Raw genomic sequence first — 142,528 nt, forward strand, 5'->3', positions numbered from 1 at the left:
TCTCAGAAATGAATCCGGCTGTTTGTCTTTGAGCCCTTTGGGTGTTAAGTTAGAATGTGCGGTCTGAGTTGCTGAACAATACAACTGAATCCAAATTGGACATAACTGGAGTCATACGTCCTCGCAATAGCAGGAGGAGCTGCATCAGGCTCCAACTGTGCACTCTAGCTTGTCGTGCGCAAAGTGAATGAATATGACCGTGGTGGTCTGACACCAATATATTACAAGACAGGTACATTTATTGGAAATTGCAATTTGGTTTACGTAAAGTCCATCCATTTTCTACCACTTATCCTGTTAAGGGTCACGGGGGGTGGAGCCTATCTCAGCGGCCTTCAGGTGAGAGGCGGGGTTCACCCTGGACAGGTCACCAGTCCATCACAGGACCAACACACAGAGACAGACAACCATTCACACTCACAGTCACACCTACAGTCAATTTAGAGTATCAATCAGCCTCGTCCCCTCTTGATGTCTTTGGACTGTGGAGGAAGCTGGAGTACCAGAGAGAACCCACGCAGGAACAGGGAGAACATGGAAACTCCACACAGAAAGATCCTGTGCTGGAGCTTGGGCTCGAACCCGGAACCTTCTTGCTTTGAAACGAGAGGATGTTATTGATGTGCGTCTCCCTCATGAAACTAAAATGCTCTTTTGACGGACGACAGAATGCGCCTCTTGGATTCTTCTCCTTATTTGTAATGAAAATATAATTTAATTACTGAGGTTGAACTTGAAATAAAAGCTGTCAGACGCAAATGGCAGATGAACTTATCGTCACATTGTGAGCATTTGCTCATCCTCACGTCAATCATATTTGCCACAGTTCCCAGTTATATATCTAGGAAATGACTGACAGACATGTTAGTCTACGAATCCAAAGTAACAGCATATCAGCTTTTTGAGTTTCAGGATCATCTGGTTGCTGTGGTGATATGAACATGTTGAAAGCTACATTAAAGAAGCATATTAGCAGGATAAGAGATAAACACATATATGATTAATGTATTAATAATGATAAGTGTCTCCTCAATGCGCTGTGTGCATTTACACGCAAGGCTTCATTAACATTTTAAACCTCTGACATGCCGCAGTAAAGCGGCTGACCTCCTTTCCAGCTAATTTATTTACCGTGTGTTCTGTTAATGTTTGTTGTGTATCTGATGATGCCATGTAAAGATGGGAGAGACTGCAAAAGTCCTTATGAATGAGTCCATCGAGCAGCAATGTCCCCGCAGTAGCAAATATTGTTGGACACCAACAGCTTAGCTTAGCACAATGAATGGGAGCGGGTGAGCATGTTAGCGAACTTCTGCTAAAAGTTATCAAACAGATAAGATTCAGAATCTTGATTTTTTTTTTTTATTAAAAAAAAGAAATGCTTTTTTAATCCTCTCGTACAAAAAAGAAAAAGAAAAAAGGCCATGGTTGGTGGTAGCAACGGCGGTCAACCCTTTATTGACAGCTTATCGACGGGGCTTTTTTAAGTGCTGTGGTTTTACGAGGAATAATAGTTTCAACCAAATGTCTGCTTTTGAAACTGAAACATCAGCTAATTCTAAATGGCTATACACTAGGAATGTTTTACAAAAACCTGCTTACGTTAATTTAAGAACATACCATTTTGGCTAAGGAGGTATGATAACATTTTCCACCCACTGCCATTGATTGCACGAAGCTAACTCACGGTCAGCTGGTCTCTGTGGGTCCCAGCTCCCTCATGTACACACAGAGGAGAGAGGGTATCCATCTTCTTGTCTGGCTCTGGGTCAGATGGCATATTTAAAAATAGTTGGCATGTTCTTTAACATCTTTGCACAACCCAGTTTCCATAGTATTAGACGCTACGGTTTTCAAGCTGCGCTGGTCGAGTTCATTATTTGTACTGCGTTGTTCACCTACGTCAGGACGGAGAGACAGAGAGAGAGAACAGGCAGAGGCTGACCAAAAGAGAATGAGTGTGTTTATGTGTGTGAGATAGACAGAGGCGAGAGACAGAAGTATACTCAAATAGCTGAGGGCAAGGTGACAGAGGGAAACTAACAGACAGAGGCATAACAAGCTCATAAAAGGGGGGATGATGTGTGTGTGTGTGCGCGCACGCGCGTGTGTGCATGTAAGTATGCGTCTGCGTGTGTTAGAGAGGGGAGAAAAGGGAAGAGACAGACGGGAAGGGAGAGGGATAGAGGAAGTTAAGAGGACAAAAAACAAAACTGTGTGTGGACAGCCAAAGGTGTCAGAGTGTGCTATTTGGCTTAATGATGACCCACTGGGCATGTAGGTCATAACGGCTTGTGTCTCAAAGCCATGGCTGTATGCATCCATTAGTGCGAGTGTGTGTAAATAGAAACTCAATAGACATAAAACTGTAAAGTGGGTCTACCCTGTGTTCAAGAGTGTGTTTGGTCAGAGGTTGGAGAAGCAGTTTTTCTAGCCTGTAGGACTCAAAAATACACACACACACACACACACACACACTCATGAGCACCCACACATGCTGCGAATTTGGTTTTGCACTCCATCAGCTGCTCTTCTTGTCATACATGCACGCGTAATGCACCATGTATGGCACTAAATTATGCACAAATACACACACATCTTTCTCTTTTGATAACATACAGATATTCACACTCCCGTGTCTGCACACACACGCGCACGCGCGCGCGCGCACACACACACACACACAGGGGGAAGCTATTATGCTCTCAGGCTGGAGTGTTTTGATGGTATAATTGCAGTGACCAGTGAGGAGAAAGAGACACAGGGAGGGATGGAAGGAGGGATTGAAAGAGGGATGGGGTGGGAGGGAGGGAGAGAAAAGAGGAGAGTGCTGACACTCTCAGCATGCTAATGTTGTGTGAACCCCCCCACCCACCCACCCACCCTTCATCTCTTTGTCTCTCCATCTTACTCTCTATCTCATCCTCTGCATTTCACAGGTGTTGCACTACAAAGCGATGGACAGAGAGGTAGAGAGGTAGAGCAATGTTATCTCTTGCTCTCACCATCATCAATCCATCCTCTTCAAGCTCCCCACAATGCTCAAAACAAAGGCATGCAAAAAATGAGGTATGGGGGATGAAAATAGAGGAAGAGGGAGGGTCCTTTTTTTTTCATCTCTTAAACAATGGAAGGATGATCTCTGCTTATCCTCTAATCACATCCCTCCTTTTTTCCTCTCCTCTGTTTGTCTCTCGCTCCCCGCATCCCCTCTTTTTCCTCATCTGGCGAGAGAATGGGTCATCTTTTCCTCTCGCTGGCCTCCACTTCTTTTGTTGGCTCTCCATCTGTCTGTCCTTCCCTCCATCCCTCTCTCCTCTCCAGAGAGAGGGATGCTGCTGTATGCCGCTCAACTAGCTCCACTTATCCCTCTCTTTCACAGCCCTCTGACTCCTCTTTCTGTCTCAGTCGCTCTATTCTCTAGGCACAAAAACATACCTTAAATGGAATGTTGGTCTGATATTATCATGCCCAAACTGCACAACAATGGGCCCTAAAATATATTTAGATGCTTTAAACGTGCTTTTTAATCAGTAGTGTATGAAATACATTCATTAGCGAAAGTGACCAAGCACATTCACGCAAGCACTGTACCTGTATTTTGATTTGACGCTACTTTGTACTTCACATTCCATTTAAAAAAAAAGAAAGAAAAAAAGATCAAAAATTCCAACTCATGGTTAAGGATTAAAGTGGAAGTAGAAACCTTTTTTGCTTCTGATGTCTCGCAAAAAAAGCAGAATGTATTCAGAGTCACATTTCAGATGTCTCTGAGTTGTTGGTAGCTATGGTGAATAGGAGCGGGGTCATTTCAAGGGATACTTCACCCCCCCACCCCAAAAAGTCTTTGTTTTGCCATTCCAATACGAACAAAATTAGCAATGTGAGCTCCCAAATCCTTTTTTTTTGGGGGGGGGGGGGGGGATCATGAAAAGAGCCAGCCGCATAGATTTGGCTTGAAGCTAATTTTGCCCTATAAGCTATCGAATGAAAACAACAACAACAACAACAACAACGAAAGAGTCCCAAAATTTCCCCTATGAAAACTGTCAAGAGCACAGCAGAATCTCTGTCTCGTTAGCCAGCGTACGCGGAAAAATCCACAGTTTGATTTGAGCTGTAAACGGACAAACTATAACTTTACAGTGGCGCGCTGTCATAGCGGCAACGCACCGTTTTACCTCACATCGATGTGTTTTTGGATTACTGGGCACTTGATTAGATGAAGAAGATGTGGATAAAAAAACCAAATGATGTACTTTATAGTTTGTGAACTGCTGTTTTAGGACAGTTTTGTTGTTGTTTTTTTTTTGTAGTTGGTGGCGATGAGGCGCCACTGACTTCAAGCTTAAGAAACATGGCTGGCTCCTTCTGCACTGGAGTCACAATGAAGTGATGCAACGGTTCAAAAACGACTTTGGGAGCTGATGGTTTGTGGTAATCGAAAGGTTAAAAACACTTCATATGATCCAGTATCTCAGAATTGAAAGAAAAACTATGACACGTTGAATAAAATTTATTGATAGATAGCGAATATTTAGTTAATGTTCGTAGTAGTGGTAGTAGTAGTTAGTTAACAATTAACTAATGGTTAACTAACACATAAATATATACCTTTAGAAATGATTTGGTGTCCATAAATATAAAACTGTACAAAGAAGTCCGGAGCTCAAACTACAGCAGATACAAAAGGAGACATACTGCCTTCCATGCTGATGTTTCATGATTTATAATCTGATGATGTCAGTCTGAGGGGAAAAAAAATAGTTCTTTGGCAAAACTGCAAATACCTGTGCATTTTAACAGAAGTAGGTTAGTACAAAGAATGGAATATTTGTATATTTGTGCGCTGGTACTTAAAATAATCTGAGCGCTCCCTCCACTGGACAGACTGGATGCCCGCTATCAAAAAATACAACTGAATGTAACAATAAAACATATCATATCCTGTAATAAATGCATGTGACACATTGTCACTAATTGATAGTGTAACTGTTGGAATAATGCCGTTTAGGTATTACTGGGACTTTTACAATTTGCGGTGGTCATTTTGGACAGAGGAAAATCAGTGATGGGAAATGGTGAGAGGAAAGTAGCAATTACCAAAACTGATTAGCATACAAATCACATGTTAACTTCCCGGTTCGTGACTGTGGGCAACTTCCTTCTGGTTGCGGTAAAACATTCAGTTCACTTAAAATAAGAAAAAAATAATAATTTGCGGGTTTTTTTTTTGTTTTTTGGGGGGGAGGGGGGGGGGGTTTGGCATTTGCACTATTGTGTAATGTAGTAGTGTAATGGCAAACAATTTTATCCAAGAGGTTAAAACTAATCATACGTGCTAAACATACACACCATGTAGCTGAGTGAGGAGCCACTAGACTCAAGGGGCCATAAGAGATATTATCTGAGAGTAAACAGTGCCTCTTAGTGGTACTACTTTGTTCTACAGACCTACAAAACAAAAACTGGCAGCCAGTTAGAATCTCGTTAGTCAGATTATGAACTCTGAAGACCGAAAGTTTCTTGTCCTTTGTAAATAGAAATGTACCTACAATTGTACCGTGAAAACATGCCATCATTGCTTTGTGCAACAAACTTAGCATTTATTGTAGGTGTAGAAACTCCTAAAATATTCACGCCTGGTCGGTCCTGGAATTACAGAGTCCTTCCAAACACGATTGTTTCAGCGAATTCTTTCTACTTTGCTCGTTTTTTAAAATTTTTTTATTGTAACCCATGAAGCTGATGTCTTATTGATTCAATTTAATTTATATTTATTAGGAAAACACGGTGCAAAATGAACATTACTTAATATACATACACGTCATTGTATTCATCGAGAAATCATTGTTTAAACAAAAGAAATATAGGGCGGGATGTAGATTATCAATACAACCATCCATTAACTTTCCGTCTCCAGAAATTCAGGTTTTTATAAATCAAAAAAACAGACAGACAAATCACAAAAACAGACTTCTAAATAGTGTGTGGCTCGGGAGTGTGTGTGTGTGTGTGTGTGTGTGTGTTCAGCAGAATTTACAAATGTATGCAGGGATTGTGTGTGAACACAAAAAGTGCGAATCCCATCATAGTGTGTATGTGTGTGTTTGTGCGAGACGCATATATGCCACAACCCTGAGATTTTTTTTTCACCTTAGATCAGTGTGTGTGTGTGTGTGTGTGTGTGCGTGTGTGTTTGTCTGTGTAAAAGTACAGTTGCAGTTCACGTAAACTGTGCGTTTACAGATTCTGTGCGTGTGTGTGTGTGTTAGTGTTTGTGTGTGTAGGTGAGCTATGCCTGTCCACCAGCATCTCGGCATGTTTCAGATACTGGGCTGTCTTCCTCATCACACACTCCTTGCGCGCAGGGTTGAGGTCACCTGGATAGAAATATGCAGAAGGATAGAGATTACGCAAGTCAACTTTATTCCTATTTGTCATAAAGCAGAAAAAAAAAATTTTGGGGGGGGGGGGGGGGGGACAGAAGGATTCAAACCCACGCCCCCTAAGAGACTGGAGCCTTATCCAGCACCTTAGCCAATTCCACCAAAATACCACCTGCCTCAAGCTTGTCACTTGAGTCAACGTGGACCCAGAGGGGAGTAACCACGGATGAACTATTGCACACAGAATTTTTTATCTGTGAAGTTCACCGTTTGTCTCGTCCTGACATAGAAAGCTCAGAGTTTTGTGTTTCATCAGTCCATGCTTTATAAAGCTACATACTATGAGTGATTAAGAAATGCATTTAATCGTCCGCGGTACTGCAGGTGGTCCGTGGAAATTTCCGGAATTGCTGTCAAAGCCTCTTGTGTTTTTCCAGAACAAGCTGAAGGAATACCGCGCAGACAAGAAAACCATCGAAAAGACGTCTACAGGTGGTGCTACTGCAAACGTAATTCTATCAGTAGAATATCTATACAGTCATTTGAAATGAGACACACGGAGATATCTTAACTCAGTTTAACGTGCTCTCACGGCCTGGTCTGAATGAAGGACTAGTCCAGAACGCCAAGGATCAGTATCACAACATACCAGTAGGTGGCACTGGGGGGCTATAATGTATGTAGCATACATTACAGACTGTATTTAGACATTTTTATTATGTGGTGGTCCGCGAAAATTCTTGATGAAAAAAGGTGATCCGCATACCCAGAAAGTTTGACAACCCCTGATTTAGAGCATCAATCAGCCTGGTCCCCTCTTGATGTCTTTGGACTGTGGGAGGAAGCTGGAGTACCAGAGAGAACCCACGCAGGAACAGGGAGAACATGGAGACTCCACACAGAAAGATCCATGCTGGAACCCAGAACCTTCTTGCTGTGAGGGGACAGTGCTGACCACCGCACCACCGTGCCGCGCCACAAACAGTGCAATCTATAGTAAAATATTAAAGCCTATCATCCCACGCATGTACAAAACAACCTTCAATAAAATCTTTCATCAACCAATAAAGATTAGAATCTTTATGCATTAAAAATCCTCCTTCCACCAACCATCTTAGGGGGTGGTGAGGTCTGTCTTCCTCAGCTCGGGTCAAAACTGGGTCACAGCCCCTGAGTCCTTGCACAACTATTTTGCCTTTACTTCCCACATTTTTTTTTGCCAGGATATGATCATCCCCTGGTAAGCAGGTGAAAACATATCCTCACAACAAGTCCTGCTTCAACAAAAAGAGACGCGCTTCCAAACACGGAACAGCATCGGATCAGCTTTCGGCCGCTGAAGAGGTGAAGATAGAACTTTTTAAGGCCAAACAGCACTACAAGTCAGAACTGAAGAACAAGTTAGCTGTCAACAAAAGTGGCTCTGCCTGGGCAAGTCTGAGCGCTACGACGGGGCTTCATAATACAGAGCTCAGCGCTCATATCACTTTAGATGGTGATTCGGCTCATGCTAATAAATTGCTTTTATCGTCGTTTTGGTTCTTTTGATTTGAGCAAGGAAATTCAAGAGCTCAGTCATAACTGACCAAAAGAATGTTGTAAATAGCCTCCTTTTTTAGGTTAAGGGAAACAAAAAAACGCGGCCCTGACAAGATCTGTGGTCGTGTACTTAAATGGAACTTTTCAGCTTCTTCCCTCTGAAAGGAGGTATTTAGTCCTAAGGGGCAGAACAAAGCAGTACAGGAGCAGCTTTGTTCCAGCAGCCAAAACTGAAGTCGTAGCCGCTTCTCAAGATGTGCTGCCCTTTTACTTCTCAATATATTATCATAAATGTTTCCCAGTCTTTTTACCTAACCGGACTACATTCCAGTCAATGACTGTAAATCTTTGTCCCACTGTCATGAATTTATATTAAATTTTATCTGAAAATGTATATTGATAAGTCAACTCTTTTTTTTTTTTTTCAAAAAGGGGCGTGGGGTGCATGAAAGGGCAAAGCTTATATTTGCCCTTTTATTATTATTCAACCTCCTGGTGAGAGCTCTTTGCGATCTGTTATTACATAACTAAGATAGACTAATGGATGAAAAAAACTTTATTGTTCCCCCTCGCTGAAGCAGCAGACAGACATTGGATCAAAATCAGCAAGTTGATTTTACGCCGAGGTCACATGTTGGTATGTTGCATTTTCTCTACCGCGCTGTGTTCAAGTTGCCTCCACTGTTTCATACTCCCAAGTGGTAGCACGTGAGCAGAACATCTGAATGAATCTAAACATGGTTGATACCGTTTTACATCTCTGTAGTAGCAGAAATGACTCCTGGTACACGCAGGAAAGGGCGTTGAAGTGGACTCCTCAGTCAATATGACGCAAAATGCCATGCAGTCCCCTTGACATATTTATTGGACACACACACACACACACACACACACACACGCCCACCAACACATCGCTACTTCTTATGTCTTGCTCACCCTGTACTCCAGTGATGAGTATATCCACCGCCGCCCTGTAACCATGAATGGCAGCAGTGAATTCTCCCTCCTTCTCCCGTTCCATGGCGGTCGTTAGCTCAGTTGCAGCTTGGTTCAGATAATCTGCTTCTGGACTGGTTGACGACAAGGAGAACAACTCTGAGTGGTCACTGCAGCAAGCGGAGCTGTCTGAAATAGACAAAAAAAGAACCCGATACAGACGGGGTTTTTTTTTTTTTTTTAGCGAGGTTGCTCAATACAAACTACCTACCAATTGATTTTGTGTGTAACTGTTTATTGTTCCGAAGTTTTGGAATTGAATGGCATTTAATCCTCACCTTGTTTAAAGCAGGGATCAAAAACAGCCAGGTCATTATCAGAGAGTGGGGGTGGCGCTGGCTCTTCTGTGGGCAGGTGGTGCTCATCCACCACAGAGTCAAAGAGGGAATCAAACTCTTCCTGAGACTTTTGGGAAGCGTGGGTTCTGGCTGGAGATGGCTCGGGAGACGATACTGGAGATTTTGCAAAAGACAAAAGTAAAAATCAAGGTAAGGGAAAAAAAACAACAGAAAATCCCATGCAGGTTTTTCCTTGACTCTCTACCTCGGTCATCCAGCTCTGTATCACTGAAATCTTGTCCTTCTCTGAAGGAGTCTCCCATCTCATTGTAGGCTTCCGCTGCCACCTCAGGTTCTCCCACGTCAAACAGCCGGGTGGTGCCCAAATCCTGGACCAAAGTTGGTGCCTCTCTCCCCTCCTCCTCCTCTGCAGGCTCACAATCTGAGGCTCTGCGCTTGGGGAGGGGGATAAGAGGGGGGGGCAAGGGCCCAGCAGAGCAAACAGGAGAGGGATCCAGGGGCCTTGTGACCTCACCGCCCTGGGAGACGGTTTTCAGAAAGATACCAAGGAAGGGATTGTGTTAAATGACAGCACAGTTTAGTACATGCTTGTGTGTGTGCCATTTTTTCCTATTCTTGTGTGTGTGCGTGTGTGTGTGTGCCTTACTATGAAGAAGTCCTTGAGCTGTGGGCTGTTGTAGAGTGCAGGTATGCCTGTGGCGAAAAGAAGCATGGCTTCCGCAGCTTTCCTCCTCTCCTCAATCACGGCTTCATCAAATCTTCCTTAAACGGACAATTCAGATCATTTTCAGGGATGACACGGCATGGGAGAGACACAGGAAGCAGGACTGTTAAAGATTGGTAACAAATCTTGTTTCATGAAGCCTTTAAAACTTGTAATCTGACACTGATGGTCTTTGTTGATGCGTTAACCTAATCAGGATCTTTAAATGTCTTTCCAGTTACATCCTGTGTATGCGTGCTTAACAGTATACACCGAAACGTCTCCAAAGTCACGCTAAAAAGTCCTCAAGATGGGCTGCCTGTATCTTAAATATGTCTCTTAATACCAAAAACTTGTGCGCGGGGAAATGGAGGAAACTCCTCCTGACGTCTGAAGAGGTTCTTGTGGGTGTAGACCAACTCCCCGTGGAGCTTTTTTAGCTCGGAGTACCTCCTCCACACAACCACCTCCTTCACATCTTCCGGATGACGCTTGGAGACAAACTACAAATCAGAGAAAAAGCGCAATTCATTCCATGCTTTGCATGATCTGCACTCCGAGGCTCACACGTCTCCATACAAATAAAAATATGAGTGACTTTCCCATGATATTTAAGATCCTTTTCATGATCAGAGATGTCTGAGAAAGAAAGGAGTGAAAAGGTCAACATTTACGAGGGAATATTTAACCACTAACGATAGCTGGACTTAGTTTGTTGAGCAGTTGAGAAATTGATTGAGTTGATTTTGAGCGCATATGTGTGACGATAATGGGGCATTAGGGCGGTAATTGGAGTTCTCAAAGGGAATCACAAGTTTTCTCTCAGTCTAACGTGACTATCCCTTTTCATAAAGAAAACCATTGTTAATCTTCTTGTCCTCGATGAATTGACGACTGTGCTAACTTTGACTTTACTGTTGGATCAATGGGTAATAACCTTGCATTTGGTTGGCGTTATGTATTGTACAGAAGACGTAATTAACAAAGGGAACAAGTCAGACACATACTTTATAGGAAAATTAGCTGGACGAGTAAAGAAAGTAGCATAACAACAGAGTTAATGATATCGTAGCTAGCGATAGAAACCGGAGTACACCAACCCTCGCTGTCACTTTATACTCCGTGTGTCCCTTCTCGTGTGTGCGTACATCGGTAACGGTAAAAAAACGGTAATATTCTTCTTTGGCTTTCCGTGACATCTTCGCTGTCGGTAACAGGAGAGAAGCAGCGTGTCTTACAGCCGAGTTCTCAATGCTGTAGTGTTTCTTGTGCTCTGTTGTGATTCAGCTGCACCGTTTCTCCGCACACTTCCTGGTTGGTGACGTACACGAATGCGTGATGACGTTGACTTTTTTTTTTTGCAAAACGTTCGCGTATCTTTAAATGCATTTGAAATTACAAATTTATTAAAAAATCCAGTATTCTATTTAAGGTATTTTCTTCATACTCTCATTCTAAGGTATTATATATTTCGTTTTAGTTCTACTATTTGTTTATATGCAATAAATGCCATGTCAAGTCAAGTCAATTTTATTTGTATTGCACCAAATCACACCAAAAGTTATCTCATGTCTCTTGTAGAGCAAGTCCACCACCACACTCCTTCAATGAACCTCCACCCAACAGTTCTCCATCAGCAAGCGCATCCTGCAACAGCGGCGACGAAAACCTTCCTTTTAACAGGCAGGAATGTGGAGCAGATCCAGGATCAGTGGGGACGGACGTCTGCTTTGACCGGTTGGGGGGGAAAGAGAGCAGGAAAGTGGGGCAGAGACAAACATAGATGATGGAAAAAGACAGAAATACAGAATGAAAGAGAGGGGATGTGAACAGGCTGGAAGGAGAAAGACAAGTGGAGAGACAGATAAAGGGATGGGGGCACGGTAACCAATAACAACAACGAGCTCCCAATGAAAACATCTACAGGTTACGCAAGCAATCAGTTTCAGCACAATATAAGAAACTATGTGCTAACACAATACAAACACAGTACTGATGTAGACGGCTAGTACAGTACTGAGAATACTGATGTGAATACTACTAGTACTCATACTAATATTCATGCTGAGGGTGGCAGCTTGAGCCTCATCAGGTCTGTAGCCTCCTCCTGAAGCATCAGTCAGGGATCTGGGAAATGGAGAAGCACAAAGGCTCCACGGAAGAAGATGAGATAGTAACAAGTATAATGAAACATAAGAAGCTGGTCAGGTACCTGACTGTGCTGGCATCACCCTTGTCATGTAATAACAATGAAGGAAAAAAAAAGTGCAACTCAGACTGCAGGACATAGAATGAGTTAAAAACAACGTGTAGGTTCCTTTTCATGTTTTTTGTTTGTTTTTATTTACTGCTTAAAGTACTAACTATCCCCTTTGCACTGCTCAATTATGTAACATCCCCAACATCACTTGTGACCCCTGGATGACCCGAAAGAGGTCGTTCTGAGTGACAGAGCGCTCAGGATCAAGGGAACAAACTATACTGGTAACAGCATTAGTTGTCATTCGGTTTTAACCCTGCCGTCCGCCAGAGGGCGCTGCTTCAACCACTGAATGACTAATACCAGCAAAGCCTGAGTTCATATCTCTCCAAGCAGGCACAGAGGACTCTGACAGGAGGACCCTGTGTTTAAGGAGCGGAAACACTGACTCTGTTTAACAGGGAACTAACAAGTTGATGCTCATGAGGCAGCGGCATTTACGGTCATGGGCTTTTCATAAAGCAGCCCATTCCCCCTCACTCACGGCGGAATGGCACCTCACCCCAGAGGGTAGAGTGGTTATTTCCAGCACATGCATGATGAATTGTATCTACAATCCAATGGGAGAGATGCTATTTAGGGCCGCCATAACACTGAAAAAGTTGCTCTGACGAACACAGTAGCTGCAATACAGAGCGGTCAAGTATGCTTTGAGGTCAATTGCCGAGACTAAAGAAAGTGCCAAGGAAGAGGAAGGAAACAAAACTTAACCGAGGAAGATGTCAGACTCCTAATGGACACGGATGGAGGGTGCTGCTGATCTTCAGGCAGAGATAATTGCTTCAAGATCCGAGTCTGTGAAAGGCGCCAGAGCGACCATCAACAGGTGACTGAGGGAACAAGGCTTAAGGGGAAGAACAACTGCCAAGAAGCCATGATTGATGCCAGCAAACATCATGAGTTCTGCAATAAATGTTTCTTTGGGCTTTGTGCTTATAAAACCCATAATAACTCTTGTTAAAAATCACTTTCCAGTGAAATTTCTTCTTAAAAACACGTATAAACTTGAAGTTACAGATGGGTTTCAGTCAGTTTTCCCCAGAATAAAGGAGTTCTGCATGACACAATCATTTTGGCCTTCTCTCCCTAACGAAATGCTATTTGTGACCCAATAAAATCAGCGACTCCACTACAAATTCTGTACATTGCAAAGTATAAAAGACTTTTGAAATGTTTTATACAAGTTTAGGCAGCCAACTCAGCACAGATGGAGAAGAGACTGAAATATTTTTAGACTCCATAAAATTTCCAAAAGTAAGTGAGGGACAAAATAAAATTCTAATTAGTGAAATTACAGATGAAGAAATTAAAGATTACATTTATATTTATACATACATTTTACATTTATAAGATACATTTATATTTTGTGGTCATGGAGCTACATTCCTCCCCTAAAAGTGCATTGAGAAATCTATTTTATAGTAAATTCTTACCTGGTGATCAAGACCATAAAAGTTTTTCATTTGGAATCAAAAGAAGCTTTATTTTCACGTGTTTTTTGTAAAAAAAAAACAAAAACAAAAAAACTAAAATGAGTAAACTCTTGTGACGAACAACTAAAAATAGCATCTTCAGAAAAATGTGCACTGTTGTCTCAAACTTTAAAAAAAAAAAAACAACCCTTCCTCTATGGACATTATAGAGTTAATGATACTGTTTTTTACAGCAGCATTGTAAATAATAACCATCGCACACAGATAATCTGACAATAGGTTGGGGTTAATATGGGAAAGTGCAATGAATATCAGAATTGTATGGCCAAAGATATCGTAATTTTTTTTGTGTAATAAACACCTACAACTGATAGAGGATTACATTGAATTGATAAATAATACATAAAAGTAATACATAGATGAATAATAGAGAATAAACATGAGACTGTATATATTTTGTGACATGGTCAGGCTGAACTCTTTTCTGATTGGCTATCAGGGTGTAAACCATATATACGCACACGTAGTTCGGCTCAAGCTTAACCACTCATTTGAAATGACTCCGCCAGCCAAGATGTTACTATGGCAACTGTAAACTGTCAACGCTTCCCCTAGCAACATCTTGGCTCAAGCTTAATCACTTGTTCGAAATTACTCTGCCAGCCAAGATGTTACGATGGCAACTGTCAACTGTTAAAGTTTCCCTACTAATGGCTTATAAACAACTCAAAGAACTAAAGAAAATTTCAAGAACACATCTACAACACAGCATAATAGCACCGCAATGGTGTGGGAAAGTAGCGTCAGTCGTGGGACATATCTGAACACGGGAAACCAGGGTTAACATTGAAGCTAGTGTAGCCTCATTTACACGTCTCAAAACACAGCTTTATGGACAAACAAACCATGGTAAATACTCAAAACCGTGAGAATAAATCACAATAAGTACATTACACAGCAAAATATAAATCTGAAACATTAAAGAAAATAATTAATTGTCCCGGACCACGTTGGATGACTTCTTGCCAGCGTGTCGTCCTTTTTTTTGGGGCAGTTGACACCACTGAGGTGGAAGGCTAATTCAACAAGTTTAAATCTACTCTTGGACACTTAACCGGGCAATGAGAAACTCAAATGATACTTGAAGTTGACTCACAGATGCCTTATATTGTCTTAACGTTTAAAATATGCCTTCTCTGAACGGATAGAAAATGTATATCTGACAAAGTACTATCTATAACCAAGGACACAAATTCATACGTGAAAAGAGGAATAATCCTGGACAAAGAGGACATTTGGTCACCAACGTTCACGTTAATGTGAGCATGCTAATTGGCAATAGCTCAACGTTAGCATGCTGGGACTAATTTGTGGTTTCAGTCTGTTTCACGTCAGAAACTCGGCCTCAAGGCATAGGTTTGTCAGTGTGTCCTATACCACCACGGTGTGGAAGCTGAGGTGACTGTTATGCCATTTCGACAGCTTGTCCTGTTAAGGGTTGCGGGGTGGGAGGCTGGAGCCTATCCCAGCTGCCTCTGGACGAGAGGATGGGTACACCCTGTACAGGTAGCCAGTTCATCACAGGCGTTAGCCCACTCCCTTGGTCAAAATCCAAACTTTGCCTGGTGTTGCAGCCTTCGCCGTCCTCTCCGTCCTAAGCCATCCTCTGGGTTGCGACAGGGAGGACAGTGAGGGGGGAGCGAGGGCCCACTTGAAACCACTTGTCAGTTGTGTGAACAAATGACACAAATAATACTTGGTAGATTGATTAGGTAGAACGTTTATTTAGATTACGCATCATTTATTAAGAGTAGACACATAATTGTTGGATTTTTTCCATGAAGGAAGATCCTCTGGGAGATCCAGGGGAAAATCGCTGGGGGATCCTGGGGGAACTTGCCACGTGAGAACTTCCAGGCCGGCTGCATGGCTGGAGGGCACGACCAGGTCCCTGAGGATGACGACTTTGTCCTTGAGCTTCTGCAGCTGATAAGTGAACCGCATCAAATGCAGGACCAGCACTCTGTTGGGAAAAGAACAGAGATGAACAACGTAGAATCCCCAGATGGGCAGCGATCCAGAGGGAGGTCATTTTGATGGGTGTGGTGTCACTCACCTTGGCAATGTCACAAATCTCACGCTAATGCTGGATTTCGTCCCACCACACTCGCAGCGGTACTCAATGTTGGATTCCTTAAAAAAAAAAGCACAGGACAAACATGTTGTCAGTTCTATACTGAGTTAAAGAACCTCGTTTAGTGTGAAAGTGCTTCTTACCATCAGGTAACCGTTGAGCAAGTCATCCACAGACTGCTGTTTGCGTCCAGGTGTCAGGGACAGGGACAGGTTGTTTATTCTCTCCCCATGGGTGGTTCCATGCCCGCAACTGGAAATGAACACATGGTCTCAGTTTAAATCCAACTCATCAAAGCCCCTTAATACGGCTTATAAACGGAGCCAAACCGAGTTGGTACTGCCGCAAAAGAGAACGTCACCACGCAAAAACTACAAATTATCAGAGCCAAAATTGAACAGGTTCTTCTCTGGCTCATATTTACCTCAAGCACTTCCTTGTGTGACTTATTTCAAATTCAAAGTTGCTCTCCACAGGACAGCGATAGACTTTTCCCAGGCTGGCTGCTCTCTTCTGCAGTGCTGTAGCCAGATTACTCATCTGGGTCGACACAATGATGAGGAACTCGTGAGCATCCTGCAAACACAAAAAAATGAGTTAAAATGTGTTGCTCCACAAGAATATATTAGTAGGTGGAGAAAAAAACCCCACAGACTCACATTCTGATCATTCCAAGCAAACTGGGGAGCCCAGGCAGCAACAACGTCCTTACAAATCCCGAGGAGAAAGGGGTCGACCTTGCTGGAGCCGGTGAGGGGGGAGTGAGGGCCCACTTGAAACCACTTGTCAGTTATGTGAACAAATGACACAAGTAATACTTGGTAGGTTTATTAGGTAGGACGTTTATTTAGATTATGCATCACTTATTAAGAGTAGACACATAATTGTTGGATTTTCCCATGAAGGAAGATCCTCTAGGAGATCCTGGGGAAAATCGCTGGGGGATCCTGGGGGAACTTGCCACGTGAGAACTTCCAGGCCGGCTGCGTGGCTCCTAGGAGGAGGAAATCAATTCACCCATCAAAATATGTTTATTTCAGCTGAGAGATGGACACACATTAGTAATGAGTGGAGGTACTTACTGCTTTCATCCGGCAGATGGAGAAGTGTTCTTCTGTGACTCAGTCACGTCACCGTGTCCCCAGCGAGGGAGCTCTGAACGGCCAATTAGGTTACCACCCACAGCCGTGCGCTCTTCATCCAGTCGTCCATCTCCAAACTTCACGTTTCTGTGACAGAGCGTTGTGGAGGGCTCTAGCCCAGATTCTAGAAATAACATACGCAAGTTTAGAAGAATAATGATAGATTTCTAAATCCCTCCAAAAGCCTGATTTAAGTGATCTGATCTCACTTTTCGGTGGTAAAAGAGAATGTAGCCGGTTTCCTGGGACTGCTTGACCACAGACTCCACGTTGGTGCGGGTCACATTATCGTCATTGTAGGTCAACCACCTCTCAGACGTGTCCCCTGATGCACAGCCTGGCTCCACTCCGGCGCTGATGTAGTGTCCTAAATGAAGAGGATGCAGTGTGGTGATGTTACTGAGATTTCTTGCTTTCATGGACAGAAAAGAAGCAGTTCCACTGACCATTGTACATGATCAGGGTGATTAGAAACAGAACAGATCATCTTACCACAATCTGCTGTGTGACCGAAGTGACTGATGACACAAGCAAGATTAAAGCCGGAACCACCCTGGAAAAAGAACATAGTTGCGAAGGTAAATCTCAAGAAGTGATGATAGACATGTTGAATCTGATTGGCTGAAGGCTACAAACGTGTCCCCTAGCCTGATGTCTGCCGTCAGGGCATGTTGTTTTTTTCTTTACCTGGCTGGAGGGCACGACCAGGTCCCTGAGGATGACGACTTTGTCCTTGAGCTTCTGCAGCTGATAAGTGAACCGCATCAAATGCAGGACCAGCACTCTGTTGAGAAAAGAACAGAGATGAACAACGTAGAATCCCCAGATGGGCAGCGATCCAGAGGGAGGTCATTTTGATGGGTGTGGTGTCACTCACCTTGGCAATGTCACAAATCTCACGCTCATGCTGGATTTCGTCCCACCACACTCGCAGCGGTACTCAATGTTGGATTCCTAAAAAAAAAAGCACAGGACAAACATGTTGTCGGTTCTATACTGAGTTAAAGAACCACGTTTAGTGTGAAAGTGCTTCTTACCATCAGGTAACCGTTGAGCAAGTCATCCACAGACTGCTGTTTGCGTCCAGGTGTCAGGGACAGGGACAGGTTGTTTATTCTCTCCCCATGGGTGGTTCCATGCCCGCAACTGGAAATGAACACATGGTCTCAGTTTAAATCAAAGCCCCTTAATACGGCTCATAAACGGAGTCAAACCGAGTTGGTACTGCCGCAAAAGAAAACGTCACCACGCAAAAACTACAAATTATCAGAGCCAAAATTGAACAGGTTCTTCTCTGGCTCATATTTACCTCAAGCACTTCCTTGTGTGACTTATTTGAAATTCAAAGTTGCTCTCCACAGGACAGTGATAGACTTTTCCCAGGCTGGCTGCTCTCTTCTGCAGTGCTGTAGCCAGATTACTCATCTGGGTCAACACAATGATGAGGAACTCGTGAGCATCCTGCAAACACAAAAAATGAGTTAAAATGTGTTGCTCCACAAGAATATAATCAGTAGGTGGAGAAAAAAACTCGATAGACTCACATTCTGATCATTCCAAGCAAACTGGGGAGCCCAGGCAGCAACAACGTCCTTAAACATCTGGAGGAGAAAGGGGTCGACCTTGCTGGAGCCATGGATCTCCTTGATGGCCATAAATGATCTGTCGGGAGAACAAAAAAAGTCAGACGTTCTAATTTAGATCGACAGAATGAGACGGAATAAAATAAATCGGTAAAGGCAGTCAGTTCAGCCTCTAGTTTTGTGTTGTTTGTTTCAGTAGTAAAAAGGTTTAAATCATTCTTAACCACAACTACCACGCAAGTTCAGCTGTACTTCTAACTGATCGTGTAACAGAAGGGTGAGGGAGGTGCAGGTGTGTGAGTGGTGCTCGTACGTTAGCAGCTTAGCTTCAGGACACTCTATCCAAATGTCCGCTTGACTGCTGATGTCCTCGACAAAGTCCGTTAGCATCAGGAGGCTCTGCAGCGTGGAGTTCATGTAGCAGGTCTGACCAAGGTTTTGAAACCTGTCACACAAACAAGCCAAACATCAGTTCTTCCATTCCAAATGTTTTTTGTCAGCTTTGTTGCTTGTGTGTCAAAGATGATGTACTCACCCAAACAGGTTTATCTGTTGATGCGTCAAGACTTTACGCAGAGGGTTGGCTTTCTTCCTCCTCCGGACTCTTGGTAAACCTCTGTAGTGTTATAAAGAAAATAATGAATGGGCTGCTCGCACAAGGTATTGAGGCACATCAATATTATGAGCATAAGTTGAAAGGTTTTTGCCCATTTGTTTATCACGTGGCAAATTGTGAACGCTTCATTTATCAGTTCATACTGGAGCCGTTTGGATAAAGGATTTTCGTCATGACTTACTCTTTTTTGCCCTCTTGAGGACATTCTCCTGGAGTTGCCTGTGGGAAATCCAAGAGCTCCTTGGGGATCTTCTGGGACCTCTTCGTAGTCTTTTCCTCACTGTTCTTTGAGGCCAGTGGTTCAATATGACACAACTGTTGGACACAACAAATCAATATGTTTTTTTAAGTTCAGAAAAGACACTCTGATTAACATTTTTTTCCACGTTTGTGTCAAACATACATACCTTGGACTCTCTGGAAAGCAGACACTTCTTCTTCTTACTTTGTCTCTCTGAAACACTGTTGATGAAGAAAAACTGTTCATTCTATGCTCAATTCAGATGAGATCTTTTGAAGAGGTGAACTGGTCTCAGCAGTTCTTGACATTTGCTTGAAAAATGTCTCTTTCATTTAGAAATGTAGTTTTTTTTGCTGATTTGTTTATCATCAGGCCAAATTTTGAACGCTTCATTTATCCGTTCACACTGGAGCAGTTTGGATTAAGGATTTTCGTCATGACTTACTCTTTTTTGCCCTCTTGAGGACATTCTCCTGGAGTTGCCTGTGGGAAAACGAAGAGCTCCTTGGGGATCTTCTGGGACCTCTTCGTAGTCTTTTCCTCACTGTTCTTTGAGGCCAGTGGTTCAATACGACACAACTGTTGGACACAACAAATCAATATGTTTGTTTAAGTTCAGAAAAGACACTCTGATTAACATTTTTTTCCACGTTTGTGTCAAACATACATACCTTGGACTCTCTGGAAAGCAGACACTTCTTCTTCTTACTTTTTTTCGCCGAGACTCTGTTGATGAAGAAAAACTGTTCATTCTATGCTCAGTTCAGATGAGATCTTTTGAAGAGGTGAACTGGTCTCAGCAGTTCTTGACATTTGCTTGAAAAATGTCTCTTTCATTTAGAAATGTCGTTTTTTTGCGGATTTGTTTATCATCAGGCCAAATTTTGAATGCTAAATTTATCCGTTCACACTGGAGCAGTTTGGATAAATTATTCGCATAATAACGGCCTGAGCCCCAAGAAATTAAGGGGCAAAGACCCTATTGTTTTTGCAACGTGTTTCCAACATGAGCTCCACAGCACCTCCAACAGATGCTTCTCACGTCTACAGTAAAACTCGCACCCCTTCACGAATGACATGACTACATTCCTGACAAAAATCTCTACAAAAATATATTACATTAAACTTTTGATCTAAATCAGGGGAATTATGACACTTTTTCACACTAAAAACTCTCCACAATTCTTCCTCTTCTCTCCACTGTGGCACAGGTGGCAGAGTGCAGCAGGGCAGGGGGCTCTGAAAGGCAGCTCCCAGCTCTGCACTCACACTTCGGTCAGACCGAAGCCTCTTTCTCCTGAACTCAAAGTCCCACCACTTTCATACCTACATGGTTGGATTCAGGACAACTTCTCATTCACCGCGGTGGACGCGAGGAGGCCCGGGACCGTAACAATGTTGCTTGCAATTTTAACTATCATTTTTATTATTATTACTGCTCGGATCTTTACTTACTCCTTACGGCCGTTTGTAGGATTCTCCTTGTTCACCACACGGTGACCAAAAAGCCAACAAAGCCACTTCAGTATCTTTGATTTCTTCTTGCTGGCTGTCTTCTGTTCAGGGCACTCGTTATGTTCTGAGACCCTGGAGATGAAGAAAACTGTTATTCTTCCCTCCATTCATGTTACCAAGATTATGTTGTTAAATGAAGGACAGATTGTTTCTTTACCTTTTATTGTCCTCTTTCGGACCCTTGTTGGCATCTTTCTTCCAGAAACCAAAGCGTCGATACCACGGAATCTTGTCAGACTTTTTGTTAACAAGATTCATGGAAAGCGTTTACGCACTGACTGTCTGGTGTGCGTTAAGTAAAACGTGCGCTTTTAACCATCTCTGAACTGAAAACCAACTTCTTTGGCGTTTGCTTTTTTAATTGTCACGACACCCTTTAATACCGATGGGCGATTCAGTGAAGATGAACGAGAATCTGAGATGAGTGAACATCATCACTGACACAGAACTCTGCTGCTGGAGAGAAGACCGACAAATTGACCGAAATGACCTCTGACATTGATCTCAGCGACCGGACTTCTTTGTGGCGGAGAAGCAGGCTGTGTTCTACGATCAGGATTCTCAGGACCGCGCTAAACCCAAAGCCCAACTGTCTAGTATGCCTTCTCTGTACGGATAGAAAATGTATATCTGACAAAGTACTATCTATAACCAAGGACACAAATTCATACGTGAAAAGAGGACAAATCCTGGATAAAGAGGACGTTTGGTCACCAACGTTCACGTTAATGTGAGCATGCTAATTGGCAATAGCTCAACGTTAGCATGCTGGGACTAATTTGTGGTTTCAGTCTGTTTCACGTCAGAAACTCGGCCTCAAGGCATAGGTCTGTCAGTGTGTCCTATACCACCACGGTGTGGAAGCTGAGGTGACTGTTATGCCATTTCGACAGTTTGTCCTGTAAAGGGTTGCGGGGATGAGAGGATGGGTACACCCTGTACAGGTGGCCAGTTCATCACAGGCGTTAGCCCACTCCCTTGGTCAAAATCCAAACTTTGCCTGGTGTTGCAGCCCTCACCGTCCTCTCCGTCCTAAGCCATCCTCTGGGTTGCAACAGGGAGGACGGTGAGGGGGGAGCGAGGGCCCACTTGAAACCACTTGTCAGTTGTGTGAACAAATGACACAAATAATACTTGGTAGGTTTATTAGGTAGGACGTTTATTTAGATTACGCATCACTTATTAAGAGTAATACTTGGTAGGTTTATTAGGTAGGACATTTATTTAGATTACACATCACTTATTAAGGTAGACACATAATTGTTGGATTTTCCCATGAAGGAAGATCCTGTGGAAATCGCTGGGGGATCCTGGGGGAACTTGCCACGTGAGAACTTCCAGGCCGGCTGCGTGGCTCCTAGGAGGAGGAAATCAATTCACTCATCAAAATATGTTTATTTCAGCTGAGAGATGGACACACATTAGTAATGAGTGGAGGTACTTACTGCTTTCATCCGGCAGATGGAGAAGTGTTCTTCTGTGACTCAGTCACGTCACCGTGTCTCCAGCGAGGGAGCTCTGAACGGCCAATTAGGTCACCACCCACAGCCGTGCGCTCTTCATCCAGTTGTCCATCTCCAAACTTCACGTTTCTGTGACAGAGCGTTGTGGAGGGCTCTAGCCCAGATTCTAGAAATAACATATGCAAGTTTAGAAGAATAAAAATAGATTTTTAAATACCTCCAAAAGCCTGATTTAAATGATCTGATCTCACTTTTCGGTGGTAAAAGAGAATGTAGCCGGTTTCCTGGGACTGCTTGACCACAGACTCCACGTTGGTGCGGGTCACATTATCGTCATTGTAGGTCAACCACCTCTCAGACGTGTCCCCTGATTCACAGCCTGGCTCCACTCCGGCGCTGATGTAGTGTCCTAAATGAAGAGGATGCAGTGTGGTGATGTTACTGAGATTTCTTGCTTTCATGGACAGAAAAGAAGCAGTTCCACTGACCATTGTACATGATCAGGGTGATTAGAAACAGAACAGATCATCTTACCACAATCTGCTGTGTGACCGAAGTGACTGATGACACAAGCAAGATTAAAGCCGGAACCACCCTGGAAAAAGAACATAGTTGCGAAGATAAATCTCAAGACGTGATGATAGACATGTTGAATCTGATTGGCTGAAGGCTACAAACGTGTCCCCTAGCCTGATGTCTGCCGTCAGGGCATGTTGTTTTTTTCTTTACCTGGCTGGAGGGCACGACCAGGTCCCTGAGGATGACGACTTTGTCCCTGAGCTTCTGCAGCTGATAAGTGAACCGCATCAAATGCAGGACCAGCACTCTGTTGAGAAAAGAACAGAGATGAACAACGTAGAATCCCCAGATGGGCAGCGATCCAGAGGGAGGTCATTTTGATGGGTGTGGTGTCACTCACCTTGGCAATGTCACAAATCTCACGCTCATGCTGGATTTCGTCCCACCACACTCGCAGCGGTACTCAATGTTGGATTCCTAAAAAAAAAAGCACAGGACAAACATGTTGTCGGTTCTATACTGAGTTAAAGAACCACGTTTAGTGTGAAAGTGCTTCTTACCATCAGGTAACCGTTGAGCAAGTCATCCACAGACTGCTGTTTGCGTCCAGGTGTCAGGGACAGGGACAGGTTGTTTATTCTCTCCCCATGGGTGGTTCCATGCCCGCAACTGGAAATGAACACATGGTCTCAGTTTAAATCAAAGCCCCTTAATACGGCTTATAAACGGAGTCAAACCGAGTTGGTACTGCCGCAAAAGAGAACGTCACCACGCAAAAACTACAAATTATCAGAGCCAAAATTGAACAGGTTCTTCTCTGGCTCATATTTACCTCAAGCACTTCCTTGTGTGACTTATTTGAAATTCAAAGTTGCTCTCCACAGGACAGCGATAGACTTTTCCCAGGCTGGCTGCTCTCTTCTGCAGTGCTGTAGCCAGATTACTCATCTGGGTCAACACAATGATGAGGAACTCGTGAGCATCCTGCAAACACAAAAAATGAGTTAAAATGTGTTGCTCCACAAGAATATATTAGTAGGTGGAGAAAAAAAACCCACAGACTCACATTCTGATCATTCCAAGCAAACTGGGGAGCCCAGGCAGCAACAACGTCCTTAAACATCTGGAGGAGAGAGGGGTCGACCTTGCTGGAGCCATGGATCTCCTTGATGGCCATAAATGATCTGTCGGGAGAACAAAAAAAAGTCAGACGTTCTAATTTAGATCGACAGAATGAGACGGAATAAAATAAATCGGTAAAGGCAGTCAGTTCAGCCTCTAGTTTTGTGAAGGTTTAAATCATTCTTAACCACAACTACCACGCAAGTTCAGCTGTACTTCTAACTGATCGTGTAACAGAAGGGTGAGGGAGGTGCAGGTGTGTGAGTGGTGCTCGTACGTTAGCAGCTTAGCTTCAGGACACTCTATCCAAATGTCCGCTTGACTGCTGATGTCCTCGACAAAGTCCGTTAGCATCAGGAGGCTCTGCAGCGTGGAGTTCATGTAGCAGGTCTGACCAAGGTTTTGAAACCTGTCACACAAACAAGCCAAACATCAGTTCTTCCATTCCGAATGTTTTTTGTCAGCTTTGTTGCTTGTGTGTCAAAGATGATGTACTCACCCAAACAGGTTTATCTGTTGATGCGTCAAGACTTTACGCAGAGGGTTGGCTTTCTTCCTCCTCCGGACTCTTGGTAAACCTCTGTAGTGTTATAAAGAAAATAATGAATGGGCTGCTCGCACAAGGTATTGAGGCACATCAATATTATGAGCATAAGTTGAAAGGTTTTTGCCAATTTGTTTATCACGTGGCAAATTGTGAACGCTTCATTTATCAGTTCATACTGGAGCCGTTTGGATAAAGGATTTTCATCATGACTTACTCTTTTTTGCTCTCTTGAGGACATTCTCCTGGAGTTGCCTGTGGGAAATCCAAGAGCTCCTTGGGGATCTTCTGGGACCTCTTCGTAGTCTTTTCCTCACTGTTCTTTGAGGCCAGTGGTTCAATATGACACAACTGTTGGACACAACAAATCAATATGTTTTTTTAAGTTCAGAAAAGACACTCTGATTAACATTTTTTTCCACGTTTGTGTCAAACATACATACCTTGGACTCTCTGGAAAGCTGACACTTCTTCTTCTTACTTTGTCTCTCTGAAACACTGTTGATGAAGAAAAACTGTTCATTCTATGCTCAGTTCAGATGAGATCTTTTGAAGAGGTGAACTGGTCTCAGCAGTTCTTGACATTTGCTTGAAAAATGTCTCTTTCATTTAGAAATGTCGTTTTTTTGCTGATTTGTTTATCATCAGGCCAAATTTTGAACGCTTCATTTATCCGTTCACACTGGAGCAGTTTGGATTAAGGATTTTCGTCATGACTTACTCTTTTTTGCCCTCTTGAGGACATTCTCCTGGAGTTGCCTGTGGGAAAACGAAGAGCTCCTTGGGGATCTTCTGGGACCTCTTCGTAGTCTTTTCCTCACTGTTCTTTGAGGCCAGTGGTTCAATACGACACAACTGTTGGACACAACAAATCAATATGTTTGTTTAAGTTCAGAAAAGACACTCTGATTAACATTTTTTTCCACGTTTGTGTCAAACATACATACCTTGGACTCTCTGGAAAGCAGACACTTCTTCTTACTTTTTTTCGCCGAGACTCTGTTGATGAAGAAAAACTGTTCATTCTATGCTCAATTCAGATGAGATCTTTTGAAGAGGTGAACTGGTCTCAGCAGTTCTTGACATTTGCTTGAAAAATGTCTCTTTCATTTAGAAATGTCGTTTTTTTGCGGATTTGTTTATCATCAGGCCAAATTTTGAATGCTAAATTTATCCGTTCACACTGGAGCAGTTTGGATAAATTATTCGCATAATAACGGCCTGAGCCCCAAGAAATTAAGGGGCAAAGACCCTATTGTTTTTGCAACGTGTTTCCAACATGAGCTCCACAGCACCTCCAACAGATGCTTCTCACGTCTACAGTAAAACTCGCACCCCTTCACAAATGACATGACTACATTCCTGACAAAAATCTCTACAAAAATATATTACATTAAACTTTTGATCTAAATCTGGGGAATTATGACACTTTTTCACACTAAAAACTCTCCACAATTCTTCCTCTTCTCTCCACTGTGGCACAGGTGGCAGAGTGCAGCAGGGCAGGGGGCTCTGAAAGGCAGCTCCCAGCTCTGCACTCACACTTCGGTCAGACCGAAGCCTCTTTCTCCTGAACTCAAAGTCCCACCACTTTCATACCTACATGGTTGGATTCAGGACAACTTCTCATTCACCGCGGTGGACGCGAGGAGGCCCGGGACCGTAACAATGTTGCTTGCAATTTTAACTATCATTATTATTATTATTACTGCTCGGATCTTTACTTACTCCTTACGGCCGTTTGTAGGATTCTCCTTGTTCACCACACGGTGACCAAAAAGCCAACGAAGCCACTTCAGTATCTTTGATCTCTTCTTGCTGGCTGTCTTCTGTTCAGGGCACTCGTTATGTTCTGAGACCCTGGAGATGAAGAAAACTGTTATTCTTCCCTCCATTCATGTTACCAAGATTATGTTGTTAAATGAAGGACAGATTGTTTCTTTACCTTTTATTGTCCTCTTTCAGACCCTTGTTGGCATCTTTCTTCCAGAAACCAAAGCGTCGATACCACGGAATCTTGTCAGACTTTTTGTTAACAAGATTCATGGAAAGCGTTTACGCACTGACTGTCTGGTGTGCGTTAAGTAAAACGTGCGCTTTTAACCATCTCTGAACTGAAAACCAACTTTGGCGTTTGCTTTTTTAATTGTCACGACACCCTTTAATACCGATGGGCGATTCAGTGAAGATGAATGAGAATCTGAGATGAGTGAACATCATCACTGACACAGAACTCTGCTGCTGGAGAGAAGACCGACAAATTGACCGAAATGACCTCTGACATTGATCTCAGCGACCGGACTTCTTTGTGGCGGAGAAGCAGGCTGTGTTCTACGATCAGGATTCTCAGGACCGCGCTAAACCCAAAGCCCAACTGTCTTGTATGCCTTCTCTGTACGGATAGAAAATGTATATCTGACAAAGTACTATCTATAACCAAGGACACAAATTCATACGTGAAAAGAGGACAAATCCTGGATAAAGAGGACGTTTGGTCACCAACGTTCACGTTAATGTGAGCATGCTAATTGGCAATAGCTCAACGTTAGCATGCTGGGACTAATTTGTGGTTTCAGTCTGTTTCACGTCAGAAACTCGGCCTCAAGGCATAGGTCTGTCAGTGTGTCCTATACCACCACGGTGTGGAAGCTGAGGTGACTGTTATGCCATTTCGACAGTTTGTCCTGTAAAGGGTTGCGGGGATGAGAGGATGGGTACACCCTGTACAGGTGGCCAGTTCATCACAGGCGTTAGCCCACTCCCTTGGTCAAAATCCAAACTTTGCCTGGTGTTGCAGCCCTCACCGTCCTCTCCGTCCTAAGCCATCCTCTGGGTTGCAACGGGGAGGACGGTGAGGGGGGAGCGAGGGCCCACTTGAAACCACTTGTCAGTTGTGTGAACAAATGACACAAATAATACTTGGTAGGTTTATTAGGTAGGACGTTTATTTAGATTACGCATCACTTATTAAGAGTAATACTTGGTAGGTTTATTAGGTAGGACATTTATTTAGATTACACATCACTTATTAAGGTAGACACATAATTGTTGGATTTTCCCATGCAGGAAGATCCTGTGGAAATCGCTGGGGGATCCTGGGGGAACTTGCCACGTGAGAACTTCCAGGCCGGCTGCGTGGCTCCTAGGAGGAGGAAATCAATTCACTCATCAAAATATGTTTATTTCAGCTGAGAGATGGACACACATTAGTAATGAGTGGAGGTACTTACTGCTTTCATCCGGCAGATGGAGAAGTGTTCTTCTGTGACTCAGTCACGTCACCGTGTCTCCAGCGAGGGAGCTCTGAACGGCCAATTAGGTTACCACCCACAGCCGTGCGCTCTTCATCCAGTCGTCCATCTCCAAACTTCACGTTTCTGTGACAGAGCGTTGTGGAGGGCTCTAGCCCAGATTCTAGAAATAACATACGCAAGTTTAGAAGAATAATGATAGATTTCTAAATCCCTCCAAAAGCCTGATTTAAGTGATCTGATCTCACTTTTCGGTGGTAAAAGAGAATGTAGCCGGCTTCCTGGGACTGCTTGACCACAGACTCCACGTTGGTGCGGGTCACATTATCGTCATTGTAGGTCAACCACCTCTCAGACGTGTCCCCTGATTCACAGCCTGGCTCCACTCCGGCGCTGATGTAGTGTCCTAAATGAAGAGGATGCAGTGTGGTGATGTTACTGAGATTTCTTGCTTTCATGGACAGAAAAGAAGCAGTTCCACTGACCATTGTACATGATCAGGGTGATTAGAAACAGAACAGATCATCTTACCACAATCTGCTGTGTGACCGAAGTGACTGATGACACAAGCAAGATTAAAGCCGGAACCACCCTGGAAAAAGAACATAGTTGCGAAGATAAATCTCAAGACGTGATGATAGACATGTTGAATCTGATTGGCTGAAGGCTACAAACGTGTCCCCTAGCCTGATGTCTGCCGTCAGGGCATGTTGTTTTTTTCTTTACCTGGCTGGAGGGCACGACCAGGTCCCTGAGGATGACGACTTTGTCCCTGAGCTTCTGCAGCTGATAAGTGAACCGCATCAAATGCAGGACCAGCACTCTGTTGAGAAAAGAACAGAGATGAACAACGTAGAATCCCCAGATGGGCAGCGATCCAGAGGGAGGTCATTTTGATGGGTGTGGTGTCACTCACCTTGGCAATGTCACAAATCTCACGCTCATGCTGGATTTCGTCCCACCACACTCGCAGCGGTACTCAATGTTGGATTCCTAAAAAAAAAAGCACAGGACAAACATGTTGTCGGTTCTATACTGAGTTAAAGAACCACGTTTAGTGTGAAAGTGCTTCTTACCATCAGGTAACCGTTGAGCAAGTCATCCACAGACTGCTGTTTGCGTCCAGGTGTCAGGGACAGGGACAGGTTGTTTATTCTCTCCCCATGGGTGGTTCCATGCCCGCAACTGGAAATGAACACATGGTCTCAGTTTAAATCAAAGCCCCTTAATACGGCTTATAAACGGAGCCAAACCGAGTTGGTACTGCCGCAAAAGAGAACGTCACCACGCAAAAACTACAAATTATCAGAGCCAAAATTGAACAGGTTCTTCTCTGGCTCATATTTACCTCAAGCACTTCCTTGTGTGACTTATTTGAAATTCAAAGTTGCTCTCCACAGGACAGCGATAGACTTTTCCCAGGCTGGCTGCTCTCTTCTGCAGTGCTGTAGCCAGATTACTCATCTGGGTCAACACAATGATGAGGAACTCGTGAGCATCCTGCAAACACACAAAATGAGTTAAAATGTGTTGCTCCACAAGAATATATTAGTAGGTGGAGAAAAAAAACCCACAGACTCACATTCTGATCATTCCAAGCAAACTGGGGAGCCCAGGCAGCAACAACGTCCTTAAACATCTGGAGGAGAAAGGGGTCGACCTTGCTGGAGCCATGGATCTCCTTGATGGCCATAAATGATCTGTCGGGAGAACAAAAAAAAGTCAGACGTTCTAATTTAGATCGACAGAATAGACGGAATAAAATAAATCGGTAAAGGCAGTCAGTTCAGCCTCTAGTTTTGTGAAGGTTTAAATCATTCTTAACCACAACTACCACGCAAGTTCAGCTGTACTTCTAACTGATCGTGTAACAGAAGGGTGAGGGAGGTGCAGGTGTGTGAGTGGTGCTCGTACGTTAGCAGCTTAGCTTCAGGACATTCTATCCAGATGTCCGCTTGACTGCTGATGTCCTCGACAAAGTCCGTTAGCATCAGGAGGCTCTGCAGTGTGGAGTTCATGTAGCAGGTCTGACCAAGGTTTTGAAACCTGTCACACAAACAAGCCAAACATCAGTTCTTCCATTCCAAATGTTTTTTGTCAGCTTTGTTGCTTGTGTGTCAAAGATGATGTACTCACCCAAACAGGTTTATCTGTTGATGCGTCAAGACTTTACGCAGAGGGTTGGCTTTCTTCCTCCTCCGGACTCTTGGTAAACCTCTGTAGTGTTATAAAGAAAATAATGAATGGGCTGCTCGCACAAGGTATTGAGGCACATCAATATTATGAGCATAAGTTGAAAGGTTTTTGCCAATTTGTTTATCACGTGGCAAATTGTGAACGCTTCATTTATCCGTTCATACTGGAGCCGTTTGGATTAAGGATTTTCGTCATGACTTACTCTTTTTTGCCCTCTTGAGGACATTCTCCTGGAGTTGCCTGTGGGAAATCCAAGAGCTCCTTGGGGATCTTCTGGGACCTCTTCGTAGTCTTTTCCTCACTGTTCTTTGAGGCCAGTGTTTCAATATGACACAACTGTTGGACACAACAAATCAATATGTTTTTTTAAGTCCAGAAAAGACACTCTGATTAACATTTTTTTCCACGTTTGTGTCAAACATACATACCTTGGACTCTCTGGAAAGCTGACACTTCTTCTTCTTACTTTGTCTCTCTGAAACACTGTTGATGAAGAAAAACTGTTCATTCTATGCTCAGTTCAGATGAGATCTTTTGAAGAGGTGAACTGGTCTCAGCAGTTCTTGACATTTGCTTGAAAAATGTCTCTTTCATTTAGAAATGTCGTTTTTTTGCTGATTTGTTTATCATCAGGCCAAATTTTGAACGCTTCATTTATCCGTTCACACTGGAGCAGTTTGGATTAAGGATTTTCGTCATGACTTACTCTTTTTTGCCCTCTTGAGGACATTCTCCTGGAGTTGCCTGTGGGAAAACGAAGAGCTCCTTGGGGATCTTCTGGGACCTCTTCGTAGTCTTTTCCTCACTGTTCTTTGAGGCCAGTGGTTCAATACGACACAACTGTTGGACACAACAAATCAATATGTTTGTTTAAGTTCAGAAAAGACACTCTGATTAACATTTTTTTCCACGTTTGTGTCAAACATACATACCTTGGACTCTCTGGAAAGCAGACACTTCTTCTTACTTTTTTTCGCCGAGACTCTGTTGATGAAGAAAAACTGTTCATTCTATGCTCAATTCAGATGAGATCTTTTGAAGAGGTGAACTGGTCTCAGCAGTTCTTGACATTTGCTTGAAAAATGTCTCTTTCATTTAGAAATGTCGTTTTTTTGCTGATTTGTTTATCATCAGGCCAAATTTTGAATGCTAAATTTATCCGTTCACACTGGAGCAGTTTGGATAAATTATTCGCATAATAACGGCCTGAGCCCCAAGAAATTAAGGGGCAAAGACCCTATTGTTTTTGCAACGTGTTTCCAACATGAGCTCCACAGCACCTCCAACAGATGCTTCTCACGTCTACAGTAAAACTCGCACCCCTTCACAAATGACATGACTACATTCCTGACAAAAATCTCTACAAAAATATATTACATTAAACTTTTGATCTAAATCTGGGGAATTATGACACTTTTTCACACTAAAAACTCTCCACAATTCTTCCTCTTCTCTCCACTGTGGCACAGGTGGCAGAGTGCAGCAGGGCAGGGGGCTCTGAAAGGCAGCTCCCAGCTCTGCACTCACACTTCGGTCAGACCGAAGCCTCTTTCTCCTGAACTCAAAGTCCCACCACTTTCATACCTACATGGTTGGATTCAGGACAACTTCTCATTCACCGCGGTGGACGCGAGGAGGCCTGGGACCGTAACAATGTTGCTTGCAATTTTTACTATCATTTTTATTATTATTACTGCTCGGATCTTTACTTACTCCTTACGGCCGTTTGTAGGATTCTCCTTGTTCACCACACGGTGACCAAAAAGCCAACGAAGCCACTTCAGTATCTTTGATTTCTTCTTGCTGGCTGTCTTCTGTTCAGGGCACTCGTTATGTTCTGAGACCCTGGAGATGAAGAAAACTGTTATTCTTCCCTCCATTCATGTTACCAAGATTATGTTGTTAAATGAAGGACAGATTGTTTCTTTACCTTTTATTGTCCTCTTTCGGACCCTTGTTGGCATCTTTCTTCCAGAAACCAAAGCGTCGATACCACGGAATCTTGTCAGACTTTTTGTTAACAAGATTCATGGAAAGCGTTTACGCACTGACTGTCTGGTGTGCGTTAAGTAAAACGTGCGCTTTTAACCATCTCTGAACTGAAAACCAACTTCTTTGGCGTTTGCTTTTTTAATTGTCACGACACCCTTTAATACCGATGGGCGATTCAGTGAAGATGAACGAGAATCTGAGATGAGTGAACATCATCACTGACACAGAACTCTGCTGCTGGAGAGAAGACCGACAAATTGACCGAAATGACCTCTGACATTGATCTCAGCGACCGGACTTCTTTGTGGCGGAGAAGCAGGCTGTGTTCTACGATCAGGATTCTCAGGACCGCGCTAAACCCAAAGCCCAGCTGTCTTCTAAAATATAAAAAGGAAGCAGATCTCAAATTTACAGTTCCAAGTTTGGGAGGACGGAGCGCTAACGTTCTACTGGTTTATTTGATGTCGGGCGTGAACAAGAGATTATGTGTTTCACCTCAGAACATTTTTAGGAAGGAGTGTACAAGTTCCTTCGACTAAAATACACAAGGACAGAGTTACAGCTTGGAGTTGCATCCAGTTATTCAGGTACCAATCAGCTTTCGCCTCTCATGTCTCATGAGAACTGTTAAAACAACTGTTAAAAATATTGAATCAGGTGGACTTGTGGCTCAATGGATTAAGCATCTACCCTAGTTTTTAGCTTGAGAGGAACTGTTCTTCTCAACCATATCCCCTCCTTGTACGCTGTCTATCAAAAAGCATTTATAACCGAAGAGTGAACCTTTGTTGAAAATCACTTGAATATTTCAAGCCTGCCTACTTTCCCTTTCCCCTACCAAAACGGACCACCCTGCCCTTCCAGCAGATCCTTTCCGGAAACTGAAGTAGTAGATTAATATACATGTAATTGTTATTCTTATCTAAACAGCTTACAACATCTGATTTTCGCAATTGAAGACCAATGTATCGCTGTCGTTTAACTACTTTCATGAAAAATACATTTCTTCGCTCCTTTGTGACAAGCGGGGCTCTCCGCTCTCACAACACACACACGTGCGCACTGACGTGTTGAGCCCCTAAACATTCGTGGTTCAGAGGCGATGCCCACTGATGTCACACCTAGGTGTTGTGGTCGCGAGCGCGCTTGCCGCTCTGGAAGGGACGCCGCCAATTTCCACAGGTTGCTGATGTCAACCACAGGCTCTGGCTCCATATCCCTAACATTTGTGGTCATGGAGCACCGAAGTGTCCCCGAACGTCCAGCTCCCCTAATGAAAATATCAGCTATTTTTAGAAGGATAATGTGTGGTGATGCAGGTGCCGCTCACTCTCAGGCGGGTGCTCGCTTTAATAACGATAACCCTTAAAAACACCTGTTCCAGCCCTCGCACCGAGACACACAGGAAAAAACAATGAACTGGTCATTATTTAAAAAAAGGGTCATTGTATATTTTGTTCAGTGATGGGAATAACAGAGTTAAAATAAACGCCGTTACTAATGGCGTTACTTTTGTCAGTAACGGGTAATCTAACTAATTACTTTCTCTATCATTACAACGTCGTTTCCCTTTACCAACACCTGTGCGTTACTGACGCTATTCACTGAAGCTGTCATCCAATTTGGCTCACGCTGACACAGAGCCGCAAATGCATGTGTTTTTTTCTCCTTTGAGAGAGGAGGGGAGGGGTTAGATAACCGCCTAAGTAATGATGATTGGCTAAGATAGAGTAAGATTTCATGTTCAGCTAACCAGAGACATCAAGTGGGTGGGTGTTTACACACAAACCCAGCATGTAGCAGCACACACACACAAACTATCAGAGACGGCGTTTTCAAGATGGAAATATAGGCACTACTTTAACTTCATGGAGGTTAAGGGTAAAAATGTAGCTGTTGAGTGTACGTTTTGTCGTCCCAGAGCGAGAGCAAAGAGACTGTCAACGTCCAATGTGAGCAACTCCACTTTACTGAAGCACCTCTCCACGGCCCACGCGTCTACTAAACTCGTGGTCAGAAACAGCGTTGAGACTGCTAACGGTGATAGCAGCCAGGTGCTGCTAACGTGAGCTCCGCTAACAAAGAAGGACACGGAGCCACGTCGTCCAAGCAGCCACAGCAGGATTTTTCTGAAAAAAAAAAAAAATCCAAATTCTTTGACATTTTTAAACTTAAGAAAAAAAGAGTAACACAATAGCTACTTTACCTGGTTACTAGTTACTCTCATAGTGGAGTAACTCAGTTACTTTTTGGGAGAAGTAACTATAACTAATTACTTTTTCAAAGTAATGTACCCCCACCAAAGCGAAAAAGCTAGGGGAAACACTGCATAATATTACATGTAACATAAAACATCACGTCACTTGACACCACAACAATTAAAAATGAAAAGAAAATACAATGAACCAAACATCCAACAACAATAAAACTTTGACAAAAACAAGCAAATATAAACAAGACAAGCTCCCAAGGTTAACTTCCACTAACAAACATACAAGCTACTACTGAATTTTCAATAGTAGCTTGGAGTTTGTATTCATACTATCAAACTTGTCAAATAGTAACTACTATTTAATAGTACTCCTACATATATTTATACTCTTAATACCACCCAATAGGGTATTATAGTGTCATATATCTCAACAAATATGTAGCTTTGTTTATTTAACACCAATATCAGCCAAATCCTACCCAGCATTCATACACAGCCATAGCATATAGGCAAAACCTAACACTACGACCATAGGCAATTATATCGCATTACTTGACATAAGATACTATTTTAGTAACAATTTGAATGTGCTCTTGCTGTTCTCGTGTGATATAACTTGATAAAGCATTCCATTCGCTAATTCCTCGATGTACCATCGTTCTTTTTGTGATGTGAATTTCCCCTGTGTTGTGAGCCTGGTTGCGAAGCCGTGTTGGTCTGAGAAAGCCAGTTCATTATACAGTATAAATGGGGTTTTGGTAGCTAAAATATTCCTGAAAAATACTAGCAAAGAATACAAAAGTCTATTTTTCATTGTTAGCTCGTTGAGCATGTCATTCATTGCAATAACATTTGTTCCAATGTCACAACATCGAACTCCTCCTAGGGCATTCATCCTATCGCTTCCAAACTTTAATACATTACTCACACAACTCGGCTGATTAAAAGTAATTATGTCCATTCTATAAGCTGTCAAAGTCGGGACACATTTTTGCCGTTACAATGGAAACCAATGGGGAGGCCGTGAATGCTCATGGTACATACTCTTAAACAAACGCTTCTCACACCTACACTACACATCCCACAGCTTTACAAAACAGACCACTGGATTCCTGACAAAAATCCCTACAAAAATATGGAATTACATTCCACTTAGGAGCAACGTATGCAGAGTTCTTTGCTTTTTACACATTAAAAATGTCAAAATCCTCCTTTGCTGTCCACTCTTAACACAGATGGCAGAGATTTGTTGTCTGTTGTCATGGAAACCAAAAGGGGAGCATCTCTGCACTCATGGGCCCTCATACTCTCAAACAAACACTTCTAGCTTCTAAACTACAACACCCACACCTTCAAAAAACACACCATTGAATTCCTGACAAAAAAAAACTCTTCGAAAATAGTCTTACATTCCACTTTTGACCAACATATGGTGAGTTAAGACTGATTTTCACACTAAAATTGACAAAATCCTCCTCTGCTCTCCACTCTGATACAGATGGCGGAGAGAGAGCAGAGAAGGGAGGGGCTCTTAAAGGGCCAGCTCTCAGCTCTGCACTCACACTCCGCATCACACTGAGGCTTCTATATCCTAAATTACAAGGCCCAGGGATTTGCCAATTACACCATTGGATTCGGGCCGGCGTTTGGCACCTGGTTGCGGGCGCGCGGAGGCTCAGGCCCTAACAACGCTGCTTGCAGATTTAATTCTGACAAGTATTGTGTTAGTGTTGTGAAACTGGACAGTTTGTCTATTGAACCTCTCTCAGACACACCTTTATTGATCCTAACTTCAGGCTCAGTAGAATCGTAGAGAATATGTCTGACTATGATCAGAACCCTCAATCCGTAGAGCTGTGGTGCAATGATAACACATCTGACAACGGATCAGAGGAGTGTTTGTTTGTATCCTGGAAAACTCCATTTAAAAGCATGAGAGGAACTTGTTCTTCATTACCATATTCACTCCCTGCAACATTGTCTCTCAAAAAAACATTCATAATCAAAGACTGAACCTTTGACAAAAAGCTGTCAGTAGCAAATGTAGGCTCCACCTCACTCTTGGTTCTACAACGGTCACCAGCTGAAGCGTTCTCTGAATCAACAAACAATTGGAACTCTTGGAGACATTGTTTGAAGGCTAAACACGTTATTTTCAATTCTTCCTCACATCTTAAAAAATGATCTATAGGCAGGCAACCATCAACTGAAACTACATCGTCTAGCTTTTTTCAGAAGTGATTTACAACAGCACATCATTGACATACTGATATTTTTCATCAGCGAAAAACTCAAAGATGAGCGAGTAGTTAAAGCTAAATGACAAGAGAGGCCGATGTCGAGCGGGGACCTGTGCAGTCGTGAGGCAAGAAAAATAAATGAAATCATCATTTTTAAACAAGGATTTATTTTGTTTTTGGTGTTATTTTTGCATGATAGTGACGAATCAATTGAATATTCAGTAAAAACAGCTCATCCAGACACTGCAAAACAGCCACAAAATCAAATCATCAACTGCAGGCTCAGATTGTTCTTTAACTAGTGTTTAAGAACTTTATCAAAAGAGGATGCAAAAGGTCAAAGTCAGACAATGGTAGTTTTCCTCACATAAAATCAACTCAACTAAAACACAGGTTTTGGAGATCAGCCATTCGCATCAATGAGGATGCATGAGATTCCATTCATGTTAAATGTCTTGGAAACTGGGTTGCACGAACAAAAACAAAAATGCTCTGGAGATGTCAGCGGAAATCACAGTTTAAGTTCATTAAACATTCAAGCTTGAAATTAACTCTGCACGGGAACATCGTATTCAGAATGTTCCCAACTCATCTGCAACCATGTTCAGTTGAATCGTCCGACTCTTCTCCGTTCACTTCCACCTCACACAGAGTCAGGTATTCCCGTCTTCCAGGAATCACAATATTTACATGACAGCCAATCATCCCGTGACATGCAAAGTTTTCCGAGGTCCCTGCTGGGATGGATGAAATCACAGCGCATCTGAAAAAGGAAAGAGAAGTGATACATGGGTAGGATATTTTTAACCAAAAAAAAACTATTCATACATGTAAGTGGAGTGGAGTGGATATGGAGACACCTGCTTCTACCTGGGATTGGCGTTGCCGTTGTCATCCAGGGAGTCTCCTATGCGGATCTCAGCTCCGTTGAGCCGTTCGTGGCAACAATCCCCTCTGTTGGTGATGGTGACGCTGGTTATTTTGTAGCGTTTCTGGAGGTCCAGTCTCCACCATGGTTTCAGATCATTATTGGTGTGAGAACAGGATTTCTGGCTCCAGAAGCTACCACGACTTCCATCAATGGCCCTGTCAGGGTGCGCATCTTCGTACAGTGAGGACTGACTGACTTTTCCACTGATTGCGATATTGCGCTCTGCACAAAGAATAAAGTTAGACAAGTTATTGATGTACTGATTTGACAGGTGACACATGACAACCAGCTGTCAAGAGGATTTGAGTGGATTTTTAAGGTCACTTCTCTTACGACTGTCATCAAATGCACACTTACTCACCAAGATTAGGTGCCAGTTGACCACTAACCTCCACCTCACACAGTGTCAGGTATTCCCATCTTCCAGGAACCACAATATTTACGTAATGACCTTCCATTCCGTGACACGCAAAGGTTTTGGTTGCCCCGGCTGGGATGGATGAGATCACAGTGCATCTGAAGGAATGATTTGATGCATGAACATCACATGTTGCGGAGAAGACACGCCCAAATTTGGTGTGAAAGCATTATTTTTTTTCATTTATTTTTTTTTTCTACCTTCATCTTGCATCTGCATTTGGAAAAATCGTAACAAACGGAGTCTCACTCCAACTTGGTTGTATGCAATCCGATGTTAGGCTTTTCTTTTGATTGATTTGATCGTGGAAAGACACGCTCGTTGTCTTCCAGGCAACCTGTGATTGGATGCTTTGCCTCACACTCATTGCCCTGGCATTCGCTGAGAGTGCCGTTACGTGAGGGGCACCAGTGACTATGAGCTAAAGGTAACACAGTTACTGAATGGTAGCTTAAAGAGAGGTAGTCATTGTCATTTTGGGTTCACGGCCAATTGCAGCGCAGGATGAGGCTGTGATCATATGACTTTAGCAGATGCCGACTTTGTGATTCACGAAGTAAATTGTTGTTGGCCCCTCCCGTCACCGAGGCTTTGTAAGAGGCTAATGAGTAGGGATGGGAATCAAAAACCAGTTTCTGATGAGATTCCCAGTGTTTCAGTTCCTTGGAAGCATTTGCCATTTTTGCAAAAGATTCCCTTATCGATTCCAGTGGGCGTGAATGACGTCACCGCGCACGTTGCTTTGCCATACACCAGTGCAGCGAGCAGGAAACATGGCGCTCTGAGCATACCCGAACACATTATTCTATTCTTTTGTCACTGAGGTATGAGTCAGTTTTACATGCAGTTCATTTGTACGTCAACTCTAGAGTGTTATTGTTTAACTCCACACCAAATTCTAGCGAGGACAGAAGCATTTCAAAAGGTTTTTAGAAACACCTGGAAAGAAATGATAAGTTACTACAAACAATGCTGGATCATTTATATTTTTTTGAATTAACTTAGACAAAAGTCCAAGATGTACTGTGGTAAGATCCTGGAGAAAGCTATGAAAGTTTAAGCATTTGACTGTCACTTAAACAACTGGTGCTTCTACAAAGCAAACAGAATACGAACGGCTGCTTCTACCTGGGATTGGCGTTGCCGTTGTCATCCAGGGAGTCTCCTATGCGGATCTCAGCTCCGTTGAGCCGTTCATGGCAACAATCCCCTCTGTTGGTGATGGTGACGCTGGTTATTTTGTAGCGTTTCAGGAGGTCCAGTCTCCACCATGGTTTCAGATCATACTCAGTGTGAGAACAGAATCCTTGTACCCAACTGCTAGCATGATTTCCATCAATGGCCTTTTCAGGGACGCCACCCTCATAGGATGATGACTGTCTGACTCTTCCACCTCCAGCAACATTGCTCTCTAAGTAACAAAAAAAGTTTTTATTGTTTGGGCAAGTTATCAATGTTTTATTTCACAGACAACGCTTCAGAACAAACTGTCAGAATATCTGAGTGGATTTTAGCAGCAACTCACCCATGATAGCTGCGAGTTGACCACTAACTTCCACCTCACACAGTGTCAGGTATTCCCGTCTTCCAGGAACCACAATATTTATGAAACGTCCTTCCATTTCGTTACACTCAAAGGTTTCAGTTGCCCCAGCCGGGATGGATGAGATTTGAGTGCATCTGAAGAAAAAATGAGAAAAAGTGTATGATTAACACACATTTAGCTGTCAAGATCTATTGTCATGGTTAATTTAATGATATGGGGCGGCACGGTGGTGCGGTGGTCAGCACTGTTGCCCCACAACAAGAAGGTTCTGGGTTCAAGCCCTGGTTTGGGCATGGGATCTTTCTGGGTGAGTCTGCATGTTCTCCCTGTTCCTGTGTGGGTTCTCTCTGGTACTCCAGCTTCCTCTCTCAGTCCAAAAACATCAAGAGGGGACGAGGCTGATTGATACTCTAAATTGACCGAAAGTAAGGGCGAGCCATATTTCTTTTTTTCAATACATCCGACTAAGTTACACAACCGGTGAATCTACAAAGCAAACAGAATACGAACGGCTGCTTCTACCTGGGATTGGCGTTGCCGTTGTCATCCAGGGAGTCCCCTATGCGGATCTCAGCTCCGTTGAGCCGTTCATGGCAACAATCCCCTCTGTTGGTGATGGTGACGTTGGTTATTTTGTAGCGTTTCAGGAGGTCCAGTCTCCACCATGGTTTCAGATCATGATTGGTGTGAGAACAGGATCCTTGTACCCAACTGCTAGCATTATTTCCATCAATGGCCTTTTCAGGGACGCCACCCTCATACAATGATGACTGTCTGACTCTTCCACCTCCAGCAACATTGCTCTCTAAGTAACAAAAGTTATCAATTATTTATTTCACAGACCAAACTTCAACACAAACTGTCAGAATATCTGAGTGGATTTTAGCAGCAACTCACCCATGATAGCTGCGAGTTGACCACGAACTTCCACCTCACACAGTGTCAGGTATTCCCGTCTTCCAGGAACCACAACATTTATGAAACGACCTTCCATTTCGTCACACTCAAAGGTTTCAGTTGCCCCGGCCGGGATGGATGAGATTTGAGTGCATCTGAAGAAAAGATAAGAAAAAGTGTAAGATGAACACACATTTAGCTGTCAAGAGCTATTGTCATGGTAACCTTTAAAATTTAAGCTCTAAATCTCAGTCATGGATGACATTTGCATTAGTGAATCTAATTCTCAGAGTGACCGCATTTGGAAAGGATAAGTTACAAAACACTGCAGAATCTCTGGTAGAACTTCACTGTGTGGTTCAAGTGTGTGCACGTCGGCAGCTAAGATCGGAATAGGCCACATGACTCTCGCGCTCATTGTTCTACTCTTTTTCCTCTGAGAGTCAGGTTTCCATCCAACTACAGGTGTTGTTGCATGAATTTGCACATCGACTCCAGAGTGTCACTGTTTGATCCCAAACCAAAATCTACTGAGAGAAGAAGCATATTAAAAGTTGTCAGCTTGTTGTTTAACTGACAAACGAGAAAAGACGGAGAAAACATTGTTTATGTTTGTTTGAATTAAGTACGAAAAAAATCGTAAATGGAGGGCAGGCGGTTTTCCTGACACAGCTCCTGGAGACAGTTGTGAAAGTCAGGACGAAGTACTTTCTTGATTTCACAATGCATCTTCAACTTCCTCAAGTACACTAGCAGCAATATTTCTTTTTTCCAATTCAACCGACTGTAAGTTAAACAACTGGTGCTTCTACAAAGCAAACAGAATATGAACGGCTGCTTCTACCTGGGATTGGCATTGCCGTTGTCATCCAGGGAGTCCCCTATGCGGATCTCAGCTCCGTTGAGCCGTTCATGGCAACAATCCCCTCTGTTGGTGATGGTGACGCTGGTTATTTTGTAGGGTTGCAGGAGGTCCAGTCTCCACCATGGTTTCAGATCATTATGAGTGTGTGTACAAGATTTTTGTTGCCACAGGCTAGTACGAGATCCATCAATGGCCCTTTCAGGGTTTGCATCCTCATACAGTGAAGACTGGCTGACTAGTCCACCTCTAGCAATATTATCACCTAGTTAAAAAAAAAAAAATTGACAGTTTGGGCAAGTTATCGATTATTGATTTCACAAACAACGCTTCAGAACAAACTGTCAGAATATCTGAGTGGATTTTAGCTGCAACTCACCCATGATAGCTGCGAGTTGACCACTAACTTCCACCTCACACAGTGTCAGGTATTCCCGTCTTCCAGGAACCACAATATTTATGTAACGTCCTTCCATTTCGTTACACTCAAAGGTTTCAGTTGCCCCAGCCGGGATGGATGAGATTTGAGTGCATCTGAAGAAAAGGTAAGACAAAGTGTAAGATGAACACACATTTAGCTGTCAAGATCTAGTTTCATCATAACCATTACTTTTAGGGCACTATTCAAGTGATGTATAAGCATGGCAAAACCGGCACTTGGTCAAGCGCAAGCTTCATTGTTTGTTTCAGGCCTGCTCATAAGACTTTTTCAGCTTCCTCTGGATGAACAAATGAACTTCACGCCGTGCCAACAGTTGTTTGCATATGTTGATGAGGCGTGGTCTGGTGCAACTGTGGTGCTTTGTTAAACCAGAAAGAGTTCGCCCCATAGGCCAAGAAAATGCTGTTATGTGTGACACCAAATGTGACGCAAAGTTTTCGCGCGATAAGTTGACATGAAACGTCTATGTAGAGAGGCGATTTGACGTGTATTCACGCGTATGCTCGCAGTGCGAAGTGACCCCATTAAAGGAACGCCCAGTGTCCTTTGTCAGATCCTCTCTCTGGTATAATGAAGAGCTCCACTCACTCAAAGCAAAAGACAGAAAACTTGAACGCCAGCATAAGAAAAACTGGCCAAACAGTCCACGTCCAGATGTTCCAACAGCTTCAAAAGGACTACAAAGCTGCTCTAGTCTCTGCCCAGGTCAAAGCAGATGGCATCAAGCCTGGATCTGCTCGACGTTCCTGCCTGTTAAATCTTGGGTTGGGTGAATCTAAAAAGCAAACAGAATATGAACGGCTGCTTCTACCTGGGATTGGCGTTGCCGTTGTCATCCAGGGAGTCCCCTATGCGGATCTCAGCTCTGTTGAGCCGTTCATGGCAACAATCCCCTCTGTTGGTGATGGTGACGCTGGTTATTTTGTAGCGTTTCAGGAGGTCCAGTCTCCACCATGGTTTCAGATCATACTCAGTGTGAGAACAGGATCCTTGTACCCACAGGCTGGTACGATATCCATCAATGGCCCTTTCAGGGGTGGCATCCTCAAACAGTGAAGACTGGCTGACTAGTCCACTGCTAGCAATATTAGTAGCTGAACAATGTAAAAAAAAAAATAAATAAATAGACGGATGATGATGTTTAGGATGGAAAATTCATTCTTTATTCATCTGTCATGTGCTGCTATTGAGTAAAATTGCATACAGAAGTGAACTTTGGTGTATTCTTTTGGAACTGTTGCTTTTATCTTTAGTTTCTTTCATTAATTCTACACTATCAAATTGCACGTACAGATTTAGAAATAACGTGAATCTGCTTAAACTAATGAAAAGACCATTTCACCTGAAACACTGCCCGCCTGTTCTACAATAGCCAGCAAGAGAAAAACAGCTGGAATCCTCATCCTGTTGGTAAAGAACAACATATTGTGTCAAATCATAAGGATGATTATGATAACAAAAACAGTGACATATGTCTATGCATGATGTTCCCTCCAAAAATGATGTTACCTTCACCCGTGTTCTCTTCCATTCAGAAAAACCAAATGAATATGCTGCTGCTAGTTAGTTCACAGTCCATGACTGAGCGTAGAAGCACAATCGTGAAGCAGGTCCGACACTTGTGTTGTCAGGATAAAAAGGAACACTACATTTTCACGCGACTATTTAGCTTTCTCCCATTTACACTTTGGCTTACACAGAGGCAGTTGGCCTTCAAGCATCAAGCAAAATCAGTTTTTTCAAGATAAAAAAATCCCAAGTACAAACACTGATAATATATACATATACATATATAAAATCATATTTTTTAGCTTCATTAGAGGTAGTTGATTTTCTTTGTACTTTTCCCTGCCTATAAACCAAAGAAAGCAAAGACCTACCTGAAGATCTTAAGCACCCAGGTTACTATGATTTGTCATGTGTATGCATAAAGAGCAGTTCCTTTTGTACTGTACTGGAAAATTCTTATTCATCTTCTTATTTGACTTCCCTTTTGTGTCAGATTGTGTAATGGACATGTTATGAACAGCTGGTATTGTGCATGATGGACGACTCTTTTTTTAGTGTGTGGTGGATTGGATGGTTGAAGTTTGAAGAAACGAGACGTATCGACATTTGAACAATTTACCCATTTAACACACGGGAGCCTCAGTAGCACGTGGAAGAACCACACACGGCCATAACACCCTGGCTCCTCCGACTCAGATTTGACAGTGTTACATGGGTGCAACCCAAATTGACAGCTAGAGCTGTTTCAAGGAATTTGGGGGCCCCAAGCAAAATGGACTTGGATGCCAGGCAGACAGTTGTCATCTTGAGAGAGCCGGGACTACCCGACGGTGCTCACTGGAATCAGTATCGGTGAGAGTGATACATACAGTGGTTCCGATACCTGTTAGCGGTTGCTACTGCTCAAATGCTGGACTGGTTAGCTATGTGGAAATATACTGTGGTGAAACTGTTGCCTTGAACTTGTTGCTCTGGAAACACAGTGATTTGGCACCTAAGTTTTTGCTCTGAATACATTAAACTGCACACTTATAGCTGATGAGCATTGTGTTTATATTGGTACGTGTGACTGCAGGCAGCAACAAGTACATGTTTACCTTGGTTAGCCATTTGAGTCAAAATGTGCGATTAAACGGAATGATTTGGAATTTACTGTTTTATGCCGAGTTAAAGAGGGGAATAAGTTGATACAATTTTGGAATACAAATTTTACTGTGAAGGAATTTACTTTTAGTTGTGAATTTAGGGTTAATTTCACGATCCTTATTCCAGAAACTAATTTTACCTAAAGATTTATGAAAAGACACTTGATTCCTCGATTTGAAGTTACTGAACTTATGTATTACAAAGTCAAAGTATGAAAGGTGACACTTTTATTATCCTTGAGTGTTGTTGTTTTACAACAGATTGTACGTTAATTTACTGAATTAAACAGGTCAGGTCTTTTGGAGACTCCTTGTCTCCACAGGAACATCCAGTCTGTTGCAGTGGATCCACAGCCCTGGATGGAGTGACTGGGGATTCTTCTGTGATATATTAGATGGCAAGCCTCTCAAAGACCCCAGAAAAACTTGGTTAAATCCATCCATCCATCCTCTACTGCTAATCCTGTTAAGGGTCGTGGGTGGAGCCTATCCCAGCAGCTTTCAGGCAAGAGGCGGGGTTCACCCTGGACAGTCCATCACAGGGCCAACACATAGAGACAGACAACCATTCACACTCACAGCCACACCTACAGTCAATTTAGAGAATCAATCAGCCTCGTCCCCTCTTGATGTCTTTGGACTGTGGGAGGAAGCTGGAGTACCAGAGAGAACCCACACAGGAACAGGGAGAACATGGAGACTCACACAGAAAGAGCCGGGACTCAAACCCGAAACATTCTTGCAGCGAGGCGACGGTGCTAACCACTGCACCACCCTGGATGAAGTCTTGGTGAATAACTCCAATAAGTGGTAAAACCAACCGGTTGGCAGGATTGCTCCACACCCAACAGAGTTAATTGGTAACTCTAATCACCCTATCCCAGACTGTCATCCAGCTGTGCTACATTATCAAAGAAACACTACACATGGACTGATTGGAGGAACATTCAGATGGAATATAAACAAAACAGTGCAGGTATAGCAGTATTGTTCATATTGTTGTTTATAAAAATGTTGCAAACTTTTGCTATACAACACTCACTAAAAGAGTTACTTTTGAAATGTACTTTGTGTCATTCATTGTTCGGCTGTTCAGGTCGATGGCACCTGAGCCCTTGTCGAACATCGCCATGTGAGTGAAGCTATACAACAAGTCAGTGAGTACTCAGGCATTACTGTGAGACAGAACTGCACCATTCTGCATCAGGATTTACGGAACCCGCTGTGCAACTGCTTTTTTGACTTCCCTTTCGTGTTTTCCAGTTTCCTGTTATTCATCACCCAGAACATTTGTGGGCGTTGGAAACTGCCTAAACCATACTGTACTTTGTTGAAGAGCATGATTTAACTGCTTCATCGTGAAGATCCTGGCCTAATTACGCGAGAGTGGTCTAAGTTTGTAATTAATATCTTAGTATTTTTCTTTGTAAACCAAAGTTTAAAAAAAAAACAAAACTTGTCATTTCTCTTTTCAGTACCAAAACTCAAGACTCCCTCCGTTCTTTTTCTCCTCCACTCTATCTTCCTTGGCTAAAGCTGAACTACTGCTCTTCTCGGCTGCTTAAAATCAAACAAAACACAGGTCGATTAGTATCTTGTGTCTCCTTGATGTACTCCTCATAAGGCGTTCCCATCCATTTGTGTGATTAATAAAACATAAATCCAGTCTCAAACACCTTCAATTCTAACATAATGTAATGATGGGAGATACATTGAAGATCTGTTGAATTATACTTCAATCATTTAATGTAAGCGGACCCACGTACAAAATGATTACACTTTAGACCATATTAGAAAGAAGAGGTTCCACTGCACTTCATGTGGTAACCTTTATGTAATTTATTGATTACAATCTTGGCAACACATTTCACCACACGGGCTTCATCAGCCTCATAACAGTCAGTCCATATCAGGCGGTTTATAAAGGCTGCTTCTGCAATCAGTGGAATCAGCAGCAGCTGACAAGGGGCTAATAGAGCCAATTAGCATGGATCACAAATACACGCGCATTAGCAGTGTCAAGCTGAATAATATATAAGGAAAACATTAAATGTACAAAATTCAATACCACTTCATAATCCTCCCTATTTCTGATCACTACATGAGGGGGGGGGGGGGGGGCGTGAAAGAGGAAAAAGCGTGGGAGGGGGTGTAGTTCTGCCTCTCCTCACTGGGTGGCACATCTGGAAGAAGCAAGAACGTGACTATCATAGGCCATAAACTCCAGATACAAATACGCTACATTACCTTCCCAATACGCTACAATACGCAGAAACAAATACATTACATTACGTTCCGGATGCATTACAATAGACAGATATAAAGATACATCTAGGTCACATCATAACAAATGGTACATTATCTTAAAAGTACCTGTCGCTGCCCCTGTGTAAAGAGGGAGGGGGCAGGAGCGGACTTAGGTGAGAGGATATCCTGTCTTGTCCTTACACCGACTACCTGTGTGCACAAGACACAGATGTTTGATGGTTGCATTGATTGAGCCTTGTGATATTTTGACATTTTGAAATCATGAGATTCAACTGCTTGTGCGCGTGTATTTGTGATCCATGCTAATTGGCTCTATTAGCCCCTTGTCAGCTGCTGCTGATTCCACTGATTGCAGAAGCAGCCTTTATAAACCGCCTGATATGGACTGACTGTTATGAGGCTGATGAAGCCCGTGTGGTGAAATGCGTTGCCAAGATTTTAATCAATAAATTACATAAAGGATACCACATGAAGTGCGGTCTATTTAAAAAGTATTTGTTTTAACTTTGGTTGACAAAGAAAAATACAGTGATATTAATTACAAACTTAGGCCACTCTCGCGTAATTAGGCCAGGATCTTCACGATGAAGCAGTTAAATCATGCTCTTCAACAAAGTACAGTATGGTTTAGGCAGTTTCCAACGCAAATGTTCTGGGTGATGAATAACGGGAAACTAGGAAGTCAAAAATGCAGTTGCACAGCAAGTTTCATAAATCCAAATGGTGCAGTTCTGTCTCATAGTAATGCCTGTGTACTCACTGACTTGTTGTAAAGCTTCAGTCACAAAATGTGACCCATTATCATTGGAAATTTTGGCTGGATTGCACCAATGAGGAGTTGTTCCTGTCGGTAGGGATTTGCAGCAACAGATGGTGTTTTGATGGAAACGTATCTTCTCACTTAGACCACATATCTACCGTACAGTAGCTTCCCTTCCTGCAGGGCTGAGCTCAATGAAATCAGTCTTTGGATTTTCGAAAGGTCTGGTTGGTGGAAGATTTGCGGCATGCTGAGTGACTTTTACCGTATTTGCGGAGTTGTGTGTTGCACAAATCGTGCAGGTTTTGCAGAAATCCTGAGCATAGGCGGTGAAGCCTTTTGTGAGCCAAAGTTGTGTTATCAGTTCTAACATCCCCCCCTTTAAACACATGGTCTAACTCATGGCTAAGTTTAGCATCGGCAGGGAATAGGGCCTTACGCAAGAAGGTTTAACATTTAGGCCCCAGCACACCCTTTCTCTCAACACACGTCACTGCCAACGCCATAGATAGTGTCAGTAGTTTAACATTGGTGTCAAGCAGAGGGTCAAGTGTTTGAGAGTATGTGGGAGAAGAAGGAGGGGCCCAACAGGAAGGTGCCTGAGCAGCTGCATCCGCTTTGGCGTTGGCCTGTGAAACCAAAACAGAGGATTGTGTGTACGCTGCACATATACAAACTGTAACCGCAGATGGTACCAAGAAGGCTGAAAGGAAAGCAGACACACTGTCAGACTGTTGGATGGGGCTTACATCAGATTCATGCACAACACTGAGAGCATACGCTGTCGGTGTATATGGTGACGCTTTTGTCTTCCCCAAGTTAACACACATCAGCACTATTAGCTTTGCCGCTTGTGCTGAGTGATAAGACAGAAAAGGGCCGGATAGAATGACTTGATAATGAGTGACAACAGCAATTCTCGCAAGTGGTCACCCAGTATGGAGGTCTGTCGAGGCAGAACCCTGCGTAGAAAATAAGGTAAAGGCCTTGAGACCAAGTTGGCAAACTCAGGTCTTCGACTGCTCATGAAAGTGTTTCTGAGGTGACTTTCCAAAGGTCGAGGTGAGTTTCCCTGATCTAGTGGTTCTACAAACCCACTGTGGCATTTGAAGGTGTCATGCAACTTTGTATAATAGTCATTATTGGACATCTTTGCAGGTGGTAATTTTCCTCAAATCCAATTATAGGGTGGGGCAGGGTGGTACAGATATTTAAACAACCCTCCCATTCTTCGTTCCTGAAGTCTTCTTGATCCGGCGGTTGATAGGTGGGTTGTCGGGTTCTGTACTGAAAAGACTCTTAATCTTTCTGAAACGGCCGGACCTGTGTGTTTCATGAGTATGACTCACAGCTACACAATAGTCTGCACAAGACCATGTTTGACAAAAGATGAACAGAGCTGTACTAAGTGCCAGGCCCTCTGCACACAGAGGTGGTCTCTGCGCTTGTTGCTTTAATGTCCTTATTGTTCAGGGGTCAGGACACTAGGGCTGGAGCATCCATCACCTGAATCACTGTGGTCTGGAGTAGCTTCTGTCTGTCTGTCACTGTAACCCTCTTATAGTGAATACACTGAATGGCGATGTTCAACAAGAGCTCAGTCGCCATGGACCTGAACAGCCGAACAATGAATGACACAAAGTACATTTCAAAAGTAACTCTTTTAGTGAGTGTTGTATAGCAAAAGTTTGCAACATTTTTATAAACAACAATATGAACAATACTGCTATACCTGCACTGTTTTGTTTATATTCCATCTGAATGTTCCTCCAATCAGTCCATGTGTAGTGTTTCTTTGATAATGTAGCACAGCTGGATGACAGTCTGGGATAGGGTGATTAGAGTTACCAATTAACTCTGTTGGGTGTGGAGCAATCCTGCCAACCGGGTTGGTCTTACCACTTATTGGAGTTATTCACCAAGACTTCATCCAGGGTGGCACGGTGGTGCAGTGGTCAGCACTGTTGCCCCACAGTAAGAAGGTTCCGGGTTCAAGCCCAGGTTTGGTTTGGTTTCTGTGTGGAGTCTCCATGTTCTCCCTGTTCCTGTGTGGGTTCTCTCTGGTACTCCAGCTTCCTCCCACAGTCCAAAGACATCAAGAGGGGACGAGGCTGATTGATACTCTAAATTGACTGTAGGTGTGGCTGTGAGTGTGAATGGTTGTCTGTCTCTATGTGTTGGCCCTGTGATGGACTGGCAACCAAGCTCTCTCAGGATGAAAACTGTTTCCCTGGCATCCAAATCCATTTTGCTTGGGGCCCCCAATTCTAAAAACAGCTCTAGCTGATTATGTGGGTTGTACCCATGAAAAACATTGTCAGATCTTCTCTGCCAATGCCGAACAGCTTATTTTGCTCTTGACTCTTGTCAGAATGACCAAGACAACTACGTTGGTTATGACTTGTGATAAATGCTGGTTGAAGAACGGGATGCCATGTGTGACCAGGCTGGTGACCAGCATTAGTAGGAGGAGCCAGGGTGTTATGGCCGTGTGTGGTTCTTCCACGTGCTACTGAGGCTCCCGTGTGTTAAATGGGTAAATTGTTCAAATGTCGATACGTCTCGTTTCTTCAAACTTCAACCATCCAATCCACCACACACTAAAAAAAGAGTCGTCCATCATGCACAATACCAGCTGTTCATAACATGTCCATTACACAATCTGACACAAAAGGGAAGTCAAATAAGAAGATGAATAAGAATTTTCCAGTACAGTACAAAAGGAACTGCTCTTTATGCATACACATGACAAATCATAGTAACCATAGACATATGTCACTGTTGTTGTTATCATAATCATCCTTATGATTTGACACAATATGTTGTTCTTTACCAACAGGATGAGGATTCCAGCTGTTTTTCTCTTGCTGGCTATTGTAGAACAGGCAGGCAGTGTTTCAGGTGAAATGGTCTTTTCATTAGTTTAAGCAGATTCACGTTATTTCTAAATCTGTATGTGCAATTTGATAGTGTAGAATTAATGAAAGAAACTAAAGATAAAAGCAACAGTTCCAAAAGAATACACCAAAGTTCACTTCTGTATGCAATTTTACTCAATAGCAGCACATGACAGATGAATAAAGAATGAATTTTCCATCCTAAACATCATCATCCGTCTATTTTTTTTTTTTTTTTTACATTGTTCAGCTACTAATATTGCTGGCAGTTGGTTTGGGATCAAACAGTGACACTCTGGAGTCGATGTGCAAATTCATGCAACAACACCTGTAGTTGGATGGAAAACTGACTCTCAGAGGAAAAAGAGTAGAACAATGAGCGCGAGAGTCATGTGGCCTATTCCGATCTTAGCTGCCGACGTGCACACACTTGAACCACACAGTGAAGTTCTACCAGAGATTCTGCAGTGTTTTGTAACTTATACAGCAGTCAAACTACTTTACAACACGTGGCACATCTCCCAGTGAGTGTTTCAACCTGGGCTCTGAGATCAGTTTTAGGATTTTTTTTGGGGGGAAGAAAAGACTCCAACTGTCCCATTCCCAACTTGAAAAAAAATGGTGTCATGTCAAAGAGCTGAAGAAACATGTGATGTGGAACGTTGTGATGTAGTGTGGGCGTGTCTTCAGTCATAAGTCAGAGTTTGCTCCATAACAAGTCCACAGGAATATGAATGGAATATTTGATAAGAAAACCATACAAACACCTTCACTGAAACACAGCCTTATTCCGAATGCGGTCACTCTGAGAATTAGATTCACTAATGCAAATGTCATCAATGACTGAGATTTAGAGCTTAAATTTTAAAGGTTACCATGACAATAGCTCTCGACAGCTAAATGTGTGTTCATCGTACACTTTTTCTCATCTTTTCTTCAGATGCACTCAAATCTCACCCATCCCGGCTGGTGCAACTGAAACCTTTGAGTGTGACGAAATGGAAGGTCGTTACATAAATGTTGTGATTCCTGGAAGACGGGAATACCTGACACTGTGTGAGGTGGAAGTGAACGGAGAAGAGTCGGACGATTCAACTGAACATGGTTGCAGCTGAGTTGGGAACATTCTGAATACGATGTTCCCGTGCAGAGTTAATTTCAAGCTTGAATGTTTAATGAACTTAAACTGTGATTTCCGCTTACATCTCCAGAGCATTTTTGTTTTTGTTCGTGCAACCCAGTTTCCAAGACATTTAACATGAATGGAATCTCATGCATCCTCATTGATGCGAATGGCTGATCTCCAAAACCTGTGTTTTAGTTGAGTTGATTTTATGTGAGGAAAACTACCATTGTCTGACTTTGACCTTTTGCATCCACTTTTGATAAAGTTCTTAAACACTAGTTAAAGAACAATCTGAGCCTGCAGTTGATGATTTGATTTTGTGGCTGTTTTGCAGCGTCTGGATGAGCTGTTTTTACTAAATATTCAATTGATTCATCACTATCATGCAAAAACAACACCAAAAACAACATAAATCCTTGTTTAAAAATGATGATTTCATTTATTTTTCCTGCCTCACGACTGCACAGGTCCCCGCTCGACATCGGCCTCTCTTGTCATTTAGCTTCTAAAGTCTTAGTCTAGATAAATCCATTAAAAACCACCCATATAACATGCAGCTACAGAATCTGAACTGATGACACGACGAGGACGTGTCTGATTCTGCCCTCCGCGAACGGGCCCTGATTTAGGACAGCAGGATTGTGACAAGAACAGGAATTTGAGTTTCAAATGTTTCACAATTTGGCTCTGAAGCAGGAGGTCTTGTAGAAACAGGGAGTGACCTGACACCAGCTACCTCATGGAAAAAAATGGTTCATTCATTCATGGGTGCCAGGAGGCCCAAAAACACACAAAACACCAATGAAATCCAGCATCTTGGAGCCTAAACTGAACTCCATCACACACGGTGGCTCTGCTGTGGCTCCCACAGGTGAGGGTGACGCCGAGCGCTCCAGTCTGGTCTGAGGAGTCAGCAGACATCTGCGCCGCTCAGAGGTTTGGTTGGTGTCTTTGAAAAAAAATCCCAACAAACTCAAATCCCGTTGAATCAGGAAATTCTTGTTCAACTTGTTTGGTCTGTAGTCGTTTTATTTCGACCGATGACGTCCTCCTCTAATTTGGAACGACTCGTCTCCAGATGGACATTTCTTTGCTCCCTCGCTTTCGGTTTTTTACACGGGTCCATCTTGATCGAGTCATATAATTTCCCTTTTTTTTTTAAAAAAACAAAAGAATTATGTGAAGCTCCTCCCCCAAGCTCCAGATGGCACAGACAGCTATGAATGGCCAGGAAGCAAAGAAGTGTTGTGCTCCTCTCCAGTGCTCTGGTGTTGTTGTGTTCTTCTCAGCTCCGTCATGAAGACGTGCTGGCAGTGGGCGCTGGTGGAGGTTTGCAGCACTCACTGGAAAGTCCTGGGGCTCCTCCCACTCTGAAGCAGGCAGTTGCTCCAAGCCAGCCGACACTTTCACTCTCTTGTGTAGGAGTGAAGAACAAAATCAGAATAAAGTATCGGCACTCTTCCACTGGGGCTCCTTTCTCCTAGTTCTGAAACAAAAATTCAACAATTCGTCTCATTTATTTTACAGAAAATGTTGTTGATACCCTGGGATTTTTTGTTTTCGTGCTGTCACTTTCCAGCGCCATGTGAGAGGTAGCAGGATCCATGCATGTATTCATGTTTCCAGCAGCAAAGTCAGGCAACCAAGAGTCGAACCTACAATCTTCTGATCCGAAGTCAGACGCGCTATCCGTTTCCCCTTTCTTGGAGAACTCGGGATCATCCTTAGACTTACAAGCAGGAGAGGTTTTAATCCTGAGGCCTCTGAGGATGTAACCCTTTTCCGATTGTCTGACAATGAAATTGGGTTGAGGTCTATTTTAATATCTTTTTCTTTGACGAGCTACAGGTCATTATAGAGACCTTTCAAGTCCGTCATTGGACGTGTCTAGTAAGATGTTACCCAAAAAGGAAGGGGGTAGTGATGATCCGTTGCCAATCCCCATCAGAATAAGAGAATCCCTTTGTTGCCGTGATTTAAAAATCAGTGAATTAAAAAAAAAAACTCCTGGGATCAAAAAGTGAGAGAACAAAGCTTAACAACTACAAAAATGGAGCTCCTCTCCCAACAAAAAAAAAACCAACAACAAAAAACAAACAATCCCCAATTGCTGCCGGTCGATGAAAAGGAAGAGCAGGACAGGGCTACATCGTTCAAGGTTCATTTAAAAAAACAGGAAGGTGCTCTTTGGACCACTTATCCATAGCAAGGAAAAGGTTAAAATGTCCAACGTGCTGATTTACAGCTGTACCATAAGTAACCACTAGGGGTCAGCAACACATAATCTAGTTTTCAGTGACAGGCCACTGCATCCCCAGGTCCTTCTCCAGGATATTGTTTACTATGCTTAATATTTCAGGGTTTCCTGTATAAAGACACTACTGTAAATAGCTGCTGATCCATGTGGGTCCATGGGTGTGTTCCCAGTTGTGTATAGTGGTTATTTATGGCATAGCTAAATATTATTCATCAGTGGCGTCGCCTATTTAACGTGTGATGATTGACACCTGTGCACCTCTTCCCGATGAAGGCCGTGTTGGGCCTGAAACATGTTTTTGTTTTGTTTGTTTGTTTGTTTTTTTACTATGTAAGCCAATACTAATGGAGGCTTTTTAATGAAACAAGAAGAGCTGCCTTGGACTTTTACAGTTTTTTCTTCTGTTGCATTCATTGAGAAAAAGCTGCTTAACAGGAGCGCTAACGTGCGTTTGCGCTAACCCGTTCCGCCGCCGAAACGCCGCGCTGCACAGCATCCAGGCATCAACTCCCTCGGGACGCCATGAACACGTGGCTCGGTTTATTTGCAACAGACGATTAGAAAACAAAATTAGATTTGCCGATCCTTTTTTTTTTTTTCGTGGCACTCTTCATTTTCTGCCTCGCTGTCGCCCACCCGCCCGTTTACCCCTGCAGACTGGGTTGAACAGCTTTGAGATTCCTCGGACAAATATTCCTTAGGCCGAAAAGGCCGAAGCCGAGTTTACGTCGAGAGGTGACCCTGATAGTCGCATCTGAAATGATGAGGGCCGGTGCGTCTTCCAGTAAAAAAGCTTCCACAGAAGTCGCCAAAAAAATGGTCGCTAGGTATCCACACGGGTGACGCGGTTGGAGCAGGATGTCGCTCGCTGGTCAAGCAGTCGCAAGATCTAAACCAAGCTGAGAAAAGCAGCAGTTCAGGACACACACGACTGCGTAAAGCGGGACATGAAATTCGTGCCAGTGAGTGAGACAACAGTCAGCCAACATGAGAAGAAACTCCAAATGAAGATGCTCGGTGAACGGGCTCACCTCCACCAGGGAGAGGTGAAAAACCCTTTCCTCACCAGTGTTGGGGGGAGGAAAACAGCTTCTGGACTTGCTGAGAATCACACGTGGAGAAAAAAAACAAACAAGTTCTGCAGGCTGTCCCAAAGCTGAAAATTCCGAGAGGAGGGTTGCCCAGGGGACACCGTAGGTATACGGCGCACCTCATTCTCTCCTACCCTCATGAAAAAGAGGAGAACCTCCAAACTGGAGATCCTTCAGAGGTAAAGAAACACTCTCTACGGTATGTTCCCCATTTTTCAACAAATCGCTGCATTTAGCGGCTTATTATGAATTTTTGTGTTCACACAGGTGTTTCTTCAACATGAGCGTGCAAATGTTGAAGCCGGGAAAATCGGGAAGCAACTTTCTGTGAATCCACGAGTCCTCCCTCTCAGATCGTGAGTGGAGAAGGACAAGTTCAAGATGGACTCGCTCAACTGAACCCTTTAGACCCATCTGTGACACGGCACTTGTTACGTGGAAGAGTATACACTTTACTGTAGTTACGCAGTTAACCGTGGAAATTAGAACAGTATTTAACGGCATGTTTGATGTTTTCGTTTCAGTTTATTGTTTTAATGAACAGTTTTATGGGATATGGGTGGAGAGACATGTTCAGCTGAGCTTTTGAGTGTGTTTGAAGAGTTACCGTAACTTCGCTGTTAACATTCGTTGACAGTCGTCTTTAAATTTTTTGTTGGCTTTGTTCATAAGTTTTTGAAAGCATTCATTTTTGTGGACATCCGTTAAATTCACCTGAACTGGCTTATACATTTTGTTGTATAAAATTTTTAAATTTCGGCTGACTCTGGATAACCTCGAGCCGATCGCTGGCCCTCCGTGGCGGCAACGTCTCATTCGAATGTCTGCCCTATCAACTTTTTACTGGCGACCTGTCCAGGCTCCAGCCCCCCCGCGTGCCACGCTTCCAGAAAGGACCCACGTGCAGCACAGTTAGGTTTAAAGAAGTGCGTTTATTTAGACACAGGTGCAGTCACAGGTAGGCGGCGGTTAGCTGGACAGATGCTAACGCAGGTGTAAGCCGCAGGAGTCTCTGTGAGCTGCCGGCCCTCTGCAGCTGAGGCAGCCAGACTGCCTGGTGACGGGTCGAGAGGCTCCAAGGCCTGTAGCCGAGATGGCGATGGCTACAGCTCGTAGTCAGGGACGGAAGGCGGTTCGGTTCTCCGGGGTTGGAATAGCAATAAGCGGAAGAAAATGGATGGATGGATGAAATTTTTAATTTCGCAATAAAAAAAAGTTACATCATACAATTGTACCGTGTTTATCGCTGAGATATACTGTAATCATACAATATATGTTGTTTCTAATATAGTTTACTGTAAACAGGTTGATATTAAAGCTGTTATTTACAAAGCAAATTACCATCAACAAGTTTATAATTGTTATCATCACACGAAACCACTGAAAACAGGTCAATATATATGGTTTTTTTTCGCATTAATTTGCTGTCAACAAAACATTTTAAAATTAACAGACGCCGAAACGACACACTGTAACGTGTCACACGTCGTGACTGCCAGTATTTTACCATCAATTCTACACTTTTGTTTTCTCACAGCGCATTAGCATCAAGGGTGCAGTGTCTCGGGGCTTGTAGAAAATCTTGTAAAAGCAGCACGGAAGATGGGAGCTGATAAATAACGCTATCTTCTGTCGGGTCATGTGAGCAGGGAGCGGATGGACATCAAACCTGTTCCCACCGGAGACAAAAGCCGGACTTTAGTTGGATTTTAGGCCGGTGGGAATCGCTGGAGTTTTCCCTAAAGGGTATCAGTTTCTGTGTGGCGTTGTGATACATAATTACGCGAGATTGAGGGATCTCTTTTTCCTGCACTCAACATATTAGAACTATTTTTCCCTCTCAAAAAGTTTTTTATGGCATGAAGGCAAAACCAAAATGAAATTCAAAGCAGACAAAATTTCTTGGTAGACACACATTAGAGAAAAGAACAAAGTTGTCATTTGATGAGGTCTTTTTTATGTTGTAACATCCAGAGCCGTGTGTTGCGGCGGTGTTTGGGGTACATATATATAGACCCATCGTAGCATGAGGCACGCGCGCACAAAGACATACAAACATGGAGCCATGTTATCATTGCAGTAAGAGCAGTGAAAAAGCTCTTTTCAACAGAACTCATGTATGGTGAAAGACAGTCAGTGTGCTGTGTAGAAACACTGCTCATTTATTTATGTCAACACAGCCAGGCCGACACACACACACACACACACACACAGACACACACACACACACACACTGACTGCAGCCCTAAGCCCACCACACGCACACCTCCACCTCAACTAGCATGCTCTGGATGCCTATAAATATCCCAGCAGGTCCACTGTGGGCTTCCTTTGTGTGAGGATACCTGAACTCTTCTTATGGGGGTGTGTGTGTGTGTGTGTGTGTGTGTGTAATTACTCCCCCATCCAGGCACCTCTCACTCCAATGCACAGCTGACTAATTTGCTGACCGACATTTTTCACGCTGTCATCTCACTATTTTGATAATTGATTTCCAGAAAATGTTAAACAAGAGAATGCCTGAAAATGCGCAATTCTCCCCCAAATTTCAAGCATTTTTTTTGCTCCGACTCCGACCAAAAGCGTTGACAACATAAATGATTCTTAAAGAACCACCCATCCATTTTCTACCACTTATCCTGTTCAGGGTCATAGAGGGGCTGGAATCTATCCCAGCAGCCTGAGGGCGAAAGGCAGGGTTCACCAGTCCATCACAGGGCCAACCCCACACAGAAAGACCCTGTGCTCCAGCCGGAGCTCGAACCCGGAACCTTCTTGCTGTGAGGCGACAACGCTAACCACTGCACCACCGTGCCACCCCTCTAAAAGAACTTTTTTTTTTTTTAATTCTGCTATCCAAGAAACTTGTTTTGCAAGTTTAGTTACACCCGTTGTCTTCCTCTGTGTTAAACACGTTAATTCTGTGCCACCTGCTTCCCTCGTCTGCTCTCTGTCTGAATTCAACTCCCTGAGCCAAGGCCAAGATTCAGTCACTTCTTGGCAACCGACAGCCAAACCAGCTCATTCCAGGACTCCACGATAAATAAGCTCAAACTTGCTCCACCTGGGTCAGTGTCTGCTTTTGGGTCCAGGAAGATTTAAGCTCAAACTACGGGAAAACAGATAAAATCTGAAATATTTTGCAAGTTTGGAGAGGGAACGTTCTGTTGTTGAAAGTAAAGGTTATTGATTAAAACATTGGCAGTTATCCAGTTCATCCAGAAGTAAAGCAGCCCTTTCACGATAGGCCCTGGTGCATTTGTGCTTCGCAGCTTGAACGATGCATGACAAGTTGACTTGCAATTCAAGGTAGGGAAGGCTTCGAATTGGTTACATACCTGTCTTGGAATATACAGCAGAGTAAAGAACGATTTTAAAATTGCTAATGCTGCATTCCTATAGGAGGGGGTTGCGATGGTCAGGACACTTTGAAAAGAATCCCATTTTCTCAGAAATGATGAATTTTACCGCATCTCCTTACATGAATTTAAACCTGAGTAAAATAATAAATGGAGTTTTAATGTCAGAGTCAAAATCCTGATCGGATTTATTCCAGTGTTTCTCAAGAAGTATCTGAGGTTATCACTCTGACGAACATCAGTCAGTAGTTTGAAAGCCTGTCATCCCCAGAGCGCGAGAGGAAAGTAGGAATCATATGACATAAAAGAAAATAGACAGAAATCCGTATGCAGTGGTAGAGGGAATAGTGGATGGATAGAAATATACCAAAGTACAGGAGACTTTTGGTGTTTTGACACCTACTGGTGTTCGTCTCAGATGCTGCAGAGATGGCAAAAGCCTTTTATTTAACTCGCTTGTACCCCGTTAGCTTGTTTCAGCTAGTACTCTGTCCACTGTCCGAACTCTGCAGCAAAAGTTATGTTTTATCCAAAGTATTCGATGCATATATCAGACCGGAAAGAGAAAAAGAAAAAAAAAAACGGAAGGAGGACCGTTCATAATTTTCAAGGTCGCAAGGGTTCTCATCAGAATTGACGGTAGAGGTATAGAGGTACGCGCAAACAAGCAGTAATGCTGCTTTTCAGTTGTGTTGACAGGGATTTTGGCTACTATACGGTCACTGACGGGGAGAAATACCGTGCAGCCGCAGTTCACATCAACCTGTCCTACTACAATACTCGTAACTGTGCATTAAAGTGAGTCACTGAAAACACACGCTTAAAGTCTTGCCTACGTGACAGGCTGCTACCTGCTCACCAAAGATCAGCTGTCTGTCTATTTGTCTCACTTCAGTGCTGGAGTCGGGGCTGCAGGCCTTGTTTTGGTGTGACACAACAAAGACCCTGTGTAGTTTTGGAGAAGGTGAAATGTGATCCACCCACTTATTGCACGGCATAATCCCTGCGGTTTGGAGGGAGGACTCACCAGGTGGATCGGCCTGCTGAGATTAAATATGTGTGGTTATGATACACATGTAAATACCTCAGTCAATTGGAATTTTTGATTTTATTTTTCCCTTTCTTTAATTTCTCTGGAAACACATGGATAATTTGTGATGGAAGAACTTTTGCGATATGTATTAGCATGGTACAAGGGACACGCGCTCCTCCGCTGATTCACACGATCTTTCTTCAAATTTAATGGAAAAAAAAAAAAGAACTACGTTATACAGAATACTGCTTATGACTTCGAAGAAAAGGTTGATAATAATTTAGCGTGAATCAGGAGGCCTGGGTTGCTGCCTTGCAGGCTAAGGGAAAATAGCTCAGAGAGAAATCTTCAGTTACATGTCACAGCTCCAGGTTCTATGAGTACAGGCACAGCCGGTGACTCACTGCGGCTGCATGAGGAGCTCCAGCTAGACTGATTACAGCTGAGGCCGCACGTATCACCGACTCATTATCGCCACCGATTGGAAAAAGATGTCATTAAATGGATAGACTTTAAATGCCGATTGCCTGCGGCCAGCCAGTTACCTGGGCTTCTACTTCCTTCTGAAACCCGGCAAGCCACCAACAATGCGCCGCTGCTCATTGATGAGGATCTGGCTGGTCGCTGTGAGAACGTACACTTAAAGCAAAACAAGATGATACAAATTTGTCGCCAAGTGTTGCTCGTGAAGGAATGTTGGATCTTTTCAAGTCTAGACCTGGTGCCTGTATATCAAAGCAGCATTGGACGGTTAACGAGGTAACTGCAGACCCGCAATGGAGCAGGCTACGAGGAAAGAGAACTGGTCAGAACCTGTAAAAGCACAGCCTTCCAAAGAACCGTGTCGAACCATTCCTAGAGGGACCCGTTTACCTTGGTGTGTTGATCGTGGGAAAAACATACAGAAAAAAAAGGCATCTTTGTGATCGGTAGTGTTGTTTAGTGGAAGGAATGACTAACATTTGCCTGACAAAGGAACCAAACATAGCCAGAGACAAACCACGGTCCCACAGAACACAGGTGAATGTTTTTTTTGTTCATCCTTCCTTTGTCTTTGCGTTTTCACCGAATGTGTCAGGAGGCAAACGGCTCCACTGGTCATCATTTCCTCAGAGACGATCTGAATGCTGCATGTCGATCTATTGGGGCAGTTGCTCCATGAGTGGGAGAGGAGAGGGTGCTCCGTTGGTCCCCAGGCACTCGTCGTGGTAGCACGAGAGACACGGGTCATGAGGGGGTCGTCAAAGCGTTTCTTAATTTCTCTGCGTGCAGCACAAGGAGAACTTTGACTGTGCACTCGGAACTCGGCCAGAGTGGCTGGAGGGATCTTTGTCTGCTGGACTTGCTGCATAATTTTTATACCCAAATACATCATGTTGAGCGGTGTAAGATTTGAGTCATCGCTGAGATTGATCTGAGTCAGTGAGGTGTGTAGAACGGTATCTTTTCATGAAGGTCACCAAGATATATCTCTGTAGCTTTCATGCATTTTGTTCCTTGGTGAAATAATCACCACTTTTTCACTCTGAAAATACTGATTATGGTCTGTTAACCTCAGCAGGGCCCATTCCGAGAAGTAGTAACACAGCTGGAGAGACTCAACAATAAGTGTGAGAAAAATATCCTCTGCGGCTTTCAGTCGGGCATCAAACCACTGGTCCGTTTAAAAAAATATTTCAGGGTATCCCACTGGTTGGACAAGCGTTTCACAACACGGCTTAACGACGAAGGAGTTTGGGAGGGCCTCAGTACTTTGTGGGATTCAACATGACAAAACTCTTAAAAATTCCCAGGGCTCTGCAACGCGCTTAGCGCCGTTTGTAAAATATCCATACATGTCTCTGGCTAAGTCCTCGCACTGACAAGGAAGCTGTTTGAAGGCCTCATTTGCACAAATATTTAATGAGGTGCAAATGCGCCGCTGCGCCGTGACACCAGGAAAATCATCTTTGAGCTTCCTGGAGACAGAGTGTTCTTTCCTGTCATTGTGTTGCAGCCATCTGACAAAAGCCAAAATCAACGAGGTTGTTCTTCAATCTGAATTCTATCATGATACAGAATTTTGTCAAAATCCATCCAAGATGTCCTGCGTTTTCCTGCGAACAGACAAGCTACTGCCAGCTTTAGCGCCAACGCTAACATCTGCTAACACCTCCTAACCGCATCCCAAGTTTAGCCATTACGAATGAAGTTGATGCTGTAATTTGTGGTCTTTCATGTGGTCAACAAACTATATTTTCACCGCTAAGTATTTTTGGTACAACTCCGGTTGAGAAAGCAGACATCTGACGCTGACATGCTGCTAAATGACTTCAGCTCTGCTCTATCTCCTCAGACCTTGAGGAAGGAAACATGTGACATGAGCTCTCTGTTCAGCTCTACTTCTACTTCCAGCTGTATTCCCGTCTCCAGATATGCACCAGGTTTACTCATGAAGCGTTTGAACAGCTTATACCCATCTGTGCAGCGGTGTGACGATTAAACCCACCCGAGGCACTGCGGGTCACTGACAGGAAGTGTGCGGAGGTCAACAGTTTGTAGTGAGGGGGTGGAAACAGAAACGCATTTGCAACGGTGTGTTTTCTTTTGGAAACAAAGTCACAGAGAAGCAAGGCTGAAATAACAGATCTCAGAGCGCAAAAGTGATGCTAGGTTAGTTAGAAATTCAAAGAAACATGAAGGGAGATTTCCATGTGAACTCAAAGGAAGGGGGCCCAAATGAGAAGCTCTTAGAAAAATTGGAATAAAAGTTTCCTGCGCAGGCCTCATCCCTCAACACATCAACAAGAGTGACATCTGATGACAGCCAGAAAAGACATCTTGCAGCCGCACGCCACAGGAAAGCTGCACAACATAGTTATTTCATGCTGGGCCACAGGAATGATAAAAATTTACAATGTGGTAACAGTGTTTACGCAAACCAACACCAATGTGCCTTCTTTTTCGCACAGTTATGGACGAGGGCCCCACCAATAGATCGGAGTGGTTGTTACATGAACGCTATTCTGAGCCAGAAGTCATTTCAGACCTCAGACCTCAAGTATCTGAAGGTTTTGCTTCCTTTGTGATGCCTTGAAAGTTAATCTTCGGACCTCTGGATGTAAGTACTACAGGGTTCCCTGCTAAAACCCTTATATTAAAGACTGTCCAAACATAAGCGTTAGCTAAGCGGTGTAATAAACCTGCCTTTACAAATGGGGTGTGGATGAAGTAGAGTTACACTTACGCATACATTAAGCAAATCCTTGACACATCACGGAGTAGAAAGCACTCAAAAGTTTACCAAGGTGAACTTTTGGCCTGTGATGCTTTGGTGATTGTGTCTGAATTAAAGCTGCAAGCAGTGATGGGTGGACCCTCGCCCTCCTACACATTGCAGTTTGTGGCTGTTCCATAGAGCGAAAGGGAGACATTACTCCTGACCTGTCGGCAGGTATCTGAGGGTTGTGTAACGAAGTCATTTCATTAACTACAAATCAGTTTTAAACTCGCAAATTGTTTTGAATTCTAAGGATTAATGAAATGAACAAAGGCATTCTTGCTCACATAGTTTCTTTTAACTCGTTTAACCAGCGTCGTGATTTTATGTCTTAAGCTTAACACTGCCATCTATCTCTGGGTTGTAAAATCTGTGTACCTACATATGAATTTAAAAGTAGATTTCGTAAATTTGAGGTGACTGGACGTTTCATTTTAAGTTACAACTCCAAAAATGAGGAGCGCAGAATATCTTGATTACAATCATTAAAAACTGTCTTTCTGTCCATGAAACTTCCAGAGAGAATAATCAAGCAACATCACCCGGTTACAACGTGACTGTTGTTGTTAAAGTCACAATGTGAAAATACGTTATTGTTTTTTTGTTGCCCCAGGCAACAATAGCCCCTACCTGAGCAAGTCCTTTGCCACCCTGCCATTTCCTTTAAAAACTCTTCACATGGACCCACTACCAAATTCTTAAGGGGTTTCTGACCACTTTTGATGGACCCTACTAGGAGGAGGAAATCACAGGGAACAAAAACGTTGAATTTCTGCACCCACTAGGTGGTGTTATTACTTATCTAACCCAACCCAGGCTTTGACCCTCCATGAAGTTTTCTGTAAATCAGGCCTCACAGTGTTAGTGTAATCCTGCTGAACCTCTGATTAAAAAGAAGCCCTAAAGCACAGAGTTGATAACTGTTGTTTTACTGACACTGCAAAACCCCAGATGATGGTCTCATTTATTTCTCAGTGTTTACACGTGAAAATTATGATTATACGCTTTCACTGACGTATTCTCTGGCCTACTGTAATACTGTAACAGTTGCATAATGGTCTGTCATTGTTTCAGTTTGGTCTTAGTTGAGTTTTGTTTTTGTATCTATTCCTCATGGTGTCCCCATTGTAGTCACATCTGGTTTGCTTTATTTCCTGGTTTTGTTTTGTTTTTTTTGTATTGTGTTTAACCAATTTGTCGTCGTGTCACGAGCTGAGTTCAAGTCCTCTTGTTCATCTTCTCTGGGCCCTCGTCTCACATTTACGTCCGCCTGCTGCCGCGCAACGACAAACTGTGACAAATGCGCGAGAAACAAATGCATCTGAACTTCAAAGCCCCTGCATTCATGTGATTTATATCGTGTATTAGCCAAACGCTTGCAGGACTCATCTACTTCCTGCCATCTGTGTTGGATAAATGATAATATGGTCAGACACAGCTCGAAAACACACCTCCTAAGTTGTGACTCACACACTTCAGATGAGTCGGGTTGGTTGGCTGGCGGACGTGCCAGTGCTCTGCGTGCTGTATTGGATCACCAACTTGGCACTGAATGAACACCCCCCCCCCCCACACACACACACACACACACACACACACTACACCCAGCAAATCAGATCAATATGTAGGTGCTGCTGGAGGGTGTGTCTGTGCTCAGAGTTGCATCAAGGACAGTAGATAGATTGTTCCTCTGAGCGGACGGTTAAAGGTTGACGAAAGTGAATGCCACAGAGGTTTATTGGAACATACCCAGTGACTCATCCTTCTTTTAGCCCCCCCCCCCCCCCCGCCACAACCCAACTTTTCAGTGAGAGACACACTTGAGTATGTGTGTGTGTGTGTGTGTGTAGCATCAATCCTGTCTTCACGCTCCGTGCCCTCTCTAACCCCATTTCATTGAGCTTGTGTAACTTTTTTTCCCTCAGTTTCCTCAAAGTCTCCTCAAGTAATATCCCTGTTTCTGCTCCGCTCTCTTACTACACCGTTTGTATCAACACGAGGAATGTCTCAGTCACACAAACTTGACGGTGCATTTATTAAGAGTCTTTGGATACTGGTTAAAAAAAAAAAATGCTGATTTTAAGCAACTGGCTCCTTTCCTTTTGCCAGTACACACGTTTGCCTCCCTGTTCTCTCCAGTTGTGTCAGGTTTGACAAGAGGAACACAAACTTCAAGCTGCCAGCCAGCTTGCAGACGGGTAAAATTGCATTTCTGGTTGTTGCATCTATCAGTTTTAGACCTGTGTCTGAGATGTTTCAATCTGTCGGTGGGATTACATGTTGGTCCATAGTTACATCTGGATTGGGACTACTGCTATTGTCCCAGTAACTGGGGGATTACCAATTCATTTTGTGTAGTATGTCTGTGTGACGGCCTTCTGTATAGCAGGGCCTGCTGTGTGTGGGTGTTTTTTCTTGCAGGTATCCTGCTGGTAGGCGGAGTCCTCTAACTGGGAGCACCTGGCCAGTCTCCCAGTGGGTTATTAAGAACCGTCCCCTCAGCCCTTCTGCTGTTCATTCCTCTTGATCCACCATGTTTCTGTTTGTTTGGCGTCGGCCTCATTATTGGTTTAGGTTGCTCCATCCAACACTTTACACTCACTATTTTCCACTCATCCATCCACAGACACACTGATGGTACTGATTTACACACCTCATACCTTTAAGATAGTTATGTTGCAATTTCTTTATTAAATAAATGTATATCCTATTTTTGATCCACTACTGTGCATCTCCACCTTCTGTCATGGCTCATGAGCCGGGTCGTGACAATCTGCCCTTTGCCACACGAGATGACCAATATGCCCCCTTAAAGCTGGTTGCTGTCGCACACCAAACAAGTCAACTAACTGTTAACATTCATGCATAGACTATGATAGAAAAATTCACAATTCTTGAAACTGAGACCTTATAAAGTTTGTCTGCTATATCCTTGAAGGCGCAGACTAAGTGGGGACTAGGTTCCGGGTTCGAGTCCCGGCTCCAGCATGGATCTTTCTGTGTGGAGTCTGCATGTTCTCCCTGTTCCTGTGTGGGTTCTCTCTGGTACTCCAGCTTCCTCCCACAGTCCAAAGACATCAAGAGGGGACGAGGCTGATTGATACTCTAAATTGACCGTAGGTGTGACTGTGAGTGTGAATGGTTGTCTGTCTCTATGTGTTGGTCCTGTGATGGACTGGTGACCTGTCCAGGGTGAACCCCGCCTCTCGCCTGAAGGCTGCTGGGATAGGCTCCACCCCCTCCCCTGTGACCCTTAACAGGGTAAGTGGAAGAAAATGGACGGATGGACAGACGGATACACGGATGTTTGTCGCAATGACAGATTTTAGTTGAGAAAAATGTACAAAAAAACTCTTTTCTGTGAAAACACCAGTGTCACTTCATACATATCCACTTGGAAGAGGAATCAGGACCTCAGGACCCACCTGGCGCTTCAGGAGATATTCAAAACCGCAGCGTGAACCTCAAGTCTCTCACCTTAGTGGTTGCTCTTCAGCGCCATCAGGGAGAGTGGCATAAAATGACACAATCCTAACCCAGGCCTTAAAGTGAATATTTAATTTGACACTTCTCATTAAAAATGTGACATTTCTACATCAGCCCACACTCTCCAATAACCCTCCTGTGCGCTTGGGGGACCTGCTAGTGAAAAGGATGTCACGCTAACTAAAAGCGGGCCCTGCAAAAACAAGTCTTGTTGATACAGTCATCCGAGCCAACTGGATAACACATTAAGCACCAGCCTGGTTAGCCACTGCTGCACTGGGACCAGCTGTGCACGTGGCAAACAGAAACCGCAGTGGAACAACAACAGAAGCTAACACTAATAGATATTACACTCCCCCCGTGGAAGTGATTTACCTGGCTGAGGCTCTAACTTATTAATTATCCCGTCATTTTTGTTTAGAATGATTAGCGCTGAGCTGCTGGGTCGGTGGTTCACGCTGGGGTTGAGTTGCAGCTGCTAGTTAGTGACATAATGTCGCCATGAACAGACACAAACGCTAGCTCACCTGTGTTTTTCTTCAACACAAGAGGACTATTCTCTGTGAGTGTCTGGCCAGATGTGTTGGGGTCAAAGGTTAGATTCAGGTTGGTTCGTGAATCCGGCCCCTGTTGACTTCACCCTCACAAGGCAATGTTACTATCAATGTTGTACTCTCTTCTTCGACCCTTCCTTCTCTGGTGTAGATTCACAAGTACAGAAGTACTTCACCTAAACAGTGTAATTTACCTCTCAAGTACTCATAAATACAAGTCCTGAATTCACATTCTTTGTTTTTTTCCCCTTCTGCACTGCTTTAAGTCCCTTTCCACTGAGAAAGAATCCTTTATTTTGGATTGTTGTTTTGAATTGAATTCTTCTGTGCATTCTCACCTACATTTTTTTTCTCCAAACCCCAACTCCCAAACTGTGATTATGACCCACCTGCCCCTCCCCCCTCCCTCCTCTGTCTTACATCGTGGGCCAGATCGGTCTCAGTCCTGTGTCAGTCCAGTAAGTATCGTAGACCACCATGCTCTAGAGACAGCTAGACCCGGAAACAATTTGTTCTATTTAGGAATAAAACTTTATTGACTTTACAGCTTCAGTCTTTCTGGTAGAACAGCTGTTTCTATTGTTAGTGGGTGGCAAAAATATGCAGCGACACCCTTCAAAATAATCCGTCTTTGCTTGACTCCATATTATTCACCTACACTGTAAGTTCCAGTAACAATTGTGAGACAGAAACAAGTCCCTGAGTTGTCTGGGTAGATGTGCGTCTCATATTGTGAAAGTGTTTCTCTGCATGGGTGGAGGTGCCATAGACAAGCTACAAATCTTAGACTTCAGCTTCTGCCACATACTTTTATTAAACCAATGATGACTCGAGTGCAAATATGTGTACATGTGTGCGGCATCAAAATTCTCTGGCTGTGTGCACATCCAACCCATATTTTGGCCAGGTGCAGAATGAAAATACTTGCAATACTTGTCAGAAAGGCAAGAAAAAAAAATGTAGCGTCCAAGATTTTGACTGGATACAGGGAAAAGCTTTAACCTGATTGGGTCTTCATCTAAGATCAAAACCCTACCTCAGACATGTTTTGAAAATTAAGTTACATTGATGTTAAAGCTTTTAAATGCAAGCGGCTCAAAATTTTTCCTCCATCCATTTTCTACCTCTTATCCTGTTAAAGGTTGCGGGGGGGGGGGGGGGGGTGTGGAGCCTATCCCAGCAGCCTTCAGGCGAGAGGCGGGGTTCACCCCGGACGGGTCACCAGTCCAGAGAACCCACGCAGGCACAGGGAGAACATGCAGACTCCACCCAGAAAGATCCCTTGCTCAAGCAGGGGCTCGAACCCGGAACCTTCTTGCTGTGAGGCGACAGTGCTGAACACTGCACCGCCGTGCCGCCCTATTTTTCTTCCATTATACCTTGAAATAACAGAAACGATAATGACTAAAATAAAGTAGTCAAATAGGGAGATAAGGGAAATGATACAAGCTGTTGGGATAAGAGATGTTTCTGATTTTGTAACATTCAATTTGTGGATGAACTTCAGTTATGCCTTTTTAAATTGGCCTACCTCACGATCTCCTTTTCCCGATGTTTGACCCCAGCGTTCCGTGGAGGTTCTTTGGCCCCGGCGGGGTTTTGTATTGACAAGTCCTGGACGAAACAGAGGTGTCCACTTATCATGCATACCTTTGCGTCAACACTTGAAACCTGAGGGGGAAGCCGGTTGCCTGGAAGATATTGCTCTGCTCTACACTTGTTATTATCTCCCCCTCATCTGCAGCTCCTCGGAACATCAGACTATCATCATGTGTATCGCAGACGAAGGCGCTGAACAAAAACAGTTGGCTTTGGTAAAAGAGTAAAGCCCTCTATACATTTGTTACTATCATAACACCTGACTGAAAAAAAAAACAGCTTCTCCCCAGTAAAATAAGTACTACTGCCCCCAGATTTAAAGATACTCTTCAGTAAACCACCTCATTACACATAAATGCACATAAAGATTCACATAATTCTCCAGCAGGTGAAATACACATCTACAACATGCAAAATACCATCAGACATGAATCGTGCCAGTCCCTTGTGTTCAGTGTAAAAGTAAATGAATGTTGAACAGCGTTGTGACCTGACATAAAATGACTTATTACTGAAAAATTAACATCTCCAGCCGCGACAGTAACATGAAGCTCCCGCATCTGTTGATTTGCTAAGTCTAGGATTCATCGCATTGAAAATTGCAGAAATATGTGTTACACATTTGGACTCCCTTGCAGTTTTAAGCCTTGAAACTGAAAACGGAAAACCGCGAGACCCTCTACTTGTATCTGCTCATCTTCGAGCTTTTTTGTTCGCATCGGTTTTGCTGTGACAGGTGAGAATGCTCCTTCTCGTTCACTCGTTCCCCTCAGCTGGGTGTTTCAAGCCAGTAATCTGGCGATGCTATCGTCCTTGATCTGCGCCCAAGAGGAACAAGCGGGGCCTATTCTTGATGCCCAGGCATGTCTGAGCTGCAGACAAAGCAGGGGGCCGGTATTTACGATCACAGACCTGTGATGAAAATGATAAAGTATCATTTTAAGCTTATGTTACAACCATCCACATCAAACCTTTGAATAACAGACTCTCCTGGGTTCGGGTAATAAAAATGACATGACATCAGAGACAGTAGATGTTCTGTCAAAAGCGTATTTTGTGTAAAAGTGTGCAGGGTGCGAAGCTGAAATCGCTTGCAAACACAAAAAGTCAGCAAATTAGCTTGTTTATGCCCAGTCAGGCCTATAAAACCTGAACCTGGCTGTTAAACGTGGTGTTGTTGTTGTTGTTTTTCCTAACCAGTCGTCCCTCAGGAACGCCTGCAGCTCGTTATAGATTTTAACACCCACATGTTGGATTTGCCAACCAACATTTTACTGGGACTAGATTTGCCAGGAGGTCAGAAGATTGCATGACCTTGACACAGGGAGATCAGCTGACTTGCTGGGAGGAGGACTTGTTTCCAGATGTGTTTGATGGGGAACATGGACGTGAACATGGAACATTCATGTCGCGTCAAAAGTTAGAGAAAATAGTCCTGGACAGAAGGAAACATGGTTCATATGGGCAAGTGGAAATCTACCTGCGCATAATCTAGCTAACATTCGACTACAGTTAAAGATGGCATGAGACCATCCCTGCTGTACCCCCTGAGACGGACCTGAGTGAAGTCTAGGTTTGCGTCTTCAAAAGTGACACAGATTGACTTGTAGAACTGGGTTTTACAGTTTCAGCTCTGCAGTTACCCGATTAAGGTTCTCGGTAGTCGTGCCCGTCAGCTGATACTACCAGTTTGACCAGCACCTCGAGTTCATTGAGGTTTTTGGACTTCTCTGGAAAGACACCTTCAGCCAAGGCTGATCTGACATGGGGGGGGTACATCAAAAGGCATTTGTTTGGGCGTTTCAGATTCAGAAAACTTTATTTATTCCTGTTGGAGGCAATTAAGGAAGCAGAGAACGGTACAGCTGGTTACACAACAACATAAATTAGGTGAGGAAGTGCAGTGGAACAGTCTATACATCCCAGAGTTAGCCGCGGTTCCCTTGTAAAATGCATAATAGAAGAAGTAGCGCACAATAGATAAGTAGGATATATACATTATTGCACTGAGAAGTGCTTTTGCAAATATTGCGGTATGTAGAGAATTAATCGTAACATAATTACACGCCGTAGCCTGCGACCGGATGGCAGCCTCTCAAATGCCGGGAAGACAGCATGACGACCTGTTTGACGACCTTCTTTCGAATAAGTCCGTAGACACTGACCTCCCTCTTCTCCCGCCAGGCATTTTGTACAGGGTTTACTGGAAATGTTTTTTTCTATGTCTTAAAAAGCCATCCAGAAGTTTGTGTTACGGCCTAAATTGAAATACTCATTTGAGTTTCAGCTCCCAAACTTTGCCTCGTGACGCCTGAACCGTACTGCATACACGCAACACAGATGACTCCCTGAATGGGACTGGTTATGCCTTGAACGGGGAGACAGGGAAGACAGACAGCAAATGTGGGGAAAGATCGTGGGGGGAATCGCACGCAGGAAATGGAACATAATGTCTGAAGGGATATCCACTGTTTTTGTCGCCATGACGGCTGGCCAGGTTCAGCTTGACCCGCTTATCCTTGGTGATACAACGGTGGAACTCAATGTACAACCTCCCAAAGTTAACACCAGTAACAGTTAAACAAGAATCCCTCACGAACTAAGGACACACGCCAGTAGCAAAGCGCAAAATTAAAAAAACAAGCAAACGCATAAAAATGCCGGTGTGTTTATTTTGTCCTTTTAGGGCTCCTGTAGATGTTAGAGGACCTGAATAGAAGAAAGTGTCATTCTAAGCTCATGAAAACAGTTATTCTTAGTGTAAGGAATATTCCACCTCTGTCTGTTAATCCTAATCCTAAATAATACGGACTGGAGCTTTAAAAGATTTGACATCTGATGTCAAGTGAGGCAGAGGGTCTTGAGTGGCCACGGCGTGCAAGGCAGCCTCAAAGGCTTTTACTGGGATTCTTTTTTTTTTTGTGTGTAAAGTTATCAGTCCAGCATCACGCGCAGTCTTGTTGTGATATTTACGATTGCTTTAGCTCTTTTTGTACCTTTTCTATCAATCCACAGACACGGACAGCAATAACCTGCAGTAGAAGACTGAAATAAATACATTTTAAAATGAAATCCCGACGCACACACAGGGATGAGGCAGATTTGAAAGCCAGCCTTCATCCAGAGAGAGAGAGAGAGACAGAGAGAGAGACTATGATTGCTTCAGGGCTAACCAGGTAAAGGGTTGGCCAGTTTCAGGCACCATTTGGTGGATGTTCAACCTGTTCACGAAGGTTAAACATCCACCAAATGGTGCCTGAAACCGACATGCAGCACTTCCAATGCAAAAGCTCTAATATTTAAGGTAGCACACTGGTACCGCTATTCTGACCCAAAATGATCATGTTGTTTCAATCAAAGATCACATTTAAAAATATAAATAAATAGAGAACTGGCCGGTACAGGATTGTCTGATGAGGTGACATCACTAGGTACCGTTTTTATTTCCCCCCCTAGCTTTAGGGTGTTAAATCGCCGTAGTAAAAAACAGCTGTCGGACCACACTGAGACCCTGGACTGGGTGTTTGTGGTGGGAACATGATCTGACATCAATCTTACAAAAGTACTCGCTGTACTGGGATGGGAACGAGTGAAGTCATGCCCATGTGAGAACCCGATTCAGCGGCGCTGCTGTTACTGATATATTTCATCGCGCGGGAAAATCAGGAGCGACAAACGCACCTCAGCCATCACATCTCAACATGGCCAACATTCCCTCTGCGTTATCTGCCGTGAGAATGAGCTGCACCGCTGCGATGTCGACTCCACCTGCTCGCTGACATCTCAGACCTCTCTCTGGAATGCCTCACACAATAACAGGGCCGGCCGAGCGCTACACATCATGTGGCTAATCTGTAATCTCCATGTCAACACTCCAGCCCTGACAGTGCTCTTTTTTTTTTTTTTTCTTTTTACACTCCGGCTCATTCCATTGTGTTGGTTTGACTTCAGGAGCGCATGGAAACGTTGACATAGTCAGACGAACGCAGCCAAAGGGTTACAGTTGTACGCTGGCAGGAAGCGTCTTTGTACGAGTGGAAATGTTGCTGCTGCTCATTTGGCTCCCAAACAGAAGGAAGATTGTTGCTGCTGACGAAACTCCGATAACGTTCGAGCCGACCTGAAAACTGCAACTGCCTCACTTTTTAAGTAAACACCAACTGGCAAAGGCAGATTTGGTGCAGATTTTCCTCCTTTTTACAGTTGATAAGACGGCTTTGCAGCTTCTCTCTGGAAAGTGAAAGTAATCTTCTAGAGCTTCTTGAGTGGCGTTTTGTTTGAACATTAAAATTGGTGTGGGATGGCACTAAATATCGTGGCTGGGATAAGGGTTCGTACTGACTTTCTGCTCGGGACTGGGAGGAATGAATGAATGAGCTGCATTTGGGGCTTACAGACCACGGCTGCGTTTCATTAGTCCTCCGCCTTGTCCTGGGGGGGATCCCCGCTGCTACGACAAGTTTTTTGTGTGTGTGTGTGTGTGTGTTTGTGGTTACTTTTGTTTTTCTTTGGTTCTCTGAAACCCGAGTGAACTTCATGAGACTTATCTTTGAATCGTTCAGGTGGCGGGTCAAAAACAAAAGTCATTTCAGGGCAAATGTCGCCCATAATCGTCATTTCCCATCCCTGACTTATTCGATGCGAGTTTTCAAAGTTTGTAAATGAACCAAGCAGATGGGATCAGGTTGAAAAAGTGAAGTCTGAGCAAACAATACGCAAAGTGTAAGCAACAATAACAAACATGGTCCTGCTCACCAACCTTTTGGCCTCCAAACGGATGCAGCAGAAACATCATGCAAAGGGCCGCGGGCGAGTAGAAGTACTTATGAAACACCGGGATTGCTTTTAAAACTTGTTTTAAGATTCACACTTTCCAGTTCAAGCGTCTCGCATGAAAGTTTTGACGCTGAAACCGCGACAAGACCAAGACAACGAGACGCAACCACATCCAAACAAAACGGACACGTAGACACGGTGCGCTGCGGTGACCTGCACCACCGAGGGACTCTGCCGCTGTAAGTACATCCAAAAAAAGGCCAAAACTTGCTTATGTCTTTGATTTTATTTATTTATGTTTTCAGCGAAAGCTCGTGTGTCGCGACGTTCTCATTCCTCGTAAATATAAGCGTCAAGGAGCTGTCGGGGTATGTAGAAAGTGAGGCTGTATTTCTACTGAAGGAAACTTAAAAATTCTGGAATATAATTTACTTTCACATGCTGCTTGGATGTTCCTGCCACCCACCCAAAGCTTTTACAAGAAGAGGACAGCGCTCCGGTATGTACTAAGAGGCAGCAGAATTTCCTCTCACATGGTGTCTTGCCAATGTGTGCAACTGTGTGTGAGGAGAGTTAGGGTGGGGGTTTGGCAGCGGGCCGTGTGGGCACTTTCCTGCTGTTTCGTGCAACTATCCAAAAAAACAAAGGATTTCTTGGAAACGGGGCCTGGCGCTCATCGGGTCTGAACTCTTCTGGGCACACATTGACGCTAAATCCTGGGATGAGGGGATGAGATCAGCCGGTCCCTTCAGGATGTCAGCGAACATTAGGTCACGTCTTAGATATGTGACTCCCTGCATGAGCATGGAGGGGGGGGGGGGGACAAAAAAACTATGATGCTGAGGACTTGTTTTATGCACATGACGCTGTTATTGTACCGGAGAGGAGGCATTAAACATGCTTCTTGCCAGCATGCACTGGTTCACAAATGTGTGCCGGTTGTGGTTACACGTGTAGACACGCTGGAGACACTCGGCTGCTTGCTGTTTGCTATGCTAAATAGCATCTGTCAACTGTTTTCCAAGCAGAAAATTAATTCAGCGCTTTATAGCACCGCTTAGCTGACGCTGTTTGTGCATGTGTTGTGCCTGCATGTGTTTCCAAGACCTTTGAGGATTACCGCATGTAAAGGTCTTTCACTGCAGCACTGTAAAGCCCCCCCCCCCCCCCCCCCACATTCCCCCACCCCCAGACACCTCAATCCCAATTCAGAGGCTCACAGCAGGTCTCTTCATAAAGCATCATGCTAACACTTAAAGATCAGCGCCGGGTAACGCTCCTGCTGCGTCACCTACGAGTCAACAAACACCCTGAGTTTAGAGAGGGAGCCCAGTTGAGGGAATTTGTGCCAACTCATCACTATTTCTTCGTAACAGAGCGGTGAAGAAACAGGTATTTTCTTGTCTAATTCTTCTGGGTGGATTTCACCAAATCACGAACTGCATTGATTGGATGGCGCAGTAGAAGCTCCAATACGCTGCGACACGACTTCAGCTTTCCTTCAAATTTGCCCTGCATCCCTTGGGCAACTGCATTCAAGAGTATTTCCATAAATACTGAATGTACATTTACGCACATCACATTTTGATGGCAGACACCATTTCACACAATTGCAGGCTTGTCTGGACGTTCTTTTACTTGTACATGAACTGGCTTGCTTATCAAGATTATCAGTGCTGATTCGTCAGTGAACTGAGCCATCAAATCTTGAAAGTTTCAATTTGTATGATTAAAATGAATTGCAATTCCATTGCATATATTTCTGGTAACGGTTAACGTCCACGAAAAATCAATCTATTTTCTACCGCTCATCCTGTTAAGGGTCGCGGGGGAGGGGGGGGTGGAGCCTATCCCAGCAGCCTTCAGGCGAGAGGCGGGGTTCACCCTGGACAGGTCACCAGTCCATCACAGGACCAACACATAGAGACAGACAACCATTCACACTCACAGCCACACCTACGGTCAATTTAGAGTATCAATCAGCCTCGTCCTCTCTTGATGTCTTTGGACTGTGGGAGGAAGCTGGAGTACCAGAGAGAACCCACGCAGGAACAGGGAGAACATGGAGACTCACACAGAAAGATCCTGTGATGGAGCCGGGACTGGAACCTGGAACCTTCTTGCTGTGAGGCCACAGTGCTGACCACTGCACCACCGTGCCTCCCTCCAAGAGAATTTTCTATTTTACTATTTTATGTATATTTACGTGCGATTTACGTCTCTCTCTCTCTCCAGCCTTGCCCTTGTCACAGTCCATCTGGAATCCAAGCATTTCTGACTTTTTTGTGACTTATACTTGATACCGAGCAAGTTCAAATCCTCGGCTTGTACTGAACACAGCGCAGAGATAAATCTCATCAAATCTCTCGCTACAGAGCTGTAGACCGGCCATTTCAACCTGCGTACCGGCAGTGTTTGTTTTTTAAAAGCTCCGGTTTTATAAAAAAAAAACACAAAAAAAAACAATATATAAAACAGGAAAGCAGAAAAAAAAAAGCTGAAATATCTTTTCATATCATGAAATATCATAAGCTAGAGTTGCGGTTGGTTATCCTTTTAATTTGTTTTCTCCTTCGTCACTCTTCCCCTATGACATCCCCAGCATGTTTTCTGTGCTTTACCAGCTGTCATGAGAGTAAATCCAGATAAGAAACACACAGGTTCCTATATTTAGGCACGATAAACATGATGACATCACATAAAAGCTGAACTTTTCTGTGCTATGCAGTATCCCTCGTCTGTGCCATGGCTGCTATGAGCTGTGTGACTTATATTGGTAGTATTAAGGACTGCATGAACACCACAAATGGAGCGCTTTTTTTGTGGTCGTCCCCTTCTTAAAATAATCGCCTGTCATTTTTTTGAAAACACACACACAAAAAAAAAACAAAACTGGCAGAATACGTGCCATACAACTCCAGCCTCGAACATTTCTGCGTTTTATCTTTGTCTGAACGGATGAAATCATCAGTTGCCGGGTAGCGTCCGGTGGAAGTGTGCTACAGAACAGGCATGCATTGCTGGCGGGACCATTAGGACCCTGTACTTCCTGACGCTGCCCTCAAATTAAAGCATAAAATTAAATGTCTGGATTGCAGTGATAGACTAAAAATGAATACGATAGCCTTACAAGTAGTCCACAATAAAAGACCTTTAAAAAAAAAAAAGCGTTCTTTCCGCAGAGAGGACTTCTAATTCGAAACAGACATGGGAAGTCTTGAGTGTTTGTAATATTTGTGATATATTAGCATAAAGTGTAATCTTGTGGTATGATGTCAAAGGTAGTCATTTCCATAAAAAGGGGGCGGTTCCTTGTCTTCAGATGACGCCCCCCCCCCCCCCCCCCCAATCTTAGAAGGAGGTGTGTTAGAGCTGCCTATGAACGCATCTTGGTAGCGTAGTCGTGAACAGCTGTCTTCTCCTCAAGTCCAGCCCGTCTCCAGCCCTGTGTGGAACGGACAGTGGTGTGACAGGATGGAGGACACGAGCAGTGGACCGCAGCCTGCTGCTTCCCTGTCTTTGAGAAGTCTGGAACAAGTCCTGCTCGTCTTTTGACAACAGCTGATTTGAAACTTAGTGAGTTTGTGTGTGCGTGTGTGTGTGTTACACCTCATAGGGATGCAGTGTTCTACACGTGGAACCAGCGACAGGTTTGCCCTCTCAAACCGCCGAGGTGTCAGGGGTCTGTAAGCTTTAAGGACTCACTACCATGCGAACCCGATCTCCAAGTGCTGCTGTTCCCCCTGAACATGTGCACTAACCGCTGCTGGAGCTCCGAGACCGGTTCAACATGCTCGTCTTGTGGGTCCCGGTGGGCTTCTTCCTCGGTTTCATCATCTCGCAGACGTGGAGCGTTCAGATGTCGTGGGAAAACTGGGCGGCCGAGCTGCGCAGACGAGGGAACGAGTTGGACAAACCAAACACTCAGCCACACATCGTCTTCATCCTCGTGGACGACCAAGGCTTCAGGGACGTCGGCTACCACGGCTCCGAGATTAAAACCCCGACTCTGGACCGGCTGGCGGCGCAGGGAGTCAAATTGGAGAACTACTACGTGCAGCCGCTCTGCAGCCCGTCGAGGAGCCAGCTCATGACCGGCAGGTACGGCTCTCCACGCACCGTTTCCTGGGGGAACAGAGTGGGCTGGCTGCACCTGCCAGAGCTCTTTCATAGTTGAAATGAAGCCTCGTTCCTGTCGAGTGTGTCCGCGTAGACGCCCTCGCTGACAAAAACGAGCGTTGAGGGACGTAGGCGACTGTTACCGGTGGAAAGACCTTCACTCGCTGCCTCTGATTCGGGAACTTTGCACCGAAATTGTCATGACAGTAGAAGAGATAATTAAACAGTTTCAAACTCAAGAACTCATTGTCATCCATTAATTTCCCTATTTTTTTTTCCCCCAATTTTTTTTTTTTTCGAAAAATGTTTCTCAGCGTATCAATGGTAGAAGTGAAAAGGTTTGTTTTGAATTTGCTTCTATTTTTCCCCAAGTGTCGTTCTACCGATTTGCCATAAGATTCCCAACATCAGAATGAATCGACATTCCTGTGTCAACGTTCATATTTGAACGCAGAAACATATCGAAGTGATCACGGTGTGATGTCGCAAGGCTGTCAGTCAAACAAAGATGCTATTTTTTATTTTTTTTTAAGTCGGTAGAATCCCATTAGCATGCTGGGACATCTCTGCGGCACATTAATACGCCGTTTATCATCTCCTGCCATGATTTTGATACAATTCAGAACTATTTTTCAGCCCTTGGGTACATCCCCAATGTTCATTGTGAAGTAGAGATGTCGAAATATTTCAAGATATTGAGAAACGACGCTCTTCATCTAGAAAGACCTTACTTTAACGACTGAACTTCTTAAGTACCGCGACATACTGACGGCGCTGAATTCATGGTTACCTTCATACGACAACTGAATGGACAATCTGAACAAAAACAAAGGTGCAAAAAAGAAAATAGAACGTGAGATGGGGAATACAGGAACCGATTTTGTACTTTCTGCAGATGGAGCTCTTACTCTGTTCTCCACCAGCGACTGATTGGGAGGCTAAAAAGTTGTCCTTTTTAAAACTACGGAATTTTACTACCCTGCTCAGAAAAACCCCTCAAAATATCCACATCTGGACAAACCTCTCGATAAAGCCTGTAAAATGTGATGGAGCGTGTTGGAAGAGATCCGCTAGGAACGCTGGCGAGGTGCTTTTCTCTGTGAGTGTTAGCATACAGGAGAAGCGCGCTGATTTGGAGTCCAATTTTCTCCTTCTGACAAATCTTGCGAGCGTTCCAGGTTCAAGGATGATCGGGGCACGTCATCTGGTAGGGTGACGCTTTACAGACATCTTAATGTTCCCAACTGGCTGTGACTCTCTCTGATCAAAAACGGAATCCTTGTTGTGCGAACAGCAATGGAATATTGAGCAAAAGGTCTGGCATACTACCCAAGCATATTCGGTTAATGTAGACAAGTTTAGAGCGGAGAAGTGAGACGGACTGGACTTGTTCTCGGCCCGCTCGCGATTTGTGCTAGTAGAGCATCCGAACAAGCTCTTCTGCTTGATTTTGCTCCTTTTCTGTCTCAATAGATCTGCGTACGCAAAAGCAGGAAGGAACAGCAGGAAGCCGTCGAGAGCGACTGAGTGGCAGGAGTGGGAAACGCGTACAGTATCGTGTGTTTTTGCGAGGGCGGACGTAGTCTGGATTTGTAGTTTGTTTACCGGGCAGCTTCTCTTTGGTTGTGATGCTCTGTAACCCCCCCCCCCCCCCCCCATCTGTCCTGCTCCTTAGCAGAGAAAAGAAGAAAAAACAACGTCCTGTAGGAGGGCGGCTGGGCATTGTTTCATTCCTGCAGACATCCGAGATGATGAGAAGCACAACTACCGCTGCTCTTTTTTTTTTTCTCCAGTCTGAGCAGGGAAAAATGCTGCAGTGATCGTCCACGTGGAACTGTAGGTGTGGACGCACCGATGTCTCTCGCTTTGTAGCCTTGAATGGATGGTTACAAAGGTGTGTGTGTGTGTGTGTGTGTGTGTGTGTGTGTGTGTGTGTGTGTGAGAGAACTGAAGGACCACGATCCATCTGTGCTAACATCAGAACATCAGCTTGCTCCGTCAGCTCTCTGGCACACTTGCAGAGACTTGTCAAGGCAAATATCAGGACTAAGGAATGAATCCAAAACATAAGCAGCGCATAAAAGCCTGATTACTTTTTTTTTTTTTTTTTACAGGCTGTTTCGACCGGTTCCCATGGTAACCACCGGCATCTGAACCCAGCTGCATGCTCGCTGCATGTAATCAGATTTTATTATTACTTTTCTATTTCTCTTTGGCCTCTGCTACAGCCGGCCGGTCTGTGTGTTTCTCTGCTGTCTTGTAAGGTCACCGACCAAATATGGACAACCACATGCAAGATCAGCAGCCGTCGGTAAAATAATAGAATTTTTCGGTAGCAAACTATATTAACCTGCACACCAGAGTGAGAACTGGCAGAACAGCGTGTAGATTTGAGTCAGCACAGCATCAGACTGTAAATCCCCACCTGCAGTGATACGGCATCTCGGTCTCCATTGTCGGCACAGATATCACAAACACTGATACTTTGGTAACTCTGGTATCACGTCGATGCCAAAACTCTGAGAACATGACGGTGCTCGTGAGACTATGATGCATTAATTACTGGTGGAGATACAGGACGTTAGAAACAGATGGGAAGATAGTGACAATCAATCTGGTATCTGGACTGTTGGAATGTCAGTCATATTGGCACCAAATTAAAAATCAAGTCAGTTTTGTTTGTAGGCACCAAATCACAACCAAAGTTCTCTCATGACTCTTTACCAGTAGAGCAGGTCCAGTCCCACACTCCTTCAATGAACCTCCACCCAACAGTTCTCCATCAGCAAGCACATCCTGCAACAGCGGCGACCAAAACCTTCCTTTTAACAGGCGGGAACGTGGAGCAGATCCAGGATCAGTGGGGACGGACATCTGCTTTGACCGGTTGGAGGGAAAGAGAGCAGGAGAGCAGGGCAGAGACAAAGACAGATAATGGAGGAAGACAGATATGCAGAAGGAAAGAGATAAAGAGAGAGAGAAAGGCGAGAGACTGATGGACAGACGGGGACGTGAGCAGGTGGAGCTACGGGTGGCAGCTTGAGCCTCTTCAGGTCTGCAGCCTCCTCCAGCAGCAGCAGTCAGGGATCGAAATTTTTCCGTGCTGATACCCTGATGGCCATAGCTGTCAATTACTTACAAATCTAGAGAAACAATATTTGTCACAGTGGCCCGTTCTTTCAAATTAAAAGCGACTTACATTGCGATGAAGTCTGATGGGTTGCGAGCGGTGTACTGTTGAGTTGAGTGGCAACGTGAAGGAGACCCGGTTTCTTTTTTCCCGTTTGACGAGGCATCTTTGAAACGCGTGTCAAACATCTAAAGTGCTACGTCGATCGCTGTGCTCCTTTTGAGTTTGTTTGTAACGTAACGTTTTTGTTATGACAATGAGAAACAGTTGACGTAGATCAGTTACATCAGATGCCAGATCGGTCGGCGGCGTTTGTTGTCTTCGGGAAACCTTTATGCTAGAAATACGAATGAGGTGGAACTGAATGTGCCAGCTCGATGCGCTGAGCACAACGTGAACAGGCATTAAAATCTTCTACTTTTTAAAAAAAATCTCAAATCAGCTGTTTCTGGATTGCTGAGTACAGGGCTGGATAAAGAAGACATGGATGATACCGCTTGAAAATTTGTAAACGGTGGATTTGGACCGTTCTGCTGTTGTTAGCCATCGCTGACCGTAGCTTCAAGCTAAATTTTCGTGATCGGCTGATGCAGGAGGGAAAAGATGTTTTGTGAGCTCAAAGCAGCAAATTTTTGATGGAAGTATTGCTTTCATATGAGGCAATAAGTAGTATTTACAGTAGTAGTAAATACAGATGCACCTTTTTCAGTTCCAGTATTATTCTGATACACATCTACTGGTACTGATTCCAATACCAGAGTTTATTTTTCTTGAACATTATTATTATTATTGTGGTTGAGATTATGCTTTTTCTTGGAAAAGAGAAAAAAATAAAATAGATAAAAATGCATTTACATTAAATCTACGTAGCTCAGAATAATTGGCTGCAGTAGTTTTGTATGGATTAGGGTTGTGTTTCATGTTATTTTACAGCAGTTTTATGGTCCAGTGCAAGCTATCGTGTGGAATTTGGATCGTTTTTCAATCAGCATGTTAATTTAACGTCTGATCATGCATCAAGTCAGCTGATATGAGAGTAACATCGGTGTCTACATCTGTGCGTGATATTTATGATCCAATATCCCATCTGCAGTATTTCTCCTTCTTCTTTGGGGTCATGAACCTCGCAACTAAGGGCGCGTTTCCACCGGCTCACTTCAGCTCGGGTCTGTTTGGCCCCGTTTCCACCGGCTCACTTCAGCTCGGGTCTGTTTGGCCCCGTTTCCACCGGCTCACTTCAGCTCGGGTCTGTTTGGCCCCGTTTCCACCGGCTCACTTCAGCTCGGGTCTGTTTGGCCCCGTTTCCACCGGCCCCAACACGGTACTAACCGTCACCATTTTGGTCCCTGCTCCGCTGGGGTTCCAAGCGAGCCAAGCGGGGACTAAACTGTGACGTAAACACGTAGCGGGGCGCTGATTGGGTAATTCACCCGCTTACGTCGTCTACTTGGTATCATCTTGGCCTCGGTGGAATACTGGTCGATCGCTTGGTGGAGTCTTTCATTCTTTTCTTGGCTGTTCTGTTTCACCACTTGAAGCCTTGCCCGTCTGTCGTCCCTCACTTTTAGTTGAAGCAAAAACCACAGACAGAGCAACAGGCAGAACGCTGCCTCCGTGTCCTCCATTGTTGTTGTTGTGTCACACACAAATGACGCCGGGGAACTCTCGGCCGGTGACTCCACCCACGCTGACGTGGTACCCAGTGCTGGTGGGAACGCACCCTAAATGTCCGTGTAAGTGTCTTTGGTTTAATTATCCAAAGTAGTAGGTTCAGCTGTTACCGGCTGTTCTGGGCTACCAGCGCGATGACCAGACTACCCCTGTTTCAACCCCACTGCTGTGCCGCTGATGTTTCCTGAGAGAGACAGGTGGATTGCCAAAGGCGAGACCGAAAAATTGGAAAAATTATCCAGGAATGCTTGCAGTATATGACAAATATTTCTGAACCCTTCAACTTGTTTTTCACAGGTTATTGATTTTGACAATGGAGCTGTTTTGTCACGTAAACGCTCTCCTGAAGTGTCAAAGATAAATGACAGGCACGTCTTCTTACCTGTCTTAGCGAGTCGCTGGATGGACTCCCTAAGTTTCTTCACATGAACGCCACATTTTGCTCTCACATTTGCGTTTGAACGTCTAGACACTTGGGCTCTTTTAGATTACCGCTGCTCTTCAACAACCAATAAATTACAGGAGGGTTAACATTTCCATTTACAGTGGAGACAATATTGAAGCACACATATGGTCTTAATTTGATCCTCCGGCTCAACCCCGCCCATCTTTTTTCCATTGACCGCAAGCGTTTAATGTCAGGCCAACCTTGTCAGGAAAAGAAGAAAAAAAACTGGTTTAAAATTCAATTAAATGTCATTATTGAGCTTCTGCAACAAGAGGAACTGACCTGGATTCCAAAAAGTTCTCCTGTCATTCTTGAACAGAAGCCTGCTCTAAATCACACGGAGGGAAGGGTTGCTTGTTTCTGTCGTTGTAGCTCCCATCTGGCCACATTCATCTCCCACTTGTCTCAAGTTTCTTCGTCATCTCGCTCACTCAAACCATGTCCCTTCCCCCTGGCAGGTGAGTCAGAGGAAGGTGAAGTTATACCCGATGAATCGAAAAAGTGGGTATTTTAGTTGAAGGATAAGAAAAGTTTGGCTGAGATTGTATGAAAACGAAGGTCTGTTGAAAAGTGAGAACCTTAAATGGCTGAATTGAAGTAAGATCTCAAAGGGTGCGGCGACACGCTGACTGGCCAAATATCCCAAGGTGAACCTGATGGTAAGTGGAGCAGCAACAACAGAGAAAGTCCTGGCTTGGGTAGCAGTATTTCTGTGAAACCTCTCAAACCTCAGCGGCCAGTGCACTTGTCTTGCAGGACTCAAGCAATTGCCTTCTCTCTGGGATTTGAGTTTAATGACGTGTGTGATTCGTTGGCCTTGTGGCTCAGCAGTTGTACAAATAAACCAGAGATAGCGGGATTAAACCAGCCTCTGAGACTCCCATGTTTTCATCTCGCAATTCATCAGCATTCCAGGTGGGTAGGACATGGCAGCGAGCCACTGTCTGCTAGAAGTATTTCTCAGCCTGCGCCTGGCTGGAGTCCATGCTGGATCAAGGATGGGGAAATGCCTGACCCCAGAGCTTTGGCCCTTCTGTTTGGACTTTCAGTTGGTCCCCTGCTTGGCTTTAAAAGAAGATACAAATCAGTCGGAGTGGCAAGCAAGGAGGGAAGGAATGTCCCCTTAGTGCCGTAGTTATTGCAGTCTTTATTTTTGGGCCTCATAAATAAAGGTCCTTCAACTGTCCTTCAGGTGCTACAAAACATGTTAAGACTAGAGATCCCTTGCAAACCCCATCGCAGGTCAAAGAGAGACAAAGCTGGTTCAGGGGGAACAGCTTCCCCATCAAGGCTTTGAGCCGGTTTGAATGATTTGTGGGGGGATCAGAGGCTGCACTTAGCATGACATTCTCATTACACGGCTGTAACCTTTTGGTATGTCAACGGAAAGAAACCTTCAGGAGCAGGGGCTCCGGAGGGTTCAAATCTTTAAACATATAAACACACGCACACACAGTTGAAAAGCCTCTCCCTCTCCATCCTATTGCTGTCTTGGCTCGAAGGCAACATCAACTGCTTGACAATTAATCCTAAATTAAACAAAGTGCTGAAATGGAAAAGTGAATATCCTAAATGGCAGATAGTAGAGTAGAGCATGACATCTAAAAGTCATTTTAATAGACATTTATGGGAAAATAATAGGGTTAAATTACTACCTACTTCACTTGTGGAAAATGTAGAGATTATGAAACGATTTTACAAGTACTTGATGCATTCAGTTAATTATGTAGATCCTTTTTTTCAATAAGTGGATTGAAGGCTTCTCTTTTTCTTCCAAAGAAGCACATTCCTGTCCCGGGCTCACTTGACATCTTGTTTCTGATGCTTTCGCTGTCCCGCAAACACATGTTGCCCGTACGCCTCCTCGCAGTTCATTGCATCCACGTCTTGTTGTCGCCTAATGACAGACGGACGGTGCCTCCCCCAGCGTTGGTGTTTGTAGCTGGGTTTCAGAGCTCATCCTGTCCAGACCACCTAATGACAAAAAAAACCTTCTTCCCATCGCCATATGAAACCAAGACTCCTCCGTGGCTCCCATCAGGGTTGGTGTGGTCTCATTTTGAAATCACTGACCTCACCTCAAAGACTTGCAGTGAATAGAAGTATCAAATTCAGAATACTGCCATATTATTTTTATGATTATAATCCTCATGAGTTAAATGTTTCCAAGGTCCTGGGAACCAGTTTTTTAATCCATGAGAGTTGGTTTGCCAAGTTCTCTTATTTATTTCCAAAGGCCGCAGAGGCATTGAACCCAGATGGCATTTTGCATAGCGTAGTGACAGCGTAATTCTCTGGGTGTCTTCTCCCGCAGTGTCCGGCGTTGGTGGCTACGTCAACGGACGTCACTGGTCAGGGTTTCCTGAGGACATCCATTTGCAAACCCCCCCCCCCCCCCCCCGCCCCTTAAAGGTGTATGGCCCTTCAGGCGCGTTCTTGCTCTCATTTAAGCTTTCCTTGCGTGTGGTTTTCAATGTTTAAATACATTTGAATTCGCCGAATAAATAAACTCTGCAGGACAAACTAGTTTTAATAACAAGTGAGCACTTAAACCACGAGAGTTTACACAAAGAATTAGAAGTTATTAATAACTAATGAAAAAAAAGGCTGACATTTGATTTAATATCTATTTATTACAGCTTAGGGCGTTAATGGCTGAAGAAAAAAATCGGGAGACAGAAATGCTTTAATCTGAATTCACTTCCCCACGGTAATTTACCACTGCCGACATACAACAGGCAGTCAAGGCTCCCACTGTCAAAAATATATATAGCGGTGAGGAAATTTCTTACCTCTTCCTTGAACGTATGCAAATTTTTGTTGCAGCATGTCTAAATTTAATTAACAGCATGCGACAATGTGTCATCAGTATGGAACTTGGAAAAAAACAACAACATTGGAGCAAAAGATATAAAGCAGTAACCATAGAAACACCGCCCTCCATATTGCTTTCTACCAAGAGTATATAAAGGCCCCTTTTAACGGCTTTCCTGTACACTGCCAAAAAAAACACGGAAAAAAAGCACAAAGGCAACTCCTTATCTACCCACAGTAGGGACAGGGTCAAGCAGCTTTTTTTGGATATGTTGTGCGCAATGATAAAAAATGTCTACGATATCACATCGCGCCTGTTTTAGTAGTCGTCCTCGGAAGATGGCCGCTCAGTGCAGCACAGCTCGCCAAACCTTCGGGGGATCTCAGCTTCAGGGGCAGTGTGCATGTTTGTATTTGCAATGATACGTAACTTGGTAATATGGTCTTACTGTACTGTTTTGTTGAATTTAGGACTTTGGGGATAGATCGCTGTGCTCACAGCTCTGCTAAGACACACAAGATTGTGTCAGCCTTGAAGGACCGGTGCAACTGGGTTGGATAATGCTAAGCTTCCACTTCTCCTTCAGTGGAATCCTTCTTTCTGGCAACCAAACGCTCACTTTCACTCTCATTCCCCGATGACAGCTTAACTGTGCACCGGAGACCTCAGAGAGAGGGCAGAGGTGGAGAAGGGTGAAGAGGCTTCTGACGCAGTCCTCTTGTGATCTATTCGCGAAAGCAGACATGCAGAGCGGCAGGGAGTGAAGTCAGAGATTACTGTCGTTGTTTCCAAAGTCCCAGCTGGTTTGCCTCATCGTCTGCCAAAACACCGAACGTCATGGTCTCAAGAAATATGAAGTTGCTTGGCTGTGAACCCACTCGTTCTCCTCAGCTCGTGCTTGTTCTGACTGTGTTTCAAACTGGCGTAAATCTGTCTGTAACAGGGGGTGGGTCGTCCTTTGAGAAATGTTACTTTCAGGGCAGTTAGAGACTTTTATGGACGGCCGCTCTTTTTTTTAAAAACAATTTTCGAATAGGTCAGTTACCGTAAGTTATTTCCTCTGTATCGGAGAGATCATGAGATCTCAGTTGTTGATGGATTGTGATTAAATATCGGAAAGATCATAATATTTAGATTGAGGGAAAATTAGATTTTGGAACTGACCCAGATCGAGATGACATCATACCACCTTGGTAGCAGCATGTGCTCTCAGAGTGTCTGTTTTATTGATTTTGAGAAGTAAAGACCACCGACATCGATCATTTTGGCATGGAAAGAAATATATAAAGTGAAAATGAAAAAAATAAAAACTTTTGAATCAGAAAATTTCTTAGCAGCTTGATGAATTGGAGCGATAATCAGAACGATCCATTGACGTATTTCACATATTTCCGGGGAGTCTGGTTGTGTACTAAAATGTCAACACATTTATCAATCACCTTCTTACCGTCATGCAAGCAGGCTGACATGTTTGATTTTTTGTCATTAAATGACACCCAAGTTTCTGAATTCAACAAACATAATAATTATTCTCAGCTTGTTAAACATAGAGACATTTGCGCGTGTTTCATACTTACAATCAATGATGTGGTCCATCTTAGTCTGCTGCCAAAGTGGCCGTTGCAAGATTTTTACCTCGAGGTCACAAGTGTTTCCTGTCTGGTCTTGAACGATGGGTCCCCTGCTTTTCCTCTGGCCTCCAGCCTCCACCCGCTATCACCCATCCACACCATGTCATGGCTACGCTTACCAGCAGCTGAACACGAGGCAGTGTCTGGATCACCAGACGATAAACGCTCAGCCAAAGACCTGCGCTCTAACCCACAGCACAACGGTGGTGTGTGGGGACCGTGGTACAAAGATGAGAGGGAGGAGCAAGAGGCGGACGAGAGGTTCAATAACCTGCTCATCGGCCATTTTGGTAAAAGGAGATGGAAAAAGAAACCTACGAACAGAAAGCTCAAAAGGAGTTCAGAAGAGTAACCAACGTTGTTTGTGAAAGACTCAAGTTGCTTTTTCTCAGGGACTTACACTTCCAACTGCAGGATCGTCCTCTCTAGGTATTTGAACTTCAGTCAGTTTAACTTGACCCAGTGTAGGGATGGAACAAAACCCAAAATTCAGGAGTTGGTACCAATACCACTGCATTTGCACACTTCTCAGTACCATTTTTCCATCCATCCATCCATCCATCCATTTTCTTCCACTTATTCCTGTTAAGGGTCGCGGGGGGGCTGGAGTCTGTCCCAGTGGCTATGGGCGAGAGGCGCCAGTCCATCACAGGGCCAACACACAGCCAGACAACCATTCACACTCACAGAGTATCAATCAGCCTCGTCCTCTCTTGATGTCTTTGGACTGTGGGAGGAAGCTGGAGTACCAGAGAGAACCCACACAGGAACAGGAGAACATGGAGACTCACACAGAAAGATCCCGTGCTCGAGCCGGGACTCGAACCCGGAACCTTCTTGCTGTGAGGCGACAGTGCTGACCACTGCACCACCGCGCCGCCTTCAGTACCAACTCCTGAATACCATTTTCAATATTCTACAATAAAACACCAATGAACTAACACTTCAACATAAACTCTTGCGCACTGGCACAAAAATGACAGTTTTCGCTTGGTACGATGGTAAATGTTCAGGTTATTGATTCTGGTATCAACTTGGTGCCAAAGAATCGCATCTTGTGACAACTCAACTCCAACGTGTAACACATAAGAGAGAAGGACATTTTGAAATGCCTCAAGAAAATAAAGAAGAAATCCACTCATTCAAAGACTACTGTCACTCACGCCCAGACGCAACTGTGACCTCATGTTAACGTAAAGGGCATTGAAAGAATGTTTATTTTTCTAGATTCTGTTGCATGCGTGGACTGTTGCATCTCCTCTGTTTTTTTTTGCTGTTTCTCTTTTCTAGTTAGCAAATCTTTATCGGCAGTCACCAAAAAGTTTGGCGACAGAAATCTTTACGTTGTGATTACTGCGACCAGATGCAGGGTGAACGTGATCCTGGGTTTACAAGCGCAGTCAGCCTGACCTGATAGATTGTGTTCTTTCTGTCTGGTCTGAACGATTGGTCCTCTGCTTTTCCTCTGGCCTTCAGCCTCCACCCGCTATCACCCATCCATGCTATCTCACGGCTCCGTTAACCAGCAGTTGAACACGAGGCAGTGTCAGGATCACTAGTCTATAAACGCTCCTGTGTCTGCTTGAGTGTGTTTGCGTTGGAAGGAGTTCATGATGATTGGACTGAATAATGTATCAATGTGTGATTTTAAATACAAAGTTTTAATTTTTCCAACTACACAACATGTTTCCTTCAAAGAGTCTGAGAGAAGTCTAGTCTTGTTTGTATTATGACATTGTTAAATCCCACAGTAGTACTGTATGTGACATGATGTATATAACCTCATGCAGTAAGTGCCTTTTATCTGGACCAGCTTGTAACAGAACTGTGCAGCTCTTGACAGCTACAGTACAGAAAAAAGACTTTTCAGCATTTCCAGAAACACAGCCAACCAGTAAATGCCATTCAGTGGATTACAAGTAGGGGCTCAATACCATCAGCTGTAACGTGATGGCTGACTGAAACATCTGGCTTAGTGTTTCCCTCAGGTACAGTAATGAATTTCTTGTGCAAAAATAATGGATACATACTTAACGGTACTTAGTACCCCTTAGTCGGGGTACACAGATACTTCAGGGGCAATCTTGAATCCTATCAGTTCTTTCTGACGACAGCCTCTGTGAGCAAGGGACAGTATTTCTGGGTTCCACTGCTGCCACTGGATATTCGGTCGAAGACTTCCGTGTTCCGTCTGTCCCTCGTTGCTGACAGTCCATATGACAAACTGACACGTTTGTATCGAGTTGAAGGACAACAAATGCAAGCAGAGTGTTTCAAAAATAGCCATTTTACACTCAGTTCACATGTTCAAACCATTACCATGCTTTGTCGTTTTTCTGAACTTGCAATTCAAGGAAGGCATTCCATCGCTTTTGCACTCTACACAGACTGTTTACATGGGCACAACCGAGGCCAGCTCAAGGAATCCAGAAGCTTTCCTGTCCTGACATTTTCTCCCTTGCCTACAGATTCTGTATTTATATGCAGAATCTGTTAATAGAGATTATGTAGAGGGGATATTAAAAAAAAAAAAACCATTGTATATTCTCACAAAGTCTTCCATCAAAATAAACTATTGTTTTATGGTTTTTATTCCTGTGTTCTGTGAAGACCTGCATCCACTCCTCCCCTGACTGGATCTCACTTTGAATGCCTGAACGGTACTTCGGCACCAATTAGTTGAAGCCAGTCAGAGACAGAGTCAGGGCGTGGGGGGATCCAGTATGTCCTCTTGGGAAGGAAGCCCTTTAGCAATGAATATGTTGCCTAACTTGTTCATATATTCATGGACAGTGTTAACAATGTGTTTTAACTGATGTATTTTGCAGGTATCAGATCCACACCGGTCTTCAACACTCAATCATCCGAGCATCTCAACCCAACTGTCTACCCTTGGAGAACGTCACTCTGCCCCAGAAGCTTAAGCAAGCGGGATACTCCACACACATGGTGGGAAAGTGGCACCTGGGCTTCTACAAGCGTGGCTGCATGCCCACCCAGCGTGGTTTTGATAGTTTCTTTGGTTCCTTGCTGGGAAGTGGGGATTATTACAGCCACTATAAATGTGATGGTCCCGGCATGTGTGGCTATGATTTGTATGAAGGTGAAGAGGCTGCATGGGAACAAGACCGCGGCATGTACTCCACCGTGATGTTTACTCGAAAGGCTATCGGCATCTTAGCTAAACACAACCCCCGCAGGCCCCTGTTTCTCTATTTAGCCTATCAGGCTGTTCATTCACCACTGCAGGTTCCTGCCCGCTACGTGGAGCGCTATAAGGGCATTCCAAATCTGCACCGTCGGAAATATGCCGCAATGGTTTCCTGCCTGGATGAAGCAATCCACAACCTCACAATAGCACTAAAACGGTTGGGTTATTATGACAACACAGTTCTAATTTACTCATCAGATAATGGAGGCCAACCATTAGCTGGTGCAAGCAACTGGCCCCTTAGAGGAAGTAAGGCCACATACTGGGAGGGGGGCATCAGGGCAGTAGGCTTTGTTCACAGTCCCCTGTTGGTGAACAAAGGGACAAAATGTCGATCATTGGTCCACATCACTGACTGGTTCCCCACACTGGTGACCCTGGGTGAAGGAACTTTAGATGAGGATCTGAATCTGGATGGGTATGATGTCTGGGAGGCCATCAGTGAGGGCCGCCCATCGCCCCGCCAGGACATTCTTCACAATATTGATCCAATCTACATCAAAGCAAAGAATGGTTCATGGAAAGCTGGTTATGGATTATGGAACACAGCCATCCAGGCTGCACTGCGGGTGGGCCATTGGAAGCTCCTGACAGGGGTCCCTGGGTACAGTGACTGGGTGCCTCCCCAGACCTTCTCCAACCAGCGGCTGACCAATCGCTGGCACAACGAACGCGTCCGTTGGGACCGAGGCAAATCCCTCTGGCTGTTTAACATAACTGCTGACCCTTTTGAAAGGGTGGACTTGTCTCAGCGCTACCCTCACATTGTGAAGAAAATGCTCATGAGGCTTGCACAGTACAACAAAACCGCAGTTCCAGTACGCTACCCGGCCAAAGACCTGCGCTCTAACCCACAGTACAACGGTGGTGTGTGGGGACCGTGGTACAAAGATGAGAGGGAGGAGCAAGAGGCGGACGAGAGGTTCAATAACCTGTTCATCAGCCATTTTGGTAAAAGGAGATGGAAAAAGAAACCTACGAACAGAAAGCTCAAAAGGAGTTCAGAAGAGTAACCAACGTTGTTTGTGAAAGACTCAAGTTGCTTTTTCTCAGGGACTTACACTTCCAACTGCAGGATCGTCCTCTCTAGGTATTTGAACTTCAGTCAGTTTAACTTGACCCAGTGTAGGGATGGAACAAAACCCCAAATTCAGGAGTTGGTACCAATACCACTGCATTTGCACACTTCTCAGTACCATTTTCAATATTCTAAAATAAAACACCAATGAACTAACACTTCAACATAAACTCTTGCGCACTGGCACAAAAATGACAGTTTTCGCTTGGTACGATGGTAAATGTTCAGGTTATTGAATCTGGTATCAACTTGGTGCCAAAGAATCGCATCTTGTGACAACTCAACTCCAACGTGTAACAAATAAGAGAGAAGGACATTTTGAAATGCCTCAAGAAAATAAAGAAGAAATCCACTCATTCAAAGACTACTGTCACTCACGCCCAGACACAACTGTGACCTCATGTTAACGTAAAGGGCATTGAAAGAATGTTTATTTTTCTAGATTCTGTTGCATGCGTGGACTGTTGCATCTCCTCTGTTTTTTTTGCTGTTTCTCTTTTCTAGTTAGCAAATCTTTATCGACAGTCACCAAAAATTTTGGCGACAGAAATAAAGGAAAACCGAGTTCTATATGTTGTGATTACTGCGACCAGATGCAAGGCGAATGTGATCCTGGGTTTACAAGCACAGTCAGCCTGACCTGATAGATTGTGTTCTCTCCTGTAGATAAAGTCTGGTCTGGCACCAGGCCAACATGAATGTAAGACAAACAAAATAAAAGCCCCAGATACGAGCTCTTTGTCTCCTGCAATCTCTCCACTCCATCTGGTTTGCATTTGGTTACTGCCAGAGTTCTGTTTCTCTCGCCACAATAAGTATGCTTGTAACTGTACAAGCTCTAATATCTGTTTCATGTTTAGAAGCTGACACTCTGCCCCTGAGTACATTTATTCACGAAAAATACAATAAAAAATAAGATCTGAACAGCGATAAAGGCATGACTGCTTTTTTGCGGTCAGCAAAATGCCTGTACCTGTCATGACGGTCCATGTAAACAGCCAGGATCAAAGGAATAAAAAGAAATGAGACTTAACATAAAGGGAACTTAATGATGTATGGAACTATGTTGTTAACGTGCTATTGCTATTTTTCACCCATAAAACACCAAATAATTGGTTTAAAAGAGTTGCTGACTGACATCAGGCATTCAGGAGATTTCCATATCGTTGATTTGTCTTCCAAACAGGCCAAAGCGTTGAAGCACTTTACCATAAAGGTCCATTGATAATGGTTAGTTAATGATTCCGTTATTTGTAAAAGTGAAGAATAAGCTTTTTCTCAAGAAAATCAACCAGCTATTACACAATAGCCTGGTGCAATTACTCAAATTCCATTGGCTGCTGGGAAGCCAATCAAAAGGCTCGTTCACCTTTTAAATGAATGCACCGGAAATTTTAAACCGAATTATTATGTTTTAATTTTTCACCTTGTGCCATAAATATGCCACGATATTTTTTATGAATGAAGCCATTTTAAAACTCAATAAGTGGTCTGTTTATCCAATTGCTTTGTAAATTTGCTATGTTTTGTTAGGTTGGGTAAAACGTTAGCAGACAGAAGAACTCCAGCCTCTCTCTGGAGGATGATGTTGGAAATCTTATGTATGCTGTTAATTTTCTCTGCATCTTAAATAGACATGTTGTTTTCAACAGCAATGCACGACCCAGTCTGACGAATAAAAGGCGGGTTCCGAGGAAATGCCTTCAGAAAAGCGTGCCTGAACAGCAGCAGCTTAGTAGGCGCTCCATCAATGAGCTAACGTGCTTCACGTGGCCAGGTTCTCTCCCTCCTCTGAATCACTCACTCTGAAGCAGAGGCCCGTTGTCTTCCTCATCGGTTCCCAGGGAAAGAGACATTTCGGGTTCCCTGCCAGAGCTGCTACCTTCATGACCCGACCCCGGGAAGTTGGACAGATGGATGGATTAGGTCATGTTTAACATGCAATAACAGGCAAATCTTTCAAGTATGAGCACAGCCAGTCGGACAGTGGGAATATAGGACTCTATATCATCGCCGTCAGCTTTCTATCCTAAATGTTGCTGCCTCATTTTAGTTCTCTCTCTCATCTCTCCTCTTGTTGTCATGCCAAACAAAACCAAAAAAAACCAAAAAAAAAACACTTTTATTGAACTTGCCCCTCCCTCTCGTGAATACCCTCATGTTTCCATGACAGCGTAGGACACACTTTTAAACAGGTTGTGGACCAGAGCATCTCAAACACAAAGTAAAACATTTATTTAAAAAGCTCTTTCTTCTAACTTCTCCTTGTATTTGCAACCATGTTCACTGTGATACTGGGTAGCTCAACTCAGGCTCGGTGGATGTTTCCAAAGTCTCTAATTAACGGCTTCATGACATTATATTTTTCCCTGCTGCGGCTCCTTCAAGCTAAGGTGACTCACTATCGCCTCCGGAGGAAGAAAGTGATATTACGTAACACAAAGTTGTAGCCCTAAGTTGTTGAAGTGCTTATTAATTTGTTGTCCTGAACGGTCTGGTGGGAATAGCCACACAAAAACAGGAAAATGTTGTGGCTTGGATTTTTGGAAGCCGCAGTTGCCTGAAGCAGCTGTCTGCCACTAAGTCCAATGAGGATCTCATCCAGTGGCGGCCCTAAGCAATTTGGTGCCCCAAGCAAGATTTTTCCTGGAGCCCCCTGGCCGTGGTCGTGGTGCACGACGCATTCGCCATGCGGGGGGCTTGACTACATGCCTTAATGTCTCACACGCATTTTCACAAACATTCGATTCAAATAATGATGTATTGGTTCAACCAATACAAATGTTTGGTGGTCGCTCACCGGCGATTGCCTGGTTGAAGGGGCTGCCTCTGGTCTTATCCCTCATCTACATCCTGGCTTATATATATATATATATATATATATATATATATATATATATATATATATACACATAATGTATATGTATGTGTGTGTTATCAGGTTATCACATTACCACCTTTGTCCAAAGTTTTGATACGTTGCATTTCGGTTGGAAAAAAACGGGCTGATTGTTCAAATTTCCATGCAGAATGCGTGACGTCGGACAGCTGTCTTTTGTGACTGGGCTGCAGTGGGAGTCTCAAGAACATTGTGGTTGTGGTCAAATGTGAGTTAGTTACAAACACATGAAACAGCAGCTTGAAAGACGGGGGCTTTCCCGCTGAGAGAGGGCCAAGCTGAACTTTACAGCACGCAGTTTTCAATCCCGTTCTCCCTTAAGGTGACGCCGTGCCAGGTTCTGATCTCAGACTGAGCAGGCAGAAATGTTCACTGTGGCATTCATGTTAGCAGCTTATGCTGTTATGAAAATGGTTCTTACCATCCTTAAGCTCGGTAAACCCAGAGGGGTTGAGGCTTTTTCGCAAATTCCTGACACTGATTTATGTTAAGATTGTACCCATGGGAACCCGGGTCTACCTGGATGAACCCAGTTTTAGTCTCTTAACATACACGTGATGCCTTCCTGGATTATGAGCCCTGCTGAGAATTAGAGAAGATCAGATTGACGTTGTCGATTGTTGTGCTGAATTTCCGTTCCCGTGGGCCATGTAGGAACAGTCGAACCCGGGATTCTTTGGGAATTCACATTTGCTTTCAGTTATGGGCATTTGCACCCCTCCTATGGGCATTTTCTTCCCCGTAACTGAGCTGTAAGGCAACATAGCCTCATCACCTTTAAAAAGACAATCCGTTCTGAATCCGTTTGATTTGGGGAAAATCAGAAGAATTGATCTAAATGAAAAGTGGCAGGAAGATTGTGTTGGTTTTCTTTCAGCTGAGCGAATGGTATAGATCAGGATTATGGTGCAAACTGGATGAATTATGTGTGCAACTGGACGGAGCCGACCTCCTGGCTGCCAAGAACTACACACTAAACACTATGACTCACTTAGGCCGGGACTCTTAAAGATCTTTCCCTCAAATCATGCGGTGGAGAACAAGACAAATACCAAGTAGCCGTTGCCAAAAGAATCAGAAATAATTCAGAATCCATGAAATATTTTGTGAACACCGTATAAAACGCCAGAACGCATTTAACGCTTGCAATCTCTGCAGTCGGAGAATTATGTTCTGCAGACCTCTGCCTTCCAGCTTTTCTTCAGTCGTGTGACATTCCATTTGGAGGAGGTCGTTGAGATTCTGAACGATAAGACAAGTACATGTGTGACAGTGACGGTGCAAGAAGAGCCACCTCAGAGGAGGAAGAGAAACGTATGAGTTTATACCAAGTAGAATAATTCCTCCTGTACTATTGCGTGTAAGGGAAGACAGAATAATGCCTCGCTTGATGGACAGGCTCTTGGCTAGATGTCCAGCTCCAACCATGGGGATTTCCTGTAATGAGCAATTTCAACCATGCAAAACTGGAACGTCTCAAGCCCCTCCCCAGGACCCCTCCCTTAATATCCTAATATTGCTCCCTCCATTTTTTATTTGACTCTCGTTGGTTTTATTTCATTTTCACCCTCTTTTCTCTCATCCACGCAGTCGGACTATGTAACAAACACCATTCCTTTTTCTAAATTTTGCATTTTCTGTTTTACACACATGGGATATGCCAGTCTTTTTTTTTTTTTTTTTTTAACTTTAGGAGAAGTAATTCGACAAATATGCAGCGTATTTGATGGATGTGTCTGAAGGCCAGGTTTGTAACGCCAATTTTGGAGTTCCCACATCATCTCATCTGTTCACAGTTTGACGCCAACAGCTAACAAGCGATGCATCTCTTGGGTAAATTCCTGAAATACATCCCAAATCTTGATAAATCACATCATAATAAGGCAAGGAAGGAGTAGAGTGTTAAGCCCCTTTCACACTGCACCAAAAATGTGGGTCAACACAGGGTTTTGGGCACTCTGAAAGGGTCGACTCAGCATTTCGACCCACGTCGACCAACTCGCTGAGCGACCCGGATGTTTAGCGGCTCGGCTCGGCTGGCCTGCAGTGTGAAAAAGACAACCCGCGTCGTCTCAGGTTTCACGCAACCTTCCTGTCGCATCCCGATTTTGTCACTGTGCCGCCTGTCCGGCTTCTTCGGCTCCCTTCCAGACGAGCCAAAAACTCCATCCTCTTTCGCCGCATTAGCGCTCGGACATTTTCCAATCTGCGCCGAGTTTGTATGCTTTGCAAAAGAGACGACATTGCAATGCACGCAACGACAATGCTAACATTCGACTCGACGACGTCCACGTTGTTTGTTTCCCTCTCAGTGTTCCGGCACGCGTTTATGTGTAATGAGACGTCAGCGCGATGACGTACGAGAGAGAAAAACACAGGCACGCAGCCCTCACAGCGGGAGTTCTGACCCGGGTCTTCTGGAAGCTTGAATGCGCCCTGATGCCGAGCAAACGCGGGTCCAAAAACACGCGTTGACAGGCATTTTTCAGCGTGAAAGGAGTATAAGTATAATTACTTAATTACTGCTTATGTGTAAGTTAGAGGATGATTCATTTTCGTTACAGCCATGCACATAGCTCAGGCGGAATATTAAAGTTTTTAGTATAAGGGGGAAAAAAACTAAGAATATTTTAGAATACTGAGTGCACGTGAACGTGTCTGTTTCTTTTTGCGTCTGGCGTTATTGTGGTAATGTACCCGCTGAGGTCTGCGTGAAGGTTCAGATCCGGGGGGGCTTGGCTGGTGCGCCAGCTGTGTTGCAAGCCGCCGCGCGCCGTCCATCCCAGGCATCTTGTCAAATTGCCACCAACTCCACCTCTGAAAACTATTCTTCTCTTTTCTTACTTCTCATTTTCCCCTGCGAAGCCTCTCACAGCAATTTTCCTCCGTTCTCCCACTCGGAATCAATCACCTGCGGGGGATTATACGCTCTACCGCAGCCAAAACAGCTAGCCACGTCTTTCAAACACAATGACTTCATAATGAGGGTGTTGCGCACAATAAAAGTGAACACTTTCAAACATGAAATTAACACTTGTCATGTTAGTAGTTTTACAATTACACACAGAAGCTGCTGGGCACACCGGCCATGTTAGGATTTCTCCAAATTGAAACCATACGTTCCAAACGCCAGATTGCTTTTTTTGAACCTTTATATTAAAACGCACCCAGAGTTTGATGTAAAGCAGCTGCTTTTTTGTTGTTGTTGTTGTTGTTGTTGTTGTTGATGTAATTAGAAGCAACATGCTGTATAATCTTTTTAATACTATTATGGCTTATTTTGTCACGGTCCTGTCCGGAACAATTAGATATTTAGTGATCAACTTTTAGTTTTGGTGTCTGTTAGTTCGCGCCATCAAGAACTCTTCAGAGAGACCTATTTTCTCTGGTCTTACTCTGAATATACACCAGGTACGGCCGCGTCGAGTTTCCTGATCACGTCCCTCCCCCGCACAGCTGCGTAGCCCACAGGCAGTGTTTCAGTTGCTTACTCAGATTCTGTTGATTTAGACTTTGTCTCTTTGTTTATTTGCTCAGTTGCTGTCATAGTCGTACTGTACACTTTTATATCCGTTTTTGAGGTCAAGAGTTTGCACGCTGGCCGTGATCAGCCCCTGTGACTGCAGCGTGGCCCGAACAGGTCACACACCTTGTCTAAAAATAGGAGTTATTACTGTCGTTCCCGTTTTATTTTGAAATTACCTCCCTCTTGTGTGTGTTTGCTGTTGTCTGACTTTGTGTCTGGTCTATGAGGTGAAATCCCAAGCACCGCAAAGCCATTTTTACATCCGCCAAGGCTTTTGAGGCTGACCTTTGACCTCGAATGATAAACCCAGCAATAAACGATTACTTTATTACTTATACATAGGTTCCTTCTCAGCTTATGAATATTTCAAATAGTTCATTAAATATTCTTGGTGAATTCTCCTCGTATTATTTTTGATTTATGGTAGAATGGGTTCAGGGAAACCTTGCTGCCTCATATATTGTACAGAGCTGGGAAGGGAGATTTGATCTCATGTGGAGACATGCGATATTGCATGCTTTTATGGAAGCCACTTGCAATGGGACCACCCAGGATGCATGTTAAGGACACATGCGAAAACTACTAGCGATGGATGCTAAATCAGTTGCCTGGCAACTCCTGGTTTATTTGGGTGTAATTTGGTGGTTAATTTACAACATGTTGTTAGAGCCTGCCAGCCTATCACAGCAGATACAAACGCCTGAAGTCATGTCTTTAAGCTGAGAAACAAAAAAAAAAAAAACGAATCGTGTTTCCCGGTGTTGTGTGATCGTAGCGGGGATGACAGCGTAAAGTGAGTGACAAAAATGTAAAACGAAGGAAATCATAAATCCTCTCCTCCCTCCCCCTTCACCTCAGTGTGTGTAGTCGAAGGGCTGGGGGGGGGGGGCTTAAAGACCCATCTGTCAGATCCAGTTGGAGTTGATGTAGCACAGCTGGACCTTCACCTCCTCTTCAACCTGATTAAATCTCGGATCACGTCACTACAGCGTGATTGATTGGTGGCTAAACTATTGTTTTTTTAGACACATTGCAGGAACACAAGACACACAAGACAGGCAGAATCAGAGTTTGGTCTAAAGTCCAAGGGATTTATCCTGAGAAACATCTGAGTAAGTTTCACAATGACAGTATGGCATTTTTTTTTTTCACCTGTAATTGGTTTAATCTGGTCTGAAACAGCACACAAAAGCTAGAACCAGCGTCCTGCCACCCAGTCAGGTTGCAGTTTGGGCTTTTTTTTTTTGTTTGTTTCAAAAGTGAATCAGACATTTGTGTGAAATTAAGTCACGGTATATGAACTGTGACAAAAAAAAGATGTGTTTTAAGTTGTCTTTGATGCAGCACGGAGGTGCAGTGGTCAGCACTGTGGCCTCACAGCAAGAAGGTTCCAGGTTCCAGTCCCGGCTCCATCACAGGATCTTTCTGTGTGGAGTCTCCATGTTCTCCCTGTTCCTGTGTGGGTTCTCTCTGGTACTCCAGCTTCCTCCCACAGTCCAAAGACATCAAGAGGGGACGAGGCTGATTGATACTCTAAATTGACCGTAGGTGTGACTGTGAGTGTGAATGTTTGTCTGTCTCTATGTCTTGGCCCTGTGATGGACTGGTGACTGATGTTACGCTGACTTGTCGCGGCGGAAACGGCGCTCGAGCCAGAAGGCTGTGTGTTAGCGGCTGCTTCAGCTTTGCTAAAGCTATGCTAGGCATTACGCTGCTCTGGAGTTCCTCCTCCTGCTGTATTTGTCGCTTTGCATGGCAGCTGTCTCCTGCTTCACATGCAGTTACCTTTTTTTTAGATATGTCGCAGTTAGTTGTGCTGTCATTAGCATTAGCAAAGTGGGCACAGGCCGTCAACCACTGTGTCCCATCAGGTGCGTCTGCACGATATTTAAAAAAAAAAAAAAAAAATTTAATGGAAAAAACTATTTAACTACTTTTTTTTGTTCTGTTCTGTTTGTCTTTACACAAGTAAACATGTATTCCATTAGATCAGAACTGCTGTGTTCAGGTTTGGCCAAAACAAGTTTTAACCGCAGATGGGGATAAACTACTACATGTTCTCAACATAATTCAATAACGCAGGTTGAAAATGAAGAGCGGATGCGGGCACTACGAACTAAGAACCAGAATGCAGATTACTTTTGATGGAAACTATAAAACTGTGCAGATTCATGTGAAAGAATATCAATTCTGCCTTTCCAACTTTTCGGTACCATCCTTCTGTTCTTCAAGTCTCAAAAATGATTCCCTTTTCAGATCAGCAGAGGAGAAATCGAAGAGGACGAAAGGAGAGTACCTGAATTTGAAGTGAGAGGAAAGAGGGAAGGGAAATGACATAGCAGATCTCCAGGCGTCCTCGTTTGAGTGCAGGGAGGTCAGCAGGATATGGGAAGGGGGTGGGGCAGGGTGGGGGGGCGGGGGGGGCGTGCTGATTCCCGCCATATGGTGTCAGGCTGGGCCTCTCAGCTGTTCTCTGAGCTGGCAGGAACCACCGTTCCCTGTAAATCTCCCTTTTTCAACAATGAAGAAAACCGACTGGACATATGTAAACCCGAAACCTCTCAACCTGTCACATGACAGGAGATGTGTGAAGGAAATTAGATTCATTACACGCCGGCGTCAGGCTCCCCCACGGTTGTTTCATCACATCGGTGTGTTTCTGTGTGTGTCTTACATGATGCAGTGGTTTTTAATTACTGACGTGCAAAGACTTCTCTCATGTGAGAGGCTACTTCTGCCTCCAGTGCTGCAGACGCAGGATCTGTGCTCGTGGGTGTGGGCGGTGCTTGGCCTAGCTTGCAGCAGCCTCGCAAAAACGACCTACGTTTGGGAAACTCGTTGATATATTAATATTTGTTGTATAGCTTCACACAGTTGGTGATTGCAGATGAAGAAATCTGCCATGTTTTACCATCCTAAAACTCGCCGTTATTGGTTCGCTACAAGCAAGCTCAGAGTTTTGTCGCTGTGTCATTTAATGACTTCAAAACTCAAGAATCGGAAGGGTAGAGGAATGCCTCCGAATAAAAGTTCCTCCTCGCCGCCGTCACCAAGATCTCACCCGTGAGGGAATTGTTGGGTCTCACTAGACACAGGGAGCATGTGGTCTCTTTTCTGGTTAGGTTTAACAACAACTAAAAAAATTAGGTAGGGTTAGAAAAAGATTCTTGTTTGTCCACACGTCCAATAAAACCGCGGCAAAACCATGAAGCTTTTTTTTTTTGTCCTGCATGAAGCAGCTTTTCCGCTCAGCACTGAACATGAGTCTCCTGCGCTCTAACCAATCAGGCAATCCCCCGCTCCCTCCACCTTCGTACCTGGATTCTCACCGTCCTGCGGTCATAATTATTGCAGCCACTAGATGGCGTAACTCATTTATACATGGTTATAGATTATTTTCCAAACCAGAATCTAATCACTCACTCTAAAGAATCCTTATACGTGTTTGAGCGATTGTAGGCTAACAAAGTAATTTGCAGGGATTAATACATTTTTCTGGGTCAGATTTGTTTCAAGAAATTAAAAAAAAACAAACAAAAAACAACAACATTGTTCCAAATGTAGGATCGTTCGTGTTCTTGCAGGGTACTTTTAGGAAGAGGAGTAGTCGAGGGGTCTCGAACCCTAACCCCTGAAACTGAGATGCCAGTTTACCTGTTTGAATGACAGGGTTGCACTTTTCAGGATGGGTGCCACGCTGGTTAGCATTCTCTGTCGTGAACTCCTACATAAAATGATTGCCCAATACAGCGTGAAGTCAGTGTGAAGCCGCGCCTCAATGAAAGTTGATTCTTTTTTTCAACTTTTGGGTCGCGGCACCGCTGTGGCCCAAACCCCCTGCGGATAAATCAAGCAATTTCCATTCAAGTGAATGAGAGAAGCTACGTTTTAGCTTGCAGTAATTGGGTCTGACTTGAGCCTTCATCCGACACGCCGGCCCTTTAAGTCTAACGTGTGGTCTCTCTCTGAAAAGACCGCTGACTCGACCCAGCGTCATGATATTTCTACCGTGATGAGCCCTCGCAGACCTACGTGTGTCACGGTGGGTTATATAACTCGGCTATGTGTGAGAAGTCTTGAGAGCAGCAGGAACGGCTCGGCTGGGTCGTCCCACTGACCTTCTCTCCAGGCCTCTCCCACCTCCAGATGGGAAGTTTGGATCATCTCTTCGTATGAACTCAACATTCTGAGTCTGCAGCTCACGCCAAGACTGAGAGAGGAAAAAATGTACTGCTGTATGTTGCCGTATAAATCCCCAGAATTCAATTCCCCTATGTGTGCAATGATGCACGGTAACATGAAACCACTTTTGAGCTGCAGAAGGGGAAAACCATTTTGTCACTCCGCAGTGTGTTCTGTTATTTTAGCATTGCTGGCTCTCAAATATGCACAGCGTCTCCTTACAGGAACCCTCACAAAGGTGGCAACACGTCTGAAACACGGCCATCCAGCTACTCAGCTGAAGAGGGCTTGTTATTTATCATGTAGAGCAGCTCAGCTCTGTCAGTGTGGACTTTTGTACACACATCTACTATGTACAAACATACACACACACACACACACACGCGCGCGCACGCACGCACCGCACGCACACACGGGAGGGTTTGGGAACTTCAACATCTGCATGAACAAAATTACTTCCAGGTTTTCCAATCAGACTGGAGGAAGAGCGCCATCTCCTTGTAATTACCCATATAACATACAGTCCTTAAAACACACACACACACACACACACACACACTCACACACACCATACAGTGTAAATTCTTTTTTCATTGATTCAAACTTAATCGAATATCCCGCAGACTTCAAATAATTTTTCTTTCCTGATCATTCATTTGGATGCCCCAGAAAACAAACAAACAAACAAACAACAACAACAACTCTGTAGTGTTTTTTTTTTTTAATTTATCTAATAAAGATTTCTCTGGACTCACTGAGAATAGTTAATCATTTTTATAATATATGCGAAGTTGTGAAACGTCAGTGGTGAATTTACTCGGGATTATGAGAAGCTTTACAGAGAAGCTATAAGCAGAAGAAGAAGAGGAGGAAAGAGAAGAATTCTTTATTCGTCTCATGTACATTGTGTAGCGAAATGTGTCCTCTGCATGCGCCCCATCCTCTGTGGAGCAGCGAGCAGCTTCAGAACGTGCGAGCTCAACGCAGGAAGGACCTGGGACGGCCAGGCCTCCAGCCTTGGACCGGGTTCCAGATAAGCTTTCCGGAGCTTTACTTTGAAATTTGTGTAATACACCGGAAGTCCGTTCATTTCCTGTGGAAACCTCCATGATCTGTGAGCGTACTATTTTCCCCAGGTGATTTGAGAAAGAAGAAGAAGAAGAAGAACAACAACAAAAACTTCAGAGAGACTGTGGGCTGTGAAATAGCAACAACAACAAAAAAAGGCTCGGTGTGAGCTAGCAGGCAAACAGGTTTTTCTATTGGAACACGGAAGCGAACACCTGATATTCCTGAAAATTACACCCAGGATTTGGAGAAAAATCTTTCATTTACTGTCTGTTTGTTGAGCTTTCAAATATTTCATTGAATCATGAAGTCATTCAAACTTTCTTCTTCTATTCGCAGCCAAAAGCTGATACTAAGGGCTTTTACTAATGAAATTAGAAACAGCTGTTTGATGTTCAACAGATAAGTGGAAACCCCCCCCCCCCCCCCTTATGGCTGCAGTTTTGGTTAATTTGGTACAGATGATTGCTTCTGGGGCCTGAACCAGATTCGGTGGACGATGATCTAAAACAATAAATACAAAACCCTCTGCGGTGACACAACAGCACCCTGAGTTACTCACATATCCATTTCCTTGTCTTATCGCTAGAGGGCGGCAGAGGGCTGAATGCTCCCAGAGGGGGCTGGGAGTTTTAAAAAGAACTCCTCACACAATGACAGCGACAGCGCCGCTCGCAGAGAGGAACTTCCTCTCTGGGTCCTGGGTCCGGAAGCTGAGTGAGACTGTACGACAACAATTAACTGTTTCATACATTTTATTTGATAATTTAAACTGTTATGAGATGAAAAACAACACACACACACACACACACACACATGATGAGCCAGCCATTTAAAAACTACATTTCAGATGAATTCCAACCCCAGATAGACAGATAGACAGATAGATAGATAGATAGATAGACAGATAGACAGATAGATAGATAGATAGACAGATGGATAGATAGACAGATAGATAGATAGACAGATGGATAGATAGACAGATAGATAGATAGACAGATGGATAGATAGACAGATAGATAGATAGACAGATAGACAGATAGGTAGATAGACAGATAGATAGATGGATAGATAGACAGATAGATAGACAGATGGATAGATAGACAGATAGATAGATAGATAGACAGATGGATAGATAGACAGATAGATAGATAGACAGATGGATAGATAGACAGATAGATAGATAGACAGATAGACAGATAGGTAGATAGACAGATAGATAGATGATAGATAGACAGATAGATAGATAGACAGATGGATAGATAGACAGATGGATAGATAGACAGATGGATAGATAGACAGATAGATAGACAGGTGTGTGTAAGAAGAAAAATTAATGACAGGTTTTGCCTTTCTCGCCCTCTGAATGACAGCGTGTCAGTGTTGTCGTAAACCAGCGACGGTGGTGACGTTCACCGTCCTCATAGTCGTCACATCTGCTGCAGCCTCTCCACAGGGAGAAACCAACGCCGCTTCCTCTGCGCTGGATTAGATCAGATTATGGGCTAAACAGGATTAATGGAGCTCCGGTTAACAGCAGGACTGAAGGGTGAAGCCAGCGAGGCTCTTCCTGAGGTGAATCTTTCCTTGGAGGACTCTGCATTCCTTCAGAGTCGAACTTCTGAAACCCCGCTCTATCAAAGATAACATTCGCGATTCACTTTTCTTTTCTTCTCTCTCTTTTTTTTTTTTTACAGTTTACTCGCTAATTTACGTTCAGAGCTGTCAGGCATCCTGAGGGGGCCGTCGGAGAACGACTGCTACTTCATGCTGACCTTTGCCCCTTGAAATACAAAGCAATACTGCGGGGTGATCATGTTTAGTTCTATTGTTCTGGGATTAAGATAAAATTAAAAAAAAACACTTGTATTTAAGTAATTCTTGTTTAAAAAATGAACTATGGCAGAAAAGACATTTCTTGTGTTTATTTGGTTTCTTTTTTTTTGGGGGGGGGGGGGGGGGTTGAGATCCCTGTTAGTATCTTTCAATGTGCATTTTTAAATGTTCCTCTACAAAACGCCCCTGACCCCAGTGTTGGCCTTTGAGATTTGACAAGAGCGACGTGTTCCTGAGATTAAAAAGCCACGTAGAGGGAACTGAAAAGAGAAAAGAAACCTTTTTTGAACTTGAGGGACACTTTTAAATCGATAAGGAATTTTATCCGGTGTCCTCTGTCTGAACTTCCCTTGTGCCTCGCCCTCGTAGTTCGTCTGGAAGGCTAGAAGCTGGTCCGACCCCAGGGCCTTGAGCCGGGTCCTGGAGCGAACCTGTGGTGCCTTGGCAAATTTGTTGTTAGAACTGATAGTTAAGCTGACCGTGGCGGTGCCGGCGTTGTCAAGGTGCGTTTGTGCAGGATGTTCTAATTCGGTATGACTGGTAGTGGCCAATTTGATAAGTAGGACTGTTTGGGGGGGGGCTCAGATGTTCAGATCTGACTCGACCTCATCTCACAGCCAACCTTGCACGTGTGGTGGACGTCAACCGTTTCTGAGTCTTCGGCCTGCTTCTCTTGTCCCATGAAATTCCTCTCCACGCATTTTCAGTGAGAATCTCGGGTGAAAATAACGACTAATTGTTTTGATTGTGAGCGAAATTCGACACGCACGTTGAAGCCGCCTCAGAAAGAGAGAAGAGAAAAGGAGGATGAGGCGAAGGGAGGTCAGGTTGGCGCCAGTTGGTCCCTCCACACTGCCTCTAGATGGCGGCCTTGTGCAGCAAATCCAACCAGGAAGCGCGCTGAAGAATATCTGTTCCGTCAAGGGACTCACCACGTAACAAGTAAAAACCGGAAGTCATGTTATTGCTCATCCAAAATAAAATACGTCGAGGTTACTTTTCACAAGTTATCCACGGACGCACTTTATTTTAAATTATTTCTCCAAATTTGAGAGTGCAATGGTGATTTTTTTTTGCGTTTTTTAATTGTTGGATTGTTTTATTGTTTTAGTCCATATATTCCTCCTTGTTCGACGCATTATATAGTCAATATTTATGATCACTTTTAGTTAACCTTCACAGGTAAACTTGCTGGATATCAATACATGTACTTGCTTTTACTGCTAAATACAGGTGACAGAACAGAAGAAGTAAATTCACTGCAGAATTATATTTGGTCGAGTCATTTTCTTTTAAACATGCAGTAGATAAGACAAATATCATTCTGCTCTTTTTTCTTGCTTTCTTACTTCAACTCTTCTTTGTGCTTTACTTTTTGTCTTGCCTTTGGGGAAAAAAATGAATTACACTCTCAAGTGTCTTACATCGCAATTGGCACGGTTTTCCCTGAAGGTACGCTTTATTTTGAAGTTCACGTACCGGAAGCGCAACTTTCTTCATAAACTCAACCTTGACGGTGGAGAAGTAATCCAAGTGTCAGCGGAGAAATAAACACAACAGCAGGTCGCGACGGAGCTGTCAAGTCCAGGAGGACTCGGTTCTGGACCAGGGGCTGCCGGAAGGACCTGCTTCGTTACGTCCTTACTTACCTACGAACTTCCTCACTTCCTTCACGAGTCACTTTGGGGAACCCCGGGAGGAAAAAGGCTCGAGGAGTACCGAAGCTGCCAGCTCACCTGACTATGGCTTCAACCACCTGCACCAGGTTCACCGACGAATACCAGCTGTACGAGGAGCTGGGCAAGTGAGTCCTCCTCACTCCTTCTATCCTGTTACTCTAAATACCTGACTTTGCTAGCTTGGAGAAGACCTCCGCTTACCTGTTCACACCTGTTCGCTAAAGCGTGAGTGGGCGGGGCCAACACCCATTTAGTATCCTCCGATGTTACGTTCTTTACGGGAGTGAGTCGTTTTGATCGAGTAACTTTTAAGTCTTCCCATATCTGTGTTTGAATGATTCTCCCTCTGTAGGCGGATGCCTGAATCATGACGTCAAATCAGCCAAAAAGTTGTATCCCTTTTGATGCAGGCGCGATTATTGAGGGGCTACACAGTGACGTGAAGTGATTTTTTTTTTAAATGAAATTAAATTTCTTACCTTTTATCCTCCAAGCCTGAATAAAAAGAAAGTTAACAATTCAGATTGTGGTGCTTTAGTCGGCATGATGATGACCCGATAAACTGAAGGCGCGTTTCTCTGTTCATCGGATACCTCCGATAAGAGTCGATCAGTAACGAACGATGTGCTCCAGGAGGGGCTGGAATTCCTGGATTGAACATTTTTGTAACTTTGTAGGGGTTTGAATCGAACCCATCACACAGCCCGTTTGTCTCTCTAAAGGGGGTGGGGTCCCTAATATCACATGGTGTCACCCAAACTCCGAGGGAGACCTCAGAAACCCTCATGCTGTGCTTTTGGTATCACATACATTGAAGACCACAGCCAGGGAGGAGCTGGAAAAACTTGAAAATACCTCAAGTGTATTTGAATCGACTCGCCTGTACTTTACCACGCTGCCCTCAAAGTTATCCAATCCGATGACCGGTAACCCCGGACTGAAGTCGACTAAAGGTCACTGGATGAATTCTGGTCTCGTCCACACACTCACTGAGAGTCCTGACATTCCAGCCGCATACTTTCAGAATGAGCTCTCATTTACCTCCAGGAAGTGACTCCAGAATTCCTCAGGTGCTGAGACACACGTACAAATTTGGATTTGTTGCATTTTGAATAATGAACAGTTTTGTTTTTGTGCCAGGTTCGCTACAGTACATGACCGGCATCCGATGGGTTTATGGATGAAATCCTCTTTCACTTTTTTTTTTTTTTTTTAGAGCTCATTTTAGGTATACGCCCTGCTTTATGTGGTGTTGGTTCAGTAGGTGACGGGAAGGGCCTGATGCTTTGTGGTTCGCCTTGACCCCTGACCTTTAAACGCCTTAAAGAGATAGTTCACCCAAAAATGCCTCCCTCACGCCGATGCAAGGTGTGGTGAACTTTTTTTTTTAGCCGGCAACACTGCTTGTGTTGTCAGGGAAAATTTGTTCAGTTAATCTCCCGAATAATTAAAGTCGAATGGAAACCACTTTTTAAAGTTTTTTTTTTTTTAACTATAAAATGTTTTGGGTTTTTTTATGGATTAAAAAATAAAAGCCTTCACCCGACCTTCCGTCTGCGTAAGGATTTGTAGGTCGTGACTGAAGTTATTTTTTTTCGTGAACTGTCCCTTTCAAGGTCATTTCATGTCATGTTATTTCTTGTCACGGCAAATAAGGTTTCAGACAGTGCGGCAAATTGGGGGTCAGTTTTGGCCCGGCAATATTCCTCCTCCGAGGGTACGCTTACTGCTGCCTCAACTGCTGTGTGAATCCAAGCCGCCAATTTGCCGGCTCGGCGTGAGGTGGGCGGCGGTGTCGATGATGACGCAAACTCAGTTCTCCCGCATCCAACACTCCCGAGGATGTCAACACCGACGCTGCGGGCAGCCGGAGCGGCGAATTGCTGTTTTGAAACCTACAGACTGTCTCAGGGGCTGAATGTTCTTCCGACGCGTCGTCGCTTCAGATGAGCACCCGGGGAGCCGCTGAGATCAGGGAGCTGCTGACCGTCCCTGGCGAGAGGACCGTGGACAACCACCTCACGGGGCTGTGAGGGAGGGCTTGTTGTACGAAAAGGTCGCGGAGGAGCTTGGTCGCCGGTAACGGAACGTCACCAGCGAGTTGAAAAACTTATGAAAAAAAGTACCACCAGGTCTGTGACCGCAATAGCGGCGACAGGTACACTACGAGGTTTGCCAGACTGTCACGGGGACGAATATTCTCCCCACGTACATGTTGAACGCCACTGTTCAGGCGCAACCTCGTGCTGCACGTCACGTCACAAGTTTACGCCCACACAAGTGGCGGCTTTTTTTGGAAGGAGGAATATTACGCCTCCGTTTCACGCGGGCAAGACGGCAAATTCCCGCCTCTACCGGGCCGCAAATTTGGCGCGTTCTCCGTCGAAACAGGGCGATTGATTACCGCAGCTCCGCAGTCTGGAAAGAGTTCCTTAAGTGTTAGAAGCGTGTCTGGAAAGTGTTGCGTGTCGTGACTGATGGCTGTGCTCCGCAGGGGGGCCTTCTCTGTGGTGAGGAGATGCATGAAGATTTCCACAGGGCAGGAATACGCCGCCAAAATCATCAACACCAAGAAGCTGTCAGCCAGGGGTGAGTCAGATGTTCTTCTCGCGGGTGTTTTCTGGGTGTACATCAGTGTGTAAACACAGGAAACTGTTGCTGCAGGTCACTCTGGGACACTTTCTTTTTCTAGTCCCTCTCAAACCAACATGCTTCCTCAAATCTACCCAACTGCATTGCTTTCCATTTTTGGAACGTTTGCTCATCAAATTGGCACCAACATGTAGAGGCTACTTTCATGATTCACGTCGACCTCAAAACCCAGACGAGTCGTACGTGAGTCACAGTGCTGTCGCTCACGTGGACGCGGCACAGCAGTGGAGGTGAACCTGGACCCCTGGAGTCTTTGAGTCCTCTTCTCTCACCCTTATTTTCCCTGCGAGTCAAAGCCGCTGCTGTCTGGAAGCAGAGCTGCCGATGGATCCGACGCGGAACACCAGTGGGTTGATGGGAGGGCGCACAAACACGCAAACAAAAGGCTTGAAGGCTCAGGACAAGCCAGGGCTTGTGGTGTGGTAGAAAATGTTTAGTTGTGTTGTGGGGGTGGGGGTGGGGATGTGATTCCTGCTGCTTGAGCTGCAGAGGTGAGGATGTTTCTAGAAGCTAAGATTGATTCCATTCTCTGATACTTTGGCTGAACACCAACATCCAGACCTGGAAGTGAAAATGAGAAGGAAATGGAAATGTGTGTGTGTGTGGTGTGTGGGGGGGGGGGGGGGGGGGGCAGGAGAGAGAGAGGTTTTATTTAGTCTCATCAACAACGTTGCTCTGGCATTTCTTCAAGGGGACTTTTCAGGAAAGGTCTTTTTTTTTTTTTTTTTTTTACAATTATTTAAAAAAAGAAGTTGTACAGCGGGACATCGTCTGCGCGACATTTTCCCGCGTCATTATAAAGTCCTCCATCGCCATGGAAACAGCTCATTCATGGCTAGAAGGAGGAAGAACTCAAACATATCTTTGAGCAGCATACCACAATTATTATGCCAGACTTATACATACAGGAGTAACTCAAATACAGCAGCCACATACTGTAGTAGCAGTATATATATATATATATATATATATAGTATATATATATATATAAATATATATATATATATATATATATATATATATATATATATATATATATATATATATACTGTGTATATATATATATATATATATATATATACACAGTATATATATATAATATATACTGTGTATATATATATATATATATATATATATATATACACAGTATATATATATATATATATATATTATATATATATATATATATACACAGTATATATATATATATATATATATATTACACAGTGTATATATATATATATATATATATATATATATACACAGTATATATATTTATATATATATATATATATATATACTGTGTATATATATTTATATATATATAATATAAAATAATAGAAATATTGTAATTGCCATATGAAGAAAACTTCCTTACCCTGATGATTTTTATGTCAACATTGTCAAATCTGTTTTTTTTTAAAAAGCACTGCGTTTTTTTGTCTTTTTTTCGATGAAGTGGTTGTGTTGCAGATATTTTCCGTGCATTGCCACTCTGACAGTGTTTTTTTTTCTCTTTTTCTCCAAGTTATGTCGCTGAAAAACATCCTTTTTTTCACCCGAAACCACAACATTCACCATCATCTGGTTTACAGGGTGTCATGTGGTCGCAGCTTGAGGGAAGACATTTTTCGTTCCGCCTGCAGGCCGACTGACGGACACAAGCGTGCTGTCAGTTGCTGATGAATATTGAGGCAGACTGGCTGAGTTGAATGTCACGTTCAATGAGGGGAAACCCCGACTTGCTGCCTGTGCCAGTGCCAGTACCGCTACTGAGTGATGAGAAACCCAAAACAGGAAGCTCTGCGTCTTTGGAGGGGCTTTATGTGGCTGTAAACGTTGGCTCAGTGCTTTCTAGGGCGGCATCCTTCAGGGAACAGCTTTGTGACCTTCATCTAAGCCTCACACACTCGTAACAACACCCTCATCCCCTCTGACAACGAGGAAACTTTATTGTCTCATTTCGCTCCCGCTTGTCTTCAGAATGTCAGCGCGCCACCAGTTGAAGCTTCCTGTCAGAATGCGTTAAAGCAAAGAGACATGTCACCTGTCAGCCGGGGGAGTCCGCAAGTGGTTGCGCAAAAGCTGAGCGACAGAAGAGAAACGACTGAAATAGAATGTTAGATATCGTGGCGTTTAATATGACAGGTCAGCGCGCTTTTATGTTGAAAGGTCGCCGTGTAGTGTGTGACACAGGAAGTAGTGAGGGTTTAATAAAAGCAGTTGTGGCGACCAACACGAACAGTAAAGTTAGTAAGAGACACTTTGGCTTCAAATATGATTTTGCTGGAGTTTAGATGGTGAAGAAAAGCTTGATGTTATAATTGTGTTCCCCCTCAGATGAGTGAAATGTTCTTGTTTGTCGTGTTTTAAAAGCAATAATAACACAATAAGTTGTCAGGCATGATTTTGCATCATTTTGTATTCTTCCCACATTCTTCCTGTTTCGAGAAACGCACATAAATGACACGCCTACCACTATGGTTCATCAAAGAGGCAAAACCGAGCCATTAGCATCAGCTGTTTTTCTCGTATTCTCTCATGAAGTGATAAGATACTTAAAAAAAATGTGATTGCACATCCTCAAAAACAAGTCTTTAAACTGGAATTTATAACGATTTGACATTTATCGTGATAATTATTCTGACTGATCATGAAGAAAAGGTGGTTCATTTTGAATTCGTGGGGCATTAGATTGGATTGGTGAGGGAGACCAATGTTGAGAACTCTCCCTGTCCCTTTGTCTCTTTTTTTTTGTTCCTTGCTTCTCTCTCTCTCTCTCTCTCTCTCTCGCTCTATCTTTGTTCCGCCTTTCTGTATCTGTGTCTTTTCTTTCATCCCAACTGGTCGAGGCAGATGGCCGCCGCCACATAGAGCCCGTGTCTGCTTCATGTTTCCGCCTGCAGATGTGTTTGCTCATTGTTGGGTCTCTTTGAACTAAATTAATTCAAACTGTGTGGTTCTGGACCCGTGCTCTGCGTGGATTATCATCATCCTTTTTACTGGGATTTGGTGTTGCATGAACAGAGTTGACAAGTCCGTTAATGAAGGCAGTTGAGACGAGTATTAGTCATTAATAAAACGCCTTTTCGTCGGACCAGTTGAGAGTGTGTTGAGCTGCAGAAGGAGATGTAGTGAAGTGAAAAGCGTCTTGTGTGACAGAGTGGTGTGTGTGTGTGTGTGTGTGTGTGTGTGTGTGTGTGTGTGTGTGTGTGTGTGTGTGTGAGAGAGAGAGAGAGAGAGAGAGAGAGAGAGAGAGAGAGGAGTAACTAGGCCAGTGGTTAGTGATGCTTGGACTCGGCAGAGTGGAAATGATCACTTGACAAACCCACCAGGCTGTGGAAAAGCTAACTCTGGTGGAGCAGCCAGCCATTCTGTCATTTTTTTTACATTTTTTTTTTTTTTTTTGTGCTTCTGGAAAATACCGGAGGCCCCGGCCGCTCACAGCGAGTTCCTCATTCCCATGGAAACAAACGAGACGGAGGACTAAATATAGTCAGGGGTAATGGAGGCGCTGAAGTATCTTCCACGCTTTGTTCTCCTCTTTTATGAATCACTCAACTCAACAATGAGCAATCACGTTATTTACTGAATTTAAACACACTCATACACACAGTGAGCCTATTGCTTTAAGAAAATGATGTACTCTGGTAGGTGTGTGTGTGTGTGTGTGTGTGTGTGTGTGTGTGTAAAACCATTGGAGTGGCTCAAGTGTGACCGCTGATCTCAACTGCTTTTCATAGAGACCGATAGCACTTAAAATGTGACACCGTCGTAGCTCAACACAGGCTGTTGATGCATCTTAGACTCTGGATAAACTTGACCGCTCCCCGGAGCTCCACGTTGTTACTGTCTCACCTGAATTATAAATGAAATCACCCCCCAGTTAGACAAGCGCTCTTCTTGTTCCTGGAGTAGAATGTTGGTGGTGTTTTTAGAGCAGGATTTGTGACATCACAACTGTTTTGAAAGGTGATCCTGTGCTGCGAGTAGGCACAAGTACAATGTACAGAACCTTAAAGCCTCCGCCTAGAATGGAGTTTCTAGAGACATCGGAAGTATTTGTGGTAATTATTTTATATTTCCGCTCAAACAACACCACATAGTATTTGATGAGTATTTTATATACTTATATACTCAAAAAAAAAATCATCAAAATGCGTATTTTTTGTTTTTTTTTTACACTTTAAAATACTTCCAAATAGGTGTCTTAAGCTCAAAAAAATGTGTTTTTCCAGCCATGCATCACTTCTTTTGACTGCGGAATGTAGAAAAAGAGTCAGATGGGCCAAACTTAGTGGATCCACAGAGGGCCGATGAGAAGCTGAGGTGTTACAATGACGGAATCACCTGACACCAAATGTGTTTGTGTGTTTGCTTAGTTCAGGCCAGTAGACTCCCTCTTCTGGTAAGTGATGCACAGCTGCTGGCGGCAGCCAAAAATATCTCATTAGAATGAGGCGAGGGACCATGAAAAGCCAAAATCAGGCTGCTGTGTAATACAGCAACTGTCAGTGGGAGTGGAGGACTCCCCGCCATTCTCATCCCGGCCTGGCTCATTTCACCATCAATCAACCGGCCGCCTCTTCTCAGTCTCTCCCCGGTTTAATGGAAATTAGTGTCATTTCCCCCTCGACTCTGGCTTAGCATTCTCAAGCTGGAACGCTGAAAGAACGATGTGGGGGAATAGAAGAAAGGATTAACACCTGCAGTAGCAGAGGTCTAAGCAGAAACTAGATGTTAGGGTTACTCAAGCATCAACATGTTCAGAACCAGCGGTGTTGCGGCCGGATGGCAGGTATCGAGTGTTTGATGATGAAGTACATCGACGGCTGCTAAGCTGATTTGTGCGCTATCAACCGCTAAAACAAAGCCCACAGGAGTCCCCTCGACACCACTGATAAGCTACATCGTCTTGTCTCTTGTGGGGGGGGGGGGGGACCCAAAAACAAACACTGGATGGACTTCTGCAGGTTAGTGACACAGACTCTCTGAGGTCAGGGCTGCTGTGCGATAAATCAACCTGGAGATGCGATGCCAGCAAAACAAAAAAACAAAAAAGGGCCACTTTTCATCCACCGGCTTTCGTCAGCTTCAGGACAAGCCGATGTCTGAAGGCTGATATTGACTTTACAGCTTCGAAAGTATGCTACATGCTGTGGCGACACAAGTCAAATCATTTGTTGACTGAAAAAGAATCCATTTATCATTATAAATATCCCGAGTATGGAATGGTTCTAGCTTCTCAGATTGGTCATACATTTTTGTAAATTATATATTTCTAGCTGTTGGACTGATTTTTTTTGTTTTGTTTTGTTTTGTTTTTTGCATGAAATACACTACTTAAAAATCCAGTCGTGACATTTCAAAAGGTGTTTTCCCTGGTATTTCCAACCAGTATTAACTGGTACCAGAACATGGTGAGGCCACTGTCGAAGCACCGGTGAGCTCAGTGAGGAATGCTGCCTGTAACGTGTGGTGTTTATTCTCTCTAACCATCCCCTCATGATGGTGAAGCTGCTTGCACCTCACACAATGCATCTTTATCGTCTGCACCAGACTACAGAGAGTAGCGTGCATAAGAGCGTCAGCAGGTATCAGTATCAAAAAGTAATATTGCTAATGTCAAAACAATACCAGTGCCTGTTCCTAAATATTGAAAGGCATCTTTTGCAGCTGGACGAGCTAGCGCCAGTTCATCCTGTCCCGTTATTGCCCCCTGTTGATTTATGGAATGAAATAGGCTGCGCCTGATGCTGTTCTACCCAAAAACCTTGTTGAAAAGGACGCTGCTGAAACTGAAACTGCAGTGATACATTTACAACACGCAAACTCTTCTTGCGGCCCAATACCACAAGTGGCTGCAGGAAATCTACTCCTCATCATAGCAGGGATGTAAACACACAAATTTTGCAGATGTACTCGGCCCTCCAAAGAGGAAGGCTTGTTTGTATGGCCGCCAGAATGCTTATCTAACAGTTGTGATGGCGCTGTACACTTTCTGCTCTCAAACTGATATTATTTGTCGTCTCGGGCCCTCATACTAGGGTGGGGGGAACATGTTTGTGACTCAAAGACACCAGTTTGTGATCACTCGAAAAGTAAATTACCCGTCGCTACGCTAAAGTATCACGTTAATGGGTCCCTGAACCACCGTAACAGGCTCCTTTCAGCACAAAAAAATAAAGTGTTTATTGTTATTTTTCACAACAGTCACTCTGTTTTGGATTGTCTTAGAATGTCAAGTTGACATGAGGGGAATATCTGGTGTGGTGGTTAGATGATGTCATTCTTCTGGTTTTGTCAAACCAGGAAATTCAGCAAGCATCAAGATGGTTGGTAACTGGATTAGGCAGCACCTCCGTTGTGCGTCAAAGGTTGTGGGACTCTACAGGAAACCAGTCCCTTTGCGTTTAGTCTGATGCCCCATGATCAGGAAGATCACGGACTACAACAGTCTACTGGTCAAAGCTACAAGTGGTAGATTTGGTGCCCCACCCAGTTCATCCCTCGCTCAGGTGTTCACCATCTTTGTGAAGCGTAGGGATAAACTGGAGCATTCCCTCTGGGTTATATTCCAAATCCTCATTTAGCCAAGTAGGCCAACCGCTCAAGGGACAGGCTGCCGGCTTTAATTAGGGCTTCATTGTCTGTCACACAGAGACTGGCTGCTCCCATCTGGAAACGGCATCTTCCAGGAGCGCTCTCCTCCACCTTAATAAACCGTCGCTGCTTCTGTCCTTGTCCCATCCACGCAGTTAATCCTCGATCTGTGGATCTCTGTGTTCTTTACCTGACGGCTACAGAGGTAAATTAGAGAGTGGGTGTGTTGAAGGCCCCCCTAACTCTAGACACGCTCCTCCACAACACCTGTACTTTGTGTAATCTATTCATATAAAGCTTCTCAGGTCAGTAAGCGTGCACATGAAAATAGATTTCATGCACATGAGAGCAAAGAGGTTTTGGAGTCTAATGAGCCTACAAATAAGCCACTGGAACTCTCTGCAAGCAGCCAGAGAAGTCAACAAAATAGTTAATATGACTCCTCGTATCCAGCTACGACTTATGTTCAATGACATCAGGCTCTGAGGATGAGGAAGATGAAACCAGTTTGAAACAACAACGTTAATACGCCCAGAGTCTCTCGCTCATGACCCAGTGTTGTTAAACGACACCGCAGGGGTGACTCCGTGCTAATTAATGATTATTATATCATTAATGAAGTTAACATCATGTCTCAGAAGACATCAGGATCCTTTCGCAACTGTGTAATACGGTTTTTCTAACGCTTGGACGTCATCCGCACCAAAATCAGAGGTGAAACGCTGCCGGAACCCATCCATCCTATCAAAGACACTCGGTCAAGCACTAGTTTTCTCGCCCTCTCCTCACAACATGTTTCCTACTCCTCACACTCATGGAAGACTGCTGCGGCACAAGTGTTGGTGGCTCAGGGAGGCTTAGATGATGCATCGCGGAAAACCAAATCCACCTATATTCCTTGAAGCAGGAAAGGAGCAGGAGAGAGGTATTTTCTGGAAAAGCAACATATTTTGCTCTGGCCCCTCCACATTGAGAGATTGAGATAGGGAATTCTGTTCAATAACAATGTCGTGGGTTGATACTGACATTTTCATGGGAGCATCCCACATGTTTGATGGATTTTTTTTTTTTTTTTTACCTATTCTCAGAATGCCAATCCATTTTTTCCTTACATCATTTTTTTGGGGAATCTGCCTGAACCTGAACCAAAATGTATGGTTTATTTCATGGTAAGAGTCAGTCGCTTGGTAGAATGTCTATTCCTGCACTGGCAACCATTCATTTTTCTTACCTCTGCGTACACGGAAATTGCTTCTCTTTTTCTTCAGTACTCCATAAGAGGGTTGCATATATGCGGGTGGATGTTCACACACACACACACACACACACACACACACACACACGCACATGCACAGCCAAGGTTGAGTACCGCTGATGGTGATACCGCACGTGAATCCTGAGATTCCGCTTTAAAACTGGACTTAATAGGGCAATTGCTTCATCATATTTGTCATATTATATATCAAACATTTATAAGTTTGCATTATTCTGAAGACCACAACATGCAAGGCACCCGATTAAGCTAGCAGCAGACTGTCGCATCTAGGAATGCCGCGGAGTTCCTCGATAGTTAGTCACGCTAATTTGATGAGGACTGCATCTATTCTCAGCCAGACGCCCCGCAGAGGAAACTCTTTTCATTTGATCGTATCTGCGATCTCATTCTGTCAGTCACTAATGAAAGCTTGGGGTCATCATAGGTGTGGGATGGAGCACAGGTTCTCTGTTTTCATTCACCGGCTGATGTCTAGAAGTTTCTTGTGCGTTACGGTACAGGGTGGAAGGAGGAATTGGAATTTTAAAAGTTGTTCCTATAAAATGTTCAATCTTCATCTCGTCTCTCTGATGTCTGTGGAAACTGTTTCAGTAGGAAGGATTCAAACTTTAGTTGGACCCCGAATGGTGGCGCGAAGAGGTGATTGTACCAAAAGAATAGATATGGACAGACAGGCGATAACGACGTTTTTGTGAGATCTCTTGGGAGCAGAAGGGGTGACACAAAAAAAGATGTTTATCTGTAGAGCTGGTGTGTAAAATGAGTTTGAAACAGAGCCATAATTGAGGGTGTGCGTCCAGCACGCTCTGCTGATTTCTCTGTAGAGGCGTGAGTCAAGAGAAGAGACCGGAAGTTTGATCAAGGGTGTTTTCGCACTTGATGAACTCAGATCAATTTGTCAGCATTTTTTCCCCCATAATGGAACGTTCCTGGTGAACTCTGACTTCTCTTGAGAGAACTGTAGTATGGTCCGCTTCTGTGTTGCAGGTCCCTTGTGTGCGCAATGTGAACGCAAAGTGCTGCAGGTTCGTTTCACCCTTTACCATTGTGTTATAGCCCTCTAGGCTTGCGGTAGACAGATCACATGCACCGGGAAGCCCAAGCTCGAAAAACGGCAAGTATAGCACCAGCCATCTTGTTCAAAGTGAAAAATACGAAGAGAACAAATTCCTCTTCCACATGAACTGAATAGATAATAGATAAACACAAAAAGAACCGAGTCCATTTTCTGTCGGTCCATTAGTTGGCGAGAGGACTGAGATTGGTCCTCCTACTGGGGACAATACGTGAACATACCTCAAGTCATCATTTTAGTCCAAAAGATATCATAGGACCTTTTAAACAATATTTAAATTGGTTAACTTTTCTTGTAGGGAAAAAAAAAAAAAAACGCGTCGCGCTAAACAGCTCTACAATTACGAAAGTGCAGACATGATGTTAGTCTGTGGTTGGCGCTAATTAGCAAATGTTTGTGTTGCTCGCACACGATTTCCGTGGTGAATATGACCGACATTTTTGTCACTAAAGTAGGAAGACCTGCTCCACCTCAATAGACATCGAAGCCAAAGGGTTAAGGGTTCTGAAGCTTTTTCACGGCCGAGATCACTGTTGCGCCGCCGGAAAACAGTGATGGGTGAATGTGACAAAACCTACCCGCAATGAATTTTGGCCTGTAAAATTCAAATTGGAAGCAAAGCAAACCCAGGCAGCTGCCTCCTCAGTTTAGAGGAACTGAAATGTCACATCGCAACAAACAAGCACAAGTGTGTGATTATGTGGTCTAATTTGGTTGAATGTGGCGAGTGTGACTGGAACACACTGTGAGAACCCTGAGTTAGAGTTACGTATGTTTGTACAGCTGTAGACGACAATGTTGGGATTCGTATCTTTTTAAAATTTCTCTTCGGCCCATTATCTCGATATCTACTGTATTCTCATGTTGTCCCTAATTTATCTTCTCTCCAGTAAGCATGATCGAATGGTCTGTAAGAAGAACCGATTGCCCAACCCCTGAGCTTCTCCATACGTTGTGCCACCCTCAAGACTTTGGATTAGTTCTGCAATGTATAGCTTTTAATTGCTTTGGCTCACTTTTAGCAAAAAACCTTGGATTTTCTCCCAAATATCTAAGAAGGAGGAGTTTGGAGACTGTCCTGTGAGTCGGTACTAGTATGTACTGCGGTAGGGACGCAAACAACTTTGAGGTTTTTCATCCCACTTGGGTTTTCATTACTTTGTCCATTAACCAGCGTGTGACAAATCCCAGTATCTTCACCTGGTTTATGTTGCCTTCTAGTCTCTGTGAGGACTTTCTCAAATCGTTTGAAGTGTCTGCATGTTCTCCCTGTTCCTGTGTGGGTTCTCTCTGGTACTCCAGCTTCCTCCCACAGTCCAAAGACATCAAGAGGGGACGAGGCTGATTGATACTCTAAATTGACTGTAGGTGTGACTGTGAGTGTGAATGGTTGTCTGTCTCTATGTGTTGGCCCTGTGATGGACTGGCGACCTGTCCAGGGTGAACCCCGCCTCTCCCCTGAAGGCTGCTGGGATAGGCTCCACCCCCTGCGACCCTTAACAGGAATAAGCGGAAGACAATGGATGGATGGATGGATTTGGTAAAGAGATATTTGAGGAGTAAACATGTCATGCTTGGAGGAGCAACTCCATTAAATGTTAGAGCCAGTTCTTGGAGGCCGATAACTCATGAAGGAAACGCCAGTCATCACCAGTTTATGTGCTTTGGCCTGTTAGTTTTGCTACGTAACTCGATTTTAAAATTCTTGAATCGTGATGGATTCCGTCTAGATTTGAGGGAACAGCAGCTGCTTTAATGAACAGCATCGTCTTAAATGGCTCCTAGTTCAATTCCAGCTGCACTTGCCGTGATCATGTCTCAGAGCTCTCGCCTCTCATTAACATGCTGAACGTGGCGACGTTCGTCATCCCACCTGGAATTTTTCTCACTGGGCCGCATTGCCTCCCACTTCACTTCCAGTTTCATGAAGACTCTACTCCAGAACATTCTTTGCTTTCCGTGTTTATTCTGGCGGGGAAAAAAACAAAACAAAAAACCACATTGTAGCTCGGAGACCAGCGGAAATCTCTCAACACTAAAACGGCCAGCTTACACTGTAGTTCCATTCAGGGGATCAACACACGTCTCTATTGTGGAAACCACTTGGTCATAAGTAGAACACGGGAAGTCCTGTAAACCCACATTAACGCGCATCCGTATTTCCTTCACTGGTGAGCTTCCCAGTGTCTCTATTATCTAAGTTCAGTCGTGATTTCATTCAAAGTCGATTCTGGATGCATTCCCAATTTTAGATTGAAAAGAAAGGGGAAATAACGCGAAGGTTTCCGGTGGACTGCGTGTGCCAGTGTTCACCGCTGAAACGTAACACAAGAGTTGCAGCAATACATCACCTGGGTATCAGTATTGGACAGTATTTGACTTGTTGATGACTATCGGCGATCTGCATATAAACTATAAAGTTTTGAAGAAATTCTGTTTCTGAACTATGAATTGACTGAATATGGTCCTCAAATATGGTGTGAAGATCAAGGCCAAGTCTTAAAATAGTTGTAACTTCTGCGACGATTTGTTTTTGTTAGATGGGCAAAAAGTGATGAAGAATAAACATCAGCAAGGACGACATGAAAGAACGTTTAAAATAATTGAAGTAAGATTCATCAGCGCCGGCCAAAATTTGGTTATTATTATTATCATCGGTGCTTATCCCGTTAAGGGTCGCGGGGGGGTGGAGCCTATCCCAGCACCCTTCAGGCGAGAGGCGGGGTTCACCCTGGACAGGTCACCAGTCCATCACAGGGCCAACACATAGAGACAGACAACCATCCACACTCACAGTCACACCTACAGTCAATTTAGAGTATCAATCAGCCTCGTCCCCTCTTGATGTCTTTGGACTGTGGAAGGAAGCTGGAGTACCAGAGAGAACCCACACAGGAACAGGGAGAACATGGAGACTCCACACAGAAAGATCCATGCTGGAGCTGGGACTGGAACCTGGAACCTTCTTGCTGTGAGGCCACAGTGCTGACCACTGCACCACTGTGCCGTAGAAGAATTGTGATTATGAAGTGAATGAGTCGTGACTCTTAAACTTTACTTCGTACAAAACAAACCCTAAATTTAATTTGACTCAGTGAAAGCATATGTTATTGTGTGTATTTGACATTTTAGTTGAACTGCTCGGTCAGGGAGGGATTTGGTTTTAATGTGCTGGTGTTATTTTGTAGTATTTTAGTGTATATTTCTGCTCGGGTCCCTGTAAAAGCTGGATGGTCTATCTTTTTTCTGAATCAACGTCTGAATTTTCAACCTTCTTATTTATTGTAAACAACCTCTTGCAGCGCAAACGGTCCACACTTTGGATGTGGGATTGTGTTCACACGCGTCAACACTGTTAGTACTGAACATAACTGCCGAGTTTGTGGCGTGAACTAACTGCATTGTGTGTGAATTTTGTAAGTGTGACATGCAACCGATGAGCAAGGATTTCTGTGACTGCATCATGAGTCACCGGACTCCCATTTTTGTCTCCTCAGACTATGCAATGGCTTCAAGGCAGTTCGTACTTCCATTCGTTGTATATGTAACTGTCCTTTGGAAACACCCAACAGACCAGCCTTTTTTTATAATCCAAATCTTCAAAAAAGGAGCTTGTAGTCGCTTCGTGAGGGGGACTCTGAAAACGCTGCGTGCAAAAAAAGTGGGACGGGCAAAGAATGTCGCCTGATGCCTACAGTTTCGTCTGAACGAGACAGTCCCAAAGATGAAGAGTGGTCCTTTCACCTCCTGTGTTTCTGTCTTTAGGAGGGGAACCCTCACGCATTCTTGGTCTAGACACTCATTATTTCTTCTGAATGAGGGTGGAGGGTGAGTGAAAAGTCACAGGTCATCTCTCAAACATACACAGACATCTACTGTCACGCTGTCACCCTGTAAGCGCTCTTTTCGTTCCGTGTTAGTTTGGTGAAGAGCGCAGCGGCTGGAGGGAAATAATTGAGGTTGTGTCACCACTGCCACCTCCGTTTGAGATGACTCATTTCTATTAACTGACTCGATGAGCTGCAGGAAAGAAAATCTCTCTTTCTGCGTTCTCATCTGTCCCCTGTGTCCCTAATGAAAGCGGGTTAATGCGGTTTGTCACACAGTGTTGAACTGATTTGTTTGGTTGCCGTATGTATCTTTGGCGCGGGCGACGCCCTCGTAAAAATGAGAGGTTAAAAAGAGCTATTTGAGAAAAGTTGTCTTGAACAAGTCCAGAATAGCGCCCTGCGAACGACGGGTGATCTGTCCAGGGTGTACCTCGCCTCTTGCCCGAAGTCAGCTGGTGTAGGCTCCAGCCGCCCCCGCACCCCCATGTTTACATGCCGTGCAATGGAAGAAATGCGACCATTGTGAGATAAAATTACTGTGTCATGATCTAAAATTACTGTGTCAAGATAATAGGTGGGGCTTTACAAAGCCTCCCTCAGTTTTTATGACAATTCATCTTTTTAACCGGACGACTGACGTCACTACAAACTGATGGGACATTCACGAGCCGTCGCCGTGGTAGCACATTACACATTAGAAACGTCACAGTCCCCACAGCAGCCCGAATCAACACAGTTATTTTACATTCCGGATAAACCGCTCTATTTCAAACTCCTAAAAAAATAAAATTACCAAGCTTTTTTTTTTTTTGGGTGAAGGATAGAATTATGATAAGCTGATTAATCAGTTATATAACCAAGTAATCATTGGAATCACGTTAGTAATTCAAGTCACTGAATATGTATGGGGGGGGGGGACAAGCAGTATTTTGAGCTCTTGGAACTTGTCAGGAACATTTGTGACAATTTTCAGACAATTTATATCGTAATTCGAAGGGATTTTCTATTATTCAACAGTGGAAACGGCAAATTGACTTTTTTTGACATTCTATTCATGATAATCAATTAAACCATATGATAAACAAATTTAGGTACGTATTTTGAAATGATTTTGTGCTGTTATTAGATGTAATTGTCTGTATATTTTGCATTCGAATAATCTGATATCACGCTTCACTGAGCCTGAGCTGCTGCATGAATAAAAGCACATTTTAGGGAGTGCTGGGGTTTATTTAGACTCTTTCAAGTTCACTCGCCCCCGATTCAACGCTCGTGTAAGCAAAAGCAGTTGTGCTGCTCCGCATGAGCGTTCAGGGTGGATTGATTGACAGCAGGCCGCTGGCTGCATCCAATGGTGGATTTATGTTTTTGTGTGCTTGGATATGTAATCCAGGCTTGATAATCTCAGTCTCGTGCTGTCGCTACATCACAGCCAGAGACTCACACTCCTCCTTGGACGCTGTCAGGATTATGACCTGTCCTGCACTGTCGCAGTCACACATCTGCCTGAGCGTCTTCCTGGGGACGAGTGCCCGGATGGATGACGGCTTGGCGGTATTGGGCCAAGCGTCTCTACATGACTCGAAAGCATGACCTCAGTGAAGGAACACGTGGCCTCGGAGGGCCCGGATACGTCAACTGAATGTTGATGTTTGACCCTCTGACTGCAGGGATCAATATACCAGCACGGCCCCAGTTTAGCTGCTCCTGAATGACCAGCAACAGCAGTCAAGTCGAGACCTGCAGGACTGTTCTTTCTGTGACACACACATACCCCTCCCCCCTCCCCCCCAGGGAGCAGGCCGATAGTGTCATCACTCTAATCTCATCGGGTGAATCAGATTAGTAAACTGCGCTAATGTAAATTTGGCATCAGACCATGCTTCCTACCATGTGTGTGTTTGTATTTCTCTTGCAAATACGAACACACACACACACACACACACACACACACACACACACACACACTCACTTACTTCAAGGGCAGTGCAATAAATGAAGTATTTTCCCTGTGTTCCGCTTTTAGAGCTTAATTTAAAACTATTTGTGGAGTGTAAACATTGCTAGGGTTCACTTAAAACCCATGGAGTTATTATCGTATCATATTCAAAAACCTGGCTTTGCTTTCTAAGTGTGTAATAGTTCCTGTCTAGCTCTGAGTATATTTGATCATGACTTTAAAGCTTCAAATAATTAAGGCAAACGAGCTGGAGTTTAAATTTAAGAAGCCAACATCAAGTCTGGTTACATTTATAGACTTAACCACACAAATTTTTTTTTTTTCCCATTGCGAGTTGGGCTTTCTGTCAGCATGTCACGGTCACACACTAGCTAGCTGTGAAATGATCAAATGTATCTGAATCTGTGAGTCGAGGGTTTTGTCATCGTGAGAGATACGTCTGTCAAAATGTGCGCTTTGAAAACTTATTTTGGGGTCTGTGCTCGCTTTAAGAAGGCCTGTATGGTGGCTAGCAGCCAGTTAGCACACGATGCTTTGTTTAACTTGTAGACTTTTCACTACTCTCCTGTAATCTTTGTGTTTCCCTTCTATAGAACCTGCTTAGCTACCTGGATGGGTGAGCTGGAACCTTATTGATTTTATGGGTTAAAAAGTAATGAATGAATGTTTCTGTTTAATGGTTTTTTGTTGTTGTTTTTTTTGAGTCGACCAAAACTCCATCTGTCATGTTGACTGGTGGATGCGTCGACTTGATTAATATTCCTACATAATATCTTTGAGTCACGTGTTGCTAGTTTTGACAAAATTCCATATCCAATAGTAACTGCGATTGCCTAGATCGACGATATGCTTCAGATTTATTGTTGTTTCCTGCTGTGAGTTTTCTGATGTATTCTAAAAATAGGTTTCCCTCTGTGAGGTATCAATCCCTCCTCGAGTAATTACAGCAATTACTCGAGCTGGGAAAAACAACATGCCCATCCCGAGTTGTGTTGAATGAGAAGTTGTCTGGATGAGCAGCACTTGAGAAAGCTACCACCAGTGATACTGTATCCCAAACACACACACACACACACACACACACACACACACACACGTCTTAATCTGCTCTAGTGAAATGACACGTAGATGAAAGAAGGGTTTAAAATAGCAAAAGGTGGTCACAGGTGTGAAACGGGAAAAAGGCGAGGAGGGGGAAATCATAGCGTAGGACAGAGAAGAGATGAAAGTGAGATGTGACGGCGTGTGGGTGGCGGTAAATAAAGGTCGCCGGCAGGGGATGATTCTCAGAGCCATATGTGCTGCCTGGGGTCTGAAACACACTTTGTGTTTCCTTCTCGACAAAACCGCCACTTACTGTTTTTCACAGGATTTATATCCTTCACGGTTATATATCATATAAGAATTAGCAGCAGAGGGTACACATACGACCCATCTGATGCTAAAAGAGCACTAGTTTTTCAAGGCCTGTGATGGTTAATCTTTTAAACCCCGGATGACTGCACCAATAACTATTAACCTACATGTCTTGTTGTATCCAGACACATAGGTTTAGTAAATGTGCCTAGAGAGAAATACATTGGAATGTGGCGACACCCTTTTTTGCATTTTTCAGGGTGATTGCAGCTGAGGCTTTTTGCCAGAACAAGTCTTCGTTTGCTGGGGAGTTACAGGAGAGCGTGCAAAAAGGCAGGAGTCTTTCAGGTTTCGTAGAATGAACGAATACGTTGTTTTGCAGGTCATAGTCACCTTAACATTTGTGCCAGTGTCACTATTTTGATAATTTTCCAGTCAATGATTCATAACCCCATCACTTTCTTTGTATTCCGGTGTCACAAATTTTGAGAAGTGAATAGAGACAAAAGGTTTCTTTTCTCTTTTTTTTTTTTTTTTTTTTTTTTTTATGTGGGCATGCTACTACAAGTTCTAGCAGAGTAATGAAATGGGATCCAGAAAGTCCAGTTGATGGAACATTCCTCAACTGGTCTCCAACACGCTGCACAACACTTCTCACGTGTGTTGCAAAGATTGTATCAAGCAGACACAACAGCGGCTGAAAAGTGTGAACCTCTACAAGACTGCTGGGGGGGGAGGGGAGGGGGGGGGGGAGTTCACATTAGAGACAGGGGCCACAGATCTGAGTACTCTTTTTACACCCAAGACCAAGTAATTTGATTACTGTGAAAACGTTCCAGAGACTGCTTGAAAAGGCGGTCTCAGGCAAAGTTTGCGTGAACTCCGGTAGCTTCCGCAATAGGTTTGAAAGCAGCCATGCAAAATCAAGGAAGTGGGCTGCTACAGTCAACAAGCTTGCAGACGAGCACAAGTGGCGGGCAACAAGTTGAGTCCCCTCCTGCCCCCTCTGAAACCTTTGTGTTGGTGCACCAGGCCAATTTACACTTGTGAACTGCGAGGCAGGCGAGAGGGTTTTTCGGCGGCGTTGCCCTCAGCTGACGATGCTGGTGCTTGCTTCTTCGTCCTGTGTATTGGATTGCAAATCATAGGTGCGTATTTTAGGACTACCTCTACGATGATCCTTTGTCCTCCAATAAAGGAAAATGAACTTGGAGAATCAAATATACTCTTTCAAAGCCAATGGAATTAAATGCTCATAACAGTTTAATTCTCGTCAAAAGTAAAACAAGGTAAATGAAATTTGATCGATTCATTGATTTATCAAAATTGAATGGATGTCGCAGAGGTACTTTTGATTTCCCAAGAATTGGGTAGGATTCCAGAAATGATTGTAGGATTTTATACATATTTCTACTACAGAGGAAATGAGAAGAGCATTTAATATCCAGGAATTTGGAATAGAAAAAAAAGTTGATCACCCCTAACACTTTGATGAAGGTATTAAAACAGACCACCAGACTTCACTTAGGTAAGGCCATTGAAAGCACTCACGCAAGGCCGCCGCCATGTCCACTCTGTGGCCATCGCTGGTTTTTAGTCATCAGCAGGCTTAGGTCTAGAGTTTAGGTGTCAGGACAGCAACCTTTCCAAATCCCCTCTTATCTGATTCATCTCAGAGCCACAACGGTCACTCTCTTGTCCAGACTCAGGCGAGAGGAGGGGGAGAACCCGTAAGGCCCAGGCTTTTTCGTGAGTCTGAGAAGAAAGAGGGAGGCGTTTCCTGCTTCCCCAGCATCAAACTGCACCCTTTCAATAACCACAAATATATGATAATTTAATTTCCCCGTTTGTTTTGTTGTATTAAAGCATAAGCTTGACGGGCAGAAGAGTAGATTTGTTTCAATGATGGACGGATAGGCTGGTAGCGCTTCGCTGGCTCTCAGCTCCCTCCACCTTCACCCTCTTGAGAGCATCAAAGAAGTGCAAAGCGAAAGCAGTCATGAGTGGGGAGGTTGTTGAGGGAACATTCTCTATAAATACACGGTTGCTTGAAACATGTCAAGATGTGAAAACAGAATGGTTGCTTTCACACACTTGCATGTGCTGATCCTTTTTCAGCGGCTGCAGGACAAAGAGAACATCAGAAATCTCAAAGCTGGTTCAGAGTCCTCAACTCTACATTTTTGATTTGGTTTCTTAATTTGTTTTCAGCGCTATTAATGTTGTTTAGCGTTCCCCTCATCAGCTCAGACATCCACAACCTGGTTAATTGCCACCTGGCCCAGAAAGCATCCATCCATTTTCTTCCGCTTATCCTGTTAAGGGTCACAGGGGGTGGAGCCTATCCCAGCAGCCTTCAGGCGAGAGGCGGGGTTCACCCTGGACAGATCACCAGTCCATCACAGGACCAACACATAGAGACAGACAACCATTCAAACTCACAGTCACACCTACAGTCAATTTAGAGTATCAATCAGCCTCGTCCCCTCTTGATGTCTTTGGACTGTGGGAGGAAGCTGGAGTACCAGAGAGAACCCACACAGGAACAGGGAGAACATGGAGACTCCACACAGAGAGAACCCACACAGGAACAGGGAGAACATGGAGACTACACCCAGAAAGACCCCATGCCTGAGCTGGGACTCAAACCTGGAACCTTCTTGCTGTGAGGCGACAGTGCTAACCACTGCACCACTGTGCCGCGCTGCCATATGCTCTCAAAAGAAAATCGTCTCCAGTGTGAGTCATCCCAGGCCCAATCCAGCAACCCCATCATGGCCCGTGCTGAATAAGACCACCGTGGGGTTATAATTTGGTTTGTTACCAGTCTTTTTTTCTGATTCCTACCGCTATTTTAAAATGTATTAGCATTATCATGTTAAGGTGAACTTGAAAATGTATTTGAGAATTGGATGGGGAAGGTACTAGGGCAGATACTGAGATGACCAACTGGTCCCTGGTCATCCCAGTCTGAGTAAACCACCAAAAAAATGACCAAGAACCTCGGCCTCAGTCGCATCTATGAACAACTGATGTGGGTTGTTGTTGATCACTACTTGATACTTGAATATTGTTCCCAGGATCAATAGAGTCTTGCTCTTGCTCAACAAATGGGAAATCAATGAGTCCCGTATCAAAGACGAAGCGATCTAAATGGTTGGCATTTGGAACCCTGCTGTCCTCGTCATTCCTGTCCTAACGTGACACGATGGTGACTTCTCAGAAAGGAGAGTGCTGACATCTTTCTGTTCTCAAGACATTTCAGGATGGTGCTTCTTTTTTTTCTTTTTTTTACCAGCTGCAAGCTAAAGCTTTGTCTTGCCCACATCTAAATATGATTAAATCCATCCTAAATCTCGATTTAAAACAGCGGTGTCAGTTTTATGACCTGACGATGTACTGCTTGCAAAAGGTTCGAGAGCGAAACCTCCGGAGTGAAAAAGAGAATGTCATGTAACGAAGAAAGAAGCTGCCAGGAACCAGAACGGGAACCCTCCAGGAAGGCTTTTCCTGCGGCGAGAGTGCAGTAGCCTACGTACATGCCTTAGCTGTGAGTTAACTATTACATAATTATATACGCTGTATACAACTCTCGAATTAGTAAAGCTTCTGATTGCATGAGAGAATAAATCTGTGCTAGTTTGATGGTCGTGGTGCAGTCGAGGGGACGCACCTGACTTTTTTTTGCCAGTGTCTTGAGATGTTACATTAGAGGAACAGTGTGGAGATTTAGTGGAATCTTCTAAATAAGCACCCACTGCTAGCAAAATTATGAATTCATTATCTTAGAATTAGAACCCCGATTGCCCAGAACTGAAAAAAAAAACTACCCACTAGGCAACCTTTGAATTATCCTTGGAGTTGCTTTCTTTACAAGCTCGAGTGTTGAGGTTTGATTTGACTGTGTTTTACTCTTTTCTTACCACTGTATTTCTCGCTGAATGAATTCACACAGCAACTGCACAGTCTTACATTGTTTGGCCCAGACGATCGCTGAATCTGGCCAACCAGCCGTCATGGCAACCGCAGAAAGAGACGTCCCTGTGACATGTTTGAGTTCTGTTGGAATGACAACACGGGCTGCTACTGAGATCTAAACCCCATGCCTATCTCCACTCAGAAAATAAGCATTTAAAACTCTGGCTTTATTTGTAAGTGTTTTTTTTTTGTTTTGTTTTGTTTTTTGCAACCAAATCATTGTAAAATCCGTGTTGTTATTTCAGTCGTCATCAAGATCCTGTACTGGCCCTAAAAATCCATCAGATGTGCTCTAGTAAAACCGCTATCTGAGAAGTAAATAAGGCTACAGTCGGCTGGAACTAAATGTCGCTCTGCATCGATGTGAACTGATAATCACTGATGATTATGTATGTGTTCCCCACTCAGGAACAGCTGCCACATCAGAGCCTCAGTGAGGCGGGGGTGAAAGACAGTTGAGGAGCTGTTAAAACGGTTTGACACCTTGTCTTCATCACCCCACTCTGCTCTCTTGCCATATATATATATATATATATATATATATATATGTATATATATATATATGTATATATATGTATATATATATATATATGTATATATATATGTATGTATATATATATATATATATATGTGTATGTATATATGTGTATATATATATATGTATGTATATATGTGTATATATATATATATGTATATATGTGTATATATATATATATATGTATATATGTGTATATATATATATATATATATATGTATATATGTGTATATGTATATGTGATATAATATTGTTGAGATATTTATACATCACAGTAAAACTAGAAATACCACAATGTGGTGTCTGTGACGCTGATATTGACCTTTGACCACTAAACTCTTTTCAGTTCCTCCCTGAGTCCAAGTGACCATCTGTGCCAAATTTGAACTCCGTCCCTCAAGGTGTTCCTGAGGTGTTGCATTCACGAGAGTGAGATGGACAGGCGGACGACCTTAAAGCGTAATCTTTCTGCATTTAAAGAGGAAAAAAAACAAACAAAAAAACCCAGAAATCAATCATTATTCCCAATTTTTTAAACATTTTTATAATAATATTGTCAAGATGCGACTTTTGGAATTCGTGTCTTAGAATATGCGCAGTCATGGTAAAAGAGCAGACTTAGCTGGTTCTTTTAATTTAATTGAAATTGCACCAAAAAAAGCCCATCTCAGAATATTTAATAGATGGTTGTGATATAAGTTGATACATATTAAATTACATTTCTTGTGAAAAACCACATAAGTGTGTACTTCACTTGCCCTGGGGAAAAGTCCAACTTGTCAACAGGGGAACACAGCTGGTCGAACAGCTTGGCTTGTCCACTTCCTGTTTACATCAACGTCAGCTCACATGCTGTAACTACAGGCTGGCTGTTTCCCAGCAGAATGAGGGCAGCCAACATCATTCTTCTCTCTGATTGTCCAGGAATCTGTGGAGATGCATTTAAACATTACTGCCTTTTATTAATAGTCCTTTGAATGTTAAGATCAGCATCTTGTTTATGTGGTCTGGGTGCCTTCACATCGCACATAATCCTGCCAGATTACCATTCATCAAACTGAGCAATTAAGTGTGTGTGTGTGTGTGTGTGTGTGTGTGTGTGTGTGTGTGTGTGTGTGTGTGTGTGTGTGTGTGACACGTGTGTCAGCAGGCTGGATTGTGACATGGGTTGTGTGAGATGTGGGATTATGACGGATGTGCTACTGACTGCTCATGACGGGGGTCAGAGTGTCTGGCAGGCTGTGATAGCGAGTAGAGCGTTGACAGCAGTTTCCTCGTGGCAGCAGCACCTGCCTACCCACACATGGAGCGGACATATCAACCTCCATCGCAGCGCGAAAGACTTAGGGGATGGGGGGGGGGGGGGCAAATGCAAAGATCAGATGGCCACCAAGCCAAGCCTCAGTGAATCTACATTTTCCTCCCAGAGCTTTTAAGGCTTCCTTTATTGCTCCAATCCTCAAATTTTTCATCGCCACAAAGTTTTCAAATTTACATTTAAAAAAAAAAAAAAAAAGAAGTAAACTTGGTTCATGCTTGTGAAACTTAAAAGTTATAGCATCTTAACTTTCGTCTCCTCCTGCTGGAATCGAGAATAATTACAACAAAACAGAATAAAGATTTCAATATGTCACCAGCGGTAAAATAGCCCGAAACATGTTGAATTACATGTTGTGTCAAGTTTTTTTGCTAATGCAGAGGTGGTGTTGGATTTTTTTTGTTTGTTGTTTTTTTGTTTTTGTAAATAGCAACATAACTGCTTTTTTTCCCTCATCGTCGTCACAGACACAAAATTTAAGAACTCCATCCGGTGAGAAATGGCGGTGATAAACTCAGTGAGTAGCGTGAGAACCATTTGGAAACTGTTGTGTTTCATTGTTGGTAATGAGCTCCCACCACTCTTCGTACGTGTTTCTGTGATTGGAAGCGCCAGAGGTGCTGTGCAGATTCACCTGAGTTTTATGATCACATATTAACATCTATCAGCGATGATTAATACCCATGTCATGTAACTCGGGAGTCAATGCCAATTCCCTTGGCAGATGTTGGCGCGTGTTCGCAGGTTGTTGTTTTTTTTGGCAAGTGGGAGAGGCGCTCTGTAAATGTGTTTATTTTTCGCTGTTTTTGCTGTCGAATAGAGAACTCATCATCTCCCCCTCCTCTATTTCCACCTCTGTTTCCGTATGTGTGCTCTCGTGTGTGGACACCGACTTATTTTTAGCCTCAAAAATGTTGCGCAAGTGGCAAGCATTCAGTGGCTCACCTGTGGGTTTGTTTATTCGTCCATACTTGCATTTGTCTCTGTGGTGGGAAATTCAGAGTTACTCCTCTGGTTCTCCAGCGTCATTGTTCTGCTCCTTCCAGCCACGTGTATCAGGCAGATAAACAGATGCTGACTTCCTGCTCTATGCTTTGACTCTGAGCCGAGGAAGAAGGCGTGCCATTCATAGAAAGCTGACTTCTGTTTTTGAATGAGGTTTTTGTTTTTTTTTTTTAGACTCAAGATTCATTTTGACATGTTTTGTTACCTTTGCTGTCCTTGGTCGCTCCTGTCTGCAGTGCGATGTGTGGGTTGGAGCAATGGCTCCTGCTGGAACATCCCCCACAGTTCAGTGGGTCAGAGCGATTGACCTGCAACTGAACATTAGTTCTTGTGTGTGTGTTCCTCTAAAGTCCATAGTCTGGTTCCTTGCAGCTTCTAAACACAACACACCCAACTCAATGGCACCAGAAGCATATGCGCACCCACCCCTTATAGCATGAACACTCATCCAGTTCTTGCTAGAACAAGCTAACAGCTGGTTAGGACTTGACAACTGCCCCTGTTCCTCCCCGAACTCTGCATCAATCTTCATCCTCAGCCTCTTCTTTAGTGCTAAAAAGTGGGTGAAAGCCAAACTGAGATTCACTCCTTTTCTAGGACGGGCTCTATCTACTTGTTGTTTCTCTTAAGTAGAGCGGTATTTTCTTTTTCTGCGCTGCTCTGTGTGCGTCGGCCATTTACTTAAACCTGAATTTGTCTAGTTGCTGTGTTCACACGTGCGCTTCACACGTGCGCTTTGCTATGCGCCCGCTGAGAAATGTCCACATGAACAACGACATGGAAACGCATGCAGAGGGCAGTGGCTCTGTAGACACCACCGCCACAACGCATGTCTAGAGGCCTATAAGGAATGGTTGAGACAGATTCATTTTGTCTAAGTCTTTTTTTTTTTTTTGCTTTTCCCTGGAAGGAAATACTGCAGACTACCTTTCAAGCGCCTGACATGAAAGATTCCTGCAGTGCCTAGACGGGATTCCTAAGAAGTAGCACACAAATATTAGCTGAGTGACTCATTTTTGACATAAACAACTACCAAGTGCTGAGCTGAGTTGAGGTTTTCTTCATCTTGTTTCCTCCCCATCCCCTAGCCGAGGCTCTCCCCGCTGGCGTCACCTGTCTACCGGTGGTGGCATGTGTTTTTTTGAGGACCAAGACATGATCAGGTTCCAAGGGGGATGAAAAAAGAGGGAATTTGAGGGGGGTTCTTTGTCTCGTGGTACCAAACTCTATTAGTCACCTTCTATTTTAATAGCAGCAAGTGAAAATGGTTGTTACACCGACTAGGTTTTCAAAGGTCAGGAGCTTGAAAGAACATTTGTACCCTTCTTCTACATTTAAATGAGGTAATGTTAGGATAAGCTGATCCCTTCTTTGTTTGTTCTGACAGGAGTGTGTGGCGCTGGTGTGTGCGCGTGTGTGCGCGTGTGTTACGTGAACCTGCAGGCGCTGGAGGCGGAGCCAGATGTGCTGTTTTACACTTCTGTGGAGGCGTTTTCATTTGATCAGTTGGCTGCTTTCAAAATAGCTGCTGCCCTCATTTTGCTGCGTCTAATTACGACATTCTGCAGCTCATCTGGGCTTTCTAAATGGGCCATTTTCACATTCAAGACCGAGACACAGCAACAGGTTGAAGGACCACTAAATGATGTGTTTTTGGGTAAAACTGTCACAGAATAGAGGTAGGCTGTTGGTAAATATGAAGCCTGATGAGTTTCTTCATGATGAACTGACCTGTTATCCGTCTGTCTGCAACATCGCACCGCTGGACTGTGACGAATTAGCTTAGCCATGTGGAACGTGAGAGAGAGGACCATGACCCATTTCGCCTTGTAAGTTTAACTCAATTTTCGGGCTAGATTGATGCGGATAGAGATCTCCTGTAACATTTGTGACTATCTCTTCTTTTTTTTTATCAGTTTTCTCTCTAATAGGACGTTGCTGCTTTCCAAGCTGTCGTGGTCATCGCTCCGCCCTCTTTGCTGAGCTAGGGAGCGCTGTGGAGTAGTGGTTCTCAACCTTTTGAAGTTGCAACGCCCATGAATATTTAGGTCGGTGTTTGGGTGCCTGGATGCTCCCTGCACTTTTTTTTGTCCACATACGAAATAAAAAATTCCATCATGGTTGTGTTGTTTTAGATTTAGGCTATTTAGATAACCACACCATGACCATAAATATTTGGGCCTAAAAGAATATAGGTGTACATTCTCATATTAACAAGGTAGCTGGGCCGTCAGTTAAGAGCTTTTTTTCTTAGTTTTAGAGTGGATAAAATCTATTCCAAGACCACTCATATTACTGTTCCAGGCAGGTGAATGTTAAAAAACACGGTTTCTTTTTTTTCACACAACCATTTGGCAAGCCCCCCAAAAATGATCTTGCTTCTTTTTTGGGGGTATCAGGCTACAGGTTGAGAACCACTGCCGTGGACCCTCACACACATGGAATTGTTAACTGCTTCTTTTCATTTGACGGCGGTCGGTTTTGCCAAACACCCACCCCAACTGACCAGAGGAGGCACTAATGCAGCTTTGTTTTGGCTTGTTTTGCTTTGGCCGTTGGGGCGGCCAATCAAGGAGGCGAGGAGGGATTCGAACCGGTGATTCCTGTGTTGGTCAACAACATAATGCTCCCCCGTCATTAGTTACTGTAGTATCATGCAAAAATTACTTGTTTGCGATCAGCTTCAATCCAAGATGGTGGAAGTAATGCTCAAATCTCCTCAGGCACATCAGAAAACCTCACACTTAAAGAATGCATACGTAAACTAGGTGTTTTAGGATGTAGACTTCCTAAAGCAGTTAAAGGTTGTCAAGTAGCTGATATGAACATCAGGGGATGGAGGGAGGAGACGGAGAGCAGCTGTCTCCAGTCAGCTGGAGATGGAGAGAACACCACTCAGGCTGTAAATCCGGTTACATCACAGATTAACAACGAACCAGTCAACGGATGGAGGGACTGATGTGGAGGATGGGAGCAAGGTTCACCTGGTGACCAGGATTATAGGTCCAGTAAAAGCACATCCCATTGGTCTGGTTAGGATTAGACTTGGGAAGCGAGGTGCGTCGGGGGGATTACCGGGCAGTAGGAGCCCGTCTGATTGGGGCTGGTGGGGATTGATCGCTACCATCTCTGTGTAGCTGCAGTCCTGTGGACCAGTAGATGTTTCACTCACACCCACCATGCTTGGATGGCTTGTACGGTTGTAGTTGATCAAACCACCGACTGGATTTTGAATCGAAGCCGGCTGCCTCACACACACTTCACATTCTGACCCCTTTGAGCTTTCACAGTATGCGTACAACTGCGAACCATGAATCTCACTGGTCAGATCAAGTTTAAGGCCGATCATCCATGAATGAAATCCTCTTTCTGCATGGGACCTGCTGTAACAACCCAGACACATCAAATACACAATTTAGTCTCATACATATGAACACAGTTTGGAGAAATAAGCGTGGAAATTTGACTTCGGTCAGATAGTAAACTGGAGAACTTTCGAATTTTCAGCAACCCTTTTTTTTTTTTTCCCTTCTAATTTTGTAGATGTACCAAGCATCACCAGGCCCTCAGAACTTCACTTCCAGGAGCTGCCAGAGCTCGTGTTTCTAATTATTTAATTCTGAAATGGGAATCTGTTATTTTGGTGGTCTTTGACACTTTTCATTAAAGCAGTTCATTACCACCTCTGTTGTGGAGGTCCCATGGATTGTTTTTCTTTTTGCGTGTCTGTGGAATAATAGCAAAACTCCCAGGCCCATCTTTAGGAGAATAGCACATGACCACTTTTGTTTATTTGAAGAAAAAAAAACAACAACATTTATTCCAATCAGTTTTGGAAGACGTGTGAATAAGGAGACGCAGTCGAGGGTTATTGCTGCCCTCCATAGATTAATGGCAGCTCTCCATTTATAATCTAAATGCACACTTCAAAGGGAAAGAGCTTGTTTAATTGATTTTTAATGCCTTTTTTCTGTAATTAATCTAAACGAATCAGTTATTTTGTCAACTCTGATATTTTTTTTGATTGTTTCCATTATGTCTGTATAACATAGAGCATATGTGTCGTGCACTTGATCAGGCCTTGGAAGTCCCCTGTAGGGAAAACATGGATCATCTCCAGTATATTTTCCCCCTCTAAGTTCCACCTTTGGCTACATTCCAAGCTAACATATTCATCAAACTGAATGTTCTGTGGGAGAGGAAAGATCAGCTCGAGCAGAGGGTTTGGTTTGCCAGGAGGAAGATGTTGGAAAAGGGATTCCATCTGTTTCCCTGTTTTTGAAGTTGTGGATTGTAAAAGAGATTGAAATAGTCTGAACCCGCCACTGGTTAAGTCTCTTTTTATTCTACTTCGTCCTCAAAGTGTTTATAAAAGCTTTAATGGGGAATGAACTCTACTTTTCCGCATCATACAGATGTGCTATGCTCCTCCATTTCCATTAACGCTCTTCTACTCATCTGGAGCCACAGAGCTCAGAAGTGACTAATGCCTGATAGTTTTACTCCTCGCCTGCTCCCAGCGAGGGGCCGTGTCGCTTAGCGAGAGGTGGGCGTTGTGTGTTCAATATGTGTGCAGCAGTTTGACGGATTTCAGGAGCGCCAGCGCGACAGTCACGTTATCTTTTTGTCCCTTTAGATCACCAGAAGCTGGAGCGAGAGGCCAGGATCTGCCGACTGCTGAAGCATCCCAACATCGGTAACGTCTATTCCTGTTTCCTCTTCCTGAAGTTGACGTCCATCCATGTAGTTCCAAATATAAAGATGTCCTGTGGATATACAACATTTATTACGAGTGCATTTTGTGCACTGCATCAACATTTTTCTTCAAAGTGCTCTTGACAACGCGCACATGTAAAGTTTTTCTGATTAGTAGTGGCCAATTAAACGTTCATTATGTTTTACAACAACGCATTATTGGACAGTTCTATATAACAGGGGGTGTTATCAAAATAAATCAAATGACCTAATCTAGATCTGACATTTATCAAGAACTAATTTAAAGGCCCATTAACACACACTATGATCGCTTCATACCATCCCCACTATCGGCCCTACAGTTGGAAGAGATGGGCTTCAGCATAAGAAGGGGAACTGAATGTAGACGTGTAATCTGGCAGCTTTGTTTGGTCCCCAAAAAGACAGTTTCAGGCAATAAATTTTACCTAAAGCTCTGTTGTTGCGGCCAAGTGGTTGAGCAACTTTACCCAATACATAGTTTATGTAAACCATTGGTTTACATGGGATGGGGTCATGATAAGGTTAGTGTTTGTACCAGAACATGAAAACAACATCTCTCTCAGTCACGTGCTCTCTCTCTCTCTCTCTCTCTCTCTCTCTCTCTCTCACACACACACCTTTGTACTTATATCTTTGTGAGGACTTTCATTGATGTAATACATTCCCTAGCCCCTCACCCTAAACCTAACCATCTCAACTGACCCTAACCTTGACCCTAACCTAACCAGATCCTAATTCTAACCTCGACCCTAAAACCAAGTCGTTACCTTCAAACGGCCCTTTGAAGAATTTAAGCAACCGAGTGAGGACATTTTTGGAAAGTGAGGACATTTTAGCCAGTCCTCACTTTCCAAAAATGTCCTCCCTCTGTTGCTTAAATACGTATTCAAGTCCTCAATAAGTAGCAAGTACAAGAACACACACACACAGAGGCATGGAGGCAACACACCACTAATTATCACTGCTAATGACTACAACTAACATGAAAACCGCCACCAATTTGTGATTTTGTCCATGTTTTACGGGCGCATCAAACTACTGGATGACTGGGGGGGTTATTTGGTTCGTCGGGTGTATTGTTTGCCGGTCAAAGTGTCAGAACTTAACCGAGACATCACATTGGCTTTAATAGGTGGTTTGTTAACCGCTACATAAAAAGAGCTCTACAAATAACAGCAGGGTTGGAAGTCACACACTAAAACTATGCGTGACGCTGTGATTTAGTTTGTGTTTTTTAAGGGAGATGATTTTAATCCCTGCAACGGACTGGCGACACTTAATGAATAATGGATGGATGGATGGATAATTCTAATTTCATGTTGCTTCTTTTAAATCTGCTTTACTCATAATTGTACGCTGTGTCCTGCTTTTAAAATCATGATTCAGTTGCAAGTGAACCTGACATAACCGCAACAAATCGCCAGAGATGATTTTTCAGGTTGCCAGGTAACCTGCCATCGAGCTTTTGTCCGAAAATATCATTTGCACTCTTGTAGTCATTAGGCTTTCGGCCAATCACAAACCACAGCGTGAAAGCCATAAAATACAATTACAAGTGGTCATGTGTGTGATTACCGAGGTACAACAGCTGAAAAAAGTCCAACACTGGTTTGAACACATATTTACTGTATATGATGTTGCCATGCATCACAAAAAGTCAACACAGCGCCATTTTGGTGTTTGCTCCATCAGGCTTACATGTATGTCCCGTAACCAACAGGCGGTGGTGCGACTGTGACGTTAATTCATCTCAGAAATGTGTTCGGACTGCGGCTCTCGTCAAACATCACGTTTGGAAAAGACCTGACCGTGTGCCTCACCAGTTCAGTTCCAGCTGTTTGTTGTTCAGTGGCCGTGTATCAAAATGGCCACATCATTAGGGTTTAAAAAAAACAACTTTTGTTGCCACCAGGCGGCTCTTTGACTAATCTGCCCAAAAGGTAATGAATTCTTCCTCGGCCCAAGGCTCCAACTGTCCACCACGTGTGAAAATCTGCCCTATGATTTAAGTCCCGCTGACTGACCAATGACACGGAAAACACAAACTCCTCACTGGAGGTGAAATAATATTTTGTGACATCCCACTTACAGAGCGTCATCACTCCTTCCTTTTGAGGATGGCCTGTTTTCTGTCTACCAGTTCGTGACTTGCTCCTACCAGCCACTTAAATTCTCGTTACTAAGTCACTCAGACGTCATTACAAGGTCGTGGTGGGTCTGACTCTTTCAGATGTAATTCAAAAGGAGGAGAAGTGATAATTCCCACGGAAAGATGGTACATTTTTAGTATGTCTAACATGATCAGGACCATCAACCTTTGTGAAAGGTTTTTCAGAGGAACCTGCCTCCCATGCAGTTCTCTTTACCCTTTTTAGGCGCTAGTTGATCGAAATATGTAAAATCCCAACTCAGATCAGTTTAATTGCTTCAATCAGGAAGACTGTTCATCATCTTTCCCCAGTTTCCACAGGGACACCGTCTCCCTCTCTCTAACTAGTGATGAAATGTCCCTAGCTAATGACATAAGTCTGGCTCCGTCTCCTTTGTACAGATTGAACGAAAAAATCGAGTTGCCGCTTTTCCCGGTGAAGCAGTATGCCACGGCAACTGACCGGTTATGAATCGGAAACACGCGAAGCTGACGGGCTAGGCTGGTTCTGCTGATTGTCCATCCGGTTCAGGTCACTAGCCAGGCAATCAGTGTTCCCCGAGCCTGAAACTGCCTTAATAGGATAAAATAATGCCTGTCACTGACTTCTCCACCTGACTAAAAACATTCATGTTCACAAATTTGCACCTGTGGTTATTGACTTTGATCAGAAACAGCAGAAGAGCCACGTGTCTCTAAAAGAACCAGCCCAGCTCAGCAACAATTCCCGAACCTCTTAACCACGGATGTCCAAACTGGTCCAGTAAGGGCCGGTGTGGCTGCAGGTTTTCATTCCAACCAAGCAAATGGGCTGTGTGGACACAGCTTAGTTGATTTAAGTAGAATCAGGTGTTGCTTTTGCTCGGGTGGAATGAAAACCTGCAGCCACACCGGCCCTTACTGGACCAGTTTGGACACCCCTGCTCTTAACCATCATTCTTACTGAGGAGTGACAAACGCCAGCTGGTATTCCGGCTTCAATTTGTGGCTAATTAAGTTTCGGCTGCCAGTTCTGCTTCGGTGATGCTGTCTCTGTCCTTCACAGTGCGTCTCCACGACAGCATATCGGAGGAGGGATTCCACTACCTGGTCTTTGACTTGTAAGTACAATGTCCTCATTTTGCAGATCTGCCCATTCAAACCACCACCACCTCCCACACAGACAGACATACACATGCTCCAGAGAGGAGGCACCTGACAGCTGCCAGTCACATGCCCTGTTAGCGAGGTATCATGGGAGATGTGACACGGCAGGCTTACTTGTCTTTGCTCCATCTGTCCTCGCAAATGCCATCCCGGTGTTCACTCTCAGATGCATCACCAGGAGCTCTCAGGAGCTCGAGATATACGACAGAGCAATGATGTGAGCTGACGCAGATGGCAGAAAGATGACTTCAGTCACCCGTCTGCCGCCGCCGCTGCTTTTGTCTCTGAGATTGAAATCATTTTATGTTCATCGCGTACAACGTTTTACTTTCCAAGTGTCCACAAGTGTTTGCGATAGAGTCCAACTTCAGACAGACGCACTTACAACTTCTAATTGAGGCCTTTACCTGCAGCCTGAACATTCCGTATCATAAATAATAAAATAAAATCATTAAAAAACAAAACCAAACAGAATTTGGCTCAAGCATCCACTGGGACACAAATTAGAGCTGAAAACATTTTGGTGGTCATTGTCATCGAATGTGAGTGCAGTGTCCCACGACCAAATTTAGGTAATTTCTTCCAATTTGGTATGACAATGGGGGGGCATTTAAAAAAAAAAAAATTTCAAGCTTTCACAGGGACGCCCAGATACTTTGTGGTTTCAGACCTGCTGTTCTTAAAAGAGACGTGACGGGAGCGTAGCATTCTCGATACGGATATACTCTTCATTTTAGGGTCACTTCCTCACTGCTGAGAACACACCAGCAGTCCTGCGTTGTCTCACTACACCATAGATGCCGCGGTGTTGATATGAAACCCTCTTAAGATAGAAGTGGAGTTGATTTCCACAGCAATGGAAAAGATTTTACTGTGAAACATGAAGTCATAGTTGGGTTTTTTTTGGAGGGGGGGGGGGGGGTTTGACCTACTTTTTAATTTCTAGTCACATTTTCAAGGGAAACGGGGGAAACACTAGTTAATTCATAAAAGCCCGTTAGCCATGAAAGGGCTCTGTTTATTCTTATCATCACAGTCATAATAAATGTAATAATTGGAACGAGCAAGTGTTTGCTTCAAACACAAAAAGTTGCTGTGTAGATTTGAAAAGATGGCCATTTGCTTGGCTGGGCGGGTCGAAAGGTTGACTGGCATCATTGAATGAATGGAGCTTTAACTGTTTCAGCAACCAAATGTCAGGATAACTCTACCACTGCAATTTTGTCTCTTTGAGGTTTCCTTTTCTCATTTCCCAAATTCACCGCACAAACACAAGATCAATCCCTGTAAGACTGAACGAGGATGACAGCCGAAATTCAGGATGAGTACAGCAAAAGCCCGCACGCACAAGATTTTCGGCCTACGTCCGGTGTCATGTATCAAAGCAGACGTGGCCCAGTCGAGAACGTATGATTCCCTTTCACACCAGACCAACACCCACTAACATCTGGCTTTTGTCTCCGGTGTGAGAAGGTACGACCAGCGTTCATTCCAGGATGAGGCGACGTGACTCTGCAGTATTTGCGATATCGATCATCTCCAGTTCTGATCGCCGGTGATGGAAATGTCACACCCTCCCCCCCCCCCGCTTTTTTTAACAGCACAGCTCACCTATACACCTATATAAATTTGAGAGAAACGCAAAAACTGTTACTAACACTTAACGTTTCGCACGGAGGCTTCAACACCGTCAGAGGCGGCATCCTGCAGACGAAAAGAGATGTGGCGGATTCATTTTACTAGCTTGCACGGCAGGTAATAGCTAGCAGTTCCACATCCAACGCGACTCAACTGCGGAAAACAGGCAGAAAGGCAAAGCTGTTGGTTGGCAATCGGAAAGATTTACCGACATGAGGACGTTTCACATATCAGTCATTATGTGCAAAATGTGTACTTGTTTTTCTCTTGAATTCATAGCATACCTTCTGCACCTGTTTATGTTTTTTTTTTCCACATTAAGGATATCTTCTTTATTATTTCTTTCATTCTGACTGGGCTTCAGAAAGTCCAACTTTTATGAGCCTTTCCGTTATAAATGTATCCACCCAGCCCAATTTGATGACATCGCTATGACATCATTTGGGCAGTTCTTCAGAATTGAAAGCCTCTCTATATCCTCGGGAGATCCAACGTGTAGCAGTATTTCTCCCGACAAGGAAGGTCACGATGTGTAATAACCGCAGCAGCACCCAACTAGTGTGGTTTGTTCTACATGTCCAGTTAAGGTTTCTCAAACACTTCCAAAATCCCTCTGGAATTGAGTCATAAGCTGATAGAGAACCTCCCTCCAGCTGAATAAACAAAGTTTACACATTGCATGACCACATCTGCCAAATGTTATCGTTGTGATTTCAGCTTGTAGTTGCAGAAGGCCTTTTATCTCACTGCTGACCCAGCTGCTCTGAAACTTAACCTTCTCTGGAAGAGATGTGTTGTTATGCAATTTTATCAATGCCCCCCCCCCCCTCCGTTTCCTCTCCACAAGCTGAATTGAACATCTGTGTTTCCCCTCATCTTTCTTTATCTGACTCTGTTTTTTTTTGTGTCTCCGTCTCCATCAGAGTCACCGGCGGCGAGTTATTCGAGGATATTGTAGCCAGGGAGTACTATAGTGAAGCTGACGCAAGGTCAGTGCCATTCCGCTTATTATGGTCCGTTGGTGTGTACGTGTAATGTGTTTTCCTGCTTCACCATCATGGAAGTGTGTGCGTGTGGTCTGTGAATGTTAATATATGCATGGTGTATTTCTTCTTCCTGTTCTGCCCAACTATGGAGATTGTTTACCCAAGCTCGCTTTCTATCCCTGAAACAGCAAATCCACTCAAATAAGAATCCTGAACTATCGGTGAACTGAAACCACATCTTTTCATTCTAGGTCATAAATCAATCATTTGTTTTCTGACCTTTCTATAGTGAGGGTCAGTGTGTCTGCCGGGGTTATTTTGCTGGTGAAAATGCTGGAATTTGGCTTTGGGTTACATTAATAGCCACTGAGCTTTAGGGTTGCCAAC

General features: G+C 43.8%; 7 protein-coding genes across 22 annotated transcripts in view; 2 read left to right on the forward strand and 5 right to left on the reverse strand.

Moving 5' to 3' along the window:
* Positions 1–4,496: 4,496 nt before the first annotated feature.
* Positions 4,497–11,282, reverse strand: snx15 (sorting nexin 15). Of its 2 annotated transcripts, none has more exons than XM_086197150.1 (7): positions 11,027–11,280; positions 10,273–10,429; positions 9,870–9,985; positions 9,468–9,741; positions 9,203–9,376; positions 8,865–9,053; positions 4,497–6,383 (listed from the first exon to the last, which is right to left on the reverse strand). In XM_086197150.1, exons 1-7 carry the CDS (start codon positions 11,123–11,125, stop codon positions 6,244–6,246), a joined length of 1,149 nt encoding a protein of 382 aa, XP_086053276.1. In that variant the 5' UTR covers positions 11,126–11,280; the 3' UTR covers positions 4,497–6,243. The 2 variants fall into 2 exon arrangements, 1 of the variants encoding a protein (XP_086053276.1); XR_015111766.1 differs by having other exon boundaries at positions 6,238–6,383; positions 8,865–8,998; positions 11,027–11,282.
* Positions 11,283–16,417: 5,135 nt separating this feature from the next.
* On the reverse strand, positions 16,418–21,625 carry LOC147238694 (ubiquitin carboxyl-terminal hydrolase 46-like). 3 transcript variants are annotated; one of them, XR_015111710.1, is made up of 17 exons: positions 21,008–21,621; positions 20,791–20,922; positions 20,007–20,061; positions 19,781–19,914; positions 19,502–19,556; positions 19,276–19,409; positions 19,014–19,094; positions 18,792–18,923; positions 18,440–18,557; positions 18,205–18,356; positions 17,933–18,041; positions 17,773–17,849; positions 17,583–17,679; positions 17,388–17,448; positions 17,105–17,262; positions 16,836–17,019; positions 16,418–16,747 (listed from the first exon to the last, which is right to left on the reverse strand). XR_015111710.1 is itself a non-coding variant. In XM_086196647.1 (16 exons), the coding sequence occupies exons 1-16, from the start codon at positions 21,106–21,108 to the stop codon at positions 17,008–17,010; spliced, it is 1,608 nt and encodes a 535-aa protein (XP_086052773.1). In that variant the 5' UTR covers positions 21,109–21,621; the 3' UTR covers positions 16,418–17,007. The 3 variants fall into 3 exon arrangements, 2 of the variants coding, with proteins under 2 accessions (XP_086052773.1, XP_086052772.1); XM_086196647.1 differs by having other exon boundaries at positions 16,418–17,019; XM_086196646.1 differs by lacking the exons at positions 16,418–16,747; positions 16,836–17,019 and having other exon boundaries at positions 17,026–17,262; positions 21,008–21,625.
* Positions 21,626–21,988: 363 nt separating this feature from the next.
* LOC147238695 (ubiquitin carboxyl-terminal hydrolase 50-like) lies at positions 21,989–26,620 on the reverse strand. Of its 2 annotated transcripts, XR_015111711.1 has the most exons (17): positions 26,444–26,620; positions 26,227–26,358; positions 25,446–25,497; positions 25,220–25,353; positions 24,942–24,996; positions 24,716–24,849; positions 24,454–24,534; positions 24,232–24,363; positions 23,899–24,016; positions 23,665–23,816; positions 23,393–23,501; positions 23,233–23,309; positions 23,043–23,139; positions 22,848–22,908; positions 22,565–22,722; positions 22,296–22,479; positions 21,989–22,207 (listed from the first exon to the last, which is right to left on the reverse strand). XR_015111711.1 is itself a non-coding variant. In XM_086196648.1 (16 exons), exons 1-16 carry the CDS (start codon positions 26,542–26,544, stop codon positions 22,468–22,470), a joined length of 1,605 nt encoding a protein of 534 aa, XP_086052774.1. In that variant the 5' UTR covers positions 26,545–26,620; the 3' UTR covers positions 22,214–22,467. The 2 variants fall into 2 exon arrangements, 1 of the variants encoding a protein (XP_086052774.1); XM_086196648.1 differs by lacking the exon at positions 21,989–22,207 and having other exon boundaries at positions 22,214–22,479.
* An 862-nt stretch (positions 26,621–27,482) lies between these two features.
* Positions 27,483–35,393, reverse strand: LOC147238696 (ubiquitin carboxyl-terminal hydrolase 50-like). 3 transcript variants are annotated; one of them, XM_086196651.1, is made up of 17 exons: positions 31,876–35,390; positions 31,659–31,790; positions 30,878–30,929; positions 30,652–30,785; positions 30,374–30,428; positions 30,148–30,281; positions 29,886–29,966; positions 29,664–29,795; positions 29,332–29,449; positions 29,098–29,249; positions 28,826–28,934; positions 28,666–28,742; positions 28,476–28,572; positions 28,281–28,341; positions 27,998–28,155; positions 27,729–27,912; positions 27,484–27,640 (listed from the first exon to the last, which is right to left on the reverse strand). In XM_086196651.1, the coding sequence occupies exons 1-16, from the start codon at positions 31,974–31,976 to the stop codon at positions 27,901–27,903; spliced, it is 1,605 nt and encodes a 534-aa protein (XP_086052777.1). In that variant the 5' UTR covers positions 31,977–35,390; the 3' UTR covers positions 27,484–27,640; positions 27,729–27,900. The 3 variants fall into 3 exon arrangements, with proteins under 3 accessions (XP_086052775.1, XP_086052777.1, XP_086052776.1); XM_086196649.1 differs by having other exon boundaries at positions 27,483–27,640; positions 27,729–28,155; positions 31,876–35,393; XM_086196650.1 differs by having other exon boundaries at positions 27,562–28,155; positions 31,876–35,393.
* Positions 35,394–36,543: 1,150 nt separating this feature from the next.
* Positions 36,544–43,458, reverse strand: LOC147238697 (uncharacterized). Of its 3 annotated transcripts, none has more exons than XM_086196948.1 (12): positions 43,366–43,458; positions 42,828–42,889; positions 42,297–42,579; positions 41,423–41,577; positions 41,026–41,308; positions 40,182–40,336; positions 39,807–40,089; positions 39,264–39,418; positions 38,867–39,149; positions 37,682–37,836; positions 37,260–37,542; positions 36,544–37,152 (listed from the first exon to the last, which is right to left on the reverse strand). In XM_086196948.1, exons 2-12 carry the CDS (start codon positions 42,886–42,888, stop codon positions 36,978–36,980), a joined length of 2,271 nt encoding a protein of 756 aa, XP_086053074.1. In that variant the 5' UTR covers position 42,889; positions 43,366–43,458; the 3' UTR covers positions 36,544–36,977. The 3 variants fall into 3 exon arrangements, with proteins under 3 accessions (XP_086053074.1, XP_086053075.1, XP_086053077.1); XM_086196949.1 differs by lacking the exon at positions 43,366–43,458 and adding an exon at positions 42,995–43,047; XM_086196951.1 differs by lacking the exons at positions 38,867–39,149; positions 39,264–39,418.
* A 32,542-nt stretch (positions 43,459–76,000) lies between these two features.
* Positions 76,001–91,702, forward strand: arsj (arylsulfatase family, member J). 2 transcript variants are annotated; one of them, XM_086197634.1, is made up of 3 exons: positions 76,650–76,705; positions 78,838–78,900; positions 89,247–91,702. In XM_086197634.1, coding segments are annotated over exons 2-3 (1,398 nt in total). In that variant the 5' UTR covers positions 76,650–76,705; positions 78,838–78,898; the 3' UTR covers positions 90,643–91,702. The 2 variants fall into 2 exon arrangements, with proteins under 2 accessions (XP_086053759.1, XP_086053760.1); XM_086197633.1 differs by lacking the exon at positions 78,838–78,900 and having other exon boundaries at positions 76,001–76,705.
* A 14,026-nt stretch (positions 91,703–105,728) lies between these two features.
* The window catches only part of LOC147238699 (calcium/calmodulin-dependent protein kinase type II delta 1 chain), a 75,645-nt gene continuing 38,845 nt past the window's right edge, over positions 105,729–142,528 (forward strand). For all 7 annotated transcript variants that reach the window (XM_086197755.1, XM_086197753.1, XM_086197756.1 and 4 more), the window contains exons 1-5: positions 105,729–106,022; positions 108,392–108,486; positions 136,122–136,181; positions 139,417–139,471; positions 142,079–142,144. In XM_086197755.1, the coding sequence (XP_086053881.1) occupies positions 105,961–106,022; positions 108,392–108,486; positions 136,122–136,181; positions 139,417–139,471; positions 142,079–142,144 (338 nt within the window). In that variant the 5' untranslated portion in view covers positions 105,729–105,960. The remainder of the gene's footprint in view (positions 106,023–108,391; positions 108,487–136,121; positions 136,182–139,416; positions 139,472–142,078; positions 142,145–142,528) is intronic.

Source organism: Aulostomus chinensis, chromosome 24, assembly GCF_037954235.1.
Source record: "Aulostomus chinensis isolate RoL2024-O1b breed Wild chromosome 24, RoL_Achi_v1.0, whole genome shotgun sequence".
Classification (NCBI taxonomy): Eukaryota; Metazoa; Chordata; class Actinopteri; order Syngnathiformes; family Aulostomidae; genus Aulostomus; species Aulostomus chinensis.

Bases quoted from the DNA above. Each gene is read 5' to 3' on its own strand.
- snx15 (XM_086197150.1), bottom strand. From the start codon at position 11,125: ATGTCACGGAAAGCCAAAGAAGAATATTACCGTTTTTTTACCGTTACC. The intron at 9,986-10,272 runs GTATTAAGAGAC...TGTCCGTTTAAG, and splicing joins TCCCCGCGCACAAGTTTTTG to GAAGATTTGATGAAGCCGTG. The intron at 9,054-9,202 runs GTGAGGATTAAA...TGTCTATTTCAG, and splicing joins TGATCCCTGCTTTAAACAAG to ACAGCTCCGCTTGCTGCAGT.
- LOC147238694 (XM_086196646.1), bottom strand. From the start codon at position 21,108: ATGAATCTTGTTAACAAAAAGTCTGACAAGATTCCGTGGTATCGACGC. The intron at 20,062-20,790 runs GTAAGTAAAGAT...CTTCATCAACAG, and splicing joins CCTACAAACGGCCGTAAGGA to AGTCTCGGCGAAAAAAAGTA. The intron at 19,410-19,501 runs GTATGTATGTTT...TGTGTCCAACAG, and splicing joins TGCTTTCCAGAGAGTCCAAG to TTGTGTCATATTGAACCACT.
- LOC147238695 (XM_086196648.1), bottom strand. From the start codon at position 26,544: ATGAATCTTGTTAACAAAAAGTCTGACAAGATTCCGTGGTATCGACGC. The intron at 24,997-25,219 runs GTAAGTCATGAC...CTTCATCAACAG, and splicing joins CCTCAAGAGGGCAAAAAAGA to TGTTTCAGAGAGACAAAGTA. The intron at 24,017-24,231 runs GTACGAGCACCA...TTCTCCCGACAG, and splicing joins CCTGAAGCTAAGCTGCTAAC to ATCATTTATGGCCATCAAGG.
- LOC147238696 (XM_086196649.1), bottom strand. From the start codon at position 31,976: ATGAATCTTGTTAACAAAAAGTCTGACAAGATTCCGTGGTATCGACGC. The intron at 29,250-29,331 runs GTGAGTCTGTGG...GTGTGTTTGCAG, and splicing joins TTGCTTGGAATGATCAGAAT to GATGCTCACGAGTTCCTCAT. The intron at 28,935-29,097 runs GTAAATATGAGC...GTTCATTTCCAG, and splicing joins CACACAAGGAAGTGCTTGAG to TTGCGGGCATGGAACCACCC.
- LOC147238697 (XM_086196948.1), bottom strand. From the start codon at position 42,888: ATGAGGATTCCAGCTGTTTTTCTCTTGCTGGCTATTGTAGAACAGGCG. The intron at 42,580-42,827 runs GTGAAATGGTCT...TACATTGTTCAG, and splicing joins ACAGGCGGGCAGTGTTTCAG to CTACTAATATTGCTAGCAGT. The intron at 37,543-37,681 runs GTGAGTAAGTGT...TTCTTTGTGCAG, and splicing joins TCAACTGGCACCTAATCTTG to AGCGCAATATCGCAATCAGT.
- arsj (XM_086197633.1), top strand. From the start codon at position 76,395: ATGCTCGTCTTGTGGGTCCCGGTGGGCTTCTTCCTCGGTTTCATCATC. The intron at 76,706-89,246 runs GTACGGCTCTCC...TGTATTTTGCAG, and splicing joins AGCCAGCTCATGACCGGCAG to GTATCAGATCCACACCGGTC.